At 48.2% G+C, this 143,381-nt stretch overlaps 2 protein-coding genes across 3 annotated transcripts; both read left to right on the top strand.

Annotated features, from left to right (window-relative positions):
- The first annotated feature begins 99,150 nt into the window (after nt 1–99,150).
- On the top strand, nt 99,151–120,816 carry XIRP1 (xin actin binding repeat containing 1). 2 transcript variants are annotated; one of them, XM_051612534.1, is made up of 4 exons: nt 107,461–107,471; nt 109,508–109,668; nt 110,648–110,701; nt 112,338–120,816. In XM_051612534.1, exon 4 carries the CDS (start codon nt 112,338–112,340, stop codon nt 120,018–120,020), a length of 7,683 nt encoding a protein of 2,560 aa, XP_051468494.1. In that variant the 5' UTR covers nt 107,461–107,471; nt 109,508–109,668; nt 110,648–110,701; the 3' UTR covers nt 120,021–120,816. The 2 variants fall into 2 exon arrangements, with proteins under 2 accessions (XP_051468493.1, XP_051468494.1); XM_051612533.1 differs by lacking the exons at nt 107,461–107,471; nt 109,508–109,668 and adding an exon at nt 99,151–99,282.
- Nucleotides 120,817–134,669: 13,853 nt separating this feature from the next.
- LOC127381872 (solute carrier family 22 member 13-like) lies at nt 134,670–141,239 on the top strand. Its single transcript, XM_051612774.1, has 10 exons — nt 134,670–135,041; nt 136,585–136,688; nt 137,467–137,621; nt 137,725–137,893; nt 138,264–138,384; nt 138,982–139,076; nt 139,569–139,783; nt 140,580–140,688; nt 140,843–141,052; nt 141,179–141,239. The coding sequence occupies exons 1-10, from the start codon at nt 134,670–134,672 to the stop codon at nt 141,237–141,239; spliced, it is 1,611 nt and encodes a 536-aa protein (XP_051468734.1).
- Nucleotides 141,240–143,381: the final 2,142 nt, after the last annotated feature.

Genomic DNA, 143,381 nt, shown 5'->3' with positions numbered 1-143,381 from the left:
ATTCCTTAACGTGAGTAGTGTATCTCACCTCTGACTTCATTTCCCATTTCTCTAAAGGTGCATCTTTCCTGCACTTGGAGAGTGAGAGACACACACAAAATAAAGAGTAAAGTTTCCTCAAAGACTAATGCTGTTGAGATCTGGCAGGAAAGTAGAAGGCAGGTTTTATTTTGTCAACTTTACACAATGCAGGCATTTTATAAACAAGGAATTGATTCAATTGTTTCTAGAAGTATGAGAGCAAGTAAGAGAGCTGAGATTTAGCTATTAAAGGCAATCTCAGGAGAGGGAGGGAATTAGTCTCCAGTTGAGCCAGATATTTCCCTCTCAAAAAATAAATGAATCAAAGTCATGCTCAGTCAGCCAAATTATCCAAGCAGATGCCAGCATCCCTGGTTTCTGGGTTTTATGTGATTTGGGGAGAGGGATGCACTGCTGTCTCTAAACAGAGCATCCTGAAGGGGACCAGGATTGTGGAGTGTTCCAGATTGGGAATTTTTTAAATAAGGCAAAGCTGGTAAGTCTACAAGCAGCAGCATGCCCCAGGTGCATGGGTTTGATCTTTGTCTTGCTGTCAAGCCCCACTTGGATCTAATTTGTGCCTGCACAGCACTCTGTGTGGGTCATTCCCCAGAACTGAGCTCCCTGCTCATGCACTACCTCTCACTTTGCAGGAAGTGGGTCTCACCTTTCATCCCCCACTTTGCTCTCATGTACTCTGCCATGGTTTACACAAAGCAGGCCAAGATGCACTTCATAGAATCGTTGAATAAGGGACCTTTAAAGGTCATGTAGCCCAGCACCCCAGCAGTGAGCAGGAACACCTCCAACTAGATCAGGTTGCTCAGAGACTGGTCCAACCTTTAATATTACCAGGGATGGGGCATCTACAGCCTCTCTGGGCAACCTCAGCATTTCACCACCCTAATTGTAAAAACTTTCTCCCTTCTATCCAGTTTGAATATTTTTTTCTTTTAGTTTAAATCTATTATCCCTGCTCCTATCACTACAGGCCTTACTAAAAATCTGTCCCTAAGAAAATGAAGTCACTTAATTAGCTCTGGAAAGGGTGCTGCCCCGCAGAGCTATCTGGCCCTTTCCCCATGACCTGACAGCCCCAGGAATAAGGGCACAGAGAGGCATCTGCTACAAGACCTCGACTCCCAGCTGCCGTCAGGATCTCCAGCTGATCCCCTGCAGAGCAGCCAAGAGCTGGTTTTCACAACCAGGCCGAGGGAAACATGTAAGTGGCTTGGAACATCTCCTCCTTTCCAAAGCTGTCACACTCAGAGCGGTTACTGAGGTGAGCCGAGGGCCTGGCAGATTCTGCGGCTCTACGTGTTCCCTTGGTAAGAGCAGGTGATGCTGGCCAGCTGATCGAAGGACACACGAGCTATATTTACCACCCCAGAGGAGGCAGGCTGCTCCCAGACGCAGGGAGGGAACGGAGGTTTCCTTCAGCTCAAAGCCAAGCTCAGTGCTGGGGTCCCTTGCCCTCCTTGCAGAGACTCCCCAGCGTCTCGTAGGGCACAACCCTTCGGTGAGGGCATTCCCACCCGCACCAGCCACTTCCAACCACCGCGCAGGAGAGCCTTGGTGTACACATCTCCCCCCGTGGCATCCCCTGGCTTCCCTTCCCTGCTCCCTGACTCATCACCCGGACCTCAGCGCTGGGCTGGGGGCCAAGGAGGAGCCGCCTTCCCCCCGCAACCCCTGGGAGGAAAGGTTTCTCCTTCAGGGAGGCGTGAAAGAGCTTGCAGAGGCCAACCCTGCGGCCCAAGGCAGCCGGGCTCCCCAGGGGCAGCCTGGCTGCTGGGTCTGCCCTCGGGTTTCTCTCTCACATGCGTTGCCACGAGGCTTCCCCGGGCAGAGAAACGCGGGCCCCGACCTCAAGCTCCCTCCCGGAGCCCTGATCCTATTAGCGGCGAGACGACGGCAGCCAGCCCCGCCTGACACCGGCGAGGACACAGCCGGGGACACGCGTGGGCAGCGGGGACCTGCCACGGCCACCCGTGTCTCCACGTGAGCCCGGCAGGGATGGGTCAACCAGCCAAGCCCCCGCCGTCCCTTTCCGAGGGATGCAGGGGGGGAAGGTGCCAGCAGCTAGCGTCAAAAATAAGCCTCAGACCACAGCAGCATCTCCTCTCTTGGCGGTGCCAGCCTGGGGACAGCCAGCCCGGTGGGGTTTGCTGGTGGGCTGGCACGGCTCAGCCCCTTGGCCCTCCGTTGCCAGTGGTGTTGTCCAGCAATTTCCTTTGAGCAATTCCTTTGAGCAATTCCTTTGAGCAATTCCTTCCAAGTGAGCCATCCTCTGGTGTGGCTGTAGGAGAGCTGCAGCCCCCGTTCCCTCCCCCAGCAGGGTCCCTGTGGCCTTTACGCAAAGTGAAGCTGGGCTGGGCAAATTAATAAAGATGGCTGGGGTGGATTCTTAGAGAATCTTTAAATTTTTTTGAGAATCCTTAATTTTGAGGGCAATCCTTCATTTTTTGGTGAATATTTAATTTTTTACATGGCTGGTATTTCTGCGCAGATACAGAGACACAGACGTGCTTCCCGCAAAAAAGGGCTCTTCTTCTGCAGCAGCTTGAACCCCTGGAGGAAAAGTTTCCCAAGGAGGAAAATTCCCAGTTCTAGGCAAACTGCACAGGGCATCTCATCCTAGGATTTCTCCTCTGGGAACATTTCTGGGCTCAGTTTTTGCCTGCTATAGGTCAGACCCCAGTGCCACCATCTGGATCCAGATCAGACCTAGGTCAGTGTGTGGATGGTCTAGGTGTGTTCACGTTAAAATGTAAAGAGGGAGAGCAAGAGACCAAGAAAAAAGCAGTTTTATGAAAGGTTGACTGAAGCTGGATTCCCACGAAAACTGGAATGGAAAAAAGGATCAAACACAAGGGAGATAGTTTTGGCCAAGAAGGATCCTGACCTTCCTGCGTAGCCAAAAAGACCTATCACAGACTTGAAACCTGGCATGAGACACACACATGTGGAGTGACAAATGCAGAAGCTTATAAGCCACGTCGTATGAATAGGGAGCTCTCACAGCATCTCAGCATAGTTCCTGATGAGATGTGAACAGATTCACAGGTCGTGGGAGACAGCATATGGCCTTGCCACTTGCAATATCAGGCTTGCTATGAGCCAACAGTGTTGCTTCTAGCCTGGTGGTTCTTCGCCATGACAAATGGTGCCAAGGAGGCCTTCAGCTGGGTGCCATCTGCCCACCTCACTTGAAAAGCTGCTCTGGAGATTTTCAGCAGAGATGCTGAGACACCATAACTCTGTCATTGACCCGCAGAGAGGTATTCATGGACAATGGGGTGGGATTTCTTTGTCTTGCTCCCAGCATCTACACTGCTCTCAAATGAAATCAGGGTAGAGCTATGAGTGAAGCTTTTTGTGTCTCGTTCTGCTCGGTGCTCTGCACATCCTACTGCTGAATGCTGACCCAGGGAAGACAGTAGATCTTGGGCCAGGCACAAAGAAATCACTCTGTTAGAGCAGTCCCTTGTCAAGCACTTCATCCACAGCTGTGACCACAGGCAGGTGCTTCAGAGGAAAGTAAGAGGCTCTATTGCAGCTTTTTCCACTCCCCTCTTCCTCACATCTGCTCGCTGTATTCACCCCCATCTCTCAAAATGCACACAATTAATTTGTTTTCAGCTCATGTGGTTGAACATGGTCACGGCCCCTAACTGGGCCCACTGGGTCAGCTACAGCACTAATGCCCAGTAATGCTCAATTAGGGAACGACTTGCCCACAGCAATCCAGCTCCTGTCTGCCAGAGATGGGATCATGAGGAATCACCGCCCATCCATTTCTTCCCAGACTCAGGTTCTCTCAGCTGCAGAAAGCAGAGTCTTCCAAGCTGTAGCTAGCCAAGGGCACTTGCCACCAACAGCCCTGACCTGGCGAGTTTTCTTCAGAGCCACCTGGTCTCCCTGGGAAGCTTGCAGGCCTCCTTCTATCACATGGCATCTGACAGCAGCTCGTAAATCAACCCGCAGTCACTGGCAGCCCCTTTGAGGATGCTGGTCTGCAGTTTGTGTTTGCAATGAAGTTTATGTGGGCAGGTGAGGAGAGCCCTGGGGGAAGGCAGCCAGCTATAGATGCAGCTGATGGCTCCAGGAGCATCCCTGGGTCCCACGCTCACACATGGGGCTTAAGGCAGCCTGGCAGTCCCAAGGGCTGGATTCAACCCTGACCCGCGCAAATTCCTGCTCAGCCAACTTCTTCCCACATCACCTGCAGCTGCAGCAATGCCAGAGAGCATTGCAGCTGCCTCCCCTTCCTCCCAGCACACCCTGATCATGTCAGCTATTTTTTCTGGCCTGCTTCTTCCCCAACAAACTCATCCCTCCATTTCAGCCGAAATTCCATCTGCAACATTTGGAGGTGATTATGTTTGAAATTGGGATCAGCGCTGCAAAGCAGAGCCACCACCACTCCTCCTTTCCCAAATCTGTGTTCAGGAACACAGTTTGGTCCAAATCTCTGGATTTTCATACTGTAAAAAGAGTCACAGACTAAACTGTCCTGGACCAGGTTTTATTCCTTTTCTTGAACAAACTTGTAACAATAAAATAAAGAAAAACAATTAAAATAAACTATATTGCAGTGGTTAAAAATAAAACTCTGAATCTCACCAATATCAGAGCCCAGAAAGTTTTTCCATCTAATAATAATGCATTACACAGAGACTCAGGGCTGTGCTCTCTCTTTGAAGATGATGAGAATTTTTCCTTTTGTTTCTTTATATAAAATAAAATGCTGAATTCTCAGTCAGAGTCTGGTTGGCTGCTGACTGAAACTCTTTGCAAAGTAAAATCATCCCAGGCTCTTTCCAACAACTTCTGCCTTTGGTGAGTCTCAATCCAGTAGTGTGGGTTTGGAGAAGTCCAGTGTAATGGGAATGAAGGGTTTGAATGCCAACTGGCAGCTTGACTGTGTCCACCCATCTGCAGCTGGTGATGAGAGAAGGCACCTGTGTGATGTCAAAAGGGGAGTAGGGAGACTTTCTTCCCTGTGTCCATGTTACATGGGCAAGTGGCTTTGGAGCATGGACTTTTCACTGCATGTGGGAAAACTGGAAGGAAGAAGGAGAAATGGCAACCCAAAAAGCCCATGGGAGACACCAGAACAATGTCTGCATCTACTGACTTTCCACACTGAAGTTGTCTGGCTCTTGATCAAACTGACTGTCCCATCACTTTGCTCATCCAGGTAGACAGCTCAAGTGAAGGTGACCTTGAGACACTACTGCAACGAAAATTCAAGAAATCAGAGGGAAACGGAGACTTTCTACAACCTTGGGCCACCAGATTGTAGTTCCTTACTCAGTCAATGGAGAAAAGCAGTTGTGGAATAGTGAATAAGAGGACCTCAGAGAGGTACACACCTCTCTCCCCTGGCTGACACAGGGGCACTTGTACTAGCACTCACTCTGAAATGCTCTCTTGAACTGCAATGCCACCAAAAACCTTTTAAATACAGCCTTTAATCTGATTGTCTGTCATCTCTTATTTGACCACAAATTTCAACACACAAAGGTTCTGCTAAAACCTGAACACACATCGCTTACCCACCGCCCAACTCACAGCTAATGACTAATGTGCTGGGGGAACCAATGGCAGAAGCTGATCTTTAATGAGCAAAGAGTCTGTTGCAAGACACAACTCCAGCCGTGCAGATCTCCAGATGCTTTTGTTTGAGAATTAACACCAACTTCACAGCCCTTACTCTCTGCAAGCACCAAGTCCTCGTGCCAGGGACCAAGAAGTCTGTGTTCAGCAATTCTTGATAGTGAAATTTGGAGCCCAGACTGTGCCACTTCACCATCTATGTTGAAATATAGCAGGAACATAGCAGTAAATAATAGATTTCTTCTCCTTCTCCCCTCCTTGTGGAATTTAAGCTAAAACTGAAAATCTTTCAACTTTTTGTTGTCCGTCTCCCAAAAAGGAAGGGAGAGCCACATTTTTAAACAGGTCATTTGCAGAGGAGTGCTAAACAAGATGAAACAGAGTCTCTGTCAAAGCAGTGGAACAAAGATTTGGCATATGCAGAGCAAAAAGCTCCCAGTTACTTACTCAACCTCCTTTTGTTGTGGGATCAGTAGAAGACTTAGCCCAATACTGGCCATGAGTGATGTGACTGATGTTGGTGTCTCATACCATCCTTCAGATCAGTGAATGCATTTAAACCCAAAGAGTCCAGCTCCAGTGCACAACCTCTCTATCAACATCCTTATCTTACGCAAGTAAGCTCTGAGCATTATCCTTGGAAACCCCACCCTGCTTTGTATCATAGAATCATAGAATCATAGAATCATAGAATCACAGGGGTTGGAAGGGACCTCGAAAGATCATCTAGTCCAACCCCCCCGCCAGAGCGGGGTCACCTAGAGCACATCACACAGGAATGTGTCCAGGTGGGTTTTGAATGTCTCCAGAGAAGGAGACTCCACAACCTCTCTGGGCAGCCTGTTCCAGGGCTCTGTCACTCTCACAGTAAAAAATTTTTTTCTGATATTCACCTTAAACCTCCTATGCTCCAATTTGTATCCATTACTCCTTGTCCTATCACTGGTCATCACTGAAAAAAAGCATAACTCCATCTTCTTGACACTCACCCTTTACGTATTTGTAAACATTGATGAGGTCACCCCTCAGTCTCCTTTTCTCCAAACTAAAGAGACCCAGCTCCCTCAGCCTTTCCTCATAAGGGAGATGTTCCACTCCCTTAATCATCTTTGTGGCTCTGCGCTGGACTCTTTCAAGCAGTTCCCTGTCCTTCTTGAACTGAGGGGCCCAGAACTGGACACAATCCCCTTTTCTGCTTTCCTATAGGCTTAAAGTTACTATCCCTTTCCAACATGTTCCTGTGGATGCAGTGCTATTGAAGCCACAACACTGGCTGCCTGGGTAACTCTCTTTTCCTCACAGGCAATTCATAACCTTCTCACCAATCTACTAGTGAATGTTCCTTATATCAGGTTAGCCATCCCAGGAGAACTGGAGTTTATATTACCTGGTTGAGAACAGATGAGAAGTGAAAAGGCAGGAGAAAATTCAGTCTGAGCACAGACAAGTTTACAGGAATGGAAAAATTCAGTGGAAAAGCAGGAGCTGGGAAAGAAACAGGCCAGTCCTTGAAGGCAACATGATTCGACTGTCAGTTTGACAAAGTGACAAGAGTCAGAGACAATGCAGAAGGGGTTTTTTAGTGATCTAAAGTTTAAAATTCTAAGAACAGTAACAAACTGACAGTGTGCAGAAAAAGGGAGTGAAGAGATGAACGACAATGCATAGATGAAAAAGATGGGAGCAACAGGTCCTTCTGGGAAGGGGGCTGCCTGGGGTGAACAGGTTAAAACTCAGAAAGGCAAATCCCATTGCTGAAGAAATACACCAAGAACAAGGTTTTCTCTTGATCCTACTTCCCAGTAAGGGCATGGTGGGTAATTGTGGCATTTCTACACAGGCAGCTGGCATTGCTGGGGTTTCAAATCACTTGCATCTTGGGTCTTCTTGGTGGAGAAGACAAGTGAGGATGAGCTCCCTCAATAGCTCTCCATCCTCTACCAGCTTTCTGGCAGGTCCTGCATTACCAGGAGACCTTTCTCCAACTTGTCTTTTCTGGCATCTGCTGAGTGATGGGTCAAAATTCTGGCCCAAATGCTCAGGCCTCAGACCTGCCTGGACATATGATCGATCTCACATGAGGGTGGATAGAATTCCATCATGTGGACCTGGCAAAACTACATATCAACTGATCCCATTCCCTGAAACCTCCTTAAGTAAAACACTAGGATGCTACAAATGCCAGTAGGTCTTTCCCATTGAGGGGTCAAAGGTTGAAAAGAGATCAGGACAATGTGTTTTTCCAGTCTGAAAAGACCCCTGAGAGGAGCATTTTTTCTTTCTTTACTGACAGGGCTCATACAGGTAGATCAAGCACCACATCACTATGGTCTGCAGACCTCAAGCAGGTGGGAACCATGATACATACTGGGCTGACTGGTTGTCAGTGGCCCACAGGACATTGTGTGGAAAAGGGGCAAACACATGAATTCTGGGAGGGAACTGAAGTCAGCTGTGACCTGTACTCTGAGTGCTTCAGGTCTGACAGATCTGGGGCATTAGTAGCTCTCACAATATGCTCACCAACACTTCTATTCATTTGTATGGGATGTTGGTAACCACAAAAAGAGAGAGGGGGGAAACTCTCAGTGAAATAATCAATAGTAACCACAATGGGGCCATCTTTATAGGCTGTAAGGTCCATGAAAGCCACAAGCAATTAATTTGCAACAAAAACCACCTTTGACAACCTTTTTTCAGTCATTCTAGAAAAGCATAACACAGCAGGACCTCCACTTTTCAGGAATTTTTGTATGCCAGTCCAAGGGAACCCATTTTGTACTTTATAGCCCTTATGTTCAATTTTTAATTATTAGGTTTTCCCCTCGTAAATTTAAATCCACTCCCATCACATTTAGGGAACAATAGTGAAACCCTCCTGTAGCTAATTTAATGCCTTTAAATTCCCATGGAAGGTAGCCAAAGATCTTGTACCCTAATGGATACTAAAATGCCTACCTTATTTTAGAGGATGCAAGTTCATGACAGTGTATATTAAAAGAAGTCATTGGTTAATTTTTCTTGCTTTAAATCAAGATGACCAAAGAATTATCCTTGCTCATTATGTTAAAATGGCAGTGAAATAGGCAGCAGCTTGTCCAAAGTATTTTCCATTCCCTAAAGGTAAGCTAGGAAAACTATAGTTTGATTCCATACAAGTACACACACCTTCAGAAAAAATGGGGGGAAAAAAAGGTATAATTGCAACCATCCTATTAAGCAAAAGGAAGGAAAAATATTGTTAGACTGACCAAGCTCAAGCACCACACTGAACAGAGAGGTGTTTGTGAAGTCCAGTGGAAAATCTTCACTAAAGCTCAGGGCCTCAATTTTTTATTCTTCACTCCACTGGGATATGATGACAAGTCTTCTGCTGACTACACTGGAAGAACATAAGTCTCCAAGTCTATCTCACTTTCCTCCCAGGAGGTGATACAAAACGAATGGCTACTACCAGCAAACACACCACCCACCATATCCATGGCCAGTCTAGATCCAGTTCCACAACTGCCAGACTCTGGTCTCAAAAGTCCAGCACCCCTGAAAACAGAGTGGAAGGTGCAACCTCCTTGACAGATTTCATGGCACTGACCTCAGTTACACAAGTACTTCTTGTACCAAGTACATCTTCTGAAAAGATGTCATTGGGACACTGATGACTAGTTCTGTTTTCCATTGTTGCTGTTTTCCTCTTAGTACAGACAGTTTAAACCATCTTTCCACTCTATTGTATTGATGGAGTAGCTTCTACAGGCCACAAGAAGCCCAAGTCTCTTATTTCATATCTGTTTCTGCTCACATTTGCCTTGAATGGACCATGACTTCTCTCCCCATCCTGATCAAGTAGCCCAAAGCTTGTCTTTACTAGTCTACAATCTTCCACCTTGTTTTGCGTTATATGGTCCTGCAGGGAACCCTAGAGAAGAAAATCACCAAGTGCTTCTGCTGCCACAGCTTGTGCAAGATCATGTTCATTCAGACCCAAGGACAATACTGGGTTTCCTGCCTCTTTCCAAATTCATCACTAAGTATCCTATTGAGTTTTGGGGAGTATGATGCAAAGTATGCAGGAAATTCGTGGAATAGCTGGAATACCAACAAAAGTAGTGTCTTTTTAATGAATTGAAATGTTCATGGGGCATTTGTGCTTATTAGCTTTTATTAGATGAGTTCCAGTGACAGTGACAGTATGCAGATGAAAGAGCATCAGAGTATGCACAACTCAAACACTTCTGCTAGAAGCATCAGTTGACCCTGCAATCAGCAATGGCACGAATGTAAAGCCCTTTGTTCCTCAGTGCCACTCAACTTAGGGACGTGGAAATGATGTTCTTCTACCCCCTGTGCAGGAGAACCTAGTGGAGTTTCTTTAAGTGTACAGAGTGAGATGGCTCCAGGACCTGATCCATCTAGATTAATCAGGATGTGTGGTGTCTGAGCTGAGTCCAAAACCCAGGGCTACATTTAACTGACTTGACTGCTGCAAGTCTCTCCAGGTAGTACTGCCAGCTTGGACAAGCCCACTCTTACAGCTGAGTACTTGAGGAGCTTTTGATGACATGTTTCCCAAACTTAAGAGGTCTGGTTGTGTTTATGCTTATACTTCCTTCATCACAGTTAATATGTTGAGCTAGAAATATGTGACTAAACCAGTATCATTATGATGCTGTACAGTTCCTGGAGGAGCAGCTTTTAGCAAATTAAGATGTTAAAGTTTCAATGTGAGTGAGGCATCCAAGTCAGAGTTGATCTAAAGCTCAGTTCAGTTAACTATGGATCTCCAAGCCACAGCAAGCTTGGTTTGCTGTGGGTGGGACAAAGAAGGTTCCTTGTAGCACAAGAAAGAAAGTGAAATACACATTTAATTAGTGTGCTGCACTTACGGTGAACATCCTTTCACACCAGAAGATGTCTGCATAACTCAAACTTGTAATAGAATCACAGAATAATTTGGGTTGGAAGGGACCTTAAAGATCATCTAGCTCCAATCCCCCTGCATGGGCAGGGACACCTCCCACCAGACCAGGTTGCTCCAAGCCCCATCCAACCTGCCCTTCAACACTTCCAGAGATGGGGCAGCCACAGCTTCTCTGGGCAACCTGGGCCAGGGTGTCACCATCCACACACTAAAGAACTTCTTTCTAATGTCTCATCTAAGTCTCTCCACTTTCAGCTTAGGGCTGTTCCCCTTTGTCCTACCACTCTATGCCCTTGTAAAAAGTCCCTCCCCAGCTTTCTTCTACTGTTTTTGTCAAGACCTCAGCACCTAATACACATTGTCCTGTACAATTTAATTAGTTAAATCATGGCTGTATCTGAGGTGGGACATACTAGAAGATTAATAGGTGACAACTCAATTCATACGAGTGAAAATAATTTCATTTTCACTTGATGTTCATATGCCTCTTCAGCTTGTGTCTGGGTTCCTGTGGATGGCTGGGGTGTGCTAAGTGCATTTCTCAAGAATCAGAAACTTACCATCAAAAACTTACTCACTGGCTTTTTTTTTTTTTCCTTTTTTCTTTTTTTTTTTTTTTTCTGTTCCCTTTTCAGTTACTGTTTACCTTCTAAGAATTATGCACCACCAGTTGCTGGAAAAAAACCCTCTACCAAATAATTTTGATGAGTAATCCTGAAGGCAAAACTCCTCAACATCACCTCCCTCTTTGGCCAATTACCAAGACTATTCAGAATTGCCTTAATTAACTTTCTGTCATTTGTTAGTACTTGGGTGGTCACCTTAAAAAAAATGTGTATATATATGTATGAATATAAATATGTCTAATTTTATGTTGAAACACATATTTAAACCTGGAACCCTGAAGCTATTGCATTCAAGAATGGACATACCAGCTGTGAGCTTATTGCAGGTAGACCCAAGGGAGATGCAGACACTGACATGTGACCAGATCTATCTACAAGATCCCTCATTTAGCCAACCAACAACTCTGGAAGGGGCAAACAAACTTCTTCACCAAATCCTCTCAGCGCCCATAGAAAGATTCCCTTGCTTCATAGATTTTTATAATATTTTTGGTCTAATAAAATAATTTTGGTCTAATAAAAAAAAAAAAGAACAAAACCACACCTTGTCCTACAGAACTTGCCTCACTTATTTCCCTTGACCACCTGTGGTCCAAAATCACCAGCTGAGATGCTTCAGCTCTCCAGAAACCAAGGGTGACTTACATTGCTGGAATACACCTCCTAAATTTAGACCAGCTGCAATATCAGGTTTTACCCACTACAGAGGTTACTCCTTGTCCTTGTTTCAGATTACCTTCAATTTGGATGATTTTGGTCACAGAGTTCATGCTAATTTGAGTATATATAAAGCTCAGTGGAAAACCCTTTCCCGACAGTGATCCAAAATGCACATTTATAATAACTTGGGTGCTACAAAGGCAGCTGATGGTGACTTTTATTTGATGCTAAGTACAGTAGGTGGTTTTCTTTCCTGGCCTGGCACACACGGTGGTAAAGTGTAGCTACTGCACCAACTCATTAGCCCGTTGTTGAAATCTCTGAAATGATTTAAGGGTGAATATAGGAGGGGGGAAATACAAAAATTAAAAAAAAAAAAAAAGGGTGTGGGGGGGAGGCAGCTTTGCATATGAAAGGGAAAATAGGGGGAGGAGAGTAAAATCACCAGGGTGAAGTACAACATGTTCCACAGACTCCAGTCCCTTGGCTGCCTGCCCGATGACTTTCCCGAGCGGAGCTCTCCTAGCAACCGGTCCCCAGCCATTTGAATTTGTATGTATCGCTATGTCGGGGGTGATGTCACGGTTTCCATAGCTACTATCAGCTGGAGGAACGACACTTACACTGCTCAGTAGCTGAGGGGAAGAAAAAAAAAAAAAGAAGAAGAGTAAAAAATTAGCCTGGCTGAAATATTTCAGGCAACTCTCGGGAGACGCGTGCGATGGAGCCGGAGTGTCGGCACGATGCGGCCGTGCCTTTTCCTGATGGAGCCCTTCTTCTCCAGCACTGAGGCACTTTTAGCTGGCCACCCGAGGCAGACACATCATCTGCACCACCAGGGCTACTGCAATATTCATCCTCCCCTTAGTGCTTGATTGTAGAAATTAAACATTGTTATTCATTAAAGTCCCCGTCCACACAGGCTGCCCAGCCCTGTCTGGTTGGAGCACGCTTGTGAGAAGAGGGCAGGCAATCCATTTGTCATGTGGTGACAACTTCTGGCATGGGGAATGAAGTGTTTCACTAAGAGAAGGCTTTGATCCTATTCATAACAGAGTATTTAAATAATTGCTAACCAGGCAGAGACTTCAGGCATTGTCCCAGGGAGCGTTTCGTTATTGCAAAAGGTTAAACTGAGGCTTTGGTGCACAAGCCAAAAAAATAGGAGAGCTCAGGGAATTTGGTCAAGGGATTAAGTTTGAAGGCACAGCTCTGCTCATGTAAAATAGACCAGAGGCCAGGAGATGGCCTGGACACAACGTTCCCTAAGATCAGGCATGGAACATGGCACAGAGCAAACAAACACAACTCTTGACATCTCACAGCTGATAGTTTGGATTACAGCAACTTCTAGGCCCGGGTCAGAGAGCTTCTGACAGTGCTTTCAATTTTTTCAAAAGCAAGAAATGTTGAATATTCCACACCGAGAAAACACTCTCTGCCACATTACCAAGCCATGATCACCATACTGGGGGCTTCTCACACATTAAGCTCTTGGGAGATAAATCTCACAGACGTCGATAGCAAGTCCTGGAAGGGCAGTGGGCTGTCTCCTCACTTAGCCAAACCACATCTTTCCCACTAGAGTTATTCTTATCACAACTGATCACAAAATCCTCTATAATCATGGGGAAAAAAATCCTGAGAATAAATAATCCTGAGAAATATCATTTTGTCTGGTGTTGGACAATGTCTTGCATGAGATTTGGAAGTGATGAAAGGAGTTGTGTTTGTAACTCTTTGGGATACACCTGCAAGGTGAGTGGGCTGCTCAGCACACACTGTTCACCAGCCTCAACATTAAAATCCCTTCTCACATGTATCACATCCTCCCTGGTGCAACTTTGCTCCAGCTATGAGCTCTGCATACTGTGACCACCTCTGCAGCTCTATCTTACTCCACCTCATGCTGCTGAAGCCAGTAGCAATTCCTTGAGATTAAGAGGCCATAGGTTAAATTTTAGCACCTACATCTAAGTGTCTACCTGTGATCTGGCACCTAAACTCCCTTTGTAGTGAAAGAAGAGCCAGTTAATATGGCTGAAAAATGAGAGTGCTGTTCAGGTCCCCCAGGGTGGCCACCTGCCTTTGCTCCATTAAGCCATCTCTGAGCTCTTCTGAGATTCAACTTCCAGAGGCACACATCCCTTGTCTTTTCATCCCATTTAGGTGGGATGCCCTCAGGCATTTCAAATGGCACTGGAAACTTCTGCCCTAGCTCCCTACATATGAGTAGACATCTTCATGCAGATGTTCTAACCTCTAAGCTGATTTCTACTCATGTCTTCTGTAATAGCCATGGCCAGATGGAGTTGCCCACATACAGGCAGGTGGTGTCCTTTCAGGTGCTCTGCATATCCTCCCTGGTCTTCAGCTGCTGCTCCAAAATACCCCAGGCCTCCTGTAAATCCTTGGTCCTCTTCCTTCATCCCTTGTAGTTGTCCCTGTGATGTTCCCATACACTAGAGTTTTCCAAATGGCACAACTTACTGATTTTAAGCAACTTCTTTCCCCCATTTCCTGCACAGTTTCCCATATTAAATTCTGCCCTGCAAGTTTTTCAGCTCGAAGAGCTCACAATATGTACCACATACCAGATTTATTTCAGGACTGGTCTATGTCCAGCCAGTCTTACTTCAGCTTCTCCAGAGCTGACCCATGAAACGGAAACTCATGCAAATGTTTGCATTTTTTTGCATACATTTATTACACAGTGACACATCTCAGTACACAGACCCATGTACCTGAGTCTTCATTCGCAGTTCTACACCAATAGGTACCTCTGAACGTGAAAGGCTGGGTCTGCCCACCTAAATTTGAGTTTCTGTTGCCTGACCTGTTGAGATAATCATCACCCTACGTCACTGCTTGAGCCAACAGATTTGAGATTCCTCACCAGCCAAGCCAGCATCAGGTGGGTGATCTTCACATGATCAGCCAACAGCACACTTGGCGAGGGCACAGTGATTTCACCACCTGCAGAAATCACAAATCCACAGATCATTCTCCCAAATGCTGGGGCAATGCCCACGCTCACCCCTGAGCCTTTCACACAGTCACTGGTGGTTGTTTTGTTTGTTTGTTTGTTTGTTTGTTTTTAAAAATACATTATTAGACCTGCTAGCAGCCATGTGTCTACTTCCAAGTATCGTTGGAGATGCTATTTTCAGAGTAGCATACTGCAGCAGCTCAGGGTTGGTTGGCTTTTGTGTTTTGGGTTGTGTTGTTGGGTTTTTTTATTTGGCAAGCACTCTACAACAGCGCTGTAAAGTTTTTAATGTGCCATCATTTCATTTCAGTTGGTAACACAGCTGTCTGTTGAAAGATAATGCTGTGCATTACAATCTTTCCAGCACCAGCACAAGACCAATTTCTCAGAGAGGCAAGTCCTTGGCAGAATTAATCCCTAAAACAACATCCTCCAAAAATGTCTGGGAGCGTTTCTTCCAGGCCTGACACTTGCCTAGGAAAAAAGATAAATGGGCTGGTTAAAAGTGTGAACCTACACATCTGTACATAAACAGGCAATTTGCTCAAGGAATCCCTGTAATTGCACACTTCATGTTGATGTCTGCTCATGGGAATGACTCGCTGCATATTCACTTTGGTCATTTGCAGAGGTCCTTATGAGGAGCATATGTAGAACTGTGATTGCTTTTGTGATCTAGGTACGTGACCAGCAAACTCAATCACCAGAGAGTCCATGGCCCATTCAGGAGGAATTAACCATTGAGGGAGAATGTGAATGAAAAAACCCTAAGTGAGCATATGTACTTTCATATCCTCGGCTCAGCCTGGCTTTGGGAAGGGGAAGAAAGCCATCCTCTGGCCTGGTTCTCCATAGAGGGCCATCAGATGGTCCCTGCACCTTCTCTGAGGCCTGCGATGGTGGTGTTCTCCTGCCACCAGCTCTCTTACCTGTCCTCACGCATAGGAACACAACAAGGAGAGTTGTGGGCAGAAGAAACAGTTGGAGAAAATTCATCCTGGAGCTGATGAGTGCCAAAGAGAAGCCATCAGAGTTAGCTAGAGAGGTACTAGCACCCCTGTTATGGTCTGTTTGCAGGTGCTTGCCCCTTTGGCAATGGCATAGTATGGCTAAGCTTCATGCACAGCTCCCCACCACTGCTAGTCCCTGTCTCCCTGTCTATCCATTGCCCTTCACCACATCTGTATCACGTTTCCCAGTTCTTGGTCTCCTCCATCAGTGCACAGAGGGGGACCATATCCAGGTCTCTTTTTCCCTCTGGGACAGCACTGCCCCTTGATCCAGCCCAGAATAAAGAGATACCTCCTGCAAAGTGGGACAGTTCTGGGTGAGCTGGGGACCTGGACCTCCTCATCCCTGGCTTTCCCCGGGTTGCTCTGGCTCTCCTAACCTTGCAGCTCAACCCAACCCTGTGCTGTGAAACAGGATTCCCACTGTGGCATCCCCAGGCCTCGCAGGGGGTGTCATCTCAGACGGGTGCAGAAGCGTGTCCGCGGGGCAGCTCGGAGCTGGTACCAGCGGCGAGTGTTTCCGAGAGAGACTCAGTCCTCCCCTGAATGAAAGGCTGTTTGCTCACGGGCCCTGGCTCCCATTGTCACCCGGTGATGAATGGGACATCAGCAGGCCGCAATACTCTGTTTGTTTTAGAGGTCAGTGTCAGACTGAAGGGTTTTCTTCATAAGCCAAATCAGGGAGTTTGCGCTTACGTGACCAGATTGGCAAGAGCGTGCAAAGCCCCCAGTAGCTCCTATTGTCCCGAGTGGGAACAGGGCTCTTTTGAAGACCTTACCCATAAATTATCTGCCACTACCCCCTGCTCTCTGCCGGCTCCCCACTCCTGATCTAATTCAAACACCAACTCACAGGCAAGGAGCTTGTGCCATTGTTGGAGGTTTGTTCCTGCCTGGGATCATGGTTTGGCTCCTGTGGGAACAGCACAGTACCTGACACTGAGCCCTGGCCCTCATGCAAGGATGTCATAAGCTGGGCAATAAAAGTCTTCCTTTGTTTCTGTTTTCTTCCCCTCCTGCCTCTAAGCATCATCTAATCTGGTCTGACAGCCACAGGGGGATGCACAGTGGAGAGGGCAGGGAGCAGTCTCTGGGCAGTCAGCATCAAATCTTTACAGGGAGGGTGACAGAGCCCTGGGACAGGCTGCCCAGGGAGGTTGTGGGGTCCCCTTCTCTGGAGATACTCAAGACGTGTCTGGATGCAGCCCTGTGGAATGTGTTGCAGGGGATCCTGCTTCAGCAGGGGAGTTGGACTAGGATGATCTCTAGAGGTCCCTTCCAGCTCTGACAAGTCTGTGATTCTGTCATCAAACAGAACAGATCATCGATTTGTCTCACTTTAAAAATAGGGACGTTTAGATGTTTCTTTTCATATTTCTTTTTCTGGTGATTTTGAGACTTCCACAAGAGCTACAGCCTTGGATGCCATGTGTTGGGTTGGTATTTCCAGCCAGGACACGTGTGACAGTGCTTAAATCCTCATCTCTCTCCCTCCAGGGGCACAGATCTAGACCTACATGGCCGAGCATCTCTTGTCTAACCAGCCTTTGAAGAACCCAGGTGCTGAAGTGCTTGTCCTGTCCCTGAGCTTCATCTGCATCCATCTGCCATGGGACACAAAATCTGTGGACCTCAGAAAGCAGAGGGGAGGATGTTTTGGAAGTAGACCCAGCTTTCCTCTCTGTTAGGCCTTATGTAACCAGCCAGCCACACACAACCGAGGCAGACACTAATATTTTTAAGAACACAGAACAGAGTTGAGGCACAGAGTTTTCCAGCTGCCAGCCCTGCATTTCTTGCTTCATTTGAGGGTGGTTCAACACTAATTACATTACCAACTGCCTGTGATGCCTGGGCAGGAATGCCTACAGGTGAAGGAAAGTCCAGCAGGCTTCAATCTTAATTGCAGTACCTATTTCTTTGCACTGACCACACAGGTCACTTGTCACGACTCTGGTGTACAAAGAGTCACCAGCCCTTGCAGTCACCCAGGCTAGAGCAGATGACTTTGTCTCAATTGGTTTGTCTCATCCTTGAAGAGGAATCAACCTTGGATGCCACCAGAACATCCTTCATTCCAGAGCTGGTCTCCTTGCAGCTCCTCCATTTGATGCAGCGTGACAAAGTCTCCCAAGTTTTCTGCTCCATTTGCACAGTAACATTTGCAGCCATGCTTCTTATTAAGAAGACAGGATTTAATGACCTTTAGCAGTGCAGAGATCTGGAGATTACTTAGTAGTAGTAGTCTCTAAACTCCACAACTGCTGCATGTGCATTGCTATGATAGAGGAGAACAGCAAGACACCTCTCAGAGGAAACAGCCCAGCCTGATAAGATCTGTGGTTGAGAGTGTGTCTATGTGTGTTGCACAGCAGACACTCTGTGTGGGAACCATCCAAGTGATTTATTTTTTTTCTTTTCTCACTGCATGGCTTTTGCTGCTTGCTTCATACAAGTCTTTGTAAGTAAAAACAACCTGGCCTGCTGGAAGTGTGGTTAGATATTACACGCTCTTCAGGGAAAATGTCTGCACAAGTAGTTCAGCTACACCTTGTGCAGGGCCACTTGAAAAATTAGTATTTTCAGCCTCTCACACACCCTTTTTCCTTTTCTAAATAAGAAAGCAAGACAACCAAGAAGCAGGACTGCTCTGCAAAACTATTGCTTGAGCATTTATGATAGTTGAAGTTACTTGTGTCACATTGTCAGAGGTGCAGCAAAGAGAGAAGTGGTGGTCTTGGAATAGCTTCCATGAAATAGCTTTTGGTTTTGTCAACTCTTTCCTGTTGTGCTTTCTTTTCAAAAGCTGTCTCCTTTGAAAGAGGGAAGCTGTTTGGCCACAAAACTCAACCGTCACCTATCACAGCCTGAAGACTTAGAGCTAAAAATGTCCGTGGGAGGGGAGGGAGGGGAAAGGAGAGCAGAGCCCTTTTTCTCTTGAAAAACAGCCTATTTCAATTCTCCTCCAAAACCACAGGGGAAGGTGGTGGCCACATAAGCTGGAACCATCTTCATCCCACTGGCCAGCATTGTGCAGAAATGGTCCTTGCAGACACAAGGTACTTCTCTCATTTCTGTGGTGGTCCTGCTGTGGCTGTCACAACCACACTGCTGGCTGGGAATTACTTAGTCATGGGAAAATTGTAAAGTGTCAATTAATTGCAACTCGGACTTTCAGGGAAGTGTCTGAGCAAACACATCCTATCTGCCAGCATGGTGTGTCCTACAGGTGGCCCCTCAGGATCTCCTGGTGGAATTGCTCCGTTTGCTGGTGGCTTAACGCCCGTTGGAGATGGGTGTGGGAACTGCCACATGCTGTGAGGGAAGGACAAGAGAGAAACTGATACACACTCCAGCTTTGAGAGCAAAACTCTCCTTTCCTCTCAACTTTATTTGTGTTTTTCTGAGGTCAATACAACATGTTCAGATAAAGTGAACTGAGAGGACCCTTTGCTGCAGCATTAACTCCTGGCTTACAAACAGTATGATAACACGTAAGAAACATGCTTGGCTCATCACACTTTTGTTGCACACACAACAACAACATGACCACAGCAACCAGTGACCACACTGGGAGCCAGAGCAGCAAGGCTGCTACAAACAGGCCTGGATACAGTTATCTTTTGAGTCACCCTTCCTGTCAATATTTATAAAGAAATAAAAGGCTCTTGGCTGGAAACGAAGAAGGTTATTTTCCTGGAATGATGGGCACATTTTGGCTGCTAAAATTATCCACAAAGCATTTAAAAAATGATCACATGCTGTGAATCTATCATCAGATGTGGAGACTTAGACACAAGTCCTCAACAGCCTGAAACACTGGAAGATGGATGGGAGGGTTTTTTCTACATTAGTGGAAAAGCTCATTCAAGAGAAACAGCCAGTCCTGTACCACCTTTGCTCTCAGTTTCTTGGTCTATCACTGCCTTGTTTCCAAAGTGTTTTTTTTTCCATGGGTCAGGGATTGAGGTTTCAGAGAAGACTAATAGGTTTTTAGCTGGAAGCCAGCTAAAAACTTGGATATCACAGAATCATGGAATTGTCAGGATTGGAAGGGACCTCCATCATTTCAAGATCACTCTGCCCAAGATGACCTCCAACCTTTACACCCTCCACAAGACCTTCTCTGTTAACAAGCAGCAGGTCCAGCAGGGCACTTTCCCTAGCTGGCTCCCTCACCAGCTGTGTCAGGAAGTTGTCTTCCACACACTTCATGAACCTCCAGGACTGTTCCCTTTCTGCTGTGGTATATTTCCAGCAGACATCTGGGAAGCTGAAGTCCCCCATGAGAACAAGGGCTGGCTATCGTGAGACCTCTGCCAGCTGCTTACAGAATATTTCATCAGCCTCTACATCCTGGCTGGGGGATCTGTAACAAACTCCCACCATGATGTCTGCCTTATTGGCCCTCTCCTTGATTCTTACCCAGAAACACTCAACATTGTCATTCACAACGTTGAGTTCTAGGCATTCAAATCCATCTCTAACGTAGAAGGCCACCCCACCACCTCTCCTTCCTTGTCTATCCCTTCTGAAAAGTTGGTAGCCATTGATTGCAGCCCTCCAGTTGTGTGTGTCTCTCCCCACCACATTTCTGTGATGGCAACTATATCAGTTTTCTTGCCGTGCAACGGCCTCCAGCTCCTCCTGTTTGTTGCTGATGCTGCATGCACTGGTGTAGATGCACTTTAGCTGGGCTAATTGTCCTGACACATTTTTCTGGGGACAAACCTGATTCTCACCTGATCGTGCTCAGACACTTCCCTAGTTACCAGCCTATCATTACCCCTCATGTCTTCACCACCACATGGATCACCATCCCCTACGTCCACTGAGACAACAGACTGCAAGACCTTGCTAGCACCTTTACCCACAAGCACTGACATGCTGCTCCCAGGCTCCTCTCTAGTAAGCCTGGTTTCATCCCCCCTCTTCAAACCTACTTTAAAGCTCTTTCAGACAGTCCTGCTCATATTTCTTTCCCTCCCGCCAAGGGGTTCAAGTACCACTGAAAAAGGAAGTGCCAGCAATTAAGATACCTGGCTGTGACCTTGCATCTTTTCTGCACTGTTTTCATGCTTTGGTTGGCAGGTTCTTCTAGGGTGGTTTATCAAAGTCCTTCAGGACAGTTGCCTTTCTCTGATTTCACAATTTGCATTCAGGAGCTACATGCAGAAAGAAAGATTTAAGACAATGAAAGATGAATATTCTACCACATTGTGGGAGAGACAGATATGAAGTGGACCAGAATACGAATAGCTCCTCCAAAGGTATTAAATTAAGGATATACCTCTCCTACCAAGCAAGCAGTAGGGGAGGAAAAGACAGGGTTCTTGCAATTTCTGGATTCATCTGCACTAGTAAATTAAGCAGCGTCAGGAAATGTTCCCTGCTAGTGGAATTCAATGAGCCATAATTTTAGATCATTAGCACAGTCCCTGGCTGGTTTATGCTCATGCCAACGAGCACTGTTCCAGAGAATTCCTGGAAAGACCCATTCCCAACTGGCAGTTTGCAGCTCCCTTTGCTTTGAAAATGACCAGGTTCAATAAAATGAAAATGGGATGTTCAGTGGTAGTAGACTTTATTAGGCACATTTGACTTAATAGTATAGACAAAACTGCTAAGATCTTTTAGTTTCTTGCCCAAATCCAACTTCTTGTGTCAGGAGTAACAATGAAGAAAGCAGAAGAAGCAGGTGACTCTGGAGTCCCTAGCAGCACAGGAATCCCCTCCAAAAGATGTGTCTTACACCCTCAACATCATCTTATGGTCAGGCAAAAATAGAGCAGGACAGAGAATCTGCCCCCAAGCACTGATGAGCAACACTGGGGAGTAGTTCAATGTCCAGGTTAAGACAGTCACATTTGGGTGCCCACATGTATGTGTCCACCTGCAAGCAAGTTTTACCATGTAGTCATTGCAGATTTGGTCAACAGAGTCAACAAAGCCTGGAAGCTGTTCAGCACGTCCATCCTGGACACCTGTGGCTCAGTGACATTGCCCACATGTAGACATCCAGGGGCACAGACACCCTGTTGGCTCCAGAGGGGCACAGGACAGCTGCTCAGTGTTGGATCACAAACACAGCCAGTGCACTGCAAGGCTCTTAGTACTCTGCTGCTTGGGAAGCTCTATCTTTAAAAGTACAAGCATGAATTTAAGCTCTTACAGTCACCAGCTCGATGCTTTCTGGCCATAAATATCCTCATTAAAAAATTAAATAATTATTTTTTTTTTAAAAAAAAAAAGGTAATTTTGTGGTTTGCTTATCCCTGAATAAATCCATGCTAGTATAACCAGGATTGCATGAGGGAATGCTACTGGCAAAACAAGAGGATTTTGATTGCACACAAAACAAACAAAAATGTTCATCAGCTTTGGAAGCAAAGGACAGCAGCAGCTCTCAGCTCTCAGATCCAGAGAGGGAATGAATCACAACCATCAACCTGCATTCACATTTCCATGTGATGGCATCTTCTCCTCTCTGCTCTTCTCCTCTCCCAGTGACTGGGTTAAAGCCCACCCTGTCCCCACACAGCAGGAGTTTCAGCTTCATCCAGCAATTCTTCAAGCCACCCAAACACTTCCCACTGCTACAGTGGGGCAGCAATACGGTTTTGAAAAGAGGAACAAAGCTCTCTGCAGATCAGCAGCAGTGTGGCATCTGCAAGCAACCACTGTCTTATCCCTCCAGCTCATTTTTCAGCCGTAGTATGTTTCTTGGCAAAATCAATTCCACAAATGTCCAGATTTATGGAGTTCAGCCACATGGCAACCTTTTTCAGGGCCACATGAACAGCTATTATTTAAAGCCTTTTACTGTGTCCGTAGAGAGGAACAAAGTGCACTTTCCCATTAAAGATTTAAAGCCTTTTTGTGGCAAAGCACATGTCACCCTGAAGGACACCTTGGGTCTTGCATATAGATGCATCTTGTGCAACTTCCACTGCAGGGCTTGATGCTTGGGAACGCTCCTGCTCCTACCATTAGGTTGGAGGATAAGATCTTTCTCAGGGGATTATGAAGTGCTTCCCACACTGGCATCTAAAGGCATTTTATTCTGCACAGTGCAGAGCTAAGCAAAGACACCAGAAATATCTTGGACACAAGAAACAACTCACCCATGTTAATGCAGTACTCCTCCCAAGGACTTAGAGCTCAGAAGCAAGGTAGATGAGGCAGAAGCATGTATTTTTGTGCACTTCTAGTTAGGAGGCATTGAAGTGTTGTTCCTCCTTCAACAGTTTGTTAAACTCCCTGCTGCAGGGTGCTGTTCCCCACACCTGAGACCTCGACCACATCATGTCAGTTTCTATAGTGACATCTCCTGGGTAATCCTGGCTGGATGACCTTTACCTCGGTCAGCCCAAGACAAATGGGAAGGGATGCTGGTGGCCTCACCCTGCCCAGGGAGGGAGGACAAAGGCAGCACCTCCTACTCTTTGCTTTGCTGGGGCTATACCCCAAGACTTTTGGGACCTCTAACCTGCAAAATTGGACTCAGGCAGACTTCAGGCTCACCTGGGCTTGGAGAGACAGTCAAGGTGGGATTTGGGGGAGGATCCAAGGCTACACCTGGCAGAGATAGCATTCCCCTTAAAAGCGGGGCTGACTTGACCTGGAAAAGAGGAAGGGGCTGGAAAGGGGTCTGGGTGAGAACAAGTCCTGCTCATCCTTGCCTTGTTTTGTTCCCTCATCTCTCTGTACACAAGCATCCCTGTGGCTCTCTTTCTTCTAGGAGAAGTTGCTGGTAAAGGGAAAATCTCCTCTGCAGTTTACTTTCTCCCTAGACGTAGTTAGAAATAACAGCCACCCCACACACTCTTCTCCTTTTGCTTTCCACCTCCTGTTTCATAACACATCCTATGATGACTTGATGGGAAGGGGGGTTGTTTTTGTTGGGCTTTCTCCTTGGAGGCAGCTTGATCTCCATTTATCTGCATCCCCTGGGCTTTACTGCACAAAGTGCTAATGACACGCTCTCCACAAGGAGCTGATTCCCTGCTCTGTGTGGTAAGCACAGTGGGGCAGCAGGAGGAAGAACACAGCAGGCACCAGGACCGCACCTGGAGCATCCTTCTCCCCACCCCGTGCTGGGGTAGGAGGGTGGAGAGGAGCCCTCTGCTCCACGGTGATCAGACTCCCTGCCATGAAAAAAAGGCAGCCACCAAGTGATGCCAGCCGAAACGCTTTAGTGATTTAAATGATGTACATGGCAGAGAACAGCTTGATTAATTCATACAGATTGTAACTACTTAAGGCTCCATTCATCTGGAATGATCTGTAGTCCTATCTGCCACTGAAGTTACAAAAGGTCCCCAGCTTCAGCTGCAGGTGATGTATTAGCCACCCCTTCCCAAAGGCAGCCCGTGGACAGGGAGCTGCTTTGTTGCCACAGGCATCTATGTTGGAGTGACTCGGAGTAAGTGCAAGGGATCTGCTCCTCAGCAGGTATTGGGGCAGGATGGGGAGCCCCACTGGGCATCTCCCCAAGGAAGGGGGTGCAGGCTGGAGATGGCTAACCTGGGGGGCGGGAAGCAGCTGACTCCTCTCAAAGCAAAGGGGTTTTTTGGAACCACTGCTGGCTTTATCTGAAAAGTCAGCCAGTAGCACGTACATAATGTGTGAGGAAACCTGGCTGGGGTTGAACACTGGGGGCAGCCCCTGCTTTGTCATGGTGGCTCACAGGGTCGTCGGGTTCTGTCCCATTGCTCCTGCACATGATGGAAGTGTTTGGCCACAGACTCCAAATTAGACATGTGGATGCAGAATGGGGCTGTTTGGTGGCAGCTGCTCTGGGTGATGCAGCCAGGGACACCCATAGACCCCCACCTCTATCCAGAAACTGCTTGGACACCTGGTTAAGTGGAGGAGAAAGGACCTTCAACCTCTTTTAACTAACCTCCATCTCTTAGCAGCAGCAAATGGGGCTCTGGGCACATCCTGATCAGCTGCTGAACCCAGCATGTGCCTTGTGTCACCTGCAGCATGTGGAAAAAGTGATTCTCTTGCTGGCAGCATTGTTGAAGACATAGAGAATAGACATAGGAAGGTGCCACAGTGAAATGCAGAGGTGGGAATCCTGCTCCCTGCCTCACTGTCCAGCATGGCTCAGGGCTCTGCAGGCAAGGCCAAGTTGTCCCACATCAGACCTGCTGCCAGATTCCTACCTCCCAGCACCCAGCAGCTGGCCACAACCCATCCCAGCAGAGAGCAACAGTGGCAATCCAGGACACTGGGCCACAGTGCCACCATGTGGGCTCTGCCTGCTCCCCAAGCACTGAGAGAGGGACATGGGGTGCTCTGAACTGGGTCTGGGTCCCTCCAGCTGGTGACTGGTGGACAAGAAAATGGAAACATCAGACTGGAAGCAAACATCCCAGCTTCCCTCAGGATGCAGTTAATTCATTGTCCAGTACCATTTTTCTCATGCAGGTCCTGGTTACTAAGGTCAGACATTTGCTTTCCTTGCAGGCTCCTTTAAGGGATCCTTGAGGCTGGACCCTCATAAAACTCTCTCAACAGACTGTCACCCTTTGCCTGCACTGGGCTCAGCCTCTGAGATGCAAGGATCCTTCACCATTTTCCTTCATTTGCAGGTCAGCATGGACCCATACTAATAGGAGCCCTGAACCCACTTCATCCCCTGCAGTGTGAGGACAGGGGCCTGGCCCAAGCCAGCTTCATTTGACAGGGGCTGGATGACTTTGCACAGGAGCAGGTGCAGAGTGCTGACACAGCTCAAGGATGTCACTGGGATGAGAGATGACTGAGAGGTGCTCTTGAAGGGCTGGCGAGCCCTGAACTTTTAAATGTTCCCTGGACATTTAAAACACCAGGATTGTACTTGAGCTGGGACTTTTTCCTAGTGTAGAGCACCTAGTCAGCTCTGTCTCAGTAAAGTATAGATACCCAGGACAAGAAGACAACTTCTGAGGGTGCAGCAAGGCTTCCCAGGTCATGTTAATGGGGTCAAGTGTCTCTAAAGATGTCCTGCTGAGTTAGCTCATCCAGGACGGAGCAGCAAGACAATGCTCCTCACAAAACAGCTGCCTTCATGCCATAGTCTCCACTGATAGTGCCACGCTGCTCCATCAGACCCCTGCCTGTGCCCACGCCCACGGTGGTCAGTCAACATGAGCCTGGCTGCCCCCATGCTGTGCTGCAGTTAGTCTGAAGGAGACCCAGCTCTCAGTTTGAGATGCCTACATGTCAGCTCCTATCACCGAGGCAGTTGCTCTCAGCTCACTCTGTAGTCAATGGAGAAAAGGATCAGACTTGGGAGGACATGACTCAGCCCCCGTATTTCAGACGTCTGTCTTAGGATGAATGAGCTGAACTCTGCATCAGAGGACTCACTGCTCTGGAATTAGTGTCACTAGACATGTAACAATATCATCTAGCCTCTCCTAGCCCTGCTCTCCTGTCACTACACCAACTGCATAAAACCCATGCATGTTCTCAGGCAAAAAACCCCCTTCCTTTCCTTGCCCTGTTAGGTCTAGGGCTGAACTGGATGATCTTGGAGGTCTCTTCCAGCCAGAGACATTCTGTAATTCTGATTCTCTGGTGTATGTTATTACCAGCCAATTAAAACCATGCAGCAATGTTTTCAAGCAGTTGTGCTTGCTACCTAAGGAACATGTGTGAGAGACTGGAAGCTGTTTTCCTCTCAGAGCTTTCAGCTCCATGCACGCGTGTGGTCAAGTCCTGCTGCAAATCTCAGGACCTCTGTATGTGCCTGAAATACCCTTCCAAGCTGACCCCCGTGTTTAAACCCACCACAAGACCTGGGTCTGCAACAGCCATGGATGGAATTTATCAAAACTGAGCAAAACTGAAGGTTTTTAGGTCTGGTTTTGGTGACAAAGGATTGCTCTCCACTGAGCATTGCCTTCCTGCTTGGTGGTTCTTCCCTTCTCCTTAGCCCCCCAAACACACACCTACTTCTCTCACTGTCAGGACAGGCTGCAGAGTGTCATGGCATGCAGCTTATCAAAGACCCCTGCTCCTTTCTTGGGGGCTTCACAGTGTCAACTTATCTGACCTGCTGCCTGGGACAGCTTTGGGAAACCTTCAGCCTAGGTGATGGTGGCCTTTGTGGAGGGAAATGAGAGAAAATGCCTGGTCCTGGGCAAGAGTCCTGCTGTCAGATCTTTTGCCACCTTACAAATCCTTGCTGCAGAAACTCACTCCCAAGCCTGTCATCCCTGGTTTTTTTTGCTGGAAGGAGTCTCTGGAGACTGGAGCAACACTCTGTCCCACAGCGTTGAGTCACCAGTAGGACTCCCAGACAGGACTATCCAAGGGGCATGAGGCTTTCCTCCCCCAGGGCTGCCAAACATCTGTCAGCTTCTTGGAGACTCTCAGGCCTTGGAAATTCCTTGGGAATTTCCCAAGGAACCTGGCCTGGCTGAATGACTCAGCTCCTCCAGACAACATTGACAGCAGAAGAGAGAGGCTCTTCAGCTCCATCTCTGCAGCAGTGAAGGTCATGGTGCTTCCTGACCAAATACCACTTGCCCTCATTGCCACAGGCACCAGGATTGCATCACTGCAGCTATCAATGAGGAAGGAGACAGCACAGCAATGGAAGCTTTTACCTCCAGCCCATCTTAACCTCTCAAGAATTAAACAAAAGCCTTGTGTTCCACAGCTGGCACAGCTTGTGTTTGAGCTACACCTCTGGGAGATGCTACCTGGATGTACTCCAACCTTACAGTGTCTCTGGCCATTCACTGTTGCAAAGACCCGTCTGGTGCTGACACTCTGATCTCATGGACAAGTTGGTCAGCCACCAAGGACCCTGTGGAGAAATGAGGAAGTGGAATTTTAAATATGTCAGCAATGACCTTGTTTTCTCACTGCAAAACAGACCACTGGGTAACCTGAATGAGCACTTCTTAGAGGTTGGGGCTTAACTGGTCTTAGATGAGGCAGGAGGTGGAGGGAAGAGAAGAAAACTGAGAAAAAGCTTCTGTACTATGAAGGTGACAGAGCCCTGGGACAGGCTGCCCAGGGAGGCTGTGGAGTCCCCTTCTCTGGAGATGTTCAAGACCCACCTGGATGCAGCCCTGAGTGATGTGCTCCAGAGATCCTGCTTTAGCAGAGGAGTTGGACTGGATGATCTCTAGAGGTCCTTTCTAACTCTGACAAGCCAGGAGTTTTGCAAGGGCTTCTGACAGCTCTACCTGTGTAGCATTCACCAGCACGGGGTTCAGGTGCTTCTTCTGAAAAAACAGGGGTGAGTAATTATTTTCAAGCTACTGTCTTGTTACCATGTTTACAGCAGACAAACTGACTTAAGAACAAAGCACAAATAAGCTTTGAAGTGTTCACAAGCTTCTCTGGGCATCCACTGCTCTGGCTCATGTGTGTCATCACCTCCAGCTCAGGACAGGACTGTACAGTCTTTTCACCAGCCCAGGTGACATTTCCCTGAAGAGCAGAGCTGTTACACAAAATTAGGGCTCTGGAAGAAAGTACTGCTGCAATACACCTTTCAAATCCCCCCTCTGTGGGATCTCCTGACAGAAGATTCCATGTTCTGGGAAGATTTGCAGGCCAGGACCAAGGAGACACCTCACATGGTTGGTGCCACCGGCCCCACTCCCACCCAGAACTCTCGGCCTCCTCACTCCCTCAGTAATCTGATCAAGAAACAAAGAGTCCTGACACAGTATTTTATTAGCAGAAAGGAAATATGCCTTTGGAAGAAAACTTCCCAAAATCTTAAGGATTTAAGATGCTGGAGAAACCATAATTCACAGGCAACAAATGCTGGCAGATTGTGTGCCAGAAGTGCCATCTAACTAGAGAGTGATGGAGCGACTGCTCCCATTCCTCATCGCCAGCAGGCAAGGGCTGTTGTGAAGCCTAATTGAAAATGTAAGTGCAGGGAGTCTGGTCCTCTGCCTTTATTATCTGAGGGTCTGTACAACCTTCTCAAGAGCAGGCTTATTAAATTTATTAGATCTCAAGTGCTCCCAAAATCTATAAATTATGAATCCTTGGGTGGAGGGTGGGGGAGGGAAGGGATCCTTTAAATGCACTATTCACTGAAGCTGTAAACTACAAACCACAAATTGTGAGTGGATTCTTTAATCTCATTCAACTGTTTGGAGAGGAGACGTCACCAAAAGACTCATGCCCATAACCTTGCCTGTTTTTCCCAACTGCATCAGATGGTGTGAGAAAAAACATTTTTCTCACTTGTGTCTCCCAGCCTCTCATGCTTTATCAAGAACAACACAAAACAGCATGGAGCTTCCCTTATTTGTGTCCCAGCATCCTTGTGCCACACTCTGAGAGGCATATCCTCCATGAGATGGTCCTTTGCACTCCCTGAGAGACCCCCAGGAGCTTAGCAGCCCCTCTTACAAACTCTGGCTCACACAAAGCTTTAACTTTTGCCAAGGTTAGAAATGATGCCACAAATGGCAGTGGTCAGGGCTGAGCAGGTAGAAAATGCTGAGCTACCCATGGCCCAATGCCTGGTCCAGCACACGATACACGCAACCCCAATGCAACCAGGGATTTTACTTTACTGGTTGCATCATAAATGAGGTTGTTACAGACTGAGCTTTGCTCTAGCTTTAGCTCCCTTCAAAGAGAGGCTGGTGGAGGACTCTCTCCCATGGGAGGGACCCCATGGGGAAGCAAGGGGGGACTGTAAGGAATCCTTCTTCCTGAGGAGGAAAGAGCAGCAGGTACCACCAGCCTGTGACCTGACTCTAAACCCCATCCCCATCCCCCTGTGCTGCTGGGGGGAAGGAGGGAGAGAAACCAGGAACAAAGTGATTTGGGCCCAGGAAGAAAGGAGGGGTGGGGTAACATATGCAAGCCCTGCTTTGTGTGTGTGTGTCCTGTGTGTGTTTGATTAGTGTGAGATTAATTTAGTATTTTTCCCCAAGTTGAGTCTGTTTTGCCCATGACTTTAACTGGTGAAGAACCCTCCTTGTTCTTTGTCTTGACCCACAAGCTTCTAGTTGGTCTTTGTCCTCCCCATCCCAGTGTGTGTGTTGTGCAGGGCCAGGGGGGGATAGCTGAGTGAGTGGCCAGGGGAAGTGGTTTTTGTTGGTGTGTTAGACCCAAACCATGAAACCTGATCATCTTCATGTCCCTCCTCTGGACTGGATCCAACTGCTCCACATCCCTCCTGTGTTGGGGGCTCCAGAATTGGACACAGCACCACAGGAGGGTGTCACCAGGGTGGAGCACAGGGGCAGAATCCCCTCCCTCGACCTCTGGCCGTGCTGCCTTTGATGCAGCCCAGGATACACTTTCCCTGACACAGGTGCAAGGGAGTTTATGCAGCTGGAACCAGGGGGTGGGTGACCAAACAGGAAGAGCAGGAACGCCTTGATTTGGAAGAAGACAACTGTCCCCAGCCTCTTTCTGAGGCGTTATTCACTGGCACACGCAGACCTGGCTTTTACTGACTGGGAAACCAGAGCTCAGTGTGTCCTTGAGAGCCTCTCCCATGTTACCAAAACCTTGCAGCTTACTGCTGGAAGCCCCACATTGCTGCAAAGGCTGAATTTGAGGGGTGGCAGAGGGCAGAAGAGGGGCAGATAGTGAACTACAAAGTGCTGTAGGGAGCTGGCTGTGACCTTGCCAGAGAGGACAGAGCAGGGAGAGCTCTGCCTTTGGGGTGTCAGACACCAGCTGCAGAGACTCTTCTCACTGCCCACAGCACCAGGAACCATGCAGGGCTGTTGCCTCCATCCCTGGTGCCACAGTGCTGGGAACAAATGGAAAGATTGTGTTTTCTTTTGCCTTGTTTTTTTCCTGCAAAGACCTCCCAGTCTAAATGCCCGGAGACACAACAGGGAAGAAATTCCTTGGCTGAGCTGTAATCCTGTGTATAGGATCTGGCCACACATACTCTCCATGCAGCAATCCTGTTTATGAAAATGATGGATGTCATATCCTCTTCTTTGCAACGCACCAGAAACAAAGCTCAGGCATTTGTGTGTGGGGGGGTTTTGTACTGGAAAATCTGTGCCAGCTGCCCTAGCAAGGGCTGTACCTGAGCAGATGGGCTCCTGCTGTCTTTCACTGTCAGATGAGAAGGAGCAACATGATGGGTGAAGTGCATTTGCAAGAGGACTTTGCAGCTTGTCCCCAAAGACCCCTGCCACGCCTTTGTGGCTTCTTCAGGGTGGGACATCATTGTTTCTTGCTGAAGGGCGTTTCACATCTCTTAAATTCACACATGTACTATGGACTTGCTCAGTGAGCACGGACTTAAACTTCCCAAGCCCACAAGTGCCCATTCCACTGCCCCACCCCAGGAAACATTCGAGGTCAGGCTGGATGGAGCTCTGAGCAACCTGATCTAGTTGAAGATGTCTCCACCCACTGCAGGGGGGTTGGATTAGATGATCTTTAAAGGTCCTTTCCAATCCAAACCATTTGATGTTTCCATGAGTCTAAGTATGTTCAACCCAGGGAGCTGGCAGACAGGAGCAGAGGACTCTGTAAAGTCCTGCCATGGTGGGAAGCAGTCTCCACATCACCAAATCAAGCACAAAAAGGCTTCGCAGGTACCCAGACACTACTGGGCACTTTCAGTGCCTGAGGACCCAGCTGCTAACCCCAGCTCTGAGACCACAGCACCAGCAGCTTCCAGAGAAAGAGGAAAAACCTCTCAGGCTTTCACCTTCTCCCTTTCAGTTCTTTTAAAACTCTGTGAAAAGGGGATTTCCAAAGAATTTTTCATTCTCATGTTTGTCACATGCTGTGTCCAGCATGCAGCATCACCTCTTATTGGTCTGTGTTGGAACTGGTGGTTCTTTTTCTTGTGTTTCTTTCAAATCTGCATTCTAACATCCCTTCACTGAAGAAGTGCTGGATCTGTTTGTCAGGCAAGGATGTGCATCTCCAGCAATCCCCAGTTTAATAAGCCTCCTTACCCTGGTGCAGCTGCTTGGACCATCACCAGTAATATGTCCCTGCCTATTTGGATCACAAAGGAACGTGATCTTTCATGTTGTAGGAGATTTACATATGGCTTTTTCACTGGAGCAGCATAGTGAAACCTCACCCAAAGCCTCAAAGCTTCCAGGAAGTTCAGATACACATTTTGCAGCTTGGGAACTATTTATATTTGGCTTTGTTTTCAAATCCTTTTTTCTTCTCCCTTTGATGATTTCCCCTGCTGTTGTGGACAAATGAGAAGCAATCAGAGGCAGCACCATGCAGCCCAGCATTGCTCCCCAGTGCCCAGGTCCAGCTGTGCACCCTGTCCACAGCTCAGTAGCATGATGGGAGGAGACAAGAGGTGGCCTGTCCCCTTCCCCAGGTTCAATGGTGAGGTGCAATGTGTCCTCCCACCTGGATGATCAGAGGACCACAGCTTCCCTTACCCTGTACTCTAGACACCATCACCGTGGAGGAAACCACTATTGTGGAGTTCATCACACAGGAAAGTGGAAGCGAAATTATGGCACTTGGAGGAGAAAATCACCCTTCATCCTGGCAGGTGAGCTCATTTCCAAAATATGTACAATGCATTGCAAACCCTCAGAGCCAGTCTATGACAACAGCTTCATCTCCAGAGCATTCCAGAGAAGAAAAGCCTTGCTGTGCAGGTGGTGTGGCTGTGCTTCACAAGTGTCAGGATCAGTCCACGTGTGCTAAAGCCCATCCCACCTGCAGTTATCCCTGGCTCAGCATCACCTGTAGCTTTGAAAGAGCCTTCAGGATCAGATGCAGGTGTGTGGACAACCAGCAGGAGACCTGGACTTGCCTCAACCTGCTTTCTCACCCACTTTGCACCTCCTGGCACAGGAGAGCAGCTACAGATGAAAGCAAGCAGAGAAGTATCCTCTCCCATCTCCTCCTCTCCCTAGGGAACATCAAAGATTAGCACTGTTCACAGGTGTGCTGAAAAAGGGATCTTGTCTCTCACTGTCTGAAAGAGAGCAACCCCAGGAGAAAGTGAGATGGAACGTTCAGGTGTCTGACCCTTGTTTGGGCTTGGCCATTTGCTTGGAGGCCAATAAGACTGTGTGTCCCATAGAGATGATGTCCACAGGTGTCTGTTCTCAAGTGACAGGCTGGTAAAAAATGATTCTGTGTTATTTGTCAACAGTCTGTGAAATCTAAACCAAGCCCAATCCTTGGAGGCCTGATGACTTCACACAATTTTCCACCATTCACAGAACCACAAGGAATAGACCAAAAACCAGGCTGAACCAATCTAGACATCTGCCTGGGGTTGGGTCTGCACAGCTGTAGGGCAAGCGTAATAAAGTGTCACAAATGCACCCCAAAAAGGAAAAATATCTACCTAAACACTTGCACATGCACCCACAAAAGATGTTTTTCTTTAACATCGTATCTGCAGATCATCAGGATTTGGCTTCCAACGGGATTCTTATTATTAGAATCTCGCTTGTAAACTCATTTGTCTGACCATCAGGTTTATGTGGAAAATAAAAATGTGATTGGGAAAATGAGAGGGAGGAGGCAAAGTGTTTTTCAAGTGACCTCAGTGGTTGATTTTTTCCCAGGCTTGGAAATGGGTACTGCTAGGGAGAAACTTTAAAGAGCACATGAAAACGTTAATGAAGTTTGGAATGATGTCTAGTATCTAACCCAATAATTCTCCTCCCTGTAATTTCTTTAAGCCACATACTTGGGAGTTCAGTAGGTCATAAATTTTGCCTGCTCTGAAGTTAACTGGATCCATGAGATGTAAATGTATTACTCATCCACTGGTTCATTTGTATGCTCATTGCTTTCCAACCTCTCCACAAATTGATTTTTAGATTCGTTATGTAGCCAGGAAGATATTTCCTGGCTCGTCCCTCAGAAGGTCACAGAGCAGCGTGATGCTGCTGACTGCCACAGGGAAGAAGAAAGTCAAGCAGAGGGATGAAGAACAAGTTTTCCCATCTCAAGCTCAGTCAAAAGTCACTCAAGGTGCAAGCTGCACTTGGCAGATGCCTGTTCAGAGCCACGCCCTGGGCAAGGAGGAAAAATGATGGGGTGATGGGCCATGGAGAAGGGGAGCCAGGCAGGAAAACAGCTGAGCAGCACTAGGAGGGCCCAAGAGAGCATAAGCTCACATCGCCAGGTGGTCTCTTTCTTCTCACTTTCATCTCTACAGACCTCTATGTTCATAGGCCAGCTTGAAGCTCACAGGCTGGTGTCCTCTGTCCTCTTAGCAAGGCTCTTCTGGCTTCTTAAGCCATCTGGAGGATGCTGGCCAGGGCTTTCAGCCTTGTTACCTGCTTCCTGCTATCTCCACAAGTTGTCCAAGGTGAATGCCTACTTCCCACCTGCAACAAGTGGTGAAAAATACAGAAGGAATGAAACCAACTTGATCTGAGCCCTCAGTTAGACTCAGCATGATGTCCAGATAGTATGTATCTCACCAGGGACATTAGGAAGCTGACCTGGGTGTCTGATTGGCACAGAGGTGTGATGTCTTCATGGTGGTGGTTATCTCAGCCAGGCCTGGGACCATGGTGTGCCTGCTCTGTGAGTCCCAGAGCCAGGTGCAGGGCTGCCAGCTTGCTGTGCCTTTCCATGAAAAGCTGTCAGTTCTTGGAAATGTACAAGTCCACCAACTTGGAAGCAAGGCTGAAAGATGGCTCCATTCCTGGTCCAACATCCCTGGGTCTTAATGATGCTTTGGGAAGATTAATCTTCACCTGCAAGCAGGAGTCCTTAACAAAAGGCACAAAGACCTGGCCCAGAGCGTCATCAGTCTCGATACTGAGTGATTAGCAGTTACACCTCTGAGCTGCATCAGACACAAAGCTGCATGTTAGACCTCTGGAAAGCTCTCCTGTCTGTCCCTGCATGCCACACTGCCTGCTCCTCACCTCCTCGAAGGGGCAAGTTTCACTTTCCCAGGTGCTCATTATATTCTTCCCTCACCCTTCTTCAGGTCTTCACATGGTGGCTGCACAACCATGGCTTGTTCTCTGCTTTTGCTTTGGGTTTTTTTTTTTCAGCTGATTACGTTTTGACAGTGATTTTGCAGCCTTTCTGTCCTGGCTCCCAGTGTTTGTATTCTAGGAAACATTTGCTGCCTGTCTGGCTTGCCAGCACTAGGATTGTTCACCATCCCTTGGGAACAGTGAGAAATGATGTGTCAAAATTCACCCGCTTCCCAGCACTCCCCGTTTACTACAAGGACCCCATGGGCAAGAGAACAAATAGATTACTACAATTTATATCTCTCTGGGTAATGTCCTGTAGTTTCTTATCTTCCAGCCTGGGATGTTGTTCACTCTGTTGGGCCTCTTTCAGCTCAGGAATTGTGTCATAGTGGCATCCACGGTGGTGAAAAATTGCCTGTCTGACAGCAACAGCATTATGGGAAAATCAAGATTTTTTTCCTTCCCCCTTCTCCTCTCTGATGTGCTTATTATAGTGTGGTGGAAATTAGAGCTTGGCGGGAAAAGGTTTCTGAGTCCCACTGAAAGTTTTTGCAATGTCCAAAGGTTCCCTGTTCCTCAGTAAGACAAAGCCCAGAGCTTCCAGCTTGTAGGATGCAAGTGAAATGACCATCCTGGCCAGACACCCAAGTGGTGGCAGGGTGCTTCTGCTTTGTCCTGTGAGCATGGGGCTCAAGTCTCCATTGGCAGGGTGTCCGGGCCAAATGATCAAGGGACCAAAGGGGGTTTGGGGCTGCCTTGAAGTGTTCCTGCCTCTGAAACTCTCCACCAGAGGTGCTCCATTTTGTATTCAAATGTCCGTTTGAAACAGTGACTGGATCCTGGGATTTCCACATCCCTTGGCACTGACTTTTTTGGAAAATGATAACCTGGTCAGGGGTACACACAGACTTGAGGATCCTCCTGACTTTTCCTAAAGTCATTTCTAAGACTGACTAAATATATGGTTAACCTTCATGATCCTAAAGTCCTTTTCCAACTTTAATGATTCTATTATTCTAAATTCCACAAAAAGTACTGTTTTTTTAACACATCAGCATTTTCTGCTGAAAATACTTACATCTGAAAAATTCCCAACCAGCTCTAGCAACAGTTTAGCACAGAAGAGCAACACATATTGGATTACCAGCAAAGAATTCCCCCTCTCCTTAATCTTTTACCTACTGTCATCACTTTCCAAAATCTTCCTTAAATTAAATCAACACTTTCAAAGGTCCCCTTCACATCCCAAGACAACTTCAAGATCACCCATGTTCTACCTTAGGCCTCCATGGTAGTGGTCTCAGGAGCCAGGTGGTCTCAAGTGGCCTCAGTTCTTTGCATCTCAGAACCCACTTGGGTCTTTGACTTTTGCTGCCTCCAGGGTAGCTGGAGTTGGGAGTTCATTCAGAGGATTTTTTAATTAACTCATTGTGTTCTGCCTCCTCTTGGCTCTATCATGCCAAGGCAGGTGATTTGAAGGAAATGGTAAGGAGGGAGCTGGCTCTTTGTGCTTCCAGAAACCTCTTCTCCTTGTTTAGCCTGTGAAGCCCATGAAGAAATTTCGCTGGGACAGACCAGATTTCATCCTATCATAGAATCATAGAATAGTTTGGGCTGGAAGGGACCTCAAAGATCATCTAGTTCCAACCACCCTGTCATAGGCAGGAACACCTCTCACTAGATCAGGATGCTCAAAGTCCCAGCCAATTTCTCCTTGAACACTTTCAGGGATGGGGCTTCCACAATTTCTCACGCTAAAGAGTTTCTTCCTGATGTCAAACCTAAATCTCCCCTCTTCCAGTTTAAAGCCATTTCACTTTGTCCCGTCATTCCATGCCCTTATAGGAAGTCCTTCCCCAGCATTTCTCTAGCCCCTTCAGGCACTGGAAGGTGCTCTAAGGTCTCCCTGGAGCCTTCTCTTCTCCAGGCTGAACAACTCTCATGATGCTCAGCCTGTCCTCAGTGAATAGCACTTTCCTTGTAACATCAACACCTTCCAGTCTGCACAGCAGATCTCATTCATCCCCACATTCACCCGAAGAGGCATGAGCATCCTTGTCTGAAGCCTGCTGATGCAATCAATTGGCTTAAACCCCTCATTTCACATATCCCTCTAACCTCCCCTGCTCAGGCAGGGAAGGCTGCCAGACCCACAGGGCTGCAGGGGAAAGCCCTGTGTCTCACCACAGCAGCTATGCCACCAGGAAGCAGCATGAAAGATCTCCAACCTGATGGAAAGATCTCCGCTTGCTTGCCTCTTTCCCAGAAGAGCCACCTCCTCTGGCAAGCTTATTCACTCTGCCTGATCAATCCCAATCCCATTCCCTGCAAGGAGGTCTTATTCATACTGGCCGAATGGAGCGGGAGCATTGTGGTCTAGAAGATTTTCCCATAGGAAAAGAAGCTGGACCACCAAGCCTTTCACACTGACCACCCAGATGGCAATAACCTTTGGTCAGTGTTGGCACGGGCTGGGCTTGACGTTGGACATAATGCTGATGAATAGATGGGTTGAAGCCCTCTGGGGTTGAGGATGGGGGAGGATGCAAAGGAGACTGTGGGGAATTGTTTAAGTGAGCTCTGAGAAATATTGGTCGAGTGCTTCCATTTAATTATTCACTCTGCTTAATTTGCTCTTGGACAAGATGAATCGCTCATTGACTGCACAGTCTGGAAGCAAGTCCTTCCTGACTGAACAGGCTCAGCATTAAATGGTGAAAGAGATGAAGGCCAAGTAAAGAAAATTCCTCCTCTCAGATCAATCACGTCAGGGCAGGATTCTTGTCAGGAAGCCAAAGATGATAGAAGTATAAACACAAATTCTACCACTCGCTAAAATAAGTTTCTACAATTTTCCCTTTATTCCAGCTATGATTTTTTTATTATTATTTTTTTTTCCAGGCAATTTAGTGTTTGCAGAAAATGCTGCACTGACAGAGATGTTAATGTCACCGCAGTCGGTATCGACCGGAGGTCTCGGGAGATGAGTAGCACAGGCAGAGCTGGTCTAACAGCACAGCAATTGCCCAGGGTATCAGGAGACACAGTGGGATTCATCTTTACCCATTTCAAACACCAGAAAGGTAGGTTTCACCCTGCTGGTCTCCGCAGTCTTTGTAATCTCTCTGCACAGAGAAGCAGACACCAATGTCAGGCGACTCCTCTGGCACATCCATTTCAGGTGTCTGTCGAAGGACTGGAGGAATCGCCTTCCCCAGGGATCATGGCTCATCTTGGAGACCCCGGCTGCAGGCACACAGCTGTAAACCTCTGGTCCAGTCAGTCCCATTTTGGGGCTCCCCTCCCATATCAGGCATTGGCCACCCACTAGCAGGGCATGGGCGAATGTGTTGCACTTTCTGCTCTGTCCTATGCAGGTATGTAATATTTCAGAGCATTTACTAAATACCATATTTATGGGTTATCCAGCCCAGCAGGATCCCCATCTGCATTGGCTTCAAAGCAGTAATTGTATCTATAACAGATGGGTGGATTTACACAGGAGCAAACCAGCAGCATCTTCAACTCTTGATTTTTAACCACCACCTACCAAAAAAAAGACTTTTTGACAAGCTGGAATTATTAATTTACTAACCTCAACCCATGAACTGAGTGACTGGCAACTGTAACTCCAGTCTGAAATAATTCAACCCTCATTTTCAGGCTTTTAAAAGAAACAGGACCAAGCTTCACACAATAAAGATGTGAAAATCCTTCCAACACAAATGTCTGAGCCTAGTGCATGCTACATTAATTTTATTTTCCTTCTTTCATCCTGATTAAACTGTCCACTAGTAATTCTTTGCCTCCGGCCAAATGCAAACACAACTCTGCCACTAATAGGAATTGAGTATGTCTGCATAAAAATACAATTAAAGTAACAGTACACTTCACATTTCATGCCACTCAAATTCTCCAGCAGGTCTATTATTACAGGATTTCTCATGCATTGTTAGAAATTTTTTGCATTACACTCCAAGCAACTCTTCTCTGGTCAATCACCATTACATGTAATGCCAGGCATTATCTTGGCTTGGAATAATAATTAATAATAATAATAATAATAATAAAAATCCCTGCCCTAGATGTTTAAGTTGTTGGGTTTTTTCCTCTTCTGAGAATGGTTTAGAGATGTGAAAGGTTTTTCCCATCCAGCATTAGAAGGAACTTGGGGGGGGAGTGTTAAAAATTTTCCTGCAAACCTCAGAATCACCCAGACTGTTCCATGCTAAGGGAATTCTCCTGAGGTGAGTGGAAGCTGCCACTCAGGTCACTGCTCTGAGCAAGACAGAGAGAAGGTTTGACCCCAGCATCTATAACTGGAGAGGAGACTGCTTTCAGCACTGACCCGGTTATTGCATCTCCAGATGGGAAAGGGATGAGCCTTTTCCTCTAGCTGTAATTCCTACCCTGCTCCCAGAGTCAGTTGGACTTGGGAGCCAAAGTTTTGGTTTTGAAAATGATCATTTCCTAATGAAAATCTCTCTTCACAAAACTCCCACCCAGCACTACTGAAGACATCTGAATCAGGGCAGGCAACACCAGCTCACCTAACCCAAGGGTCAAGTCTGTCCTTCAAAGAAGACTTTGTCATCCAACAGGGAGGAGAATTACCCCTTCAGGGCTCTCCTTCCTGAGCCAGCCAGGATGATTCAGTAATCCCTAGTGCCTTTCCACCACACAAACATTTGCTCCCTACTGGAGTGCTGTGACTTGGATTGGGAACACTCACACTTTGCAACAGGGACAAGTCAATGTGTTGTGGACAGTTTTGTCTCTCATGTGCTTCAGCCTAGAAGAAGCTGCATGTTTTGAGGTTTGGGAAGGTCTCTTTCCTAAGAGCCTTTCAGACGTGACACTGGGTAGCTGTGAAGATCAGAGTCAAAGTGGAAAACCAAGAAAGCACTGGTACAATGAGTTCAGTTCCACAAAATCCTTGGCTCATGTTGCAAAGTGTGACATCAACCCAGTGTGGGAAACATATGAACACTTGTGGAAAATTGCAGGTCTATCTTCATTGGCTGCATTTAAATAAAATAAAATAAATTTAAAAATAGGAAAGGAAGAGGGAAGAAAGAAAGAAAGAAAGAAAGAAAGAAAGAAAGAAAGAAAGAAAGAAAGAAAGAAAGAAAGAAAGAAAGAAAGAAAGAAAGAAAGAAAGAAAGAAAGAAAGAAAGAAAGAAAGAAAGAAAGAAAGAAAGAAAGAAAGAAAGAAAGAAAGAAAGAAAGAAAGAAAGAAAGAAAGAAAGAAAGAAAGAAAGGAAAAAAAAAGCCCTAACACAGCAGCCCATCTCACAACTCACTATAAACAACCTCTGAACCTCAGTCTATAGCCAATTAATTCAATCACTCCTTTTATATCTGCTGGAATCCAACTTGAGCAAAAAAACTCAGCAGCCCTTTTTATCGCCTGCCAGCGCTCCAGCAGTCATCAGAGAAGGTTCCAATAGGTCATAATTTAGTCAATATTTCACTTTACAAAACACATGAAAATCCTTTGACATCAAAAGCAGTAGATTTACAGATGCTGGGCATTTACAGATCTGGCTGTTCTGCCAAAGTACGAGCGTGCTCCCTAGTTCAGATCAAACTTCCATAACTTCCTTGGAGTGGGAATTGGCACTGTTCCATCAGCTCCCCAAATTCAGCTCAACAGCTCCTCCAGATTGCAACCATCTTTCTCCTCTGGCTTGCCTACACCTGGGCTGTGGTGGTCAGATACCTGCTAGTTCTCAGCATCACCCATGGCTTGTGTACAGGTGCTTCACAAACGCCTTTGGCTGCAAGCTCATCTGTCACAGGGTAAGCTGGCAGGATGTCCAACTGTTTAACAGGACAAAAACAAAGTAAGAGAAAGTTTCTCTCATTGGGCTCTCTTTCACCTCTTGGCAATACTCAAGACAATCTCTTGGAGAACTTCAGGAAAACTCGAGTTCCCTGCAGGTACTTGCCTGTGTTTGCAAAGTAGAAAGACCTTGTGGCACATAAATCTGTTGCCTTGTGAGCGAGGGAGCCTTGAGACCAGTGTGGTGGGCAGTTTGATGGATCCCACCCACGTTCATGCTTGAAATGCTCCATGAGCATCACAGAGCCCTAAGGATGCCACGCCAGGGCTCATCATGGCTATCATCACAACAAGGAGATCAGCAGAGCCCCACACAGAAGTGCCCACTCCCTCTGGGAGCGACAGGGCCACACCAGCTTGGTACCAGCACAGCAAGTGGCTTCACCTGTGCCTGAACCTGGCACTGCTCCCACCAGTTCTGCCGTGCCAACGGACTGGTTGTGGAGCTCTACCCAACTGGCAGAGTCACATCTGCCCAATTTAGCCCCACTGGCAGGGCAGGAGAGCAAAACCCACCCAAAGAACTGGGACACACCCTGGGTGGCCAAGCCGAACTTCAGGCAGCTGGTTTGTGTGTACCTGTCCTCACCTCCCCAGGGACAGGCCATGTGTTGCAGTAGTGGTGAAGACTCAGAGGATGAGGACAAGAGAGCTGATTTTCAGCACAGCAGGAGCTTTTTTGCTCAGTGCACTTTTCAGAAGGCCAGCCAATAGGGTTGGAAAGGACCTGGATGTCCCATCTAGCACGCCCCATCACTCAGTGCTGCCTTCCCTTCCAGCATGCAACTGAAGAGGTTTCATTTTTTGGTGTCTGCATGAGGGGACAGAAAAGCTGTGCATTTCCCCTTCTTCACTGATATTTTATCCATGAACCAAGCAGTTTCCTTAGCAAGTAGATTTTGCTGAAGATGCATCCACCAATAAATTGCTCTGCCACAGTGTAGGACGAGTGTGGATGGATTTGAATTTGCAGAACTCCTGGCTTCTCTTTAAAAATCTGCATTAACTCCCAAGTTGACCCTTGGTCCATCACAAGCTAAAATCTTCTTATCTTACTGAAGTGGATGGGAAGAGAGTGCCAGCTTCATTAGACCCTTTCTGAATTCATTTACTTTGGGTTCTGCCTGTAATATTTCTCTTTAGTCTTTATCTTTATTACATTAAATTTGTCTTGGGAGGGAAAAGATCCTTTTATTCTTTGCTCAGCCCAGTGTCACTTGGGCTTCCTCCTTGCAAGGAGGACAGGAGACATTCCAGGTCCCTGCCCTGCTCTTTGGCAGTCTCTCCTACATGCTTTGGTTGGGAAATGATCTCAGCAGATGCAGCAAGAGCAGTGGCAGCCCAGCACCACTCCTTACTCACTTGGCTGTTTAGTGGTGTTTCTTCCAGCCCATTTTATGTCCTGCATGGAACCAGTGTAGATGAGACCCCACTAACCCACCAGCAACACCCCAAAATACCTGAGTGTCTGCTTCTGGCAATGAAGAAGAGAGTCAGAAGGTTTCCCCTCTAAACACTCCAAAGGTACAAAAACTCTTTCTCCAATGCTGAAAACATCATGTTTCACCTGCAGGTGGTATTTCCAGCCAAATCCCCTCTGCCATCACTACAGGGAGCAGAGGAGCTGCTGCCTTCCAAAGGAGATGCTGCTTTCCAGAGACAAGCTGTGCTGTGAGGTACAGATCTGCCCTTGAAGAGACACTTCCCTCAGCTTTGCCTTGTGTTCAGAGGTTTGCAAGAGCTTGTGCAACACTGCTGACATATGCTGCTACAGGATTTATTCTGCTCCTCTATGCTCTCAGAGTCCTTCAGCCTCACCAAGCAGGATGCCTCCAACCTGTCCTAAGTTCCCCATATCTGTTTCCTACACGTCCTTTGTCTCAACTGCCACCCAGATCCCACCCAACCCATCCCTTGAAAACCTCCCCATCCCTTAACAGCTCAAAACATCAGGACTCTTTCCGATCCGTGATGAGAGTGGGTCAGAAGTGTGGGTGCAGGCAGCAGAGCAGCTGTGCTGGGGGAGCTGTGGGTGGGGGGCTTGGCAGTGGTGCAGCATGGAGGGGGTGGCAGCTGCCAGACAGACAGCATCTCCACAGCCAAGGAGAAGGGAGCCCCTTCCAGCTTGTCCTGCACGATCCAGCCTCAATTACAGCCAGAGGATGTGATGGATCACACACAGGGATGAATTATGGCCAACTGCCTAATGCTGCCCAGCAAAGGTTCTGTTTAACCAGAGCCAGGCAGGTTTATTTTTCCTCCATCCTTCCAGGTTTTGGAAATCTAAGGGATGTCTTTGATTTACCTGCTAAGATGAAGGTAGTTTAATTGCCTCCTGTCTCCTGTGGGGTGACTGAGGTAGCGAAGAGGGATGGTGCTCAGGGAGCACAGCTTGTGCTACAGAACAGGGAGCAGCTTCTCCCAGGTGTCTTTTGGTACATTAAGACATTGCTGAACTGGGAAAATAAGAGGATTTGAAGCAAATTCAGATATTGCAGTTTTAAGATATTTTTACCTCTGATCACTGAGCAAAAAAAGGCAAAAAACCCCACAAACCCACTCCCCACCCCACCCACCAAAACTGGAAGATGCTGGAGAGAAAAAAGACAATAAAAGCACTGTCAAGGCCTCTTTTGTCTTGCCCAGGACTGTCATATCATTGGTAATTGGTAGCCTGAGATGGACTTTCTAAACTTTTTAAGCTCAAAGAGTTTTGCACAGGAACTGGGTGTGACGCCAACATCACATCAAATTGAAAAGATTCACTGAAACAGCCTTAAAAGTTTACTTGCTTCTTTGAAACAACACTGAGAAAATTTAGAGTTCTTTCTGACATAAGATCATCCTGAATTCAAGTAAATATGGCTGTAATATATATACATAAAAACAAATAATAACAAAAATAAATCACTATGACCAAGGCATCAAAGCTTCCCTAAAATAGAAACCTGCACAGGAAACAGGCTGGATCTTCCAGTGGTGTAAATGTGTCTCTCCCCATTGAGTAATCCAGCCTATGCTGATATACCTTAGCAGAGCACCTGGCTTTGATTTCAATATATTTTACATATTTGAGTGGCAAAGACTAAAAATAACGGCCTGCCTTTAAGAAGTGGTTGCTGTTGAGCTGGGCAGATGAGAACAAGCCAACCAGTGCTGCAGAGCTCACTGGTACCATCTGATGGGACTGGCACAGTCAGAACAACCTCATGGGCAGACACAGCTCTCAGCATCCCCCCAGTTGTCCTGGCAGGCTGGGGCTTGGATGGGAGCTCTGGAGCATTTATCATGGCAAATGCATCTGAGTGGCATTAGAAATGACATCATATAAATCACCCTCCTAGCAAAACTGGTTAAATTGCTGCTGAGTCTCAGTGTTTTCTCTCTGTTTCTCTCCCTCATCAAGATACTATGGCAAGAAACCTTTGCACCTCCAAAGCCTGTGGAGTAAGAAGTGGTAGGGATCAGGACATGAAGCCCAGAGCTGGAAACACTTCCCTCATGTCAGGGCATTTCCAGCTTATTTGAAGCTTCAGTGTGACCCTTTGCGGAAGGAAACAGTTCATCCACTCTTCAGGTTGGGAAACTGAGGCAGGGATGTGCAATGTTTTGCAGGTTCACCCATCAGAAATCATTTCTTCCCACTGGCTCTCTGCCACTGCTGAGCAAAGTTATTTCTTATGGTGCCAACCCTGTTGTGAGCCAGACCTTGAGGGAGAGGCCAAGGGGTCAGGATCACATGGGGTTTGATTTCATGGGAACATAGGATAAAAACATACTGAGATTTGGATTTGATTCCTTCATTTGCAGCTGATTTCTGAACCTTCAGAGTCATATTTCCAAGCTTTTTCCCACAGAGAGCAAGGCTGTGAATTTTCCTAAAATATATATTACACAAAGCAAGCAAGCTGATATTCCTCCCAAATCTCAAGGCTCCAGGAGCTGGAGATTAAGGAAAAAAAAAATTAAAAGAAAGGAACACTTCCTCCTCACTGCTATCTGAGAACTCATGCTATGAGGGCTGGAAGCTTTTTCCAGACAACAGGCCAACAGGGCCTGGCCTCAAGCTGCTCCAGGGGAGGTTTAGGTTGGATATTAGGAAGCACTTCCTCTTGGAAGTGTGATGAGACATTGGAATGGACTTCCCAGGGAAGTGGTGGAGGCACCATTCAAGGAATGGTTCAAGGAAAGGCTGGATGTGGCACTTAGTGCCATGGTCTGGCTGATGTGGTGGTGTTAGGTCATAGGCTGGACTTGATGATCTTAAAGGTCTTTTCCAGCCTTGGTGATTCTGTGTGATAAAACACCCCATATGACAAACCAAGGACCCTTGCACCCTGCACCACAGTGTCCCACCACCTCACCTAGGGGATGGGGATGATGCTGGGTTTTGAATTCTGTCCCTAAAGCTAAATAGCAGCTTTGGGACACTCACTTAGTCCAAGCAGAAGCTTGGTGAGAGTTTTAGTGACAGCACATGCTGGACCATCCTTCTCCCTCCAAAGAGAAACCTTTGTGTTCCTGCATTTCTACACCTACCTCTCAGCTGGCAGCGTGCAGAGCAATCTAAAATTAGCTGGGTGGATTTAACATCTCTCAGCTTCCCTCTGCTCTCCAGTGCTCAGCCTCCTGCTATATTTAAACGAAAAGCAACGGGTAAACAAAGGTTTGGTGCGCTCTACTCTGACAGAAATAGGCACTGCAGCTATTTTTATCCTGCAGACTACACAATGCCTGTCCAAGTTGCAACCAGGAGCAATAAATACATCCTGAAGAGGGTCAAGATGCTGCTGTGGGCAGTAATGAAACTGCTCTGCTCCCCGAGTGCCTCTGAGGCAGCCTTATCTGGTCCCTAATTTCTCCCTTTGAGGCTCACCACACAAAAGACTTATACAAAGCAGATGGGGTTGTGTGTCATGCTTTGCACATTTTCTTTAGTTTGGGGTTTGTTTTTTTTTCCTCCAGGTTTTGTATTTTAGCTGAAGCTAAGATGGACACTGGAATTATCAGGGCATCTTGACCATAGACCTGATGGGTGAGGGATGATTTGGCTCTGCCCAGCTCTGACACTCGTGGATAAGATGCTAGTTCTGAAGAAAAATGTTTTTCCTCTCAGGGGACTTTCAGGAGAGGCTCTGAAGCTGAGGCAGGGAATGGTGTTTGTAGCACATGTGTAGGGTTAATGTGTTTTTTGCTAACCAGGAGGTGGTTGCTCTCATGGGAACAAGAGGAAATGGCCTCAAGTTGTGCCAGGGGAGGCTGAAGTTGGATATTAGAAAAAATTTCTTCAGTGAAAGGGTTGTCAGACACTGGACAGGCTGCCCAGGGAAATGGTCAAGTTACCATCCCCTGGGGGAGGTGGTGGTGGTCAAAAGCCATGTAGATATGGTCCTTAGGGACACAGTTAAGTGGTGGACTTGGCAGTGCTGGGTTAATGGTTGGACTCCTTGGTCTTAAAGGTCTTTTCCAACCAAAACAGTTCTATGATTCAATGGTTCTCTGTGATCAAAGACACTGCTGAGCAGCACAGCATGCAAGATGTGCACTTGCCAGGTGAGCCACACGTGGCAACCTAGGCTCCTGTGGCAGGAATGGACAATGAGTTCAGAACAATCACAATATCTAGCCCTTCTCCATCTCACAGGAGATTTAGTGTGAGAGGCCAGGCAGCAAGGAAATCTCCTCCTCCAGACCACTGTCTGTCTCCCATTGCTCCCCAGGTCTGCTCTGTAAAAAATACCACCACCTCCCCTCAGGACAAGGCACTTCAGGCTTCATTTTTGCTGAGGGACCCAGGAGAGAAGGAAAGGCAACAACCACCCTGGTTTCCATCACTGGTACCCTCCTCCTTCAGGGTACCAGCCCTTTCAACTTTTATGTCCCAGCCTGTGAACCCCTAAAAGCTAAGAAGTGGACTCACAAGGGCTGGGTCTTTTCACAGGGGGACAAGCCCCCCTCCCTTCCTTCTCCATGGGATGGTTGTGGGTCCTAAAACCCCTCCCAAGCTTTGCAGGAACATCCTGTGACACCTAGAGTAGCCCTACACCCAACATCACGATGCCACACCAAGGTGCCCAGCACAGCTGAGGATGCCCACCTTGGCTTGGACCTGCCTCTGGAGCTTCTCCTTTTCCCAGCCCTTCTTGCCCACCCTGGGTACCAGCCCTGTGCTTGCCATGGCTGAGCAGGCAGTGATGAAGGAGTTGTCACATCTGGCAGCAGCTGGAAGAGCAGTGCCCCACAGCTGGCTCACTGGGCACAGCTCAGAGCTTGGGAAAGGAGAGACCTGGGTTCACAGACCAGCCCTGGCTTCTCCCTTGGCTCTCATTTATTACTCATACAGGCAGAGTGGGACTTTTTATTATTTTTTTATTATTATTTTCCTTTTTTTTCTTTTTTTTTTTTAATGCAGTAAATCATTATAAAAAAAGGAAAGGGTAAAACAAAAAAAAATAAAAGGAGAAAAACAAACAAATAACAAATAAACCCCTTTATTAATAACTGGGAAAAAAGGGAGTGGGGGAAGGCAAGCACACAACAAACAGGCAGACAAATGGAGTCCAGGTACAAAACACTGGCAGTTCAGCTGGGAGAGGGGAGTGCAGAGAAGGTGAGGCTGCACAGAAAGGTCCTGCTGCAGGGCTGGTCTGGAGGCAGCTGTCTGAGCAAGGAGGATCTTCTCATGGGGCCCAACATCAGTGAGACCAAGACACAGGAGAACTTTTTGACTAAGCTTGCGTGGCCTTTCAGATGGAGACCTGGTCTTGCTGGAGATGGGCAGGGAGCAGGCAGCATGACCTACCAAGGGTGGTAGGGTTAGCATGGATTTGTGGCACTTCAGGGGCCTTGGCTTGCTCCTACAGGCTCAGGGTGTGGGTGCAGGAGCCTGTACAGGCCCACGGGGTATCAAAGAAATATATCCAGGGCTATCTGAAGGTGAAGATGCTCGCCCACCTGCAGCAGGCTCCTTGCACACAATTCCATGTCTTGTTCACCCTCCCAGAGATTTGGCAAAGTTAATGAGAAGGGCTTGCTGGGTTGGCTTTTATAACATCTACCTCCTTGGGACCGAGGCTTGGGGTCCACAACTGCCAGCAGCAATTATTACCCGCTTTCCTGCTCCTTGCCAGCTCTATTTTATGTTTTAAATTCCTCAGTGTAAAAGCTTTCCTAACTAGGCATTAGCCTCAGCCACGGGACACAACCATTAAACATTACTGTAGCTGTAACATGGTACATTACTCGCCTCACAGTTGAAAGTGTTTCCTCCAGAAAGAGGAAAAAAGGGACCTGCAGTAAGGTCAGGAATCTCCTGCACATGTATCTAAACCAGCATCTGGCACCAGAGACCTGTTGCAAGGAACGTGTTTGCGTGGAGGGGCCATGTCCTGTGAGGAGTGCATCTTCCTTGATTAAACACCCAAGCAGGAGATCCCATCTTTGCTTTCATCTCAGAGAACAACCTGGGCATTCAGATCCCGTTCCCAGCTGTCCCCATGCCAGCACACCCTGCTGCCAAGTGGCCAGTACATCCCTGTGTAGGGAGTGTCCTTAAGCTTCTAAAAACCTTCTCCATGCACACAGATAGTGCTGACCACCCCTGCCACGGTCCTGGAAAATAGCAGCTTCTACAGGAATCAGCCCTGGGAATGGGACCTGGCAAGGTCCACCATGCCACATGCTGTTTGTAGACACTAGCTGAAAGAGGGAAACCTGTTGTGGAGCTTCTAATAGGTGTGGCTTTCACTGCCCACCAGGGCTGCAAATGCCTAAGCTGGATCTTCACAGTGCCTCCAGCAGCTCCAGGAGAGGTTTTCAGACCCTGTCCATCTTCCTTCCTGCATACACAACCATGCAGAGAGCAAAGCTCCATGATAGCACCTACAATGGTGCCTACAGTACAGTCTCTGCAACTGTGGCCCTGAAACACAGATATGGTGGGGAGGGATGGTCACTGTGGCCATTCCTTCGTGTAGTGCCCTGTGCAAGCTGCTGCAGGGATCAGCTGCCTGGGAAGTGTCCTACATTATTTGGGAAGCCTTCCGAAGAGTAAGAGAAACCTCTGGCATCTCAGTGCAGGAGAGAGCTCAGCATTGTGATCTGCTGCACTGAAATCTCTGCAGATGCACCCCCAGGCTGGTGGGGAGCTGTTGCGATGGGTCATGCCCGTTTCCATCCATCAGAGGACCCAGTGAGACATGACTGATGTAAGCAGAGCTGACAAAGGCTGAAGACCACCTCCCCATCTGGGGACATGCCACCAGGCAGGGGAGGAAAGGCTGCCTTTTCACACGTGGGGGCTGTTCCATCCCTTTTTGCCAGCGCCGAGGTCCTACAGCTGCAGCACCCGCCTCACAGGCTTGGTACACACTCCCCTTCCACCTCGCTGATTCCGAGAGCACATCGTAAACTGGAAGCAACATGACATGAATAGTCACACACACACACACACACACACACCCCCCTGGAAACCAGGCTGACCTCCCCCCCACAGGCTGGGGATCCCCCAGTGCTGGTTGTCACATCCCAGTCAGACGGGGAGGCGCAGCCCCACGGGTGACAAGTTTTAATGAAGACCTTTGATGTTCAAAGGACGCGATGGCTGTTTGGCAAGGTTGGTTGAGTTAGAAGAAAAGGGGAGGCTGAAGGCGGCCAAGCTGAGCCCGTTAACACTTGCAGGGCCCCATCTGGAGCACTTCACTGCTGTCTGCTTTGAGCCAGGCTTGCTGGAGGGAGGCAGATATGGGGGGGGTTGGTTTCATGCCAAACGCTGTCTGCCCCTCCCGGTGGCCACCCCCATCAGTCACCTGGTGCCAGCATTGCCTGGAGGTGAAAGCCTGAAGTCCACTCTCATTCCCTGTACCCAGGGGCTGAGCTCACACTGATTCACAACAGAAATGGAAATGTCAGTATTTAATCAGGGAAGCTCTTAAATAAAAATAAATCTCATGAAGACATAGAATCCTATAATCATACAATCATTAAGGCTGGAAGGGACATGAAAGATCATCAAGTTCCAACCCTCCTGCCATGAGCAGGGAACCCCACCACTAGACCAGGTTGCACAAAATCTCATCCAACCTGGCCTTAAAAACCTCCAGGGATAGGGCATCAACAACCTCCCTGGGCAACCCATTCCAGTTCTTCACTACCCTTAGAGTGAAGAATTTCTTCCTAATATCTAACCTAAATCTCCCCTCTCTCAGTTTAAAACCATTACCCCTTGTCCTGTCACTTTCTTCTCTGATGTAAAGCCCCTCCCCAGCTTTTCTGGAGCCCCTTCAGGCACTGGAAGGTGCTCTAAGGTCTCCCCAGAGCCTTCTCCAGGCTGAACAGCCCCAACTCTCTCAGCCTGTCTTCATTGCAGAGCTGCTCCGGGCCTTTCATCATCTTGGTGGCCCTTCTCTGGACCCTCTCCGGCAGGTCTGTGTCTTTCATGTGCTGAGAGCACCACAACACACCTGGGAACTGCCACTAATGACCCCAAAGCTTCAGCCTCTCACCTGGGCTCACTGACATACCCTTCCATAGCCCCAAAATGTGCCTCTGGCCAGCCAAATAGAACCCAGCAGTTGAGCACCCTTCACAGAGGTGTCTGTACCAGTGTCCATCCTCCCACAGATATTTAAGTCTCTTGTGCAAACTGGAGCTGCTTCAGTGGGAAAGCAGAGAAACAACTCTGTTTTGCCCAGCTGTCCGGGAGTTTTCCTGGAAATGAGAGGGAAGAGGACAAATTCCCTTAAATAACAGGGAATTTTGCTTTTGCTTCCTTAGAGCATGAAGAGTAAGTCCTTTCAGGAGTTTGAATTAGGAGGTGGAGAAACAGCCAGCTGAATATTTCAGAAATTTGTTTGCCACAGATGCTTTATCAATGACAACAAAGGAAAAGAACAGGAAAAAAACACCATTTTTTGTCCAGCTCTGGTGGTGACATATTTAAAATTTCTCCCCTGACATACTGTGTCATTGCCACCAAACCCATTCCTGTGTCTTTCCTAAATTTTTTGTTGGTTTTATTTTTCCCTGTCACACAAAGGCAGCTGGTCAAGGCTGTGAGGAGAGTCTTGGTAGAAGACCAGCTTGGTTTTAACGTGATGGCCCAGGGGGTAGGCTCTGCACACCAGCAGAACAGGTTCTTTGCAGAAACATTTACAGAGACATTTTTACAGCAAAAGGAGCGGAGCTGAGACAAGTTTGAGCAGGACTCCAAGAGTGACCTGGTCAAGTCAATGACTGCAGGTCTGCACTTCCATATCTGGAAGAAGAGAGGGCAGATGAAGCTTTCTAAGGCACTGACCTTTGCTGTTTCCTAGAAAGTGATGCTAAGATTTTTCTACCCAAGCTTCCCACGTGAGCAAAGTCACTCCCCACACACCTGTCCTTACCAGCTTCCTGGTTTGAAATGGTACAAGTGAGACTCTGTCCTAGCAGATGGCCAAGAACATTGACTTTCCCTTTTAAATTGTACCTTCCTCCACCAAGCAATTCATTTTTTGTCTCAGAGGAGATTAAAATATTCCCATTGCTCCTGGTGTGATTCATGCAGGGTTAGACATTTCCATGCAGACATGTTCTGCCTCTTTCAGGTTAAGGAGGGTGGTGGTCACTGCTCACCCCAGCCCTGGGGAGGAAGCAGGTCTGTTTTCCTGTCTGGATCAAAAACTATGGCCCAGAGGCTGTCTGCATTCAGGGGAATCACCTGGACATCACAGACACCTCACCTGCCAGGACACACCCCCACAGCTCCAGGGAAAGGGCTGAATGCTGCAGAGAGCTCAGGGCACCCACCAACCTTACAGGGTGAAGGCACCAATGTCAATTTGGCTTTTAATTTCTGCCTCCAGAAACCATTTCTGAGAGCTTTGTGGAGGTTTCCTTCCAGCACTGAGAAGTGGTTTAGCCTGGTCCCCTGAGGGACTGAGGCTTTTGTTACCGTAGGGTCTGTGGGCATCTTAGTCCTGACTTTTACCATAGAACCCTAGAATGGTTTGAGTTGGAAGGAACCTTTAAAGGTCATCTAGTCCAACCCCCCTGCACTGAGCAGGGACACCTTCTGCCTGATCAGATTGCTCTAAACCACATCCAACGTGACCTTGAATCTGACTTTTCCAAGAGTTTCAAAACCCACAGGTCAATGTTGACCACTTGATTAGAAGTCTTCAGGTGTTTCTATGAGCTTTGTGATTGCGGGTGGGCAAGGAGAAGAGTTAGGCTCCACCTCTGCACCTGCAGCTTAAGCCCAGAGGTACCAGCTACCAGCAGAGAAGCCTCCTGGGTGAGAGACACAAAATGCTGTGGAGACATTCCAGTCACGGCTGATGCCTCGTGAGATGCATGATAATCCCTCCACCAGGCAAAAAGCCCTGAGAAGCCTCCACAAGAGCTGAAGCTTGTATGAACGTCTTCCTTGCTAAAGGAGAGTGAACCTGGGTGGTTGCTCAGGACATTTTGGGTCCGAGTCCTGCAAACCAGTCCCACCAGCTAGTGGAAAAGCTCTGCCCTCCTCCCTGCATGTGCTGGTGGCCAAATGATTAATGTCACGAGAGGAGGAAATGCAAGAGCAAAGCAGAAATGAATCAGCCTCCACCACAGGTCATTTAATTCATTCTCCCTTCAGGAGGCAAGTGGTTTTGCACAGTCTAATTAGGTAGTTCATCCTAATGGCAGATATATGATTTCCCCCACACACACTTCTTTACCTCTTTCAGCAAAATAGCAGAAAACCTGATGGATACTTAAAGAAAAAGAGAACCAGTGCCACCCTGGAACAAGTCCCATATACCATATGGTTTGGACAGGACAGTTGCAAAATCCTGCCATGCACTCATTACATGAGTTGTCTACACTCTAGTTCTCTCTCTGCTCCCTGCCTCCTCTGCCCTAGTTCCCAGACTTTGGGGTATAATTATAGAATGACAGCAACTGAAGCTGGTTTTAAAAAGATGGTCTTTTTCCATGGAAAAAAAAAAATCTGAACACAAAAAACCCAAAATAACAAAAAAGAAAAAGAAAAAAAAAAGCTTTTTTCTTGGCAATGTGATAATTTTTACTCTTTTTTTTCTTTTTTCAGAAAGTGAGAACAGAAAATGTTCCATCTTCCTCCCCCTCCTGCCCACCTGTTTTTTGGAAGAAAGCAGGGAGAGAAGAGAAGGGGAAAACCCTATGGTTTAAAGCTTCTTGTTTTCAAAAGCACTAAAACATTTCTACTAAAGCTGACATTTTCTGAGGAAATTCTCATTTTACCTGTAAAGCCCCTTGTGAGTTCAGGAAACTACAACTCTTGTCAGAACAAAAGGAAGACGGGGAGGGGATGAGGGGGGGAAGCCTGTTTATTCACTCTCCTTCCCAAAGCTATTGCAAGGTGACAGTGAGAACACAGCCACTTGTGGGTGAGGAGCCTGGGAGCCTATGGATGCAAAACGTGAAGCCTGGGAGGTGAGGAGTGTTTTCCATGTGGATAAGATCTGCTCAGGCAGTAGCACCATGCTGAGACTTTTCTGTTGGGGTCTTTATGATTTCAACAACAAGAACTGTGCTGGGTAAAGTAGATGAGGATTTAAGGCATGGGCAGGTTCCCCTTGGCCTTTTGCACCTCCATCTGGGAGGCTGCAGAGCCAGCAGAGACCATCTAGAAGCACAAAGAGGCTGCAGGACCTCTCTGCTGCTGAAAGACACACAGAGGTACAGGGCTGGTGGGAGGAAGGCAGGTAAGGTCTCATGGGTATGAAAAACCACCTCAATTTTCCTAAATAGAGGGTGCCTGAGTAGCACTGTACAAAGGTCTTGACAGCCCTAGAGGGAGGGCTTGATGTTGCCAAAGAGATCTGTCACCTCAGATTCAGGTGGAATGGAGGTGGAGGAAGCTTCCATGGAGGAAGCTGTCCCACCACATACAGCATCCAAGGAAAGCCATGGGTTGTGGTGCACAGCTCTGAGATCTCCACCATTCCTTTCCAACTGGAAACTGAGGCCTCTTGCTGGCATGACCTCAGATCTCAGCACACCCTTGGGCTACGTTTACATTTCCACCAAAGCGACCAATTTATTGCATGGGCAGAGGAAGAACATGGAGAACTGGAGGCCAAATCTTTCATACATGAGCCATGCTCTCATGAAAGGATGCATAAGGGCACAGTCTTTCCCCAGACCTTCAGCTGGGAGAGTGTCCATGCCTAAACCCACCACCACCAAGCCCTACTGCTGGGAAGCCCCCATTACCTCCATCCAGGGGTGGGCTGCAAGGATAAGAGCCTTGCAATGAAAACAAGGCTTCTTGCAAATGTTTCACTCATCAGCTCCCACACTTGGAACTGCAATCTTGCTCCAAGTGCCCACATCTTTCTACCTCCAGTCCTGCTCTGCCTGTGGTAGGTGACTTTCATGAACATGTCCCTGCTGTGGCTACCACTGCAGCTGCTGTGCCAGTGACACAGCACAAGCACTGACACAGGAGCAAGTGACAAGTGATGAAATGTTGGTGGCCAGGCCATAAAAACCTTGTTTAGGGCTGCCCAGCACCATCCTGTGCCTGCTTGTCTTGAACTAATGTCAGCCTGTCTGCAGAGGAAGCTCAGGTGGAAGAGGGAGACGCTGTTCTTCTCCAGCTCCATCCTGCCTTGCCTCCTTCCCTGGTTGACCTGATGCCTCTTCTTCACCACAGGGATGCATTTGCAAACCCTCCATGCAAAATTAGCTTCCTGCTTTCTACCCAAGCCTTGCATTTCTGATTTCATTCTGCCCTACACAGACTGAGGGTGCAGAGCTCTCTGGGGGTCACTGGGAGGGAATGGCATTCTCTGAAGAATGAAGCGTTTTGCAGCATCTGCGTGGGCTTATTGCATCACCAATTCATCCCAGTCCAAATTATCCTGTTAGAAAACTCAGTAAGTCAAAACACTGCATCAAAATATATGTGTTTGGGTTTTTTTTCTCAAGGGACTGCCAAGGAAAGCCTATATTTATTCAGGGGAAAAAAAAAAAAATTGCTTGAAGCGTTTGGAAGCCAAAACAACCTTATCAAGAAGGTCCAGAGAATGTAGGTAATTGTTTAAGAAATAAGGCAGAGCCTGGAAGGCCACAAAAGCCTCCTGAGCAACACCAATACATGAGAGAATGCATAAAGGAAATGCAACAGCAGAAATCCAGCCTGTTTTACAACACCTTCTTAAATTGCTTTGCATTCATGTCCGACATTTCACACCTGAGCTTCAGCCCTCCAGTAAAATGGGAGGTAAAAAGCCTTTCAGGGAGACTGTGGCTCCTAAACAGCTGATTATCTCGAGCAGGTATCAAAGGGCTTTGCTGAGACAGGAGCTGGCACATGGCCCAAGGGGGCTGCCACCCCACCATGCTTTGATCAAGACCTCTGCAAAAGCCCAGCCTGCCAGGGGACCAGCTCCCAAAGAGCCATCTCTTCACCCCAGGGCACCTCACGGGTCCTGTGTCACCAGTGCCACCGTGCCTGTGCCCCTCACTCCCAAACCATGAGCTCCATAAATCCCAACACAAAGTCAGGAATCCCATAGCTTGAAGCAAACCCACATGGGAAGGTGCAACCTCTCTCTGAAGGAGCCTGTTGGATGCCAGACCAGCTGTGCTGATCGCAGGAGCGATCTGTGCTCCAGCCACGGTGAGCATCCCTCACTGATGCCATTGGCCTTGCAGCTTCCCCACAGATCCCAAAACCTATAAGGCTGAGGCTCTTCCCTGGGAAATTTTGGGTCCCGTTTTGTTTCTGAAACTGCAAAAAGTGGCATCAGCTCATGTGAACACCCGGACTTTTTCCGTGTCTTTGCTACATCAGTGTCTTGGCAGTGCAGGAAAAAGCCCCTGAATCCCCCTGGAAAAGCAAAATGGGAGAGAAAAGGATGGCAGTAGGGCAGGAGGGTCTGATATTTTTCCATGATCCAGAAAACTCCTATTCCCAATGACCTTGTTAGGAGGCTGGAAGCTGCTGTTTAGCCAGAGCTGTCAGACAGTGGTGCTGGCAGGAGATGGATGAGCCACGGTGGGGCCCTGCAGGAGGCGGCATGGAGACAGGCTGGTTTAAGGAGCAGCAACGGTGGGAAAAGGCAGCAGGAGAAGGCTGAGGCAGGACTGAAACGCCAGGGAACCTCAGGCTGTGGGGAAGGGGGCTGTCTGGCATAGCTGTACACGGGAGACATGTGCAGAGGCTCCTCAGAAAGCCAGCAAGACAGCAAGGCTCTGGGTGTCTTTAGGCTGGGCTGGCAGAGAAGGGTTGTGAGGGTCATGGGACCTGCCCTTGGTGCCTCAGGTGTGTGATTCTGTCTGCAAGGTGGTGATGGGGCCTTGGTTGCTGTCTCGTCACTCATTTGGACTGTCTGAAGAGGGGCTGAATGTCTCCTCCAGCACCTCCCAGCACACCCCCACACACTGCCTGCTGCCAGACCTGTATCCCAAACCCCAGCAACCCCAGGCTGCGTTCCCACAGGGCAAGGACACTGAACGTTTTGTTTGAATTTTGCTGTATATCAGTAATTACGAGTTTGCTTTGACAACCCCTGCCTTTGTAATGCCAAGGATGGGATTTCCCTCTGCCCTGTCGCAGAGAATGGATTCAAGGCCAATCCTGCAACGTGCTCTGATGTAAAGCACAGATCTGGAGACTGCTTTATTGCCACCCTGTGCCCACTCTCAGGACATCTGCCCCTGCTATTCTCAGCTCTGCAATGACGTTCTTGTCATATTCCTGGTCTTTGCAGGACATCTGCAGCCCTGTGCACGTCCTGAAGCCAGCCCTAAAGTGCTCAGGGACAGTGAGTGCTACTGTGCTGCATTAATTGTCACTGAAGTGCCTGGTCTGTTTTGCCTGGATGGATTTTAAACAAAAGCAGGGCTTTGTTTGTATCAGATGTTCACAGTTTGGGTACAAGCTGAACAATGCTTTGCCATATCAGTATTCCCAGTCTGTTCTGGACAGGAGAAGACTTAACTCTAGCATGGACACTTCCTAGGGAAAGGAGTGCTAACAGAAGTGTGCTTTGGGAAACATAAAATATATATTTTATTTTTTTTTTTGCATTCAGGGACTCCTTCCCACCCCAAGGACCTCCTGCTGCAGAGACAACCCTCAGCCCAGGTCTGCAGCAGCCTGCAAAGCCAAAGCTGTGGCCCCAAACTGTTCCAGGTGCAGGCACATCAGCCATGCAGACATCCCAGCTGAGAAGTAAGACAAAACTCTGGCTGACATCTGCCCTGGGATTTGGGAGAGTCTGGCTTTGTTCTCTGCTGTGCCAAAGGTTTCCAGCCCAGTCACTGAACCCCTCAGCTCCTGGTCTGTAATGGAGGGGCACTGGTCTGCTGTTCCCTCTCTCCCTGGAGAGCTGTGGGATGGTCAAGCAGCAGCATCTGGGAGCCACAGAGGCACCCAAGCAGTTTGGCATAAACAGACAGCACTCGTCCAAGACCCTGGTCCTGCAATGGCTGTGCAGGGCAAAATTCAGCCCCAAACAGCTCTGAGGTGATCTAGCCTTGGCTTGAGATCATTTGATCCTTTCAAAACGGTCTGTTTGCATTTTCTTTTTGGCCTCTGGCTAACCCAAGTGCAGGGCTCCCACCAGATGTCCCTTTAGCTGGGGAGCTGCATTTCTAAGAGGGTGGGATACGTGACTCCCTCAGTTTTACAGTCAGGAGAGGAAGGGGCAGGATGTCTCTGAACAAAGAGGTGTGTCCATACCAGTAAATAAAAGAGAGCAAGAGCAGTTGTGTGGCCAGATGGCACGACACGGGCCTATAAACCAAACTCTCTTCTCCTCCCTTCCAACCTCTAAACAGGGTGGCCTCAGCTACGCTGACAGCTGGGACAGGTCCCTTTCCCACACCAACCCTTGCAGAGCCCCCAGGCCCTCTCTGAGAGAGGATGAGGCCAGGCCACAGAGCGTGATGACAATTTAATAGTATGAACCATTGTGAATGGGCACATGGCTGGTGCCTGGGTTAGTGCAGGATTCGGAATGTTGCCTTTGAGATTTTGGGCTCCCTGTTGGTGCTTGTCCTCTCGTGACACAGAGGTCTCTAAGTGGGCACACCCAAGCATGAGCCAAGCACTGGAGTTCCACCTTGATGCCCAGGACTTTGTGGGTCTCCATGCAGTTCCAAGGTCAAACCTTTTATCCTGACATGCTGCAATGCAAAGGGATGGTGGATCCCCACTGGCTTTGCATCCCACTCCCAGCAGGCATCTCCCACCATGTCAAGGCTACCAGGAGCTGCCATACCCAGCAAGGGCTTGGACCAAGGCTGGCAACAAACCACTCAGCAGCTCCCCCTCCTCCTGGCTCAGGGTACAGAGCTGCTCACCACAGCTCTGGATCTCTGCTGCTCTGTATATTGTCTGCTCTCTTTTCTACTTCAGAGGTTCCTTTTCTCTGCTCCAGGTATCTCACACAGAGCTTGGAGGGGTTATCCAGGATGCCCTGGGATGCACAGTCTGTGTACAAACTGTCTGAACACCTGCAAACTTATCCAAAATACACCTCGTCTTTCAGGGCCATTGCACGTGCCCTTTGCCATTGATCTCCACTCATTCAGCAGCTCGTTTTCTGCAGGTGAACCCTGAGTGGATGTGGCCAGGAAGATCCATACCTCTCTTGGAGTCCTTTTGCAACCCATTTGCACAGCTTGGAGGGGCATGTGCTGCAGCATAGCAAAGAACCAGGGACCTCGATGTCTCTCTTCGATCAGATACAGACAGTAGCCTGTCTGGTTACAGAGAGCACTTTCTTTGATTACAAGCTAATAAATATTCATCCCTCTCCTCCCCTGCCATCCCTCCCAAATCCCCAGAGACAAAACTTAGACAAGCAAAACTGGTTCATTTGTGATGTATTCCAGCACGTTGCTTCAAAACACTTGGAAACGTTCCAGGTAGCAACGCATGGCTCAGAGGGTTATGGATCATCAAGAAAGGGCCAATACTTTGCATTCACTTAAAACAAGACTTAGGTCATAAAGGACATGCTCATTATTAATGGTGGGTGTTGGGAAGTAAAGAATCAAGTGTACATAGATCCTTATCCCTAGCTAATTCTTCAATAAATTGGCAAAGATACATCACTGCCTGCAGTGACAGAGAGAAATGAGATGTTAAGGACAGCTTAGCTTCCTAGGAATACAGATGTACCATCAGTTGATGAAAACTGCAGCGAGGGGTGAGAGAAGCAGATATATCAGTGGTGAAGGCTGTGTCCTTTTAAGGCAAGGAAAACTAAACCCTCACCAGGAGAGAGCAGGTTTGAATACGTGGAGAGACCACAGCCAGTGTAACAGCACAGCGACCACTGAGCTGATCCTAGGGAAATGTGAACTAGAAAACAAGCCACTGTCAGCCAAGAGAAGACCAGAGGACCAAAGGACCTCGTCTAGTCAGCAAGGAAATATTGGTGGAGAAAAACAGTTCTGGTGTTTGGGAGTTTAAGAAATCTGGAATGGCTGTGATATCGTGCTGTCTCAACACAGATTCAAAATGCAGCCCTGAGGAGAAAGTCCCTCTGAGGGCACAAGAATATAGAATGTGAAGAGCCTTCCATCTCTGGATGGAGGCCTATCCCATAGCTATCTCTGCAGCTATTGTAACCCTGTGTTTTCCCACCTCTTTTCTCACTATAGAGCAATTACTCCCTGGGGAAGGGCTGCCTTCAGCCTGTATTGGTAGGGGGCTCAGAGGTGATGTCACAGAATCACAGAGTGTTTGGTGTTGGAGGGGATCTCTGAAAATCACCTAGTTCAACTCCCCTGCTAGAGCAGGATCTTGCAATAGTAATAATAGTAACAGTAATTAATATTTAAATACTACATATAACACTTTCTTACAATTACTGGACCACATCCAAACACGTGCGTCCTTCCTCATCCTGGGAACATGGTGCTGGGACATCAGGCTGGGTCTCTGCTCTGGGTGAGCAGTAGCATGTTGTCCCTGTGCTTCTGCAATCCACCAGCCCCAGTGCCCTGCACAGCAGTGAACTGGCTGCATCCCTGCCAGCAGGATCCACAGCCCCTCAGCAGCCCAGAGATTAAATCTCCTCCTGTGATCTCTCCAGGCTGCTGAAGCACAAAGGAGCCTCTGTCTGCTGCTTGGCCCCATGGAAACAGAGCATTTGTATCTGTCCTTGGATACTGAGGTCTCCAGTCAGAGGCTGACAGCAGAAGTGGGTAGAAGATGAAGCATTGCAATTTTTCAGCTTTTCTAACAGCATCCTCCAGCTTTGCGGGGGCTGTTGGGCAAACAAGAAACAAGCAGCTTAATGGCTGGATTTCAGCTGGCACGAGCACTCCGAGGCCCATGTCCCTGGCCAGTTCCTCTGCTGAGCTGAGATTTGCTTGGCACAAAGCTTGACTTCATCTTCAAGGTCCTCTTGCCACAGCAGTTCAGCAGGAGATAATGAAGAAGATCCTTCAGTAAATCTAGCTGGGCAAAAATAGAGTTAGGGGAAAAACAAACAAACAACACAGCTGTTTCACCTCCCAATTAACATCCTTCTCTGTGGAGTCTTGATGTATACATATGTAGGTGTGTATGTATATCTATATATATATATGTCATCTTCCAGTCTGCTAGGCAGGTCAGATTTCATCACATAATTTGCACAGGTTTTCTTGACAGAAAATATTATGTTCAAGCAAAAAGATTAAAAAATGTGGCTTTTTCATTGGGAAAAATTAATCGTGGATGTGGAGAATATGCTGAAATATTCCTTAATGCTCCCAGAAGAATTTCTCTATTGGTTTGGTGTTTTGCAAGACCCTAGCAATGGCCCTTTAGTGCTCTGTGTTTAGAAAATTAGGTTTGACAAATGGTGTATTTTCATGCACAGTCTTTATTGAGCTTGTTCAGGATTTCTAAAAGCACCAGGAACTGGCCTAGAGCAGCTACATGTAGACACACTCTTAAAAATACTGTGCAGAAAGTGACCCACCTCCCCTAATGCCCAGATAATGAAAAAAAATGAGGACTTATGCCCCCAGAGACACACACAAACACACCCCACCTTCGGAGCACGTCTTTGGAGATGTTCAGTCCAGGGGTCACTCCAGCACAGCCTCCAAAGGGAAGCCAGGTCATTAAAAAAATGACATTTCTGTGCTGTGTGATGAATGATGATTGAGCTGGCAGGTCTCATCAGGACTGAGGACTCATCTCACCAGAGCACTGATGTCAAAAAAAACCAATCCTTTTGATTTAGAGTTTGGACCAGGCTTCGAATGCAGGGACAGAGGGCAAAAGGTGGTTTTCCAGGGAGTCCTCAAAATCCCTCCACAAAGACATAACATGGCTCAACTCCTCTGGGTCTCTTCTCCCTGCTCCAGGAGCAGGTGTGTTCCAGTCAATCACAGGCCCTAAAACTCCCGCAGCATCAAATTCAAAATCTTGAGAACCACAAACCGCTGTCCCTTCACACCTCAACTTCTTCTTGGAGGTGAGCACTGTGGGTCAGGGCCTCCTGCTCAAAGTCTGTTCCTGCCTCACACTAGGCCTGATGCATCCAGAACAGTAGAGTTTTGATACAGATTCCAGCTAGGAAGCAAAATCATTCCCCAAGTCCAGACTGCCTGGGAGATGAGGTCAAGCTTACCCTTCACAAAGGAAAAAGCTGAAACCTGTTACGTTCAGGTTTCCTTTCAATAGCAGAGCTGGGTCTCCTGCAACTGATAGGAGCAAAACAAAGTGGGATAGGTTTCACCTAGTTAAAGACATCTGTGATGATGTTGTCTTTCTGAACACCTCACATGGAGCTCCCACTAGAGACAATGGTGGAAACGGGTCCCTACAAAGAGCATCTCACTTTCTTCTGCTTTGGTGTCTATCTTAGTCCAGAAAAGTCACATTGTGGGCCAGACATCCACATAAGAAGAGCTGAGGAGACCAGCTCCAATACAGAGCTTGTACCTCATGACCATGCCTGGACATCCCACCCCAAGCTCAGGCTGAGCAAGCTGTCACGCTGAGCTCTGGAGGTCCTTGTTTTATTTTGAAGGCCTGTGAAGATTCACCATGAAAACCAAAACCCAGTTGATTCTCTTCTTGTGTTTCACCACAGCTAGGGCCCACCAAACGGGCTTTCACCCCAGCAACTGTTCTTCATGAGCCTAAATGCTGCACAGTGCCAGCAAGCAACCAGCACATCAAACAGCCTGAGCTGCCACTAGACACTCTAGATGCTGAGATGCTAGAACCAGCCCTCATCTCATGGCCTACACAGGACTGCTCCATCCACCCAGGGAAGTCACATACAAGCTCTTATAAGAGAGAAGGGAAAATCCAGCTGTAATAATTCTGCAGTGCCTGCAAAAAAAACCTGAAATTGATTATTTAAGACACTCTTAACCAGTTGTTTGACTTCTGCCTCCCTTCCATCGCAGCTGGAGGTGCCAGATCCCCTCACATTTGACAACATGCAGAGCAAGTCTGCACTGTCCAAAGAAACAGTTTTATTGTCAATATATTGCAGACCCCCTTGGAGATTCCTGGGGTGCTTAACTCAGCCAAAGAGTGAGACATTTAAGAGTTTTGCATTTTCTGAATTGCAGGGCAGCAGGAAAAAAAAAAATGCCCATAGCCACTAAGGGTCTTAGTTAGTTACCTTGGAATGGAAAGCTTTCCCCCTCTGCACAATCTCCAAAGTATGGCATGTGGCCTAATTATATAATTACACAATAGATCCAAATTGCTTCAAAGGAGCTGTTGTGTTCCAGCAGGTACATAATAAGTTTATAGTATCAACTAATTACACTGTTATATAAGGGCCCAGAATGACTTTTAAAACCAATAGACAGATCTTCTAGGCTGTCAAACACATATTGCTTTGTTTGAGGATTATTATTTTTTTTTTTTAAATACCTCATTTTGCAGGTAACCTGTGCTTTCTCCAGCCTTTCTAGAGGGGATATAAATGTTAATTCTACGCAGAAAGTGCTGGGTTTCACACTGAGTTGCTGTACGTCATCTCTCCTGACCTCAGTGGTGCATTTTAGACGCCAGCAAAACCCAAATAACACACCTAAGTCAGTGGCTCAGAGTGAACTAAGGCTGTGGGGACACAATCCAATGGGAATTATGGTCTTTTAAGCAGCTCCTGCCAACTGTTGTCCATCCTGTGTCACGCTAGTTTCAGCTCACATGTTCAGCCTCACTGGTGGGAATGACGTAGGAGCACACACAACTGTAGGCTCTACTGAAGGGGCCAACCAGACTGTCACAGCAGCTCAGTCAAGCCCAGTTGTGTCTTTACCCTTTCTGACCCCAAAAGACATGGAAATAAAGGTGGGCTTTACCATAAGGAACCTCACTTGGCATTGAGCCTTGCTGCTAGATTCTCTCATGGGTGAGACTCTTGAGGGTTCTGGGTCTCGTGGTCAAGAAAAAATCAGTTTCTGTTTACAAGCCAAAATCAGGGCCAGGCTCCCTCAAATCATGGGCACCATTTTATCATGTCACCTCAAGGGTGGGTTGGCCAGGGTGGAGCAGAGAGTCACACAAAAGGCCCTGGGAAGAGGCATAGTACTAGAGAGGATGAGGAACAGCCTTCCTAACAAATTCCTGCCTGTCTGTCTTCATCTAGGAAGTGTCCTACACAGCAGGTACCTAGGCATTATGCTCAAAGGACCCCACCTAAGTCCTTCCTGAGCCTGTGCTCCTTTCTTCTGTGATTTGACCCATGCAATTCACATCCATCATATAACCCCAAACAATCTCCCATTAGGCCTCACTCCTCATCACCTCATGAAGGACTTGCCCGCTATAGCAGAGCAAAGTTATCTGTCTAGGCAGTAAGAGAAGGTGAAATGAGAAATCATCCCACCAATCTCCTCAAAGTTGCTGTGAAGTGAAGCCAGCACGATGGGGAAGACCCTCTAACCCAGCCCAAGCAACACATGTGCATTTTTTATCATCTGTTCCCCCTTCAGAGAGCAGCTGGGATTCCCCAGCTGTGACAGGACGTCCGTGGAGCTATAACTCTGTAAACTCAGCTCAGCCTTTCAGGAAGAGATTTCTAATTTTATCCAGGCCATTCATCCACCCTTAATTTGCAATGGAAAAAAAAAAAAAAAAAGAAAGAAAAAAAAAAAAAGAAGCTGTAGCAGGGTTATTATTAACTATTGGCCAAGACAGAATGAACTCCAGGCTTGGCTGACTCCCTCTTTAGTAAAAAGCAAGTGCTCAGGCAGCAGACACATTGCTGTTTTGCTTCCCAAGCATTTCTGTTCCTCAGTGAGTTTATTTGATAGCCAAAGAAGTAGGAGAACCTTTATTTCACAGGTGTAGCTGCATTGCCCCTACTCCCTCTCAGCCAGTTGGGCTTGGAGAGCTCTGGCCAGCCTGAGGTGCTTAGCTTTGCTCCCCCTCCACCCACAGCACCTCTCAGGGTCAAGCCCTTGCTCTGCTAAACTGAGAGTGAAGAGTCCCCATGGACTTCACTCAGGCTTTGAGATCAGATTTCAAGCACAGAGAGGTGTGTTTCACCACCAGCTGGTGAAGTTCACCTTCTCCATTCCCTCCAGCAGTGCAGTACCACTGAACACTGGCTGAGGACAGGATTTCTTGCAATACTGAAGGCCACATTCAAACCACTCAATCAGGCACAGGAGATGACCCTGGGCCTCTGTAGCAGACCAAGGAAGGGATGTGTTATTCTGCCCTAGCACTGGTTCCCAAGGCAGAGACATAAAAGGCCCTATACTGGAGACCTAGAGCCAGCCAGGAGAAGAGGACCTCCAGCTGCAGCCTTGCCTCCAGCTGTGCCATGCCCATGACTATGATGTGTTTGCAAGAGGTGATGAATGGCAAGTCTTCAGCTATGAGAAGCCTTTTTAATACAACAGGTAAAGCAACAAACAACAGACAAACAACAAAAGAAAGAAACAGCAAGTAATCCACCTCCTTGTGAGCTGGGCTGCTAAGCTCCAGGATTCAAAAAAAAAACACTCTTAGCCAGAAACGTTGCAAAGGTTGTTACCTTTTCATAAAGTCTCTTAAAAAAACCCACACTCTTACACCTGTCCTTGCAGGATTTGCCACTTGTTTCATATTGCCTTTCCCCTTATTCATGCTGGGAAAAATGTTCTTGCTAATCCAGTGGGTAACCCATTGTTCCACCTGCTTTTGCTTGCATGGAAAGAGGATCCAAACAACACCAAACAGCCCTTCACTGGAGATACAAAGCAGTTTGCAGCCAACATTTGCCAAAGAACCTCATCCCAGATTTTCCTACCAATCTGAATGAGAGGGAAGAGAGGAGACAAACCAGGCCCCAGAAAAATATACCTTGGACATCTGAGTGTGTAAAGCTGTGAGGCATGGGGACTTGCATGGAAACCCTGTGTATAAACAGGACCAAACAGCTTGAAGTAGCTGCTCTCCTTGCAAGGCTGATGAACAAAGTATCTCTGTAGCTTGGCCAACACAGCAAGCTCCAGCCAAATGTAAATAGCCTGCAGGGCTTTTTGGCACTTTGCACTCTGTTTTGCATACAGCTGGTAATGTTTTAAAGGCCAGGCCCAGCCAAGGGTAATGCTTCCAAGAACAGAGCAGGAAACACTTTGTGTACAGAAAAGGGTCTCGGGAGAAATCAGGGAAATCTTAAGACCTTTTGTTGTTTCTTTCTCCCTCATCAAATCAGCGTGTTTCATTTTCACACTAAACTTTTCCAGAGCTCCAGGTAGGCTGCCTAGATGCAGGTGGAGTGTTTCATGCTCCAGGTTCAGGGTAAGGAAGGTCTCGGCTTGGGTCCTTCAAACACATCAACAGTTACTGGGTGTAGGCAAGTCCTGCTGAGCACATCCACAACATCCTGCAGGGGGGAATTTGTTGAAGCCACCTGACACAGGTGCAAAGAGTGAGAAATAGCATCGAGGGAGGAACAAGATCGTATCAAATCATCTAATGACACCCTTGGAATCTTCCACAATGCCAACACCACGGAAATGCTGATATAGGTTGTTGTGATGGATGGATGAAGTCCTTACTTTGCATGCTACCAAACCCCTGCTTTCCAGGAGCTTGTCCTTATTGGTGGGATGGGATTTCTTCCTTGGTAGGAGGCTGAGGACCCAGGACTCCACTATTTTTTCCAGCTTACCACCATAGCACCACTACGTAGGGCATGAAAAGGAGAAATTCTGCTTTCCTGCAGCCTCTTCCACTTCTGTCTGCTGGAAGAGAGGGCTGGAGAAGGCAGGCAGATGGATCAGGGAGAGCAGAGCCATGCTGAGCATGCAAGGCTGAATCAGGCAATCACACAGGATGAATATTGTGGTAGATATTTTGTTATCCTTTGCTACTGTGTGTTTAAAATCACAGTGTACCACAAGGGCATTTTGCCCACCTGGCCCTCTTCTTTCAACCTCATTGTGTTTGATTGTGTTGGTACATCAGGACCATCCTGTCCTAGAGGGAAACTGTCCTTCTGTTAACTGTCCCAGCTGCTTGATTATTCAGGGCTGAAAGATGGGAGCTGGCAGAGTGAGCAGCAGCCATGGAAGTTGGCAGCAAATGGGAATATATGTCAGTAACTCAGAAAAGGGAAGCAGGGATGACTTGGAGAGGTGTTACCCTCATGAAGTGGAATAGAAAGCTCTGTTTGTCATAATGTAGCATCGTTTTCTTTGTATCTTAAAATTACCTCTTTCTGCAGGTAATTCAGACATGCAGAGCCAAAAGGCTGCTCTCCAGACAGGTCTGGAGCACAACAGAAGGATCACAGGGCAGGACAGCCCCCAGGGTTGGACAGGGGATGGTGTGCTGCTGTGGGATGTTACAAGGGGCTGAGCTTTCATGTCCTTGTATTGCAGCTGCAGACCACAGGCCATCCAGGGAACAGAGAAATGGGGAAAACACAGAGTTGGGATCGATAACAAAAGCCACTCATTTGAGCTGTCTGGTGGGGGACACAGTCTACATCTCATTGTTGGCTTTAAAAATGGCAGGATCAGGTCCCCTCCACTCTGGGCTTAGTCTCCTTACCTCTGACCAGCCTTGACATGTGTGTGTTAGGCTGTCCATGAGATGCAGAAACCCTGGTGTTGTCAGATACCAGGGAACCAAGCTGTCCTTGGCCACGGGGATGTGATGATACACAAACATGCAGTTTTCTGGTCTGCAAGTTGCAACACAACTGGCTCTGAACTCACTTCTTCTCAGCTTTGCTGCCAAACTGAAAAGGCTTCTGGACTTCCTGGGTAAGCACCTATGCTCTTCACCCCAAGCCCTCTCCTTTCTTTTCCAGGCCTGACAAGGAACAAATTCTCACTCCTCCTCTTGCAGAAGTTATGAAAAGGGGTTATGCAACCTAAACTGAGATCAGCACTCACAGGAAGAGCCCCATCTCTAAAATGCTCCTACCTCTTTCCTTGAGAAAGAGGGAGTGAGTGAGAAACAGATCTCAAGAGGACATCCTGGAGGAGGGGAAAGAAAACACCTTCTTAACCCAAATTTCAAAATGTCCTTCTCCAGTCCCTACCAGTGATTGGCACAGGTTCAAATGTGTCTACATATGTTCTTGTGCTGAGTAACTTTTGAACCTGTGAACCAGATGCAAGGGAGGATGCCTCATGGACAGCTACAGTACATGAACAGAGGCAGAGCAGAAATCAATTTCCTTGAATCAATTTGTCCTCAACAGTTTTGCAACCCAAAGGGGATGATTTCTACAGTCAGACATGGTTGCTGGCAAGCCCAAAGAATGTGAGAAGCGGAGATGGGTTTATTCAAGGAAGATGGGAGCTCTTAATATAGGTAACTTAAATAAAACATAAATTCATGAGGAGATACTATTCCACACAGAAACTGGAGACAGTGGTGTTCAGAAAACAGCCCTCTGTCAATATTTACCTTCCTGTCATACATGAAATCTCAAACTGTGGCATTGCAACTGTAATGGGGGGAAAGCAGAACCTCTCAGACATGCAAGCCTGAATCAAGGAGCAAGTCCCCCTGCTTATCAGAGCAGGCTCCTATGGGCTACACCAGTTATGGTTCAAGATCTCAGCAGTCTGCTGAGCAGGTTGTATCCTGAACTGCTGAGAGAGGCTGAGCTCAACCCCACCAAAGGTCTGCAGAGCTACTTGGCTTGAATCTGGAGGAAGCCAACATATAGGTTGGGTTGGCCATCACTTATGCCCCAAAGGACTTTAGCCTGGATGTCTCCAGGAAGCTGGAATGGGGGCACTGCTGCCCAGCAGGAGCTGCAACATCAGAATCTGGCCCTTGGCTAGTCTGAGGGCAGGGAGGTGGGATGGCCTTGCAAGCACAAATGGGTAAAAAAGCAAGATAAATAAGGGACATAAATACATGATGGTGCAGGAGGCAGTACCATAAACTGATTTTATTGCCAGTTGTCTGCAAAGGGCAACATAACTCACCCCCTTTGCCTCACTCTGTCATTCATGAATAATGAGATTGCCCAAAGACATGCCAATAAAAACCTCCTCATGCCCTGCACCCAGACATGTGAACACTATCCTGGGGAAGGGAATAAAGGAACAGGGATTTTTAATAATGACTGAACCCCTGCTTTCCTTATCCTGAGTATCTCTAGCAGCCTTCCAGTACCTGATGGGGCTACAGGGAAGCTGGAGAGGGACTTTTTACAAGGGCATGGAATGAGAGGAATGGTTTCCAACTAGAAGCAGGTAGATTTAGATTAGATATTAGGAAGGAATTCTTTCCTCTGAGGGTGGTGAGACCCTGGCCCAGGTTGCCCAGGGAAGCTGTGGCTGCCCCATCCCTGGAAGTGTTGAAGGGCAGGTTGGATGGGGCTTGGAGCAGCCTGGGCTGGTGGGAGGTGTCCCTGCCCATGCAGGGGGGTTGGGTCTAGGAGATCTTTAAGGTCCCTTCCAACCCAAACCATTCTGTGATTCTATGATCTGAAACAGCTTTTACTGATTACCAATACAACCTTATATTTTACACGAGTTCCTACACAGCTGCTCTCTGATTTAGCCTCTATCTCCAAAGATCTTCAGGAGCCACAGGAGCACAGCTGAGCACAGCTCCAGCAGGCAAAGGACCACGGTGTTTTGCAAGCAGCTCACACCAAGTGCAGCCCAGGCCCTGTGCTGAACAGGTCTGTGCAGATACACTCAGCACAAAGCCCGGGCAAGCGTCCTGGGGGCTGAATTAGTCTAACCCGTGTCTCTGCGGGGTTAATGTGGCTTTTGACTTGTTTTGGCTTGCAGCAACCAGGCGGGCGTCCTTGCAAAAGAGCCAGGCTGTGCCCGGGGGCACTAACAAGGGTTTGACCCAGGCTTCCAGCAGGAGCAGGGATTCTGCCTCCTGGTTTTAGAGCCAGGCATTGTACAGCCAGCCCCCAGCGCCTGGGGAACTGGCAGGCGAGAGGTTCAGGCTTCGTACCCTTTCGCCGAACATCAGCTGCTGGGGGTGTCCTGCCCTGCCCGACCACATCCCCACAGCCTGCTCCAGCCCAGCATCCACCAGGAAAGGTGCCGGGAGAGGCATGTGCACGGCTGGGAGGGCAGAGCTGAGCCCGCATCCACGCGGGCTCTTTTTTCCCCAGGGAAAAAGCCACTTCGGAGGCGGGATGGCTCCTCTGTGCTCCAGCCCCGGCCCTGCCGAGCAGCCCTGGCAGGAGGCAGAGCCCAGGTCACCCATTCCCTGCCTCCTCTTCCTCCTCCTCCTCTGCGCCAAGGGGGTGAGCAGGAAAAAAGACAGTGAAACGGGGGTCAGCAAAGAGAGTAGGAGCCTTTTTCCATGGCTGTAACCTCTTGCACGGGACGTCGAGGGGCTGTGGGGTGTGTGCTGGGTGATGCACAGAGACACAGCTGGTCGTAGAACCCTAGAACGGGTTGGGTTGGAAGGGACCTTAAAGATCATCCGGTTCCAACCCCCTGGCATGGGTAGGGACACCTCCCACCAGACCACACCACTTCAAGCCCCATCCGACCTGCCCTTGAACACTTCCAGGGATGGGGCAGCCACAGCTTCCCTGGGCAACCTGGGCCAGGGTCTCACCACCCTCAGAGGAAAGAATTCCTTCCTAATATCTAATCTAAATCTACCTGCTTCTAGTTGGAAACCATTCCCCTCATTCCATGCCCTTGTAAAAAGTCCCTCTCCAGCTTCCCTGTAGCCCCATCAGGTACTGGAAGGCTGCTAGAGACAGTTTGCTTGTGCTGCATCACCCAGTACCACCACTGTGCTGCTCCATCTGGGCTGAGGGCTGGAAGCTGTAAATCAAGGTGTCCACTGGAAGTCATAAGGGGATAAAGCATCCACAGTAAAATTTCTCTGACATGTAGTCGCAGCTGAGATACCACTTGACAAATGGCAGTGAAATCCCCAGTGCAAGGAGGTGGATTCTCCGTGGCTGCAAGCAGACTGAACTCTGTTGTGGCTGTCAGGACATCTGCCACTTCAGCAGGTAGGTGTGAGGATGTACCCAGCCCAAACCTTCCCCCACTCTCAGCAGGAGCAGCACAGGTACCTCTCTCTTTCTATTGCCTCACAGCTAAGGAGACCTGACTCTGTCATCAATCCATGAAGCACAGAGGCATCGGTTTTAGTCACAACTTGGGCACTTTGTTCTTCTCCATCTTGATATGAGGTAATTGCCTCATCTATCTAGGGTGGATTCTCCAGAGCAGAACCTACAAGCAATGCCAATGGTTTAATCTCTCTAGGTAGGTGTATAACAAATTGCAGAAAGTGTTAAAAAAGTAAATATACAGGGACCATGACATCTACACCAGATGCCAGGGCATGGGGCACCCATCAGGTTATGTGCCCTAGAACTGGAGGAAATACCAGGGCAGCTTCTCAGAACTAAACAATTGCATCTCAAGTCCAAAACCACCTAGAATATCTCAAAAATAAACACAGGTGCCTAAATCCACTCAACTGGAGTAGATACAGGGTTGGGTTTAATTTATTTGTTTTTTTTCTACTTCCTAATTTTTCATATCAAATTGTGGTTTTAGTCACAGAATTCTAGGGGAACCACTGGGACTTTGGTACATGTGCCACACAGAACTCTGTGGCCTGACCCTTCATCCTCCAACTGGAGGACACCAGTACCTGCCACTGCGTGGACAGAGAGGTCCCACTAACAACCTGTTCTCACCTAGGTACAGCACCATGACCCTGACCTAGTCATGCCACCAACATGCCCATGTTGTTCTGATCAGACCCAACACAGAATTGTCTCATACATTGGGGAGGAAGATTTCTGGGAGGTAACTGAGTCCCATTTTTCAACCAAGACTTCGTTGCTCAGCAGAAGCGTTTGATGAAAGACAGGACCTTATACAAAACCAGTTCATTCTGACTGAAAATATGTTTAAACCTCATTTCTGCTTGGAAAAGACATAGTGTTATTTTGTGACTGGCAGTGGATAATGCCATAACTGAAGCATGCTGGAAAACCAGTCTGGTCTTCAACAAGGGAGAAAAATGTACATTACAAGTGAGGGCTTTCCACCTGTATCTCCCTTTCTGCAAGGCCCAGCCACAGAAGAAGAGAAGATCACCGTGTTATACAATATAGCCACACACCACTCAGAGTTTACGTGCTCTGGTGTTAATCTAGAGGCTGCCTGCACTTAGCAAAAGGCCGTAATAAACACCACTGCAAGAAAATCCTGTTCACTTTAGTGAGACTCTTCTCAAAGAAAGCACAAAAACATCCAGAGATGAAGGAAGAAATACCCAGCAGAGATCTAGGATGTGTGACATCCAGACACCCAGGTGAGGCACCTTCTGAAGAGCCTGGAAGTCACTGTTTAAGTGCCATGAACTGCTAAGCAGTATCTTGGAGCTACAATATGTCATCAAGCCTCCTCAGTTTTCTTCTTTCCTTCCTTTCCCAGATCAGGATAAACTTGTGAAGAACTGAAATGATGTTGTACTTCCACCCTCTGTCTTCCATTCTTACTATGCCCTTCCCTGCTTAAGGTACCAATCAACAGTGACTTAAGCCAGGAGAAGAGTGACAATTCTTAAACATTTGGACTTTCTGAGATTTGATACAGACGACAAACTCCACTAGGATGAAGATCTGGGCTTTGTTGCATGTGTCTCTAAATCAGTGTAGGTGGTTTCAAGAGCTACCCCATGGATGCTCCTTATTTTCTAAGCTCCTCTGAGGGCTGCCACTTTTTCACATGCTTCAGCAGGTGGACAAACACCCTCTGGAACCAGAGTCCCTGCTGCAGTAAGAGCTATACAACCAGGAGCATAATAAACTCACATCCTTGGCAGAGGGGCACAGAGGCAAAACTTAGAAGGCATCAGGCAGGAGTCACAGCACCTCAAGTCCTCAAATAGTCCTGGCTGGTGTAACAGCCACCACCTGGGTGAACACCAGGGTCTGCCCAGGGAGCTGAGATGCACAAACATCTAGAGCAAGGATCAGCTCAGGCACTCAGGAGGATCTCAGCCGTGCTTCACAGCAGGTGATATTGGAGAACTACATCTTTTTGTCAGACGTTGAGTTGGACCTGTAATCCAAAAGCTGTCACTGCTACAGAATCTGCTACACAGGAAGAAGAGTCACACGGCTGTTACCCCCTTTAACACTTTGGCTTTATCTTCACAGCAACTTGCCTTCCTGCTAGCAGAGATTAGATTGACACAGACAAAGAGCATGATGGAATCCAACAATGTCAACAGCTGGAGAGCTGCTCTGATTATGTTTAAACCACCCAGTCCAATTTTTTTGGGGGGTTGTGTTTGGTTTAATGCAGAGAACAGGATCAACCCAAAGCAAATGAGAATAAGGGAGACCTGGCAAGTTCCAAGGATCTTTACCTTTACCTGTATTTTTCCCCATGCATTTATCTGCATTTAAAGCCTGCAGCCAATGTGGAAAAATCCTACAAATGCCTCTTACTCTTTAACACCTTGCAAATACAGTCTCAGTCTCCATGGGTTTTTTGCCTCCCAGGGTCATATCAGCAACTGATATACATGGAGCTGCACTTAGACATCCCACTGGAGATCCAGCCCAAGCCCTTGCCATGGCCAAGAGATTGGCCTGTAGCAGTAAAGTCATGCAGACAGAACACCAAAGAGGGAGGAAAGTCTTTCTTTTTGGGCATTAAGTGTCCTGGGCTCTTTGATGGGATCTGTCTATCCTACAGTGTGTAAACGCCTCTAATGAAGTCATAGAATCATAGAATGTTTTGGGTTGGAAGGGATCTTGAAATTAATCTAGTTCCAACCCCAAGTCAAACAGTTGCTGTCTTCAAAAGAGGTGACTGCAGTAAGACACAGCTGCCACTTCCCAGGTGGTGGAAGAGGGTGTTCAAGGTGTCCAACTCTAAGGTGTCCATCCAGGGGGTTTTGCCTGAGCTGGGCTTCTGAAAATGCTTCAGTGCTGTCCTTGGATTTTAGCCACTAAGGAGAAGCACCAGGTTGGCACCACTGTGCTGCATTTAGTATTATTTTAATATCTGGCTACAGTCCATTTCTAATAACTGTCCATGAAAGATGCAGCCCTGAGCATATGTTGGACCCAACACTTCTCCTGCCCCATCTCATTCACAAGATGAAGATTGCACTACTTCTTTCCAAGACGTGTCCTCTTTCAGTGCCAGGCTTTGTTATTGTTGATGTTCTTCCTGTGTTGTCAGGTAAAATATTCAAAGGCTGCCTCTTGGAGAAAGAAGGGACAAAATGTGAGGACCCGGTTCTGCTTGGATTTACAACCTCTTGCATACTCAACAATTGGTGTAATTTAAATAAAAGAGGGGGTTGGAGGAGAATTCCAGCCTAATTACACATTACAATGGTCCTGTGCTGCTTCTGGGAGACCAGCCAGGCATCTGGAAAGAGGTTCAACTCCCAGCAGGGGGGAGCTGGCAGGACAAAGCAGGGAAGGCTGGGGAGAAAATACAACCAGAGGAGGGGTGGCCCAGGTTCAACTAGGAAGTGGCAGCATAACCAGCGCCAGGCAGCATGGACACAGCAGACATGTGGTCAATCTCAGAGGTAAATCTGGGTCAGAGCTGTTTGAATTCAGGTGTCTCCAGCTTCCCCTAAACCTTGCTGAAAGCCTTGCACCGGCAGCACACACACAATCCATAGCTCACTGGTCATGGGCCACCTTGCAGGCCATTTCAAAGAATCATCCTAAGACGCTGCCTATGAGCTCTGCTTCCTCTCCCATCAATGCAGCAGGTCTGCACATTCAGAGGGAACAGGCCTTGTCTGCGTCTCTTTCGTTTCCAAGACACTGTTAAAATCATGTCCCAGCTTCTCCCCCTTGGACAGATCACCACTTCTTCCTGCACAAATACCTAGGGCAGAGGTGGGACTCGAGGACCACCTTCCCCCACATTTCTCCTACATCCAAAAGGCTTCCCTGGTCAAGAGCAGCAGCTGGGAATGGTTAGCAGACATTGAACTCGTGTCCCTTGCAGACAAGGGGTGGTCTTCTCTTTCTTGGCATACAAAGCATCAGAGGAGGGTGCCCTGGCAGCTGCTGTTTGAAAACACTGCTTAAGTGACTGTGAAGAACCAGATGGACTTCAGCCCTGAAAACTCAAGTGCCCTATTTAGCCACAGAGTGGGGATGCAGCAAACGACTGCAGATTTTGCATGCGAACTGTCTCAGTATTCTCCAGCCCTGGTTTGAAGGACTCCATCCAGGTTGGATCCACAGACCCATCCAGATCTGCCAACAAACTGCCAGAACAAGCTCAGGGAGCTCAGCAGCAAGGAGCCAACCTGTTTCACCAGCCTTCAGATGGTAACAATCCTTCCCAACACACGAGCCTGAGAGCAGGAGAGGGGGAAGGCTCCAGATTTCATTCTTAATCCTCCAAGTTATTCATACTACCCCCATTCCCCAGCATTAGGAAAGGCAACGTTGCCCTTATATGGTCAAGAAAAAGTGGAGAATATCTGCAATACATTCACACATCTGTGCTCAGCAGAGCCTGGCCAGCATGTCCCTGTGAATGTAGAGGTGGTAACTGCCAAGAGCTGCAGAGCAAAATGCCTCCACCCTGCTGTGAAAAGGCAGGCAAGGGGGATAAATAGACACGGGTGGAAACACTGCAGAATGGATCACATTAAGCAACCTTGCTCTTGGGTTGATGATATCTGATCTGGGATGTTTTCCCGTGCAAGCCTGGAACCCATTGGGAATAAGGCAACTTGCAAATGTGAAAACAACAGTAAGAAAAGGCTGCAAGGCCAAGGCCTGGAAAAGTAACTAAACTGGGGCACACAGACCCCCAGGGCACCCAGGAGAAAACTGGTCCTGCTTACTAAGACAAATAAATGTACATTCCCCTGGTGAAATTCTCCAACATCTTCTTGCCTGATCCAAAGGTGCAGGTTTAGAAGAAAGAAGGAAAGTTCCAGCAGACTCTTCAGGGAAAAAGAGACAAGACCACTGAGAAGACCCATTTGGGCTGTTCAGCCTGGAGAAGAGGAGGCTGAAGGGAGATTTCATTGCTTCCTACAACTACCTGAAAGGAGGTTGTAGGGAGGTGGGTGTTGATCTCTTCTCCCTGGCGACCAGCGATAGGACAAGAGGAAATGGGGTGAAGTTGCACCAGGGGAGGTTCAGATTGGATATTAGGAAAAATTTCTTCACAGAAAGAGTGGTGGGACATTGAAGCAGGCTGCCCAGGGAGGTGGTGGAGGCACCATCCCTGGAGGTGTTAAAAAAAAAGGGCAGATGTGGTGTTTCAGGAGATGGTTTAGTGATCAGAGATCGTAGGATGGGTGGCTGGATTTGATGATCTTGAAGGTCTTTTTCAACCTTGATGATTCTATGATTCTATCCTTCCAACACATAGCATCACTACTATAAACAGGGAGATGTTGCCACATTTCTGTGCTGATGGAGAAATAAATGTCATTTTGGAGTTCTAAATACCAGTATCTCTGCCACAAGGGCATGGCCCACCTGAAAGGTCCCCAAAAAAGTGTTTGTCTAATGATAAATATCTTAGTTACATTGATTTTTTTTATTCCACCTAGAAGTCCTACTTTCTTTCAGAAAGGATCAGATGTTCCACAGATGGGTCTTAAAAGCATCTTGATTTGATAGTCTTTTCTTAAAAAAAAGAAAGAATAATCCCAGGCAGTAACCCATCCAATGTCACCCAGCACTTCCCAACACCCCATTGTCTCTACATCCTAGAGACTGTGTGATCCTAGGAAAACCTAAAGCCTTTCTGTTGTGACAAAAAATACCCAAGGGCTTTGGTTTTCTCCTGAAGGTTGTATGAAGAGACACTGCTGGCAGGATGCTCTGTGCCCTTCTCCTGTCTTGCTATAAACATTGTGCCCCTTTCTGCCAGCTCTGCAGCAAACACATCCCTGTGCAAACACAGGGAGAAAAAAAACAACTGCTTTCCCTGTGTTGAAACAGGTGACAGGACAAGGATGCACTGGAAAAGTTGGGCACTGGCTAATTAGGCTTTATTTGTAAGTAGGTAACTAGGTGCAGCTGCAGTACTCCCTACTCTCAGAGCTGCAGTGAGAGACAAAACGTGTTCCCATTGCACAGATGTCACTTAACTCTGTGCTCCTCTGGGGACAGCCTGTCTGGAAAGAGCCTTGAAGGGGGAGGGAGGAGGAAGGGAAGCAGACTCTGACACAGGAGACTGCATCCAAGTCCCAGGAGTGAGCAGACCCAGGAAAGGAATATCAAGACTGCCTGTATGCAGTCACTGCTGTGGAGCTTGGATATCCAGGCTGTTGTTCAGACATCAGGTATGGATGACTCGGATATAGCAGTGACTGGAAAGCACCTTTTGCTGCCCGTGTCACAATCCTCCTGTGCACTGCAGGTCAGCCTGGAGGTCAGGGGGGGCTTGTGGTCTCCATCTCCAGAGCATGGCTAGGAAACAGGCAATAGGAGGTGAACAACCTTCTCATGAAAAGAACTCTAGAAAGGAAATGCCCTTTATTAAATGGGCACTGATAGGACAGTTTCCCAACCTCTGGCAGCTTTCTTACCTGTTGTGCCTCCCCCTTCATGGTGGGGAGACCAGGCATTTGATGTGCTCACTGCACCCCCTCTGCTGCTGCCCCCACTGAGTGCAAACCCCTCTCCCTTCACAGGCTCCAACCTCCTAGTCTGAAACCAAATTTCCCCATGATCCATCAATTCCTCTCTAGTGAGAGAGGTTCCCAGCAATACCATTTCCACACGTCTGTGTTTCACGTGATGGAGACACGTGTTTGTACAAATTTATTTCTTTATACAAATAAATACGATTTAGTTACTCTGCGGGAGGCTCTGGAAACCCTGCAGGGTTGAAGCTGCCTTCAGCCGAGTTCCTTGCAAACATGCATGGAGACAAGTTCCTTGCTTTAAAGACCTTCACCCAACCTTCTCCACTGATGGAGTGAAGAAGAGAGAGATGCCTGCGAATGAGGAAATCCTGCCCAAAAGTTGGGTGGAGGCGCCCTCTCGTGTCCTCCGAGGAGGCCAAGTGGGTTTGTTCTCCGAAAATAGAGGGGTGCACACACCACTTCAGACCATTTTGCACAAGTCGGGACCAGCAGGGCTGCTGAAAGGGCAGAAGATGTGGGGAACAGGGAGCTCTCCCAGCGTGACAGCGTAGCTCTAGGAGGAGCTCCATCTGTTGCGCTGGATGCAGTGGGAAGGACCATGCAGGAGCAGCAGGATCTGCACCCCACCACCAGGAAACCAGGCACAGATCCCACCCGGCTTCACCGCTGTGTCCACGAGCAGAGTTGCAGGGAGGAAAGTGCCAGATGGAGAACAACAGTCAAGGCACTTGGGAAAATAAACTGCACAGAAAGTTAAAATTAACTGGAAGGGTTTTTTTTAAAAAAAGTATGGTTTTTGCCTTCCAGATGCTTTCAAGAATGGGATGTGGTTGAGAGACAGGCTTAGGGCACCTTCCAAAGAGCTTTTACTACCTGAACAAGCCAAGGTACTTTGGTGCTTCCCTCTCCCCAGATGTTTTCCCTCTGCTTGGAATGGTGCTACACCAAGGATGAGGACAGCAGGGATGTCAATGGCACCAATGGCATTCATCCACGGAAAAGGGCTCCAACCCAGGTGCCATGTCCCTGGACACACACACCTTTGCAAAGCCAGACCCTGAAGCTTCAATAAAGGAAATACCTCTCAGGCTCCTGTCCCCTTTGCTCACCCAACTGTGGGTGAGATGCGCCAGGGAGAGCAGGTGGTGGATGCAGGTCTCCATCCCCAGGCAGCCCTAGGCAGGTGGTTCAGGACAACCCCCAAGGGAAAAAGAAGATCTACTTGGAATAAAACTATGTGGAAACAATAATTCAACAGCCACCCAAACCCACCATCCTTGGTGGACTTGCTGTCTTCGGGCAGACAAACTCCCCCTGTGCACTTTGGATAGACCCCTGGCCATTTCACAACAGACCCTCTGAACTCAGGGGAGTCATGATTGCTCAGTCCTTCAGGATAAAGGAATTACAGCAACTCATAGGGAAGAAAAAATACTGATAATGGAAAACACACACAAACTGCTTGACAAACACCGTATTTAGAGGATTTACCTCTGAAGATCATAGAATCACAGAACGTTAGGGGTTGGAAGGGGCCTCCAGAGATCACCTAGTCCAATCCCCCTGCCAGAGGAAGATCATCTAGGGCAGGTCACTCAGAAAGGCATCCAGACGGGTCTTGAAAGTCTCCAGAGAAGGAGACTCCAGAACCTCTCTGGGGAGCCTGTTCCAGTGCTCTGTAACCCTCACAGTAAAGAAGTTCTTCATGTTGAGGTGGAACTTCCTGTGCTCTAGTTTGCACCCATTGCCCCTCATCCTATCACAGGGCACGACTGAAAAGAGACTGGCCTTTTCTTCTTGACACCCACCCCTCAGATATTTATAGACATAAACAAAATCTCCTCTCAGCCTTCTCTTCTCAGGACTAAACAGCCCCAGGTCTCTCAGCCTTTCTTCATAGGAGAGATGTTCAAGTCCCTTAATCATCCTCGTAGCTCTCTGTTGGACTCTCCCCAGTAGATCCTTGTCTCTCTTGACTTTGGGAGCCCAAAACTGGGTGCAGCATTCCAGGTGTGGTCTCACCAAGGCAGAGCAGAGGGGGAAGAGAACCTCTGTAGACCTGCTGGACACACTTTTCTTAATACACCCCAGGATGGCATTGACCTTCTTGGCCACAAGGACACATGGCTGGGGGATGTGAAGATGAGACAGAGAACTGGGTTGCAAACAAAGAAATGAAGCTCAGAAAGACAAAGAGGTCACAAGCAAGGAGAGGGGAGAGCACAGCAGAGCTTTGAACCTCTGCAGCTGAGGATTTATTCACACAGAATCTGCCCACAGGTAATCCTGAGCTTGCTCCAAGGACAGCAGAACCACCTGGCTGAGCAGACAGCACCATGGCCAAACCTCCCTCCACCCACCCCCGTGTGTGCTCTGCGCTCGCTGCCTCCTCTCCATCCACAGCCTGTTCTTCCCACAGGGTTTTGTCTTGTCAGAGGCACGTGAAGCTCCTGAGGGCACAGGCTGTACCCCCCCCTGCTGACACACTCCTCCATATGTCCCCACGTTGCTGTAGACAGATGCCCTCTGTCCTGGTGGGGATGCCCCCGGGGCTCTGAGTGTTCGACATCTGCGGGATGCGCATTCTGAGTCCTTTCATCCATCGTTTCTCATGGCCAGAAATCACTTTCCCGTGGGCTGGGAGGTTTCAGGCTTCAATATGCTTTCCCTTTTCAGGAAAAGAAGGGCTGGAACATATCTCTTTGTTTTTACCTTTTCTGCCTCTGAGACTGGCAGAAGCACATCACTATTAATAATAACAATAATCATGAATATATCTCACTTTGATCCCACTTTGGTATGTAAATCTTTCCTCCTTACTTGCACCTTTCCATGAAGTCAGATCTATTTCTTAGTAGTCATTCTTACCAATCAAGCTGGCAAAGTGAAGACCTGCAAGATAAATAAATACACAGGGCCCAGGAACACAGCTCCTCAGTGAGGACTTGCAGGCACTAGAGTATAATAAATCTGATACCCAGCCAGTTCACCTAGAGCCTTCAAGCCCTTGCAAAAAAAAACCACAGCACATGTCACAGAATCACAGAATTGTCAGAGTTGGGAGGAACCTCTAGAGATCATCGAGTCCAAACCCCCTGCTAAAGCAGGATCCCCTGGAGCACATTACACAGGACTTACCTGCAGCTTTCAACCTACAGTTCATTCTAGTGTCTGATCTTGAAGGCTCCAACCTCAGTGGAAAGAAAAAAAAACAACAAAAAGAAACTGGTTTTAAGGCTAACAAGAACGGTTTGGAGTCCTCACAAGTGCAAGACTGATGCAATTCTGCCCCATTCCCAGCTCCTGGCCCAAAACCCTTTCCCTGATCCTAAGCAAGCCCCAGGAGGGAGCTGAGCCCAGGAGGGAGAGCAGGCGATGACAGCTGCCAAGCTTTCCAGCCAGCTGGAGAGAGGCTGGAGATGGAGCAGAGCTGTCTGGGCTGGACCCTGGGGAGGTGCCCCACCAACCCTCCTGCACCGCTGGGTCCTGCCATCATGCTCCAGATCTGCTCAGGGCCAGATCCCCAGCTGAGGGCAATGGAGCAACTCACGTTTTATTCCAGCGAGCACCCAAAGCCAGGCTGCCCGCTCACCTGCGGTGGGATGTGATGCAGGGCCTGAGCTGTCTCTGAGCCCCTCGCCCACCCTGCTGAACCTGGTGTGGGGAGCATCTCCCCCTCACCCAGAACTACACTCACTCACTTGTTCCCAAGACAGATCTTAGCAGATTTCCCAAGCATCTCCTGCAAGGCTTGTGGTCACTGCCCTGCAGCGGCCCCTTTCCTCTGAGCCAACACGTTCAGGTACAAGAGTTCACGGTGCCAAGAGCCCCCTAGTGCAGGCAGGGAGGAAAAAGACACCCTAACGGCCACCAAAACTTTGCACATCTTTCAAACAACCCCAAAAATACGCTGCAACCTGTGCCAGGGTGCATTTGACAGGGAGTAAAGGGCAAAGATGCTGAGGGGCTGCAGTTGCCTTTTCCCTTCCTTCAGCATCAATCAGGGCAATCTGTATCTCTAGCTCAGTAAAAAAAAAAGAAAAAAAAAAGGGGGGTGGGGGAAAGCAGAAGCTTTTGCCCCATCTTTTGTGGCTGCACTGAGCACACAGAGTAAAACAGCACAGAATTTGCACACTGTAGTTTGCAGACACACGTACACAGAGACACAGCCTCACGGTGTCCAGAGGCAGCCAGAAAATATTTTCTTCTCACAAGAAATGTACTTTTTGCTGGTTTTAATTTTCAGAGCTTCCCGGGAGCAGGAGGGAAAGATACTTTTCAGTGAGAAAATGAAGGCTGAACCATCTGTGGTTTCACATTTTGCTGGGGAGGGTGGAAGGAATATCCACCTCTGAACACTGTTGAAAAACCTTCCTTCCTTCCTTCCTTCCTTCCTTCCTTCCTTCCTTCCTTCCTTCCTTCCTTCCTTCCTTCCTTCCTTCCTTCCTTCCTTCCTTCCTTCCTTCCTTCCTTCCTTCCTTCCTTCCTTCCTTCCTTCCTTCCTTCCTTCCTCCCTTCCTTCCTCCCTTCCTTCCTTCCTTCCTTCCTTCCTCCCTTCCTCTCTTCCTCCCTTCCTCCCTTCCTCCCTCCTGACCTATTCCTCTCACCCCCTTTCTCTTTTCCTCTCCATTTCCTCTACCCTCCTGCATCTCTCTCCCTGTTCTCTCTCTTCCTCGTCTCCCTCCCCCACTTCTTTCTCTCTCCCCTTTGGCCCTACTCCCCACCACTCCCACTGGGATGTCGCTGCTTTTGCAGTCATCCCTGAGAATTAAGGACCTATGGATGAGTCCTTAGGGCTGGCAGCACCTCAGAGCTCATTTGCCAGCAGTAGGATGCTTTAATCCTGCCCTGGTACTTCCATTCCTCAGAAAACCCAGCCTCTACAGAGATCTGCCAAGAAAACCCAGCCTCCCAAGAAAACCCAGCCTCCCAGGCTTTCCACCCGTGTTCCTAAAGTGAAAAAAATTGGGGAAAAAGGGCTTTACAATCTGCGTTAGGAAGCACTCAAAACGACCCTCCATCCGTGGAGGTTCTTGCAACCCTTTTCCTGTGCCTGCCCCTGCAGACCACACATATCTCTGTGTTTCAGTGTGCTGGGGTGAAATCAGAGCCCCACGGTCCCAGGAGGCACGAGGGGCTCCCATCCCAGCACATGCTGGTGCTGCGGAAGCTCATTAAAACGGAGTGAGTGAAGCACCAGCTGTTAAATGCAGACAGGTCTTTTCAAATAAGCCCCATTAGTTCCACATGTGCATTTGATAGATAATTTTTTTGGTGACTTCACATGAAACCAATAATTATGGAAATTGCTGCCAGGATCCGGATGCCTTGTGCAAGGAAAAGACGGAGAGCGGAGAGAAAGTTACAGCAGGGAATTTGCAGGGATTTTTCCTCCCCTAATGCATCCATCCTGAGTAAACTCCTAGTGCAGAGCCCTGCCCTGCAGACCAGGGGAAAGAAACCAGCTCTGCCAGCATCAGCTCCCTGGAGCTGCTCAGTGCCTTCAGTATTGAACACGGACTGTGCAGCCACATGCACAGCCCTGAGGCCACATGGGGAACATCTCTCCTTAACCCCCCAAAAACAGGGAGAACCTGCTGGAAACAGGGCAAAATCTGGCTTTTTCCTCCACTGCTTGTAGCTGGTTTGCTGTAAATTCCCTGACAGGGATCAGATCTGGATGAGAAGCACGTCACAGCCAATATCTTTCAGAAAACCACGTATGTGTCAATCTGTTTCTACCAAACAGCAGATCTCCATTCATACCCACATGTATTTATTCCCTCTCACCCTCACTTAAACCCAGCACCATCCCACCATCCCTACAGGCAGGGCACAAACGTACAGGTAGCAAAGCAGCACAAGGTGGGCCCGTGGGGGGGAAAGAGAGAGGGGCATGCAGTTTTTTAGTGGGAATACAGTTATCCAAACAGCATTATACAACTAAAAAAAAAAAAAAAAAGACAAGAAAGAAGAAGAAGAACAAAAAAATGGAGGTGGTTATGTAAACTGCCGTGCCTGCCTGGTCAGCACAAACCTCATGTGGGCTTAGGTCAGTCCATTTGACACAGCTAGAAATAATTGTCTGTGTTAACCATTAGTAGCTCCCAGTTCAAAGTTCCCCCCCCAGCTGCCTCTGTGCCTGCCTGTGCCCCCCCCTGCCAGCCCCACAGGCTGCCTGTCCTGCCTGCTGCCCACTGCCCAGGCCAGGTGGCACATTGGTGGCCACATTGCCCACCCCTGCTCCTGCCTGTGATGGAGAGCTCATGGACTCATAGAATCTTTTTGGTTAGAAAAGACCTTTAAGGTCATCGAGTCCAGCTGTTAACCCAGCACTGCCAAGGCCACCACTAAACCATGTCCCTCAGCATGACACCAACACAGCTTTGAACCCCTCCAGGGATTTTGACTCCACCACTCCCCTGGGAAGCCTGTGCCAGGGCTTGATGACACTTTCCATTAAAAAAAATTGTTCCTAATATCCCATCTAAACCTCCCCTGGCACAGCTTGAGGCCTTGTCCTATCACTTGTTACTTGGGAGAAGATATCAACCTCGTTCCAACCTCCTTTCAGGGAGCTGCAGAGAGCAAGAAGGTCTCCCCTCAGCCTCCTTTTCTCCAGGCTGAACACCCCCCTGTTCCCTCAGACTCTCCCTTAGCACTTGTGTTCTCCAGACCCTTCCCCAGCTCCATTCCCCTTCTCTGGGTGTGACAACAAACCTCAGCATCCAGCTGGGATGTCCTGCTCTGCCCTGGCTGGCAAGACCAAGCACCCTCAGCATTCCCAGAAGGTCTTCTGACCATAACAAACAAAACCAAAAAACAAACCTCACTGTTCCTACTGTGGTGGTCAGGAGCTGTCCTGGGCAGGTGACAAAGCCTTGTAGTGCCTGGAATAAAGCTCCAGTCCCTACCTTGGAGGAGACAAGAGTTGCAATCCCAGGACAAGGAATGGTAGATGGCTTTAACAGGTAGAGTTGTGATCCTACAGAGGAACATGCCGGTGGTATCACTTTGTGGAAACATCTGGAGGACTTTCTAGCTCCCTTGTCATTTTCTGCAGGAAAACTCACATTGCTTGAGGGAAAAAGGTGTGACTTGACCATTTATTACAACGAGGAAAGGCAGCCTGGCTTCTTAAAACATCTTGGGTTACTTCTTTCCCAAGATGAAATCCCACAGAAGGGTCCTTGGGATGGAGGCTCACTTAAGTCACAGGGTTGTTCCCACCTTTCTGCAGAAAACATGGGAGGTACTTGTGACTGGCTGTCTTTTCTACCTTGGCAATAGTGGGCCACCACATTTTATTTAGAGTTAAGGGCACCTGGAAAGGCCCTTCCAGGAGCACAGTCAGTGCTGAGTTATTAGCTCCCCTTGGAGAACAGGAGCAGAGCAGCCAAAGGAAAATTATGTCCCAGACAGGGCAAGGGTGACTGGAAAGAACATTTGGGGACCACACATAAAGACCCCCCCCAACACCTCCTCTCCCCATCTCTTCTGCCAGGGGAAACTGCTGAACTTCAGAAATGATGTCCCATGAAAATTCCCAGTTCTTAAAGAGATCTCTTCCAACTTCTCAGAAGGCAAGACACAAACCCCAAGAGTCTTCAAGAGTAATTATTTCCCTTCCTTGTTTGTGGGATGAAAAGGTGTTTTGGGGACTGGTACAATCAGTCCCTCCAGCCTCTAACTAGACCCCAACTGGCATGGTTTGGTACCTGGAGACAAGTCAACCTGATTCAGGCACTTTTCTACACAAACCAGCAGAGCTACTTACAGCAGCATGAAAATAATGCAAGGAGAGGAGAAATTATGAGTAGGACTCGGGGAATTCCGTCCTGGAAAGCAGGGACTAAGGGGGTACAAAAAGGGCAGGTCAGCAGTGTCCTGGAGTGCACAGCTCTAGCCCAGCAGACATTGCTCCTTCTCTGGACTGGAACCCCCATCTTCTCAGCTCACAGCAGCTGCTGGGCATGAACAATTCATTCCCATCTTCCCACAGACTCTCACCAACAGAGCAACCCACTGCACCACTGATGGTGAAGACTAAAATGACTATGAGCTGAGCACAGCCCCCAGTAGAGGCAGTGGCAGAAGAACCAGCCTAAGGCACTGGAATCCTGGCAAAAACAGTTTCAAAACACACTTTATCTAGCGAGTGTGCCTTGGAGCTATGCAGAGAATTGCTTCATGCAGTCTTTTTATGGAGAGAAGAACTGGGTAGCAGTAGTCCCCAAAATAATTCATGGGTCTTTTAGCAGCCTCCGTTACTCACTGTTGGAGGGACTGAAATGTGCTTTGTTTCATTTTGTCAGGCACATTCTTCTACTCTAAATTAAATAACCAACAAGGAAGCAGCCCAGCTTTAGAGCCTAGTTTTGCCCATGCAAATAAAATCCTTCTAACCTCCATCAGGCTTGTCTCTTGATAGCCCAGCAGCTGCTAAAGTATTTTCCCATTTCCCATTACAGGGCATCCTACAAAATCCTTCCAGAACTGAATCTTGTTCAGTGGGACACATCCAGCAGATCAGGGAGACTCTGGGAGCACTTGGAAATGATGAAAGTTTCAAGACTGGCATAAGTCTGAGCATGTACAAAGCCAGGGCCAAGAGAGAGGATTAAAACAGTTAATGTTTTCCGGTTTATTTTTTAGGTGCTGGAATAAAAGCTCTAGAAAGAAGGTTTGTTGGGGTTTTTTTCAGTAAGAATTTAATCAGAACATATGGAGAAGTGCAAGTTATTGCTTCGTAAAGACAGGGACAGCCAGTTTGTTTATCCATATTTTTGCTTTGCCCTAACTCACTCACCCCTCATGTCAAAGGTTTCTTGCTTAACTTAGGCATTTCTGGGTAAATTATTTTCCAGCTTTTGATGTTAAATGCAGCCTTTCTTGTTCATTATAAACCAACCCACTGTTGTCTGCTCTTATTCCTGCTCTGCCTTTGTTGCTTCTCAGCTTTCCAGTGTGTGTGTAGAATAAACCCCCAGAAAGAACTTTGCAGAGACCCAACTGTTGGTAGGTGCAAAAGCAGCTCTGTTTGTGGCTGTGATGCTTTTTGAGAGGGCTAAAAGGTGACCTTTGCCAAAATCCAAATTTAATCAGGCTCAGATGTTGCCTAAATCAGAGTCCCCTAGAGAGTCATGCCCTTTCTCACCCCTAATAGTGAAGTATTTAGATTTATTTCACCTGGTCCCTGTCTCCCTGAAGGCCTGGCCCACCTTCCACCTTTGCCAGGAGGAGCAGGGTGCTCCCTCGAGCTCTCAGCACACTGTGGAGATGCTCTCTCCTGCAGCTCCTTGAAAACCCCCCCAAGCAAAGCTACAGGCACAGAGAAGCACAATCAGAGCTGAGAAAATTTACTAGTTTGGAAGAACTGATATATACCTTGTGCCAGAGTCATCTGTTTAAAAACCCACACACAGAGGAGCTTATTTCTGTGCCACCTGGGACAAGGTGGGGAGATGGATTTCTGCAGGTTTCCACTCAAATCAGAATCTAGGTTTGGGTGTAGGTGGCTATTCCTGCCCCAGCTGGGATCTGAATTTACCCAGTGTTTTTATGGGGAAGAAGGAGACCTCAAGAATTGGCGACAGGCTGACAGGAGCAGGGAGGAGGCTTCATCTCCTCAGCTCCTCCGTGCCAGCTCTCCAATTCACATCACCCTCATTCCCACATCAGCTTTTAATATTTAATTGCAGCTTTGCCAAGGGACTTTGCCTCGTGTCTTGTAAAGAAAGGAGAGAGGAAGGAGTCAGAAGCGTGGTACTGAAAAGCCCCAAGGAGACTCTCAAATGGCAGATCCCGGGTGGAGGAAAGTGCTGTAGCATGTAAGTGATTTTACACAAAAACCCTCCCAGATCACAGAAGATGGAATGAATTAATGTCAGAAAAATCCTGTGAACTTTTAGCAAGTGGGGGGATGCTGTGCTGATTGTGGGAACTGTTTGGGGTGGGCTGGAAAGAGCGTTTCCATCAACTGCCTGGACTGTTTTTAAGGAAAAGGAGGGTGATCGATAGAAAATCAGGGAACACTTCCCTCCTAACAGGCTAGTTCTGCCACAGAGTAAACCCCCTGAGGGTTCTTCACCTGGAATTGTTCAATGTCAGACACTAGTGCAAAAATAGGAAACAATCCCTGGGCTGTGGGAGGTGGGAGCCTGTGATCTAACAAATCTGTCTCTTCTCTAACATCATGGGAAACAACCTGGAAGACAGAAAAAGGAAATTTTTAACACAACCAGAGAGTAATCTAGCTCCCTCCCTCTGGTCTTGGTTTCAGATGTCTTAAAGGCATGAGAGGGGAGGCAGAGATTTGTAAACTGCTGAATGACACCTCTGTCTAACAGAAAATCTGCACCTCTTGAGTGTCTCTGGACATGGACACCCAAGCACGGGAGGACAATGGCTCTGGGCACAGCCCAACACTCAGGGCAACAGAAAACACTTATGAAACACATTTTACAAGCAACGTGTCTTTTAAAACAAGTCTTTTCAAAATCTAAATAAGTATCTAATCATCCCATAGCCTGAATGTCTGTGTCAGTAATTAAAGAGCAATTAGATGTAACTTGTAGGTCTCTAGAGCTCTGTCTAAACCCAGAAAATGAACCCCAGATGACCTCATGTACTTCCAAGTGTCAGATCAGTCATTGCAAATTCAATGTCTGAGATTTCTGCTGCACATTCCTGGAGCCTGGAAAACAAGATCATTTTTTTGGCAGGAGGTGCCAAGAGGTGCTTCATTCTCCAGTTCCTGCCTGCATCCAGAGCTAGTTTGGGTCTATGCAACATTAGAAACAATTTTTAAAATGAACCCATGTTGCATATACAAAATGTCCATCCAATAATTTTTAACTTATTTAAAGCTGCTTCAGGTTCTTTCCCTCCCTCACAGGATGAACTGGGTGATCTAAGGGAATGAAAAAAGTGGTAGGCAGAGGTGGAAAAGACCCATTCCCTGCATTAGGGGTAGTTTAATTTAAGCTCTGTCTTCTTTGAAACATTTTTTTTATTTTTTCATAAGTGAGTTTGTGTGATGAGGTTTGCAGATGGATCACTGAAGACAGCATTTGTTCCTCAACCCTTGACTGATGCACAGTGGAGATGGATGCACTAATTTTTGGCCTCTTTTCCCTGGATCTTTACATCCAGCACCATAACCTTTGCTCTCTTGCTTTGGTGCCAGCAGACAGACAACATGGAAAAAGCTGAGAAGCTGAGGCCAGCTCAGTCCTTCCCTTTTCTGTGCCACTCTCCAAGGAGCAGCCTCAAGCACAGAGCAGTTCCTCTGAGGAAATCTGTGTCTGTCTCTGAACTGGTTGCCAGGTGGGTGGTTAACCTGCAGTTCACCTTAGATCTCAGGGGTTCCCACCTCCCTAACAAACAAATCTTGCTCAGATAAGGTCTTTCCCAAGCATCCCAGCATATCAGGTCTCAAGCTAGTGGCAAGTACTTTTTATTTTGCCATAAATGCTCTTAGCTATTATATATTACCAATGCATTATTAAGTCTTGGAAGAGAAGTCTGGATTTTAAAAGCCAGACACACTCGACAGACTTCCTCAAATACAATGACACAGAGGAATTTGCCCTCGACCCCAGTGGCTGGAGCATTCCCAGATGGATAATTAAAGCTTTTAATCCTGATAGTCTGTAAGGTGCCACAAGGGAAAGAAGCAAATGCTGGAGAGATGAGCTGATGAGTAGACAAGAGGGGTGTGGGTATCCCCATAACCTGGTTTGTCTCAACTGCCTCAAATCAAAAGGCTCCAGGGAGAGTCACATTTCAGTCCAAGCCCTTAAAGGGCTGATTTCTCCTCTGGTTGCAACACATAACTAAGATCAGACCACAGATCTGCCAAGAGTGAGACAAATAAGATTAGCAACAGAACCCAGAGTACATCTCCCTCAACCTAAGAGTGACAGAGCAGCTGTCAGGACTGTCTCCTGAACTTCCCCTTGGGACAGTTTAGTTCCAAATATCCCAGACTTTGTCAGTTTTCACTAGAAATTGTCATCTCTCTGACAGGGTCTTTGGAGAAAGCTGAAAGTGCACTGTCCACAGCAAGGAAGCGGAGGAAGGTGGTTTCTCCTGCAAAGGTCTCACTCATCACTGGTCTTATATTAGGTCAAGTGTTGACCTGATAAATCCCTTCACGTTAACTTAAAGCTGAATAAATAAACAATGCATTGACCTGCTGGAAAGACTGACATGTATCAGCAAAGTGCAATAATATACCACTTTCAGCCAATAAAAACCCCCAGCACATCCTCCCTCAGTGGGGAGACAAGGTGCTCCAGGGACACATCTTCCAGAGGGCAGGAGGAGGCAGAAGGAACTTGTCTACTGTCTGTAAAAATACATTCAGGCTACAAAGGGATTAAGGAGCCATCTCCTGTCTTCCCTGCAGGTACCAGAGCATCCTGGACTGTGAAAGCAGCATGTCAAAGCAAGAACATCCTAAGGTGAGACCCCAAGGCTCAGACCATGTAGTACTGAGCATGTCCTAACAACATAATGCTCCAGTTCTTGGAAATTCAAGATAAACAAGAACCTATCATCACTTGCAGTATTTGTTGTTGTTCTAGGGACACCTCAGGGCAGGTCAGATCCAATTCCCTTTTAATATGTACAGATGGACTGACCCATGTAAGATGCTCCAGGATGGGATGGAAGCTTCATATACATCATCCAGATTTCTCAAGAGAGAATGAATTGTAAGGGCAGAGCCTAATGGAAGACCATAAAGAGATATAGGACCTGGCAGAGGAGTTAGCACAGATTAGGAAGTAAGGGAAGGACCCAGCCTGAGGCAGAGGCACAGAAGGTCATTAAGGTACCCAGACATCTGCACTGGGCTGACAGACAACATGACACTAAAGCATCTCTGTCCTCCTGCACCAGCAGCTGGAGGAGCTTTTGGGGTTCTGCTGTGTGTCTCAAATGACACTAAGCCACTAACAATGAAAATTGTCTACCCCAGCATGCAGAAATTGTTTTCTTGGTGCTTTGGACTATAATGGGATGTAGACATCAAGTTCATGAGTGGGTTTTGCTCACAGTTACATTTAGATGTCTACATTTCAACATCTTAAACTGAATTGCCCCCCAGCTAGAAGCTGTGACTAGTGTTCTCACACCATGGTAAAGGTGCTCCTCCTACCTACCAGTGTCACTTATATTTGGATTGCAAATTCATTGGCATAAGGGGCAGCTCTTGGCTCTGTGTTTGCTTGTCGGGTCCTGCTTTGTGACAAGGGCCTCTTACAGCCTGGAATAACTGATAAAATCATACACTGGAAGCCTGGTCCTCTGGTCTTCATCCAAGATTCTTGCTGAAGACAGGGTTCCTTCCCACTGACTACAGAAAGCTGAACTGCCTCTCTTTTTAAAAAGGCAGAATCTGAAAGTTTTTATTTCCAGTCCAGGTTTTTAAGATGAAACTGGAATTTTCCTATGTAATTACAGAGAGGGCGATTTCCTGACTGTTTGGAAATACAGTTTCCTGGAGGAAGAGGATGAATATGGGTTAAGACAATGATCTAAGAGGGAAGACAGTCAGCAGTCATATTTTTTTTACTGCAAGGCTTTATTGCATGATCATGAATGAATTAGGATTGGACATTGACATGAACTAATCGTACTGGAAATGGGCAATACAGAAACTTCTCTCACACTTCAGAAGGGGCTAGATTTTGTTTAGCTCATGTCCCTGACATCTTCTCCAAGTACCATAGAGCATAAAGTGATGGGACAATCTTTCATCCCAAAAAGTTAGAAGATCAACAGATGTGATCCTTAGAGTAGAAGAGCATGAAATAGAAATGTCAGTTGATTTATTATTGAAGTTAGATCTATGAGCCTATTTTGATGCTTGTTTGGGGTTATTTTTAGCTCATGGAGAGACGATACCTGTCACAGAATAATGCAAATCCAACAGGGAAAAAACTTGCCCTACCTCAAAGCCATGGCAGTGACAAGTCCTGGAGCAAGTCCATGGAGGATCTTCCCATCAACGCCCCAACAAGGAATCTCAAAGGATTCCTGACCAGCTTTGACACTCCTAAAGACACTCAATGGTGTAAGACTTTACATTTTGCTCCACTCAAGACCTCTTCTCCCAATGGCATTTTGAAGAAGAGGGAGGCTGATGCCAGAATCATGACAACAATCCAACCCCTGAGGGTGGAGACCAAACTCCATAAAGACCCACCCTTTCATTCCTCTCTTCAGAGCATCCACAGGAAGGCACAATGGAGTCCTGCCACCATCAAATGGAAGGAGTTACCTGTCAAGGTTAGTAGGTGCTCTTACCCAAAAGCTCCTAAAAATACATTTTCTTTGAGTATCCAGATTCATCCTTATAAAGGGTTGGGCTTCAGGGTGGTGCTTCATCATCCACTGAAGCTAATCCCTGGGCATGGGGCTGCTCTGTGGGAGCCTGACCTTCCATGGTTAGGGAAGGAGGAGCAGATTTGCAGGGAAGCCATGTAGATAGAGCTTGCTCCAATATTTGATGAGGATGAGTACCAGAGCCTTGCACAGAACACAACACCTCCTGATGCTCCTGATGTCATGGAGGCCACCTCTCCTTCTGTGGTATTAAAAGCTGGCAGACACATCACCAGATCCCCAAACGTGTGCTGGGTCTCCCTTGGGCCAGGTTCTGCAATGCCACAGTGTCCAGTGGCAAAGGGGAGCCATGTGCTGTGACAAGTGAAAGATAGACCTGTCTCTGCTATTTAATACTAAAGCACCAAAGGAGCTGGAAATGGATGTTAGAGGCAGTTCATGCAAGCAGCTGACAATGTCTGGAGCCAGGCAACATCTACAAGCAAGCACAGATTCATAATCACCTATGGCTTGAACTTCCAGCCCTGAAACTCTACCCAGACACAGAACACACCTCCTTGGCCTGGTCCTCTCAATCCAGACACCCATCTGTCTTTCTGTGCTCCCACATCATTCACCTCAAGGCCCATCCAGCCCTGGGTGATTTAATGGTATCAGGGACACAGTTCATATGTCCTGTTCCTTGCCATGATCTTTTTCCTGGAGGGAAGGAGTTGGTAGGAATGGGCAGCCTAGATTGGAGAGAGACCTACATCAAGGCAACAAGAGGCCCCCGTGAGGTTGCTGCCATCTGGAATATTGATTATGGATAAGATCCTGTCTGAAATGGTCATGTCCATCTCACCACTGCGTGATACCACCCTATTCATTACTGCTGCACAGGAGGGACTTGTCCCATCACTGTGAGTACAGCAAAGGGCAGCACCAGTCATTACTGGGTTTGAGACACTGAGATCATGCTGGGAACTGCATGGGTTTGGAACTGGATGATCTTTAAGGTCCCTTCCAACCCAAACCATTCTATGATTCTACAAAATCATTGAATAAGCCTAGCCTAGAAGGGGCATCATCAGTGGCCTCAAAAGCTAGAATAGGTAAAGAAAATACCACTTAGCTCTGGGAAGAGAGGGAGGGCCAAAAAGCTGTGAAGCACTGTCCTTGGAGAGCAAAGCCAAGCCTGGGTCAAGTCTACAGGAAAAAAAAAAAAAAAAAAAATCCAAGCCACACACAATATGTGGGGTCAATGTCAGGGCCACCTCTGCCTCTGATGAGCCTTTGGTGCAGTTGCCTTCAAGCTGGGCCTTTGTGCAGTTCCTGTTTGTGGGGATTGACCTGCTTATCCTCTGTTGTTCCCACACAGGAAGGGAAGCTGTCCCACAGCAGGCATGGGATCACCTCCTCAGTGCCAGATACAGCTGGTGACTCAGCCCCAGGCAGAAGCTGTGAGTTGGATTTATTTTGGTTACCAGTCATCATTGCTTCTCTGCTACCAGTTCTGGAGTTGTAGCTGGGAAGGGTCTACTCAGTCCTCCTGCAAAGTTGTATTTCTGTGTCCTCCAGCAGCAGAGACTGAACAGGGGGTTTGGGCTGGGGGTTTTGTGGGTGATGCCAGGACTGGCCATGCAGGAGCTTGGCCAAGGATAGGGAGTGCAGAGGGTGGACAGCCTCACGACTGCAGCTCTACCCCTTCCAGCCCTGACTGGGAGTTGGCAAATCCCAGCACAGGTGGGATCTGGGCTGGTGGTGGGTCCTCAGAGCCACCCTGGCTCCCCCCGTGCTGTTGTCCCTACACTGAAAAATGGCTGCTGATAAATGCCAAGGCAGAAGTAGGTCCGTGCTTAGTTTGGGATGAGTAATAACTCCCTGCACCTCAGCCTAGGGGACAGGAAAAGAGAGAGGTTCCTTTGTACCTGACTGAGGAGCCTTGGCTGGGCTCCTTTTTTGATTTGGCAGCAGTGGTGCATCAGACACAGTCATGCTTGGCTTAAGATAGGGAATGTAAGAAGATGCCTAACACTGTGATATCATCAGGATTAAAGCAGGTCAGGGATATTTCAAGGCAAGAGGCATCTGTGAACAGCGAGACATCCAAGCTGAAGCTTTGCAGGGGAAAGGGCTGCATTGTTACATTTTACCAAACCTTATTGTCAGGAAGGTTTTGTAGAGTTGGAGTAGAAGGAAAACACCCCTCCAACAATCCCATAACAAGTGGATTTGAGACCAGAGGGACCATCCTGACTGCTTTGGGCCTGGGTCAGGAATCCAGGGACATAACATCGCTCCCATCTCTCTAGGGTTTGTTCTCTTCCCATTTCTTCCTTTTCTTTCACACAAGAGAGAAAAAAAAAATAAAGAAAAAATCACATGCTGCCAGGATTTGAGACACTGTATTTAATTACCCAGCTGCATGGGAAAAGGAGTTTCTTACGTAAGCACACAGACAAATGAAGGAGCTGAAGTTTCCACAGCGTTGGTGGGATTGTTTTTTAATATCAAAGCACATGAAGTCATCCTGCTATCTTGTTAACCACCATCACAGTACTAGTGCAGCAGGCCTATTACAGCGTGAGGAACATCTTCTCCTGGCTGAAGGAGGATGAATCATGGTCTATCTTGGGGCCTTATAGCACTCTCCAGCCCATGATGCAAAGACCTTGCAATAGCAAAGACTTCATGTCATCTCCTGCTCGGGTTCTTTGGCAGGGCTGGGGGTTATGTGGTGTGGGGTCCTTCTAGGGAGGCAATTTCAGCCAAAGAGCTGGGAATAGAACAGCTACCTCTGATGTAGGTGCTGGATTTGCTCAGAGGCAGGATGTGTAATGCTTCCTAAAAAAAGCCTAGGAATGAGCTGTCCCATATCTCTTCTGGGATAAGACATGTCTGGGACTCTGTGCTGTCTTTGGTCATTCCCATGGAGTGAGAGAGACATAAGTGCTCCACAAGCCCCAGCAGTGACTGGGGCAGGTCTTCTGTAAGGAGTCACTTCACCATCACCCAGGGATGGCCCCACAGCCCTTCCCCAGGGCTTGGAAGGGGACAGCCAACCAATGCAGTGACCTGGGATGGGGAAGGCAAAGTGCTGAGTGTTTTGAAGCCACACAGTGTTGTAAGGTTAAACACAGAGCATGGTTCTTAGGCCTGTGATGTGGAGGACAGCAGCTTGGCATTGTTTAAGACAACATCGCTGACTGGCATTTGGCTTATTAGCAAAAATATGTCAAAGCACTGGCTGCTGTACCTCTTCCCAGGCATGGCAGTCACCTCTGAGACACTGCTGGGGTCCTGAGCACTGCTCAAAGGCAGCTACACCCCTTAGAAAAGCCCTTTCCCAGGCAGCTAAAGGAGCTGGGCTACATCCCCAGCCACCCTGGCAATAACAGATGATCCAGAGGAAGCTGCCACCAAAAGATGTCACCAAGTCCCCAATTAAAGAGGTCCAAGTGGCTTGAGTTTGCAATAATGAGATTAAACTGAGCGGTGAAAGACTTACACAGTAAAACAAAATACTTCCTAGGAAGGAAGACAGCAAATCAAGGAATCATCTTCCCCAAAGGGAAATGATTGAAAGCTTGACTTCTGTAATATTAAAAAGGAGAAGGCACCAGCTAATTTGCTGCAGGTAGTCGGGGTTTAAAAATTAACAACTTCTAGATGAATTCTGGCAATCAGAGAGAAGGAGAATCACAGCCAAGAAAGAGGGGCAAGCATGTGGGCATGCCATTCCCCCCAGCTCACACAAAACATCTGCTGGTGAATGGATGTATTAATATAGCTCCATTATTCAGGGCTTCCAGCTGAAGGGCAGGCCAGGATGTCACCTCGGTGCAGTGCAGAGATGAAACGGGAGCCTGACGCGACTGCAAAGCACAGAGCATCCAGGCAGCCTCCGAAATGCACTTAATTCCCTCCTCCCCTCACCTCCCCTACCTCTTCTGCCTTTGTCTCCACCTCTACTGCTTGAAAGGGTCCAGCGCAGAGCCACAAAGATGATTAAGGGAGTGGAACATCTCCCTTATGAGGAAAGGCTGAGGGAGCTGGGTCTCTTTAGTTTGGAGAAAAGGAGACTGAGGGGTGACCTCATCAATGTTTACAAATACGTAAAGGGTGAGTGTCAAGAAGATGGAGTTAAGCTTTTTTCAGTGAAGACCAGTGATAGGACAAGGAGTAATGGATACAAATTGGAGCATAGGAGGTTTAAGGTGAATATCAGAAAAAAATTTTTTACTGTGACAGTGACAGAGCCCTGGAACAGGCTGCCCAGAGAGGTTGTGGAGTCTTCTTCACTGGAGACATTCAAAACCCACCTGGACACGTTCCTGTGTGATGTGCTCTGGGTGACCCTGCTCTGGCAGGGGGGTTGGACTGGATGGTCTTTCAAGGTCCCTTCCAACCCCTAGGATTCTATGATTCTATGATTCTACCCACGGGGAATCTTCACAGCAAGGAGAGGAGGCGACGGATAGGGCAGAAAGCAGTGGGCTCCCCCATCCTGCGAGCAGGGAGAGGCAGGTTTGCTGGCAGGGCGGGCTTGGCAGGGGATGTGCTGCCCCTGGCTGGCTGCAGCACCCGCAGCTGCTCCTGCGAGGACGTGCGGTGCCATCTAGCGACAGGGACACCGCCCCGCTCCTCTCCCGAAACGGGTCCCTGCAAGGATGCTGCCGCAAGGATGCTGCCGCAAGGATGCTGCCGCAAGGATGCTGCTGCACGGCAGCTTGCTGGGTTCTGAGTCCCAGCCCCAGCGGGGCAGGGAGGGAGGGAGGCTGTCATCTTCCACCTCTCCAGCGCCTCGGCCTCCACTCCGCTCGGCGAAAGGGTTTTGGGAAAACACCATCAGCCAACCGGGAAGATCTGAAAGGTGGTGGGGGGGGAGCACTGATTGAAGACACAAGGCTGTGCTCGTGCTGCAGGTGGCTCCGAGCTCAAGGCAGCTCTGGCGCTTGCAATGATAGAAGCTCCTGCAGTCAAAATAAGCCCTATAAGCTCGATTTCCTTTCAGGAGTTGGTTTTGATGAGCAAAAAAAAGGTTGTCAGGCACTGGAACAGGCAGCCGAGGGCAGTGCTGGAGTCACTGTTCTTGGGGGTATTTAAAAGCTGTGTAGATGTGGTGCTGAGGGACATGGGTTATCGAATGACTTGGTAGTGTTGGGTTAATGGTTGGACTCGGTGACCTGAAAGGTCTTTTCCAACCAAACCAATTCTGTGATTCTAGGGAAAGTGGGAGATGATTGTCATGGCCTCCCTTTTACTTCTCCCAGTCCCTGTGACCACCAGTCAGGGATGCTGGGATCACAGGCACATTTTTGGGGGGTGTCTTGGGAGCAGTCCTGGAGGATCAGCCTCCACTCATGCCTGGCCAAGCCCTGCCAGCAGCTGGGCTGGCAGCAGTGATCCAGACAAGTTAGTCCCATCTAGCTGTTTTTTTCCTGCGAGCCTTAGTCTCTTCTCTCACTCCATCCAACCTGAAGAGCCTTTACCCAGGAGCCGTGCAGAGCTGTCAGGTAGCTCAGATCTTGCAGGCTTGCAGAAGGGTGCTCACAGGAACAGTTTGCAGGGGCAGTGATGGATGTCACAGTCTGTAGGAGGCCAGGTCCTTCACCTAGGGATGGAGAGGGAGGCAGCAGGAGCCTGGACAGCCAGCCATGCATGCAGACAGACCACCACCCCTGCATATGTGTCTTGTGTGCTGAAGCTGGACAGACAGACAGGCAGATACACATTGCAGATGAAGAGAGAGACATATGCATGCACCCCATGTGTTCCTGCTGAGCAAATGCACACCACAGGGACACACACACATGCCACAGGGACACACACACCACAAGGACACACACACACAAGAACAATCACATACCACCAAGGCAGATACAAGCCACAAGGTCACACACCCCACAAGGACACACACACCCCACAAGGACACACATGCACAGCACAAGGACACACATACACCACAAGGACACACACACACACGTGCCAAGGACACAGACATGAGCCAATACACCCTGTCCTTCCCCTCCTGCCTTTACGTCCCCCCCACCCACATGGAGCACACACCCTGCCCCCAGCCCACCACTGTGTGCTGGCACCCCTGCCACCCAGCTCACCCTACCTGAGCAGGTGTGTGCTTGCCCACAGCCCCTGCCATCCCCCTCCCTCTGACTCACAGCCTGGCTGGCCACAAAAGACCTGTCTGTCACCTTCCTAATGACATCCCTCATTTTTCTGCTCCTCATGGTGGGATGCACTGGGCACAGACTAATCCAGCCTCCTCCTCCTGGGCTGCCTATTGCCACCTCACTCACAGCTGTCACTCACAATCTACAGTCTTCTCCTCAGGAACAAGGGTGGCTGTACCTGCCCACACCCCCAGATAGTTAAAATTCAGCCTATTCTGATTTAGCTGTTTTCTCTGCTCCTCAGTTATTGAAGGAAGCCAGAAAGGACACAAAGACCTCCTCAGAAGGAGGAGTGATGATCTTCCTGGGCACCAAGCTTAACAGAAACTGCAGGGGACTGGTAATTTATAACCTTGCAGGATGTTTAAAGAAACTGGGCAATGGTAGGGAGAAACCTTGTTGAAAGCAGATGGTCTTATGGAGCTGGGCAGATGGGATTGATGTGATGTGGGTGAGGAAAACTCATCATACCCTGAACTGTCACCCACTCGTAACTTCCTCTCCAGGGACTGCTACCTGCAGACACACAGGTAAAAGAGAGGAGCAACAGGTATTCAGGAGGAGGGAACAAAAAAAATTTAAGCACCTCAAGCTGGAAAATCAGCAGCAGTAAGTTGCTTGGCCCTTGGGAGTAAAGAGCATGGAGCCCCTTTGGGGACCAGGGTCATGCTTCACCTGCTCAGCACGATGCTGCTGAGATCTTTATGCTGACCAAGAAGCCTGGTTGAACTGTGCTACACCCTGTACAAACACACTGCAGAGGCTGAAAGACCCTGGGGCAGCACCCCTAACATCAGAGGCACAGAAGGTTAAGATAGTTTCTGTGTTGGCAGGTAAAATAGATGAGATTTTTGCCCCAGGACCCTCTGGTCCAGCACAGTTCATGTCTGTGCATCTGTCTGCCCCATCACTGTGGCTCACCTTGTCTGGCACTGGGTGCTGTGGGCCATGGGCATGGCTGGGGAGGGTACAAGGAGGATGGGACCAACCATGAGTCTCTTGTGGCCTTTACTCTGTGTTTTGTCATTCTAAGTACCTCAGAGGGAGTGTTCTGTCTCAAATGATGGTGACTTCTGGTACTGGCACAGCCAACCCACATCTTCTCTCACCACTAAGTGGTGATTTACTCAGGTTGTGCTCTCTAAAGGTGTCAGGAAAGTAAAGCAAAGAGAGCAGTTGGACCCAATGCAAGCATTATTGGGTACCTCAAACATCTTGCTACCCCAGCCTGGTAAAAATGGTCTGTTAAAATAAACCCCAGAGCCTTTGGCTGTGTTTGTATTTGTAACCCAGCCTGGCCAGGGTCCCCATATCTGGAGCACAGTTACACCCATCATTAATATGCTAAAACTATCCCCCATTGCCCAGCTGAGCCCTGAGGGCATCAGGAGCTCTCCAGAGCTGAATGTGTTATTGTTATCCCTCTCCAGACACCCCTCCCCCGAGCAGCTACCTGGTTTGCTAACAGGTGGACTGCAAGGATGGGGATGATTCCCAACTAGCCATAAAACAGAGAGCTCAATAGTCCATCTTGGCATACATGACTCCCCTCACTCTCCTAATTATTTTTTTTCCTTTGTTCTAAAATATTGAAACTGATGAGGAAGGTAGGGAACCAGAAATTTAGCTAGTAACTTTCACCTTCCCAGCTTTTCCCTTTAAACTGGGGCTGTGGCCAGAGGTGATGTGGGCCTGGCATGTGGATCACAGCCTGAGGACATGACAGTGAGTCAGGGAAATGCCTCTTCCCCCTTGCACCACTGCCTGGAAGCATCCCCTGTCCCGTACCAGATTACTCCAGGGGTATTTTGAATGAATAAGTTCTGAAAATAAGCCAGGCCCCCAGACTTTCCCAGCCTCCCTGTAGGATTGCTAAACCCCAATGATTGACTCAGCCTGGTGGAAGAGAAATTTCACTCTTCCCTAAAAATAGACCGAGTGGTTCATCCTCTCAACATAGCCCAGTGATCAGCGATAAAACCAGCTGCCAGAGACCACTGGGAGGCAGTGAACAGGACTCAGGGTGTGGGGAGAGGAGCAGGGCTCCTCAGAGGATACACTAAGGGCTGCCCAGCTCGTGAGTTTCACACAGATTTTCCACTGGGACTGTCCACGGTGTGACACAGCTGTTGGGACTACAGACACCTCCCTGTAAGTAATTTTGGGGGGTAGATTAGAGCGGGGTGAAGTGTTGCATGAATAGGAACCTCAAACTGGTGCTAAAAATGCAGGGCAAATGAGGATACTTAGCACCTCGTGCTATGAAAGCAGTGTTGCAGCTCCTGGAAAGCCACGGATTTTACTTTGTTGGAGCAGAGCTTGGTGAATCCCACCCTCTGCTGCAGAAGGTGCTGTGTCTGTGGTTCACAGATGGTGGTTCAACACCATCATCTAGGGTGCTTGGCCATGGTCAAGGTAGAAACAGAGCTTTGCACGTGTGTATTTTTGTCCTGTCCTGAAATATTGACATTCCTGCCTTTGAGGCATAAATTCATGGGGCCAGATCTCAAGGTTTACTCTCTCCCCCCAAAATGCTGTTATTTACCATGATTCTGGTCACCGTGACCAGTAACAGGAGAAAGAATCTGTATGGGATTCAGTTGAGCTGGATGGATGCTGGGGGTGGAGGGGACATCTTCCAGATCAAAACCATGATGAAGACTGGAGGCAGCAAGGTGTGGGCTGTCTGGAGGGAAACGAGCTTTGCTTCATCTTACATCCCTAGGGAACAGAAGGCAGAGTAGGATTAATTAAAGGAGGGCATATCTTTCCCTCCCTCTTCTCCCTCAGTCTCCAGGGAGGGCTGAAAAATGTGTTTGTAGCCCTGAGCCCAAGTAAAGGGCTTCAGGACCCTGTTGGGTCACCAGTATTGATATGCCCATACCACTCCCTGTTTGTGCTCATGTATGGGAAGTAACTCCAAAAACCTGCACCACTCTGTAAGATGGAGCAGAAATCTACCCCTGTCTGTGTGTGTCTCGTACCTGATTATCCATTTGCTGAAGTCTTTTAGTCCTCAGCTCTGTGTTGTGGCCAGCAGAAATCAGCCAGGACTCCAGGTCTTGGTGCTGCCCCTCTGTCCCTTTGTGAAGGGCACGACCCCAAGGGCCTGAGATGACAATGATCTTTTTCTGCCCATCCTTTTGGCAGTGGCTAATGTTCCCTTCTGAAAAGCACATCCTGCTGGATTGGTGCAAGAATAACAGAAACTCTTTAGCTTCCCCTCATTCCGTCCAGGTCTCCAGTTTTCATCCAAATCTTTGCTGAAAAATATGTGAAGTAGCTTCAGATTTTTGTTAGAAAGCAGGGATTTAGGGGAAAAGAGGTGGAGCTGATGCCTCAGGCACAGATATCATTGATTTGAAGAGGCCAAACTCAAAAACCCGTGTCCTTGTCCAGGCAGATAATCCACTAGTGGCAATTAAGGGATCCAGCATGGGTGGAAATTTGTAGGAGCATCTTACAAAGGCTGTTTTCAGCCCTTGAACTGATGCAGCATTTTTCAGGATTGAAAAGCTTCCTTTTTGGGGGAAACCAGGTGCAGATGACCTAACCCTGTTGCTAGAAGGATTAAGATCCTTCTTTGGCACCAGCAAAACACCCTGACCTGGATCTGAACACGGTAGCAGGAATCTCTGCATTAAGTAGTGTACAACCTGGTGTTTTATCAAGCCAATCATTTCTCTCCTCCCCCACGTATTCTCACTGGCAATTTCATTCAGAAACAAAAGGAAATCCTGGGGAAACTCAATAGTGACCAACAGGTTGGGGTTTTCTCTTTAAGAGACACTGTTACCATTCGTTGTTTTTTTTAGCTATGGCTGTTTCTTCCAGAGCAGTATTAAGGTGGTGGGTTTTTTCTGGCTGTCAGTGATAAAGAGCTGACAGCAGCATGGAAACACCAGGATAAGAATAGAAAGCAAAGGCAGGGTCCCAGCAGCTCCTCAGAGCCGTGTGGTATCCATGCAATGCCCCCATGTAAACACCAGGGCATGGCAAAGAAATGCTTAAAGATGCACAGCTCGGCCCTGACCCTGCCCGTGCTCTGCATCCCCGGGTGGGAAGTGTGGTCAGTGATGCTCCTAAGGGTTCATGCCTGCACAGACATTCCCAAGGTATCTCCTGGCGGCGGTTAGAGAGGGCTTCCCTTAAAAGGTCTGGTATTCATGGCATGCTGAGAAGCCCTCTCCCCAGACAGAGGTTATTCCTGGGGGTAACTTGGTGTAGCTTTCCCTGGGGAAGGGGTTTTAGAGGGAGGGAAGCCTTTAGCATGAGTGCTTATCCTGAATTGCAGTCTGTGAGGGCTGAGATGTTGCTCTACAGGAGCAGGTAGAACATGCTGACGAAATGGAGCCTGACAGAAGGATTAGGGATAACACAGCCCTGCTGCTGGCCAGTGATCAGGGACAGGGGAGAGAGAGAAACAGGGAAATAAGACACCCAGTCAAGCGTTTATCACCATTTCAGTGAAAAACCTCTGTGTAAATAACAGATAAAGAGTTACTGGAGGGTAGGAGAACCATGACAGCGTGACTGGGATGTTGTACACGATCCCCAGCATGTCAGAGGGCAGTGCTGGGTACTGAGATCCCAGGAATCCACAGCCCAGGAGAACCATGTATTGAACATCCACCCAGCCTTTATCAACCCTCCGCAGACAGCAGAGGCACCTGGAGAACAAGGCAACGCAGAGGACACAGACAGGGCTGCATCTGCTTTGTCAGTATCCCAAAAGCCTGGGGAGCAGCCCCTGGGGGTGCTGGAGGACCCCCCTAAGCAAAGACCAGCCCACAGCAGTTGGCCCACTCGGGAAGGCCACGTCCCCAGCCAGCAATGCCACTCACAGCTGTCTCTCCACAGAGCTTCTTGGCATTTTTTGGTACCAGGAATAGAGTCGTTCACATTCCTGGATTTTTGCAAAGCCCAGAAATAGCCCCAAGCTGCCTTGGGGCAGATGCTCAGCTCTGCCTGAGGCTAAATTTTCCCAACACTTCTTAGGAGCTGTTTAAATTACCTGGGTTGTTGGTTTTTTTTGTGTTGCTCCTGCGAAAGAAAAATCCAGCTGACACTGAGGAGCCAAAAACACTTGCAGAATCACGAGCTTTCAGTTTAGAGGTGCTGGAAATTGTAAACTGATTTTGAACCTCAAGTGCAGGAAGCAAGACACTCTTCAGTAGCTTGTTTTTTTCCTTCACCCCCTCCCACCCCCTCAGATTTGCAAATGCACATAAAAAATGTTAATTGTTTAACTGCAATTCAGTAGACAATTCCTAAAGCATGAAATTATATTTTAAATCTTATTTCCTTTTCGACAAAGCTGCTTTTTAGTTACATTATTTTATTTTACTTATTTGTTTAGCACCTTCCTCTGGTTCTGCTGCTTATCTTTTCAACCCATTTCCCACCCCAGAATTCATATATTAGCTCTATGTGCCAGAGCTGCTCAAGTGATTGCAGCATATGACTTGCAGACAGCTCAAAATCTTCCTTAAACCCTTTCAAAAGAGAATTATTTATGTTTTGATGTGTATTAATCATTACATTTATGATCTATACTAGAGATGCCCCCCTGCCTCCAAATTAGGGTTCTGTTGCACGTGATGCTGTACAAACTTATTTGAAAGGACAAGGTCTACTCTTGAGAGTTTGGAATCAGTAAAAAAAGTGTTGTCAAGTGGTATGATTTTTGTTATCCGACTGTAAACAGTGGTGTTGTTACATCTGAGGTGGTTACGTGAGCATGTGAAAATCTCAGTCCTCACATATAAAGATTGATCCCTGAGCCATGCAGTTGTAACAAAAACCAAACATAACCTAGGCCAAAACAGTCAAACCCCAGACTACTTCTTTTTTAAAAATGAACAAACAAACAAACGAACAAACATGTTTACAATTCCCACTCAAACCATGGCAAAAAAAGAAAAAGCTTGAATTCCAAATCCTCACTGTCCTTTGTAGAACTGAAAGTGAGAGAAAACGCTGCTGTTTGCAAACAGGGCAAAGTGTGATCCCAGAGTCAGGAGAGAGCAGTCGTGGGGATATGCAGGATGTTTTAGAGCATCCCTGGTTCTCACTCTTCACTAAATGCCTCCTAAAATCCCACTGATGCTCCCTGCTGCAGCCTTGTCCCGTCTTTTATTCCCTTCCTTTGCAAAAGGTAGCACATGACATTTTAAAAGGCACTGAAGCCTTAAGAGCAGGTCCTGAGGTCAATAACTAGAGATGCTCTCCTCAGACTCTCACCCTCCCAGGACCACCCTTCCTCACACAATATTAGGTGCAGCATCCCAGGACCACTCACCCTTTTGGCAGCCTCCAAACCGGGGCAGGGAGGCAGCTGCCTCTCTTCCCACCAACCTTCAGAGCGTGTCTCCACCAGAAGAGCTCCCCCGTGGACCAAGGCCTCTGGGCACAGAGGTTGGGGCCAGAGATTTAAACCTCTCCTCGCTGACCGAGCACCACCAATGAGCTGCCAGGCTCTGGGATTAAGCAGCAGCACTGGTTTCCCAGCCAGCTTTTATGGGTGCTCACCCATCCAAGCAAATTCCCCCAGCCCAGTCATGGAGATGCTGGTATTTAGCAGTCACTTTTGTCAGGGGACCAGTTCTCTGGGGGGGGAGTAAAGCTGGGAGGAGGATGAGGTAGGTGGGATTCAGCCCATGCAGCTCCCACATCTAGGGATAGAGGTATTTGGAAATGGGGTTTCCATCTGCAGGGATGAGCTTCCAGCTTCAGGAGGGGAACAACACGTGGATGGGATTTTACTGACATGCTGAGGATAAGCAGGTGTGAATGGGGACACGTGGATTCAAACTCAAGCACAGGAAGTTTCACCTCAACATGAGGAAGAACTTATTCATTCTGAGGGTTACAGAGCACTGGAATAGGCTCCCCAGAGAGGCTGTGGAGTCTCCTTTTCTGGAGACTTTCAAGACTCATCTGGATGCCTTTCTGAGTGACCTGCCCTAGGGTTTTTTTGGTCCTGCTCTGGCAACGGGGTTGGACTCGATGATCTTTGGAGGTCCCTTCCAACCCCTAATAGTCTGTGATTCTGTGATTCCAGGCACACAGCTTGAGTCAGGGGACCCAACTGGTAATGATCATCGGATTGGGGGTAACCCACTATCCACCCCAGGCAGGAAGGAATAGCAGAAATGGACCCAAACTCCCACCACCAATTCAGCACACCACAGACCCAGGAGCATTTCCATGTCATTTCACCTCCTTCCCCTTGGGAAGCAGAATCCCTTTCACAGTGTGAGTAAATCCCTGCTTTCCTGCCCTGATTTCCCCCAGTGCTAAGAAGCTGCAGGACATGGGTCCCTTTGTTCCCACTGGCCATCAAGTGTTGGGGTTTCAGTCCTGTGCTCTGGGATGCACCAAGTGCCTCATGATACCTGAGCCCTGGCACAGCCAGGGGGTGAGACCATCACACACCCGTGCTCCACAGCCTGGGACATGCCAGGTCCAGCAGCAAAACCCGAGGTTGATCTGCAAGAGGACAAACACCAAGCAGCCACTGAGCAGGTGACAAGAAGATGCTGGATTTGTCTGGCTGGGATGAGATGCTCTCTGGAGCACCACTCCCTTTTGGAGGGGGAAAGGACCCTGCTGCAGCTTCCATCACCAGGTTGTCCCTTTCCCTCCAGCTCGTGCAAGCCCTGTGCAAGCCCCAGCTGATCTCATGCCCCGTTACACAAGCCCCAGTCCACGGAGAGCCGTGGGGCGCCCACGGCGACACAAAGGGCTTTGCTTAGCAGCTGTGTTTGCTCAGGGTGGCTGATTCTGGGAGCAAAGCCGATGACATGTGGTTGGCCAGGCAGGCTGGGACACTGGTGCTGAGCTTGCAGCTTCTTTTTTTAATAGGTGACTCAGGCACTCGGTAGCTCACTGGGGTTGGTGGTGGGAGCCGAGCTGTGAAGGAGTGTCAGCAGCAGAGGTGGTGGACACCAGCAGGTGGGTAGCATTGTTTCTCTATAGGATAAAGTGATTTAAATAGAAAGCAGAGTGAGCCAGAGCGGCCGTGTTACTGGAGAGATGGGGTTTTCTAGGAGGAAGGAGGGGGATAATGTTTTGTTAGTGATTTGTTTTCCACTTGTTGAAAGTTGGCCATCAGATGTAACATGATGATGGTTCAAGAGACCTGTAATATTATCTTCAGCAGGAAACAGAGAAGTTGAGTGATTTATGGGCAATAACTGAAGAGGAAGTGAGTGAATTTTTAGATTAATATTTAAGATTTTTTTCCCTGTATTGTCTTGCCTTTTCCCCCTGTGTCCAGAAAGAACAGTGAGTACAAATTAATATGAGGAATTATTTTTGCCCATTGCGAGTTTCCAAGTCCTGCATCCCTCCCTGCTCTCTGGCTGGCGGGGCAGAGGGGCTGTTAACTGAGCCTGAGCTGCATATACATGGGTTAAGGGAAGAGCTAAAGAAATCCCAACAGCTGCTCCCTACCAACTGTCCTATCATTGCAGCCCCTCACATGAAATGTGCAGATTCATCTGGCGCCAGACGCTGGCACGAAGGACATTTTGCCAGCAAAGCCCAGCGGGGAGGAGCCTTCCCCACGTCCCTCACTGGGGCAGCAGCACTGCCATGCCAGCCCTTGGGTGGGATGGAGGAGAGGGGTCAACAGGAGCATTTTTTCTGCTATTTTAGCTCACGGGGGGATGCTTTAATGCTGGAAGTGTCAGGTTGAAAATCCCCAGGGCTGCAGTCAGCGTGAGGCCATCCGCGCCGGGCAGGATGCATCACTCAGCACTGGAACGGATGCCGAACGTGCCAGGGGAGCCTTTTTGCTCCAGCAAGGCAGAAACATGGAGACCAGCACAGGTCTCCAAATGGGCTTCCATGCCCTCCATCTCATACACAGCACCCTAAGCTGTGTCTGCATAACACCCTTTGGCTTTGCTTTAGCACCCTGGGCTGGAAAGTTCCCCCTTTCCCTCCAAGCCGTGCCATGCAGCAGCACCATGCTCACAACTCTTGAGATGTCCCCAGTGCTGGCTGGACACCCTTAACCACAAACACATGACAGCTCAGCTTTCTCGTTAGCAGAACGAACCGTTTTCTTTCAATCTTATCTATAATTAGCAATTAGAGGATGGTAGCAGCCTGTTCTGTCAGGCAGAGCCACTTGGAGCCACCAGACTTGCCGCCTGCTCAGCGGGTTTGAGCAGCCCCTATCTAAGGCAGGCAGCTCAGTGAGAAATGATAAGCAACCAGAGGGCTGTGCAGAGCCTGTGCACTGCAAAAAATGTCCAAAAAAAGAAAGAAGAAGACAAATGCAGTGATAAGGGGAAGGTTTCAGTGAAAGCCTGGTATCTAATTATATCCATCATTAAAGCAGAAGCCCTTTCATCCATCCAAGCTAAGGGATGAAGGACTAGGTGGCACTGAGGCTGTGTTATTTTCCACTGCATGAACTGGGAATCTTCCTTCAGCTGGGTTATTCATTCTTGGCTGGAGGGGCACATTGCTCTTCTTCTTGCAGCATCTCACCCCACGGGCCCATTGGCCAGTACAAGTTATAACAACTCAGCAGTAATACCCCTAGCCTGAGGTAGGAGGAGACCATTAAATGTCACCAGTCTAGCTCTTGGATATGGAGGATACTTTTGCTAGGCATTTAGCACCAAAATGGTTAAGCACAGAAATGGTTGTGTCAGCCCAAGCAGGGCCCCTGCCTTGCTGTGAAGTGCTCCCATCTCCTGGAGGCTGTTTATGAGAGTTTTTCTGTGTGGCCACACCCTTGCCAAGGACTTGTGTTTATTTTCCCAAAGAGAAAGGCTGCAAAGCTGTGCTTGGTTTTCTTTCTGCTTTCAAGCTAGCAAGGCTGATTCTCCCCAGTTCTCTTCTCTTACTGGAAGGCTTTATGCACATCTCATTACTTGAAAGGAAGAAAGCTTCTTTTTTTATTATTATTATTTTTATTTTCCAGATTGATTGGAACCCTTTTGCCTTTTCAGTAGGTAATTCAGCAATGTAGGGAAGAAGAGAGAAATTCCCAGACAAGATTTTTCAAAACTCTCTTCAAATCTCTCTGTAGCCAGTTCAGACCATGCTTCAATGCTCTTCTCTCAGAGTATGGCCAGAATAAGGAAAGACCATGAAATTGAAAGTACCTGAGCTTGTAATTACTTCATTTTCCATTTTTAGAATGGGGGACCCTTCAAATATATCCCTCAAGCCTCTGAATGAAGGAAGAAACCCACTGCAGCAGATAGAGGAGCTTCTGTAAGCAACCATCAGCCCCATCTCCTTTAAAAGCAGTGTCTCAGCCAGGCCTTGACCCTCTCCTCTCCATTTCCAGGGTGCAGTTCATCTCAAAAAGCCAGGTATCTTGTTGAAGTCTGGGATCTCTTGAGCAGAGTGGGGGAAAACTGATGTAATCAGAGGAGGTTTGTCTTGCAGCCTTGCAGCCTGCACCAAATTGTCCCAGCATTTCTACTGTCTCCATTGGCTCTACGTGGATAATTGATTTTGACTCAGTACTTAAGCTGTGGACATCAGAAATGGAGGAGTGAGGTCCCAGATTTGCATGTTGACCTAGTAAAAAAAAATAAAAAAATTAAGGAAATATCTTTTTTCTGTTTCCTCATCTGGTGTCCCAGTGACCTCTGGCAGAACTGGGCAGCAAAATCTGTATTGCATCCAACTGCTCCCTCATGTATCCAGCCTCAGCTCTGCACCAAAATGCTTGTGCATCTGCAGGAGCAGCTGCAACCAAGGACAAAAGAAACCTTGGAGTTTGGCACCTTCTAGCAACATACCACCTAGTGTTTGACAAGATAACTGGGGTCCCTCTGCTCTTACCTCAGTGACTTTTTGGTGCATGTTCTTCCCTGTAGGAACGTTTGAAGCACTAGCTCCTGAAATCCTATTGCTATACGACATAAGATGTTATTTTAAAATAAAAACAGAGTAAATTGCCTCCAGTATTTTTGACAATTTGAACTCACAACCCAGAAAACAAACAGAAGAGTCAGTCAGTTTGTTATTTACAAAATCTCGTGATTTGGGGACTGAGATGGGAGGGCAAAGAATGCTGGAATTGCTGCAGCGCTCCTAATGTGCACATATTAAAAAGTCCATCAGGCCTTTCCTGGCTGTGCAATAGCTGGATTTGTGGAGAGAGAGCCCATTGTTCAAACAGAAAGCATTGCAAATACCACACTAAACCCAAATGCAGCAGTGCAAGTCTGCAGATCAAGGGAGAACCTTCTCGTGTTTTTACAGGGGTAACAGAGAAATTACAGCCCTGACTAACCTGGAGGACTGAGATGCATCATCTAGGGGTGAAAGGTCTACATATGTCTGTGGTGGGAGGTGGAGGTGGCCATCCTGCTGACACCTAGCAGGTCAATGCAAAATCGAATTCTTTAGGTAGGATTTGGAGTTGCCTCTTTCTTTGGAAAGTGAACCCATCTACTCTGGAGCCATTAGTTTTGTTATGAATCTCTCCCTGGGGATGGACACAGCTCTCATTCCCCCTCAGATGGAGGGGAAGCCCCCCAGTGTTTAGGGGGGTGAGGACCAAGGGGGAGGGAGGATGACAGGTGGGAATGAGGGAGCACCACCCGAGCATCATCATCCAGCATCCAGTCCCTCTCTGCACTCCTCAGGAGGTCTGGCTAATAGAGCATCTCCTCCCAGAGTAGCCATTTCTCCATGAACCAGACAGGGACATTTTCAGCTGTAGTCATCTCCTTGGGAGGCATCTGAACAAAGGTAGGAGGGACACTGAATATCTTAAATATCTCAGCAATGCCTTGCTGGGCCCCAGCAGGAGCCCTATGGGAGCTGGTATGGTTCAAAATAACAGATCTCTAAACAAAGAGCAGGGTTCAGTCAGTCCTCTGCCTCTGCAGAAGGCTCCCTGCCACATCACTGGGTAAGTCTTGTAGCTTCTTCATCTCTTAGTTCTCTGAAACGAGTTTCCAGGGGAGAAGTAAAGCTAAATGGATGTAACTGCTTGTGAGGCACATTGATGGGAGGGCGATGTGGCCATCGAGCAAAAAAAGTGGGAAGTGTTTCAAGTTGTACACACGTAGCTCCTTCACATCCTTCAACTCACTCCTGGTTGGGGATGGCCTTGTCCAGGGATATGGGGACGGACACAGGCTCTGTGGCCAACGTGTTACTCTCACCCAATCTCAAAGTCAGTTCCAGCCATGAAAGAGGTGGAAACGTCCACGTTTTCCCTTGATCAAGAAGGGCATGCTGTTAAGTTTTGAAGGAGAAGGGTGGGGGCTGCTGGGGCAATCGAAGCCACCCAGCAGAGCCCTGGGCAGCAAAGCTCCCGCTCCAGCCTGGTCCTGCCCTCGGGTCTTTGTCACATAGCTCACCACACACACTTCTGTCCCTGTTTCAGATGAGAGGACGCGGTCGTTTTTAGACATATCAGACAACAGTAGCCACATACTTTGGCAAGGACAAGGGAGGTCCTCTGCACCCTCTGTGAAGGAGCTGTCAGCCCTCTATCTCTCCCGGACAGCTGCTGCCGCTGCTCAGGCCGGCAGCCCTGCACAGCCGGTAAGCACCACGCACCCTCCTCCCCCTCACCAGTCACCAGCAGCATCCCAACAATGTCCCGTCCCAGCAAGTGGTTGTAAGAGGGTGAGAGAGAACGTGCCTGGTTTTGTAAATCCGGGGGAAACTCAGCATTTGGTTTCCCAACAGTGAGCAGCTTTCCCTGGTCGTTTGCAAATCCGGTATGAACGGTATCAGAGGTGCTGATGAGGGTGATTATAGAATCAGGGAATCTCAGAATTGTTCTGGTTGGAAAAGACCTTTTGAGATTATCAAGTCCAGCCATTAAGCCACCACTGCCAAATCCACCACTAAACCATGTCCCCCAGCATCACACCTACAGGTCTTTTAAATCCCTTCAGGGATGGTGACTTCACCACTGCCCTGGGCAGCCTGTGCTAGGGCCTGACAATACTTTCAGTAAATACATTTTCCTGATGTCCAACCTAAACCTCCCCTGACACAACTTGAGGCCTCTCAAGGATGTATCAGGCCTCTGTACTAGAGGAGTCCAGACGGAAACAGTCCCAGTTGAAAAATCAATGAACGGAGACTGTAATCAAAAAATTACAACTGGAAGTCTAATAAGCAAAAAAGAAGGCAATTTCAAAGCAATTAGATACATAATCCATAATGTAATTACAAATGTAGATCAGTTTTATTTTTAAAATACTGAAATATTAAAAAAAAAAAAGAAAACAGGCTAAATCAAACTTTGGCGAAATCTGTGCTTGTTTTGGTTTCCCCTCGACTCTAAATAAATGTGTTTAGGACTTCGGGAATTTTGGAAACAAATCTTTCTGATCAACCCCGAATGAGATTGTTTTGCACAGCTGTTACAGAACTGCCTGTGAACGAACAAAAGACCCTTTACCTGTAATGGTTGTCAAGTCTCTAGGTGATACACACACATAAATCTGTATGTGCAGTTAACATGCCTTCCTGTGCAGTTTGATATCATTTCTCTTTGTGTCTTTTCCAGAGTACTGTGAAGGACAACTCCATTCACTCTCCCCACAGACAGAAAAAAAGCAAGGTAGGAAACGTTTAAGATAAGCACCACTATCTAACCAAATATTTGTGGACTGTGCTGGAGGGTGATTTAAATACCCACCCAAGGCAGTGAGGAGACCTTTCATCCTGAATATAGCTCCCAGCTGCTGGGTCACCCTTCCCCACGTTTAGAACTTCTTCGTAGATCAAACAAAAAAGAACACCCAAACTTATTTTTAAAAGGGTGTTGGCTCGTGTGAAAGATTTGCATTTTACACCTGCTGCAGAATATTTGGGCGTTCTGGATTTTGTTTGCTTGTTTGTTTTTACTAATGTTCAATACTTATTTTTAGCCAGAACAGTCTGCGTGTAACAGAGTGAAATAACATCGCACGCCATTGCTTTGAGCAACAACTAATAATATTCCCAGCATAACTCTGCAGACGTAACTGCCCAGGCATGCCAAGGGTCAGGAGATCTGTTTACAGAAAGGAAAGCCGCCAGGATTACAGTCTCTTTTGGATAATGATTGTAGGCCTCAGCTACCTTCTCTTTGGAGAACAGCCAAGCCAGTGCAGGTCACAGGTATTCAGTTCAGCGTTCGGTGCCCAGGCTTCTCAGGCTAAGGAGAAACAAGGCAGAAAGTGAGGCTCAAAGGTAGGCTAAATGACCACAGAACATCCATCCCACCACAACTGTACCAACACTGCAGGGAATTCAAGCTGAGCTCAGGCTGACTGAGTCTAAACAGATCTAATTTCTGGTGTCCCCCCCAGCTACATGTGTTATGTCCAGCTCTGGTCCCTCAGCCTTGCGTTTTCCTCTCAACAGAGCACAGAATTTGGACTGTTAATGCCAGCAGTTTGCAAACCTTCCTTAGCCTCCTGCCTGTACAAGTCTGCAAGTCAACAGAGCCTTATTTAGGTCTCTAATTGTGTAACTGTGCGTCTATTCTTATGTAGATGATGACATGGGGTAGACTTGCAAGTCCAACCAAAGAAACCATTAATCAGACAAACATCCTCTGCTCCTGTGAGGTGGGTAGCCCATGGTGCTACCAAAAGGCCATCGTGCTCGCTCACTCCCCAAAAATAGGCTGTCCTCCTCAGCTCAGTTTGATGTTTTTGTTTGGTTCCCTCTCATCATTTTCTTCTTGAGACTTCTTCAGAAACAGCTCCTTGGCTTTCTCCTGCACCCATATCCTATGTTCCCAGACTCTCTGTTAGGTCCTCACAATGCCCTGGACACTTGAGAGCAGGAAGGAGAAGTTAACATTTAGCTTGCTACTGTAAGACAGCCTTCTTCACGTTATTCTTGTGGTTGCTCTCTCTTGCTGACACAGCCCAAATTGGGCACCTCCATTAGGTTGTAGCTGGTCTGAATCCTGCTGTAGCTGGACTGACTCCTGGGAACTGTAGCCTAACCACCACACATGCCTGGAGTAGACACCTTGCTGTAGAGCGCCTTGCTGTGGAACCAGAGCTAACCCCAGGTGTGGAGCTTGTGCAGTGGTGTGATGCTTTGAAGTGTTGTGTGCTACTGAACCAAAGGTATGAAGCTTAGTAGGTGCACGGATTGCCCTTGTTGGCTGGCTTTTTCCTTTGGCATTCTCACTATTAACAGCCACAGGGTTGGGGGGGTACGAGGTGATGCTGACATTTAAAACTGTTTCCCTAAAGATGTCAGAAGCTCAGAAATCATCTAAAGTTGCCATCAAGAAAATGGAAGACGACTTACCTCCCCCTCCTGCCCTTGGCTCAGTCCAGGTCATTGCTCCAGGGAGCCAGGATCTCAACCCACTCCCTGTGCCTCCTCCAAAGCAAGCCTTCTCCAAGTTCTACCAGCAGCGTCAAGTGAATGAGCTAAAGAGGCTCTACAGACACATGCATCCTGAGCTCAGGAAGAACTTGGAAGAAGCTGTGACTCAGGACCTGGCAGAAATGCTTAATACTGAAGATCTCAATGCACAGGCATCTGTCAACCTGGACAAAGTTCTTCCAGGAGAGGTTCAGTCCATGCGCTGGATTTTTGAGAACTGGGCACTCGACTCCATTGGGGACCATCAAGCCACAAAGAAGCTGGCAGAAGAGGAGATCATTCCCGGTGGGGATGTGAAAAATACTTCCCTGATATTTGAAAGCCAGTCAATCAATGGGGACAGTCTGTCAACATCAGCCAAGGTATCAGAAACAGAGCTTGCCAGAGGGGATGTCCATACTGCCCGGTGGCTGTTTGAAACCCAACCACTAGACTTACTGAACAAAATGTATTCAGATGACACCGAAGTGCAGGAGGCAGTTCTCAAGGAGCCTGTCCAGGGAGGTGACGTGAAAGGTGCCAGACAGCTCTTTGAGGCACAGTCCTTGGATGCTATAGGACGTTGCTGCTCAGTGGAGGAGAAGAGCATCTTACAACTCAAGTCAGAAATCCAGGAGCTAAAAGGCGATGTCAAGAAGACTGTCAGGCTCTTCCAAACGGAGCCCCTTTGTGCCATCAGAGACAAAACTGGGAACATCCACGAAATCAAGTCTGTCTGCCGGGAGGAAATTCAGAGCAATGCAGTCAGAACAGCTCGCTGGCTGTTTGAGACTCAGCCCCTGGATACCATCAACAAGGACACTTCCAAGGTGCAAATAATCCGTGGGATTTCACTGGAAGAAATTGGAAGGCCAGACGTCAGTGGAGCGAGGTGGATATTTGAAACTCAGCCTCTGGATGCCATCAAAGAAATCACAGTTGAAGAACAGGATTTCAAGGCTTCCACGGATTTTGTCACAGGGGCAGATGTCAGCAAGCAGCGAATGCTCTTTGAGACCCAAACTCTTGATTCTCTGAAAGGAGAAGCTTCAGAAAGTGTCATTGCCAAAGAACAAGTCGTTGGAGGTGATGTAAAATCTACACTCTGGCTATTCGAAACTCAGCCAATGGAAACTCTGAAAGAGAATTTTGAGGTGGGACGTCTACAGAAATTAGAGCTTTCAGCAGAGGAGAAGGGAGATGTGAAGCAAAGAAAACACGTCTTTGAGACCTGTTCCCTTGGCAGCATCTCCAAGGCATTTGAGGCAGAAACTCCAGCCACCAGCACAGAAGAGGTAGTGAAAGGAGACGTGAAGTCTTTCAAGACCCTGTTTGAAACTCTCCCCTTAGACAGCATTAATCAGGCTGATGCTGAGCCTGTCACCAAAGAAGAGGAGAAGATTCCAGCTGGCAACGTTAAAGCCAACCAAATCCTGTTTGAGACAACACCTTTGTATGCCATCAAGGATAGCTTCGGCAATTTCCACGAAGTCACCTCTGTAAGCAGAGAGCAAATCATCAGTGGTGATGTCAAGAACTACAAGTGGATGTTTGAAACCAGGCCCCTGGACCAGTTTGATGAAAGCATCAAGAAAGTGGATATAATACGGGGGATCACAAAGCAAGAGGTGGTGGCTGGTGATGTCAGAACAGCCAAGTGGCTTTTTGAAACTCAACCCATGGATGTCATCCACCACCAAGCCACGCAAGGTGAGGAGCACCCCTCGGTGAAGCGGGAGATCTCCCAGCGGGGGGATGTGAAAACCTGCAGGTGGCTTTTTGAGACCCAGCCCATCCACACCCTGTACGAGAAGGCTGAAAAGAAGCAGGAGGAGAATGACAGCGTTCCCCAGGCTGATGTGAAGTCATACACGTGGATGTTTGAGACTCAGCCCCTGGACTCCCTGAAAGGCCAGGAGGAGCAGTATTTGCAAGTCAGCAAGGCTTACAGTCAGGAGGAACTACAGGGGGTAGATGTCAAAACTGTCCGGCACCTCTTTGAGACGGAACCCTTGGGCAGCAGTGCTGTTGGTGAAGCCGAGAGGAAGAAAACCATACGGTATTCCAGTCGTGTGGAGATACAGTCTGGGGAAGTGTCCAGAGTGAAGGAGTTCTTTGAAGCTAAGCCCTTGGATACAGCCACCAAACCAACATCCCAGAAAGACGATGGGACAATTGAAGCTGGATCTGTGCACAAGTTCACTTGGCTCTTTGAGAACTACCCCATGGACACCCTGAAGGACAGCTCTGATGGCATCCAGGAAATCCCTCCAGAGAAGGATGTCAAGGGGGGAGATGTTGGAGGCAAAAGGTTTGTGTTTGAGACCTATTCCCTTGACCAGATCCATGACAAAGTGGACGAGACGGAGCTCCAGAAGATCCAGAAAGACACCATGAGCAAAGCCAATGTGAAATCCTGCACCATGCTCTTTGAAAGCCAACCCTTATATGCTATCCAGGACAAAGAGGGGGGATATCATGAGGTGACCTCAGTGCAGAAAGAAGAAATCATGAAAGGTGATATGAAAGGCGCCCGGTGGTTGTTTGAAACTAAGCCTCTGGATCAGATCAAGAAAGAAGAAGAAGTGTTTGTGATTAGAGCTGTCACCCAAGAGGACATCACGAAAGGAGATGTCCAGGCTGCTCGGTGGAGGTTTGAGACAGAGCCTCTTGACTCCTTCTCGGGGGGAAAGATGTCTGTGCCCAGAACAGTAGATGACGTGCAGAAGGGAGATGTTCAATCCAACAAGCAGCTCTTTGAGTCCCAGCAAGTGGGTCAGAAGAAGTACGTGAGGATGGTCAGTGTCAGTGACGTTCAGCGTGGCGATGTGAGGACATCCACTTGGCTTTTTGAAAACCAGCCTGTGGACTCCCTGTACGGGGATGCAGAGAGAGGCTCCTCCATCAGCACGGTGCAGAGAGAGGACAGCCAGAAGGGGGATGTGAAACGCTGCACCTGGTTGTTTGAAACCCAGCCAATGGACACCCTCAAGGACCCAGAGGTGACAGCCAGTGCAGGGGCTCAGGAAGCCATTCCTCGTGCAGATGTGAAAAGTACAACGTGGCTCTTCGAGAGCACACCCTTGGATAAACTTAGTGCTTCTGAAGGTAGCGTAGAAACAGAACTGAAAGAAAGGACCATGAAGGAGACTTTAGAGACTCTCTGTACTTGCCAGGCTATTCAGCATGATGGGATCCTCATTGAAGCCAATGATATGGAAAGTGTGAAGATGGTGAAGTACCAGCTCAGCAGCCCAGGCGCTCCAGAGATCCTGAAAGAGGAGATTGTGGGAGGCCATTTGCAAAGGATCATGCTGCAGCTCCTGCACAGAACCAATGTGGAAGCACAGAGCGTGCTGGTGGAGGAGGACAGAGAGGGCAAGATCAAAGTAAGCCCATTGCAGCTACTGGACCAGAGTGAAGCTGTTAAAGGCAAAGAGGACTTGAGCGGAAACGTAGCCAAGGCTTTACAGGGTCTCCTCAGTCAAGACGCTTCCATCAAAAAGGGGATGGTCTTACAAGAGACAAAGTCAGGATCAGTGAAGATGACTCTCTATTCCCTCCTGTTCCGTTCTGTCCAGCAGAAAGTTGTGAAGGGGGATGTCAAGTCAACGATAGGCAACCTCTTGGCTTCTTCTCAGGAGCAGAAAGCAGCAGCAACCGTTAAGCGTGAGGACAATGAGAAGGGGAATGTCCAGCTTTTTGCGAGCTGCATTGAGAAGGGAGATCTAAACTATCTGAAGAATCTCCAGCAGGAGTCAGAGATACAATCCCTCATCTCTTCCCAAGCAGAGCAGGGGGCAGATGAGAGTGCCTCATGGGTTGCACAGGGGGCTAAGATACAGATCTTACCGACTAACCAACAAATAGAGAAATTAGTTGCAGAGGGTGAGCCAGGGACCATGGAGGGAGCAAAAAGGGTATTTGCATGTGAAAGTGTGGGCAAAGAGGGTGTGTTAGAGAGAGAGGCTGTGCATGCAGCAGGTGTGACAGGCACTACTGTGCCATGTCTTGGGAAGTCCCTGCCCACAGTGATAGGGAAGGAAGAAATTCTGTCAGGAGGGCTCAAAGTGACTACAAAGTCAATCCAAAGGGTCACAGACGTCAGCAAGAAGGCAGAGAAAGAGGAAGCCACCATGGCTGGTTTGAGGGAACCTGTGGCACCAGGCAGATTTCCAACCCAAGTGATGGCTCAGAGGGGAGAAGTGTCTGAGAAACAGCAGAGTGTGGTGACTGGGGAAGCCAGCCAGATGCAGCCAGAAGAAAAGGCCCTCGGGAGCGATCTTCAGGCTGCAATGCAAAGCCTGAGGCTAGCAACAGCAGAAGCAAAAAACGTTCAACACCATGTCCAGAGCAAGCTACAGAGAAGCAAGGAGGAGGTCCACGTGGCCTGCAGGCAGCAGGCAGCCAGAACACAGGGGTCAGTGGCCCTTCAATCAACCATACAGCAACAAGACTCTGCATCCACCACGCAGGAGAGCACCAGCACTGCCATCAGGACCACCACCACTAGAGTCCAGGAGACATCTAAGACCCACACAAGCATGTCTCAGAAGAGCATAACATCACACAAAAAGGTCAGTGCTTCAGAGGAAGTACAGGGAGGACAACTCTTGAGCCAGGAAAGTCAAGTTGTGCCTAGTAGAGATGTTAGCGTTAAGGATGGGCTTTATACTGCCACACCCGTGACAACCTATCTAAACCCTTTTGTTGAGGCTGATTACAAAGAGCAATCAGTGCAAGAAGAAAGAGATGTTGTTATCAGAGGGGATGTGCAGACAGCTATCAGAGCACTGCAAAGTGCCGCCACAGAACAGCGCCTGGTAGAAAAGGAGGATGTTGTCCGAGGTAATTTAAAAGCCACCCTTCAGTCGCTGGAAAAGTCTAACGTTAATGTCTCCAGAGGGGACTTTAAAGCTGCTATGATATACAGAAATGCAGGGCAGTCCTATTCGGTGTGTAAAAAGAAAAATGAGGCTCAAGTCATTAGTAACCAAACTGCTGTAGTGGCTTCAGGGTCACAGGCTGATAATGACTTTCCTCCTCCTCCCCCAGTTGCTGTGATGAAAGCAGAGCATTGCCCACCCATAACTAAAGCAACAAGAGAAGGTGCCCTTCCACTACCAACCAGCAAAGATGAAGCCCCAGGATATTCTGCACCACTCCAGACCCCTCTTCTTGCCCCTCCTTCTCTGTTCAGCAAACCCAGTGACCGGAGTCCTGCAGAGAAGCCCAGGACTCCTCCAAAACCAGAAATTAATGCCCCACCCAGGAAAAAACCTGTTCCTCCTCCAAAACCTGAGCACCTCTTACATGAGGCACATTCTGCCTCTGCAAATAACAGCACAAGCAAATCAACCAAACCCAACCCTCCACCCCTGCCTCCAAAACCTCTAGGCCTGAGGGAGAGCAGCAAGCCAAAGCCTCCCCTCACGGAGCTGGGAAAAAGGTGCATGGAAGTACATGAGCAATCATGCCATGAGGAGGTTCAGGAAAAATGCTGCACTTTGGAGACACCCGTGAACAAGCCTGTCATAGCTCAGGGTATGAGCCCTGAGAGAAAGCTACCAAAAAACACTGCCAAAACCCCTCTTCAAATGGCAGAGGAAAGGTACAAGGCCAGCAAAGGAGGACAAGGAAAGGTGGAATCAGACTGTGCCAAGACTTCAAAGCCAATGAAAAATGGAGAAGTTAATTTTGAAGCTGAGCATGGGATGATGAATGGGACAGCAGCAGCTCCAGGCAGATGCCCAGGTGAAGTGGTTCAGAGGCATATAGAGCTGTGCCAAGATGAGAACAGGTGCTCTTCGGTATCACATCCAACCTGCCCTGGCAGAGCACAGACACTTAATGTGCCAGGACAGACTGAGCCAAGCACCCTCCCTTTGGGTCACACCATTCCTCCAAAGAGAGGAGATGACATTGGACAAAATGCCTCATCCAAGGTGGAAACAGCAGGTGTGTCTAATTCTTATGGAAAGTGGGATAGTCAGAGAGTAGTGCAGCAGGTGAACGAGAGGAGGCAAACATGTCATTCAATGTCCTTCCATCAGAAGTCAATTGACTCCTTTGAGGAGAAACAGCAGGTGAACAGCAAGCAATTGAAATGTCCTGATGGGGAGGCAGAGGCATCTGCCCAGGAGAAGCCAGCAGTTGTTATGAGAGAAAAAAACAAGAGAGAAACAGAAGATGAGCGTCGGAAGAGGCTGTCAGTACACAAAGAAGAGATCATGAAAGGCAATGTCAAGGAGACTATGGAGATCTTTGAGAACCTCAGGAGACAGGAGGAGCTGCAAGAGATCTTAACCCGGGTGAGGGAGTTTGAGGAGGAGACAAGCAAAATGGATGTGAAAGCTCTGAAGAGCTTCTTTGAGAAGATCCCTGAGTGGGTTCTTCGTCAGAAGGCCCACCAGGCCAAACAACAGGACAAGGCTGAGACACTGGCAAAGGAAGATGCTGACAGTGTCTCCTCAGTGGAGATGGCTTTTGGGGACCTGGAACGAGCAAGTGCTGAGATTATCCATCTGAAGGAGCAGACACTTGCCCGGCTTGTGGACATCGAGGAGGCCATCAAGAAAATTCTTTATTCTGTCTCTAGTCTCAAGTCTGAGTCAGACATTGCTGGGCTCTCAGGGCTGTTCAAGGAGTCTCTGGGGAGCACCCAAAGCTCCGTGAGCAGCAGCAATATCCGTAAAATCAGTATTGTCTCAAGCAAAGCCAAGCAGGAGGGAATGACACTGGAGACAGGGGAAACAGAATCTGCAGAAGGTGCAAAGGTGGCTGAGAAGACTGAAGTAACCAAGACAGAGCTAGAGGTCCCCCCCCTCATTCAATCCCGTGTCAGCTCTCCCTCCTCCCCTTCCTACATCTCCATTGAGTCTGCTGCCAGGAAACCAGCAGAATCACCTAGGACAGCACATTCCCCCTGGGATGTTCCTTCATCAGACTGCCTTGACACTCCAGGAAAGAAGGAATCTTTTCCTCAGGACAGCTCCTTTAACCATCCATCAGTAGGGTCTACTGAGCATGACATGACCCCCTCTGAGAAGAGACCAGAGCCCGTCCAATCAAAAACTGGTCTGAGTTCACCAAAGCAGCCCACCCTTGGCAATGCCAACCATGCAACCAGTGAGAAAGACAGATGCCCTCTGGACATCTCCAAAGGCAGCTGCCACTGTGGGGCGAAAGGAGGCTTCTCAGACTACAGGTCCCTGAATGTCCCCAGCCCACAAAATCCACGTAGGCAGAAAAGCATCTTGGAGCTGCAGACAGGACCCGATGGGTCCAAGCTCTATGGAGCCACCCGGACTGTCATGGAGCAGTATGAGGAAATGGACCAGTTTGGGAACAAAATCATCACCTCATCCACCACAGTCACCAAGCAATCTGAGACACAAACATCTTCCACGTGCGATGTGGTCTCCCATCCCCAATATGAGGTATCTGCCTCACCCATGTTTCAGAGGTACTTGAAGAGCCCAGGTGAAGACTTCCACACCAATGGCAGTTTTCAGGAGCCAGGAGTGGTCTTTGTCACCTTTGGCAACTCCAAGCCAAAGAAATAGGAGATTCTGGAGAGCAAGACAGAACTGTGTAAGACAAAAAAAGAAAGTCCACAGTGAAAGTAAAATAAATTTCCTGGTTTATCCGCATTACACACAGGGATCTACACCCTAAGGACTTCTCAGGGTTGTCATCTTGGTGTTTGCATACAGACAGGACTACCCTGACTGGAGGAGAACAGCCCTCACCTCACCTGGCCAACCCCACCAACTTGGTGCTGCACCACAACCCAGAGCCCTGACACTGTTAAAAGCACAAGGGAAAAATCCATCCATGGACACCTTAGGGTAGCTTCTTCCCCCTAGAGTGTTTGGAGAGGCAGGGGAGGGGGGAGTACTTTTGTATCCAGCTTCTCTGAACTAAGGCAAAAGAAATGATAGGCAGGAGCAATTAAAAAACCAATCCATCTGGTCATTGACAAACAAAGACCTTTACACTCTTCTTTTTTCTAATTTCAATGAGACTTTCCAAGAAGGGCATCCTAAACACACATATATACACATGCTCATACTGGTGGGTGGGTTGGATGGGTTCTCTTAGTCATTAACAAAAGGAAGAAGAAGGAAAAAAAAAAAACCACAACCTCAAATTGCTGTCACTCTTGGGGTTGGGGGAGGTATTCATCAGTTTCTTTTTCAGTTCCTGGAAAGTACTCAATGATACTGAAAATTGCCAAGCCCAACAGTTATTCCCCCAAAGAAAGATGCTATGGAAGATCCTCTGCTTGAGTCACAATGGTTACTGCTTTCCTTTATTTTTAGAATTGTAATTTATTATTCAATATATACAAAACTCTTACTTTAGGTGTTGTTGGGTTTTTTTTCCATGCTTTCATACATGTTTACTGTTTCAATTCATTTTGAGACTTTGTAAAGCAACTTTCTTTTTATTATGACTTCGTTTTGTACATTCTCAACTCAAGATTTTAGATATTTTGTGGCTTTTTTTTTTTTTTTAACTTCTATTGCTGCGTTCTGAAGGTAAACATTACCTCTAAAAATACTTTGGCCTGGTTGAGTTTCTTTTGTTGAGTGCTTGTCTCCTTTCAAAGTACCTAGAAATCAACTCTCAGTGACACAGTTGGATCACATATTGAGAGTGTTCTAAACCACTGGAGGAATTTAATCTACAACCTCTTTACCATGTGGGCAGATCAACAGCCCTGCAGGAAGCAGCAGTCGTATTCCTGTCTGAAAACTGAGTTGAGTCCAGGGTGACACACACCATCCAGTCCAGGACCCTGTGTAGGTTTGTGGAGACTGGGTAGGATGCAGACATCAAGAAAGGTCTGAACCCATTTCCTCCCTGGGAGGAGGCAGCAGAGATCTTGTGTCTCCATAAGCCCTTTCAGGATGGGCAGCTGATGAACCAGCTGTGCCTCAACTCACACCACAGGCTGGCATCAATTTGGGAATGAGGTATGTGAGCACAGTTTGCTCCAGGTGTGGGAGAAGATGAGCCTACAGAGTGACATGATTGGACTGGATTGGATTGGATTGGATTGGATTGGATTGGATTGGATTGGATTCTCAAGGCGCTTTGTCCTGCCACTTGGCTCAGACTTAAGTTGCCAACCCCTGGGTCTAACTGTAGACCTTCTGGCTGGTCTATGGCCAGCCACCTCATCTCTCAGTGCAAGCTTACTCTTCTGCAGAAGGGGACAGCAATCTCGTTCAAAAAAACACCATGTCATAGAATGACAGAATCATAGAATGGTTAGGGTTGGAAGGGACCTTAAAGATCATCAGGTTCCAACCTCCCTGCTATGAGCGGGGGCACCATGTGTCAATAAGATGTTATGGTTAATATTTTCTATTTCCTCTCAGGGAAAAGGGCTCACACTGACCACTGAAGAGCAGGACACTGGGGAGGAAGGGACTGTTTTACCATCTACCACTTCATATCCCTGAATCCATTTTTAAATAACAAATAACATCTCACATCATGCAATACATTGTTCAAGGTGGTGTAGACCAAGCAGAAGTTCTGTTTCAGCCCAAAAAATAAAAAGCAGGCACATCACTAGAGCTCTTTGGTTTGCCTCTAGAATGGCATAAATTTGAAAGTGAGATGCTAAAAGAACATAATTTTCAGTTCCACCAAATAATACACTGAAGGTTGAGGCAGAAGAGCAGATCATCATAAATGGAGCAGATCTGGTTTCAGGGAATCAGAAAAAATAACTGCTTAGACCTTCCCAGCTGTTTTAGTAGGACCAATTGTAGAAACAGAGGAGAATTAGTAATTCAGAGCTGCTCTTCAAATTTTTCTAACACTGCTTTCTTATCCTTGATTGTTTCTCATCTTCATTCACTTCAGGATGGCTGTAACACATTTGTCTAATTTCTTTTAAGGGACAGCTGCAGAGCAGTTTTAGTAAGCTGCAAACAGGTTGCTTGGGCAATGAAAATGATTCCACAGGAGCTCAAATGAACCCAAATAATCTGCCCTGCCACTGTTTAAAAAGACCGATCTTATTGTTTGTGTTTCTGGTTTTACAGGATTCCTAAATGTCTCAATGAGCCGTTTATGAGGCTCAGATCATTTCAGATGTGTTTCTTTCATGGTATTTCCACCAGCCAGGAACTGAAATGTCACAAGGGGACAAATGTAGCATTATCTCAGGACCATACATGGCTCCTTGAAGCACTGAAAGAGCTAGAGAAAAAAAAAAAAAACAACACAAATGCAAAGACTGAAACTCAAATACAAGCTGAAGGATCAGCTCATATTCTCAGACCTTGCAATAATAAACCAGCAGAGCACACACAAACTTGCAAATCCCAGATGAACTGTCTTAGTTGTTCTGTGATCTTTGGATACAAGACATGACATTGTTCACCATTCTTTGCCCCAGTGTGTCACTACATTCTCACATGGTGCTAGGTAGGTATTTCCAGGAGCTAAATGTCTGGGACAATTACCTGGCCCAGTGAACAGAGGATAGGTGGCCTTGTCTTAACCGTACCTCCTTGAGTGGTCAAAGGACAAATTCAGCTACAGATCTGGCTCTCTTGCAGCAGTAGACATGGAATATGGCACATCTGGAGGGCCTACACAAAGTACTACCCTTCCCAGCTCCATTTCAGCCACTGGTCTCCCTGAGGATACTCAGTCTCAGGTCAGAAAGCTTCATGCTCACCACCTTCTCCACCTAATAGTAACAAAGGTGTTTTCAGGCTGACCTCTCCTACTATAAAGATTTCAATTCACCTAGGGAAAAAAAGGCAACAACTGATAAGCCATAAGCCAGCTGCAGCTTCAGCAGGGCAGTAATCAGCAACGTGCTAGGAGAGTCTTCCAGGAACACTCTGTAACTGCTTTTCACTGAAGTCTTGAGATAATTTCCTTTCCCACAGTGCCATTCGATGGTTGCTAATCACCTCTCTATCTTCCAAACCATTAGGAAGGCTTATTCCTAGGGCTGATAAAAATACCTCTGAAAAGCAAGGGTGTTTGCCATGCATCTGACGCTGAGCTCTTAAAATAAATCCCCTGCTGAAAGAGACCTGCATTCCCCCATAAAAGATTATCCCACTTTGGAAACACACTCCAGGAGTAAGTAACCTCATTCCCAGCTAAGAGTGGGGAGATCTTGTGTGTTTGCTGAACAGCTCTGCTCCCTTCCTTGGTCATGATTAAGGAAATGGATTATTTTTTTTTTCTTATACAACAGAGACGTGTCAATAATTACTCTCTTCTCTGCCAGGACACGTCCCTTGGTGCTTGTGACTGTCAGAGGAAATGCTGCCAGAGCCCCTAGATTTAGGTGTGACCAGGACTGCCAACACAGCCCAGCTGATCCATTGCCTGAGAATCATCATCTCCAGGACTGCACTTTGCTCCCTTGTCACAGACGATGTCTCATTCCTGCAGCTGCCCATCACCACTCACTGGTCCTTGCCAAACAGCCTGCTGGTTCCCTCCAGTGAAATGGCATCCATGCCAAAGGTGCAGAGCTTCCATTTCTCTTGGAGGGACCTGCTAATATGGCATCACTTCCCATCTGGTTTCCCCTTCTGTTTTCCACCTGAAGGATCTATCTTATCTTTGCATGCATTTCTGCTTCCTCTTCACCAGCACTGCCCTCCCATTGGCATCAGCACAGTTCTGACTCACATGGGTGAACTTCATCCCACCTAACTTGCTTCTGTCCAACTAGGGGCACAGCAGCAGCCAGTCCTGAGGTGGGACTACCTGTGCAGATGGGTGTCTAGTTGTGCTGAAATACAGATGCCAGTAAATCAATACATAAATCAATACTTCCAGAGTGACCGAAAGCAACGGGGAGGGGGCTCCTCTGCTTGGTTAGTAGACTTAGATTATGGTTGGACCCAACAATCTTAAAGGTCTTTTCCAACCAGAATGATTCTGTGATTCTGTAACTACATGGATCTCTTTTAGAGCAGGTGTTTCACCTTCCAGATTCCCTTAACTGGAACTCCACTGAGCATACTGGGAGTTGAGACATCTGTTACAGACATAGACACGTACAGAACTATGATCTGCTCTCTGCAGAGGACTGGAACAGCAGAGACATGCTGAGATCATTGAAGACTGAAGGAAATACCTGGGTCTGTTTTTTTAATAGTTCCCTCTAGAGAGAAGGAAGAAAACCAAAGACATTAAGCTCTTCTTCTTGAAAGTATTGTGATGGGAAAACAAAGATGATTTGACCTTACTGGTATGTTCAGCCATAACAATGATAATTTTTTTAAAGTGGTCCCCCAGGTGTTTGTTTGAAGTAAAATATAAGGTTCTTGTTCCCTTGTCAACTCATCTCTTGAGATACAGAAACACCTTTCATGTTTTGTTGAATCATAGAATCCCAGAATGGTTTGGGTTGGAAGGGACCTTAAAGATCACCCAGTTCCAACCCCCCTGCCATGGGCAGGAACATCTCCCACTAGACCAGGTTGCTCCAAGCCCCATCCAACCTGCCCTTCAACACTGCCAGGGATGGGACAGACACAGTTTCCCCGGGCAACCTGTTTCCTCCAGTAAAAGCTCAAGTCTGGCCATTATCCCACTTCAGAGAACAGCAGAAAGTAAACTTGCCTTTTCTCTGAGCTGCCAACACTGCAAACCAGGGTGAGCACAGGTAGGACAAAAAGCCTGAGGGATCAGGGAACACCAGCGAATCTTTATCACATCAAAATGTGGCAAATTGTGCTGACAAACCTTTCCAAAGAGATTCCCTGGGCTCTTCACATAAAGTGGTGTCTGAGGAATCAGGTCATGGCAGGAAAGGCAGTCCACAGAGTAAACAGACTGGAGTAAAGCACCAGGTTTATGGAGCTGTGGATGTTTTAATGCTGAGATTTGCTGGCTTTTTAGGGTTGGGACAATGTGGTCTGTGTAAGCAGCCATCTAGTGTCAGTGATTTCAGGAGCTGCCCAGCCAGAGTTTACGAGTCAGAGCCTCTGAACAACATTTTTTACTTCATTCAAGGCTTTTAAATTATTCAACTGAGTGAATCATTCGCTCTCAATCAAATGAAAAGTTTCTCTCTTTAGGGGTCCAACGGTGTCTTGTCTTTCTGTCCTGACTGAAAATTAATGCTGGCCTATCCAAGATGACAAATACAGTGAGTCAGACAGGAGTCTGAACTCTCGCAACAGATCTACAAAAGAACATCGACAAGAAAATCCAACACGAGAAGGAGATTCAGCAAATTCCCCTGCAGATGCACTTCCAGGTGGCCGTGATTCAAAGTTATTTAACTTCAGTTTCTCCTTCTTCTTCAGCCCATGTTGAAAGAAGTCTGTACCTCGTGCCTGCAGCCTGTCTACTCCATGGAGCGTGTGGTCACTGACAAGGGCTGTGTGCACCACTCCTGTTTCTGCTGCCAGGCCTGTGGGAGGAAGCTGAGGTGAGTGGTAGGACCCAGGTGCATTTATTTTTAAGGGGTATCCAAGTAGTTTCCATCATAATAGTCCAAGGGTAATTCCAACAGAGCATTTCCTCCAGGAAATGTGAAAGGACAGAGAGTTTCCTTGATACGATCTGTGACTCCATCACTAGAGTCTCACCTCAAGCTTGTAGACCCCTGTGGATCAGAAATCTGCATGGTGGTCCAAGGAGCCAAGTACCAGAGATATTAACAGTTTAGGAATGCTGATATGGAATTTAACTGGAAGAGCTGTTTGGCTGTTTCAGATGTTCATGGAGGCAGGTAGGTTGGAAGGTACCTCTGGAAGTCTCTGCTCAGTCTTCTGCACATCCAAGGAGGGCAGGTAGCTCAGGAATGTGTCCAGGAGAGGTATGAATGGCTCCAAGGATGGAGGCTCCACAGTCTCTTGGCTGGGGCCCCTCGTTCAAGATTTGAACACCAGTGAGAAGGTTTTTTCTTATATCACATCCAATCACAATTTCCCATGTTACAGCTTGTTCCCACTGCTTCTCATCCTCTCACTGTCCACCCCCCAGGGTACTCCAGCCCTTCTTCCCTGTAACCTCCTGTAAAATAGACACAGCAATGAGTTCCTCCCTCTCAACCTTCTTATAAGGTCTAGCTAACCCAGCTCTCACCCTCATGCTCCAGGCTCCTGACCACCTTGGTGGCCCTTTGCTGGACTCCTTTTAGTATGCAAGTGGCTTTCTTGCACTGAGGAGCCCAAAACTGGACAAAGTACTCCACATGTGGTCCTACAAGTGCCAAATGCCAAGGAATGGTCACTTCCCCTGACCAGCTGGCTGGGCTCTTGCTGATGCATCCTAGGATTTGGTTGGCTTCTCTGTCACAAGAGCACACTGCTGGCTTATTTTCAACTTGCCACTCACCAAGACACCCCAGCCCTTTTCTGCAAGGCTCCTTGCCATCCTCTTGGCCCTCCAGCTGTACAGACACTTCCTCCCACCATGCAGTTGTTCTACCATGGGAGCCCTGTGCAGTTTTACCCATATGGTCCACACTGTCCATACAGGAGGACATGAAGTGCTGGTATGAAGCCTGGAGTGTAAATGAGAAAGGGTTTGCACATAACCTGGAGTACAGCCCCCAGAGGCATTGCAAGGAAATGGTTCATTTTTCATGTGTTCTGGTTTTTGAAAGAAAAACCAAAACACATCCTCAGAAAACCTACGCTACTTTTGAAAGGCCTCATTCTTCAAACCCCCTCCCTTCCCCAAGAGTTTCCACTGAAAAGAAAATGTTTGCTGAAATCCTGTCCATCAGTGCCACTCTTACCCCATCCCTCCCACACAGCCACTTACAGCCCTGCCAATGTGTGTTTTCCAGCTTGCAAAACCATGCTGCCCTCCACGGGGTGTTCTACTGCCAAGTCCACTACAAGCAGATGGCTGGAGCTGAAAGCAGAGGTGAGATGGAAAGGCTGGAGCACCAGCTGGGAGACCATCGGGTTCAGCCAGTGGCAGTGGTGGGCAGAGGACCACAGCCCCAGGACTGGTCCAACAGGGCCAAAAAGGAGACTGAGACAAGAGAGAGCCCCACAGCCTCCAATGCAAGGAGCAGCCTGCAGCTGGCTGAGCACAGGGGAGAGCTGAACAGGGGGTCTGTCCTCTTAGGGAGCAAGCTCAGAACAAGCTGGCCACCTTCAGAAACAGCCTTGTTGGCTGTAGGTGGAAAAGCTGGAAAGGGAGCACCTTCCTGGGAAAAGCCTGCAGTGAGCCTGCAAACCTACCAGGCTGTGGGCAGCAGGGCAGGCAGGATGGTGCTCAGGGGTCAGGAGGGAAAATCAGCTGTGGAGGCAGCAGTGGAGAAGGGAATATTCTTACCTGGTGTCACCTATACCAAGGAAAGAGAGCAAAGGTGTTCCTGGCCCAAGACCAGAGAACAGAGAGATGGTGAAAAGATTGGGGATGTGCCCGGAGGGAAGCGAGGGGGCAAAGTGTCCCAGCAGGGCAAAGCCCAGATGAAGAGAGGACCTGCCCCTGCCTCCTCCCCTCTGGTCCTGGAGCCTGTGAGATCCCTGCCTCGTGGCTCACTTGTCCACCACACCACACATCAAAGCACTAAACCCACCAATTGGATGTACCTGGGGGGCACTGGAGGCTGCACCCGGGCTGCTGCAGAGCTCCCAGTGAAGGAAAACAAGGTCTGTGGGTCACTAAGCACACCCAGGGAAGGAGGAACGGTGCCTGCAAGGGCAGGTGACAAGCCTGAACTGGCCACGGCCACCCCAGCTTCTGCAGGAGAGAAGCATCACCTTGGAGAGAGAATTAACAGCCCAGAGGCCATCTCTGTGCCAGGAGAACCTGAAACCAGAAACACCACAAGTACAGAGCTAAAACACAGAGCTGAGGGTGTTGATCACCCTGAAAATGAAGCTGAAGAAGCTCATTACCTCTCTGATGTGTCAAGGACTTCTTATGCAACTTCTGGCTCCCCGGAGCCAGGAAGGCTGTGTGTGTCACCTGAGATCACTGAGCTGCTGAATGAGAATTCACAGGCAAACCTGGAGGAGTCCCCTGGGAAACAGATACCAGGAGCTTTGGGGGAAAAAATGCAGCCATCCAGCAACAGCCATTTGCCTGGAGCTGAGAGCAAAGGGGCAGAATTTGAGAAGACAAAAGAAGTGAAACCAGTAAGTACAACAGGGTTTCTGGAAGAGGCCAGTCCTGGACAAATACCTCAGGAAGACAAAGCAGAAAAGAGCAGGCTCTCTTCATCTGGTTTGCCAGATAGGACAGATGACCACAGTGTGACCTGTCTACAAGAAACAGAACCTCAGGACACATGTGGCCCACAGATAACTAACCCTCATGAGCATATTTTGAGACATAATATAACATCTCCTGGCAAGGATTTTCCATTATCAGCAGACACACCTCTGAAAGGCACCTGTGCCACCTGGCCCTCACATGATGAAGTCAACAACTCCAAGTCAAGGGATCCCAGAGATCTCAGAGAAGTTCTTAGTGGAGGTACCTTTCATAGTTCTGAGCAAGCAGCTGAGATATTAGACTATTCCAAACTGAATATATCCATGGATGAATCCAGAGGTCATCCAGTGGGTGATGAAAAAATGGATCTGAAACTCCCAAGCCAAAGCACTGTGCACATCTCAAGGTCTGATGCCCTCAGCAAAGAGACCAGAAGCAGTCAGCTCTGCAGAGAGATGTTAGGTAAAGGTTTCAGGCTTGGGAAAAACCCCTTAACTACACTTTTTGGTTCTGAAGACAAAGGCAGCACTCCCAAGAAGGAAACAACAACCCAAGGGAAACCCACTAAGCCCCAGTCAGCCCTTGTCACTTTGTTTGGTTACTCCTCAGAGAAGAAGAAGAGTCAACAAGAAAAACCTGCAAAATCCTCAGAACAACCAAGTATTTGTGACAGTCCAGGAAAGCCTCAGGCCTTCCCCATCTTCTCCAGCCAAGCAAAACAAAAGGATTATCAGATGCCACCACCAGGAAAGATGGAGGTTTCTCCTGAACATATGCAGGAGAGCTCTGGAGGCCATTTAGGCTCTACTGAGGGCAAGGAGACTGATGTCCTGCTGTTAGCTCCTGGCACAGGAATTTATTGCAATGATGAACATGAGAAAACTAAACCTGACATTCATGACCAACTGCCTTTAAACAGTCAGGTTGATCAGCAGTGGGACAGTGGTTGCCCCTCTCTCATGCCAGCACAGGAAAGTCAGAAAGAAGCTGCAATAACCTCAGAAAGTGGAACAAACCATCTGCATCCTCCTCCAGGGCTTATGCCTGGAGCTGGTAACAGTAAAAATCTCATGAGAGCAGGAAACCACCATGATGCTCACCTGCTGGAAATTCAGAACCTGTTGAGTCTGGATGTCCAGGACACAGTGATAGAGGATGGGACATTTTTTTCACCAGGCAATTCAGAAAACTTGCCTAAGGAGGATGAGCTTCAGTCAGACAAGATGGATTTTCTGCAGCACAATAATTTGCTCTTTTCCAGAGGACAAGGCTCTTCCAGCATAGCAAGGAAAACCCCCAATTCAGATTTGCAAAATCCAAAGGCAGAAGCCCCACCTTGCTTTGATCCAAATATTTCAGACTTATGCCAGGAAATCCCAGCAGAAACAAATGCTCCACTAGTGTTGTGGGACACCTCCAGCCTCTCACTTCTTTCTGGACAGGATGAGATTAATATCAAAGACAGGGAAGAGATTCAGTTGGATCCACAGCATCAGGCTCCAAAGGCTGCAGAAGATACATTTGGATTGGGTCTCAGTGCTGAAGGCTCAACAAACAAGCATCTCTCTACACAGGAAGGAGGTTTTCCCCCAATGTTCACCAGCCCCAATGTTTCTGAAACCTTTAATCAGGTTGTCTTTGATCCTTTTGATGTTAATTCAACCAAAATGGGTCAGGAGGCTCTTGAAAATGTGCACAGGAGCAGAAAAATGTCAGGAGTTGAAGAAGATTATGACAGCCTTTCTTCTGTAGACCTGAATGTGTTAGATTGTGACCTTTTGGACCAGGAGTTCTTTATATAGTTGAGAAGAAAATAAAAATTAAAAGCAGCACCTCCCCAGCAGCCCCAGTTAGCTGATATGGGACCAAAAATGATTCATTAAATCAGTTGAGAAATTCCTCACTCTGCTGGCACAAGAAAAATTCAGTTCTGTTTAGACTGATGCATTAATGGCTTAAGGAGCTAAACTGAAGATCTCTGTCCTGGTCACAGTGGGTCAGTGCTCAGCTCCCAGAAAAGAACATTGCAGGAATTGACCTCACTGTGAGGAACCTCCAAGGAGAGACCAACCAGCTACCTGTTCTCTTCACCTGAGAGTCTTTGTACAGAGGGGATCTTCTGCACAATCTACTGCTGAGGTCCCTCAGAGGATGTCTGCATGGCATGAGGGGAGACAGATCTCAAAAGAGGTCCAACCAGCAAGCAGCCATGAGCAACAAGCTAATCAAGAACTAGAAACTCAAATGAGAAGAGATTACCACTACCAGCAAGGAACCAAGTCCTTGTCCACAATCCACAAATTGAATGCAAAGGCAAAGCTGAGGAGGCACAGGGTGAAGATTTGTCTCTAAATTAAGTTTAGGTGTCTGCAACATTAGAGCTTCTATGTAAACCAGATGCTTAAGCCCACACCAGAGTCAATGGAGAACTAGCAAGTTCAGGCTGAGGAGTGATTCAGCCCACCCTAAACCAGGCAACTGCATTCAAAATGCTGTCAGCTCTCTGGACTCTATGACCTGTCACTCCATCTCCACTAACTGTAGTCCAACCCTGGGTATCTATTTCACATATAGGCAACTATATTTAGACATCCAGCAATGTAGCCAACCCAAAAAATCATACACCTTATCACCATATGGCTTGTCCACACTTCATAATAATGGTATCTCACTCCCCTGCTATTTGTCCTTCACTAGACTGCAAAATTGCTTCACACAGGAGGTCACCATCACTAGCAAATTGAAATGACTTTGCCAGGGTCACCCTTTCAAAGGGGCAGAGGAGGAGAGGGAACCCAGTTCTCGTGAAGTCTTGGGGTGTGGGGACATCTCTACATCCTGTGCAGTTGGACTCTGCCCCTCCCTGACTGCCCTTTGCTACCATAACATCAACGTTATGGGAGTGAACAACTGATAAACAAGATCACCAGAAACCTCAGAGGGTCAAAGCAACACGTATAATGAGAAGGATCATGGAGCTTCACCTATTTTAATCTGTTGTCTGTAAACAAATAATAATAATAATAACAATAATAATAATAATAATTTAAAATAATTCTATTTAAAATAAAATCTTAAAACCCACCAACCTTCCTGTCTGACCAGTGCCAAAATATCCCTGGCTCTGACAGATCTGCTGGAGGAATAAAGCTGTTCAATGGTTTAATGATTGCATCTGCTGCAAAGCAGTGTCAGTGCTCCATGCAGGGAGACTGTTCAATCACCATGAATCAGGGAAAGGAGAGATATCTTTAGATCCTGGAGTCAGTCTCACCTTGGGATGGGGCAAGAGAGTCGGGACAGAGGTGCTGGCATCTCACAGGCCTGGCTGAAACCTGGTCAAGCAGTGTCTAGAGATGGAGAAATGGGACCTGAAGGTTTTCAGGGATCAAGCACCTTTCACTGAAGCAGAGGGAAGGGGATGGCCTGTTACCTATGACAAAGACACCCTGAATGACACCCCGGACCAAGTTGTCACTGGCACATGACACCCACAAACCTGACCTCCCCCTGCCAGTACTCAGAGGAAGAGGGAAAATGCAGGAACACCACGGTGGTATGAATACATGTTGGCCACAATTCATCCCATCATGTAGATGTCTAAATGAGTCTCCAACCACAGTCACTCCTGACATTCAGAGCCGTGTAAGAGAAAAGCCAAGGCCATGACTTAGTGCATCAATAAATACCCTTCTGCCCATACCAGCCTTCATTCCCAGGCAATACTTTCTCCTCCTGAACTACCCTCTGGGATGTTCCCTCTCCCTTCCTCTAGTCCTTGACATTAGTATATGGATGTACAGGCTTTCCAGCTGTCCATCTCAGGTCTTCCTCGAGGTCTGCTGCTTTCTCATGCCCTCTGATAGAGGATCTTCCATTTTTGAGAGGCTTTGCAAGCATTAGTGATCCCCTTGGGCAAAACTGTCAGACAGAGAGAAATAAGCACAGAAACTCTCGCAATGAGGCTCCAGGAAACAGGGGTTTGCAGGGCTGACCCAGCTTTTGTCCCTGAGAGATCTTCACCATGCAGGATTGACCCACTCAGCCCCAGATGATGAAGACAGTCATAAGAACAATGTCTGTGAAAAATGTCATCCTGGGGTGACCGAGATTACAAGGGACTGAAACTTTCCCAGGCCTTCAGAAGAGCCTGTCTGTTGACATTAGGGAGAACAGCCTCAAGAAGTCACATCTGCATTAGCACATGGCTCTGCAGTCATATCTGGGTCAGGCCCAAGGAGTTTTTGTAGTCAAAATCTGACCTCTTTGCCATGGAAGATGCTTGTGGCTGAGGAGCAGGAGGGAAGACCACAAGTCCTACACGCTCATGGGAAAGGCACCTGCTCCCTGTTCAGCAGAACATGGTCAAAATGCCTCTGTGCCACAGAGGATCTCCTTGGCCAAGTCAACCCACGACATGGTCAGAGATGGACTGAGGGCAAAAGGAACCTCTGGAGGTTGCTTTGCTCAGCCTCCTTTTCAACAGACACATCCCTGAATAACAGCAAGTCCTTACATCCAAGGATGTGGATCCAGAGTCCAGTGATATGCTGGGCTGTGTGGTACACACACGTTGCTGGAGCAATTTTACACAACTCCAGGTAACATCTACTCCTCTCTTCCTTTACTCCCAATAGCATTAACCAGTATGACCTCTCTCTCCCACTGCAGCTTAGGGGCTGATGTTTTAAGATTCTGCCTTAAGATTCTTTAAGATTCTTAAGATTTAAGATTCTCTAAGATTCTTAAGATTCTTAAAGATTCTACCTTCTACCCCCTTCCCACTTCCATAAGCACTCCAGTGCCATACCCACTTATGAAGCACCAACCCAGACATGTATGATCTGTCAGTAACTTCACTGGAGGCTCAGACACACTGTTTGGGTTGAGACTGGAGGACAAAGAATTAGAAAGCAGACACAAAGTGAGCAGGTCAGTGTCTAGTGATCCTGTCCTTATGGCTCTGGTGAAAGCAGGCAGGAGGCTTTTGTCAAATTGCACACCAAATTTCATACACTGAGGACAACCTGGCTTTCTAGTTTCCAGGACTAAAGATACAAACCAGCCAGGCAGTCTGCTCAGGAAGCAGCTCAGACATGCAGCAGAAATCAGGTCAAGCTGCTTTTCAAGTGGCATCAGAACCTCAGGCAAAGCCAAGCTGATGTCATTTCTTATCCCCAAATCCTGTGTGCTCTGTGTGTCTGTGCACAATAAGCTGTGTTTTTCTTAGGGGTACTCTCTAAGCCGAATCTATTTTAGGATTCTCCCCAAGACATTTCAGTTTAGATCTCATTTTATGACTAACCAGGGTTTCTACATGGGCCACTGCATCTAAACTGTGTTTCTGCCTAGAAAGGCTGAACTAGATGATCTTTAAGGTCCCTTCCAAGCTGTCATTCTACCATTCTATGAAGTCATCTCACGACATGGCCAGAGATGGCCAGAGGGTAAAAGGAAAACCAACAGCTTGAGACAGGACTGTCAAGAACAAGTCTACTTGACTACCAGCCATATTTCCTCATCCAGATAAGTGTTTTACTTCTTCTCTCTCCTCTTAGTGTCCAGGAAGGGCTATAAATCCATTAAAGGCTATACATCCATTAAGCCATTTAACCATAAAGCAGCAAACTGACTCTGTTTGCATCACCACACTTAGGAAAATGAGCCTCCATTTGCAGAGTCTCAACTTCACGTCTCAGACAAAAGTCTTGCTCTGCAGCCCAGTTACCTTCAGGAGGCCTGAGGAGACACTCCTTGCTGGGACAAGATAAACTGTCCCCACTCTGTCCTCAAGAGTGGCAATGCTGTGGCACCTTTGTTCTGGTCCCGAGAACAAGGAGGGAATGGCTGGTGACAAAGTACACCCGGGAGGGCTGCAGCATATCATCATTGTGGACAAACGTGCTGATACGACAGCTCGTTTTATCACATCTGATTAGGGGTTTAGCGGGCACAGAGTTTAAACATTAATATTTGCCTACTTAAGCGAGGTGCTGTGGGGCAGCCAGGCCACAGCAGGTGTCACCATGGCTGAGTTCGGAGATTTCATAAGCGCCGTGGGGGAGTTCGGGCGGTACCAGAAGCTCCTGATACTGCTCCTCTGCCTCCCGCAATTTCTCACCGCTTTCCACATGATCGGCCAAGTGTTCATGGTCGTGGACGTGCCTCACCACTGTGACACCAGCTGGATCCGTGCCGTGGGGCCCAACCTGACGGAGGAAGAGCAGCTGAACCTCACGCTGCCCCGGGACGCGGACGGGGCGTACGAGCGCTGCTCCAGATACTCGCCGGTGGGCTGGGACCTGGGCTCCATCCTGGCGTACGGCCTGAACGCCACGGAGAGCTGCAGAGATGGCTGGGTGTACCCCTCAGCACAGCCCCCCTCCCTGCTCACTGAGGTCTGTAACCACCTTCTGGTGGGGTGGGGAGGTGGGAGGGGTGGGACACCCGAGCGACCGCCCGGCTCTGCAGTTCAGTGGCAGCTGTTGTGCCAAGGGGCTGGGTTGAGATCCACCTCAGGTGTCTTTTGGGGAGCTTGGCTCCACCACCCAACCACCCCGGTGTGGTCCTGGAGGGGTTGCCTGCAAGCAGGCTGCAATATAGACACCAGCAGGGCTGCAGGCAGAGCCAGCCGAGAGATGAATCCCTCTTGGTGGGAGGGGAAGGGATGGACATATCCGGTCCTTGGAGCTTGGTAAGCCAATGCCAGCTGTGGGTCAGTCAGGCTGAGATCTACACCAGGCACTGGGGGGACTTTGGCTCCATCACGCATCCTTGGGATGTTGTTGCAGGAAGACCATGACATAGATTCCATGGGAGGCCACAGGCAGAGATGGTGGAGATGGGAGTCCAGCACTTGCTGCGTCCACTATCTCTCCCTTTCTCCAGTATCCAGGGCCCTGAACACACAATGTATCTTGCCTGGAGGGACCTTTTGGATGTCCCTGCTAGTTTCCTTTATTCTTCAGCCTGGTTCTCCTCACATCACCTTCTCTGTGAAAGAAATTTACTTTCCAAGGGCTTGCCATGTTGGATGTGGCTTTGAGCAACCTGGTCTAATGGAAGGTGTCTCTGTCCATTGCAGGGCAGTCAGAACTAGATGATCTTTAGGGTCCCTTTCAACCCAAACCATTCATTGATTCTATTATTCTGTATTTTTGTGCACACCATGGAGACTTTCAGGGCTGCAACAAGACATCCCATGGGCCATGGAGTTGAGCTAAGGCTCTCTGTCTGTCAACATCCCCAACTTGTTCCTCTCTGGACTTCTGATCTTCTCTCCACTTCCCTTGTTCCTCTCTCTTGCTCCTTTCTTCCTCCTTTCTTCCTCCCTCCCTCCTCCAGCACTTTCTTTCGAGCACCCTTCTCTGAGCTGAACCAGGAGAGCCCAGCCTCTGGCATTTGCAAATGCTCCCTGGGGTCCCTGCAACACGGGGTCTGTCCATTTCACAACCAACTTCTCTAGAGGCTCCTCAGCAGCTGCTGTATCCCTTCCCACTCCCACATCAGCCCTCCTTTACCTGAGAAAACAGTGCTTCCCTGCCTCCTCCACCCCCTTCCACCCTGTCCTGACTTTGCAGCCAGAGAAGGAAGCTGCTAGGACTCTTCCCCAAGGTCCCACCTTAAGGAAAACTTGCCAAGCAGGTTGTTCCCTCGGGGGTGCCTGGGCTGGAGGGGAGTCCTGCAGGTCCCAGCACTCAGGAAATGTACACCGTGATGAAGAGGCAGGCTGAGAACCTCACACTCCTGTCCCACCTCTGACTTCTGTCCCATGTGCACACCAGGGAGGTATCCTTTGGGGTGGGTTCTTTGCTCTCAGGGGCTAGAGTGAGAACTCAGGCACCCAACTCATGGGCCCATCATGGACCAGAAGGGATGCCTGCCCTCAGAAAGCAGATGGAACCTGTGGAGAGCAAAAGCAGCTGTGTTTCCTTCCTCCAGTTTGACCTGGTGTGTGACAAGAAGGACCTGACCGACATCTCCCAATCTGTCTACATGATGGGGCTTCTCCTAGGAGCCCTAATCTTTGGGCCACTAAGTGACAGGTGAGGAAACACAGCCACCTTCCTAGAGTTATTGCCCAGCACCCAGGGACAGCCCAGCTGAGAGTTCAGGATATCCATGCACTGAGCATGAAACACTCTCTGCAGGGACTCGATCCCCTTGCGCCTGAGCAAGGGTTTCTGGGGTCACTTGACTCATCTGTAGATGTCTGAGTGTTGAAAAAAGAGAAAAGCAGATATAGTCTTATGGTAAGGGTCCTTCAGCAATCACAGGTCTATCCCCAACTGGCAACTCAGCTACCCAAGGGTGTCTCCAGGAATCCCAGAAACCTGGGCACAGAGCTGGACTCACCTTCATCGATGTTAACCAGGACATGTGTCCCTCCTGCCTCTGGCTCTGCTCAGCTCATGGTGCCCCAGAGCAAAGTCCTCAGCTCCCTGGAGAACATGGCCACACAGGGAACACAGATGGAGAAGGGCACAGCATGTGCACGGGGTGCCTCACAGGGGAACCAGCACTATAGTCCAATTCAATCTGATCCTCAGTACTCTCAAGAGAGAGGACACGGGGCCCTTCAAGGGCAGGTTCCTTTCACAGTGTCTCCTTTTGCCTTTGCTGGCACCACCACGGGGCAAAAGTGCCGATGCTGCTTTTCCTGACAGTTACTCCCTGGGACCTAGAGAGGAGCTTTGTTCACACGGGTGTCAAATCTCCTCTGGTGTGAATAGTTCTCAAGTCACTTTGCCTTCCACCTGGACTCTTCCCCATCACCAAGGGGTCCTTCAGGATAACACCTGTGTCTTCCCTCTTCTTCCCCAGGGTCGGCCGTCGGCCGATGTTTCTGACCTCCATCCTTCTCCAGGCCTTGTTTGGTGTGGGAGCTGCCTTTGTGCCCCACTTCTATGTGTACATGGCCTTCAAATGTGTCGTGGGGGCTGGGGTGTCCGGGACTCTGATTGTCACCTTGGCCTTGTGTGAGTAGGATGCCCTTGCCCTGAGGCAGACAGACGTGGCCTCGCAAGATGTGATAACAAGAGATAGTCCTGCACGTTCTGAAAACCTTCACCTTCTCCTCAGCTACAGAGTGGGTTGGTGTCTCCCAGAGGCCAAAGGCAGTGCTCATTTCTCACTGCTGTTCTGCCCTTGGACAGATGATCTTGGCTGGATTGAGTTACGGGATCCGCCACTGGAGGCTGCTGCAGATTGCAGGGTCTGCTCCAATGTTTGCCCTCTTCTTCTACATCTGGTAAGCAGGAATAGGGCAGAGCTGGCAGATGTGACAGCAGTGGGTGTGAGGGGTGGCCATGAGCAGGGACCAGCTCAGGAGCAGGCTGGGTCTTCCCCATTGAAGTGCAGATGCTGGAGGGGCTTCTGCAGAGCTCAGCACTTCTCCCTGGGGCGCTGGGCCCCCAAGACCAGCAGCTGCTTTGCTTCAGCTCTTCAAAAGTGCCCTTTGGGCCCTAAATGTAAGCCTGGCACAACTGACCTGAGGAGGAGCTTAGGCCCAGCCATCACATCTGATGCCCATTACTTGCTGGGACATGGTCGCAAGGAGCAGGGCTGTGGGAAACCTCAGCAGGTCACAGCACCACCTCCTGATTTCATCTCCTTGGCAGGGTGCTCCCAGAATCAGCTCGGTGGCTGGTGACAAAAGGCAGAGTAGAAGAAGCTAAGCAGCTCCTTCAGAAGGCAGCATCCACAAACAAGTGCACCATCCCAGCAGGACTCCTGGAGCAGGTACCTGGAGTGACAGGGGCAACTGCTTGTTATCTTCAGAGACTTCCCTGGGTTTGTAGCAGCCACTGAAGCTGAGGCCGTTGATCAACAGCTTCCCGTGCCCACTGGGGATGATTTGGGATGGACTGTGGGTGATTCCAGCTTCAGCTGCTTTGTACAGAGTCAGGGCAAGGTCTGTGTTGCAAGGGCAGGGGAGAGCACAGCTGCTGCTGAGGCTCAGCCTGGAGCTTGCTGGAGTCCTCCTTGGAGGGGAAGAAAGGACCCACGTGCTTCCCTGGCTTTTCTTCAGGGAGGATCAGCATGAAGTCTCTTGAGCCTGTGGCTTTCCATGCATAAATGCCCAAACACAGGCCCACCCCCAAGCCCCTGCCCTGGGGAAATGTTCACCCCAAGGAATCTCCTGGTCACCAAACTCCTGGGCCGGGCACCCAGAGCACAGGCACAAGACCCCAGCCCCACTGGGCCACCTTCCCTCCCAGAGCAGGCTGGGGTCACCAGCCTGTCCCACTGAGGCTTTCCTCTGCCTGCAGCTGGGAAAGGAGCTGCCCGTGGGTTTCCTTTGCCTGCTTTGACTCCTTGGCTTTCTGCCTTTTGAAGCTGAAGCCCGAGATACAGAGCAAATCTGGAAGTGTCCTGGATCTCTTTCGGAAGAAGCACCTCCGGAAGGTGACTCTAATCATGTCATGCACCTGGTAAGATATTCCCAAACTTACAGCTGAAGTGAGGAGACTGAGGCTTGTCAAGAAGTATAAATTCACTACAGGTGATTTTTGGGTCATTTTATGTCTATGGGCTCCTCTGCTAATCTTTCTGTCTCTCCATACTGGGTCTTTCTCTGGGCATGGGGAGAAGCTGTTGGATTTGAGTTATTCAATTCGTCTGTGGGATTTTTGAGGAAGGCTGGAGTAATTCCAGCTTTTGGTAACCCCTGAGCCTTGACGTAGTTTTGGGCCCCTGTAAAAGTTCTGGGTGCAGTCTAAAATTTGCCAAACATGGTTTTCCATACTGCTTTATCTCCTGTAACTACGATGCACAGGATTGCCACAGGTGGTGAGTAGAAATGAAACAGAGATTGCTGGGAGTTTAAATGAGTTGAGTGTGGCCTAACCATCCTAATGTTTAAAGACAAGCCCCTGGAAAACCCATCTGGTTACATGTTCTATTCCATTTTGCTTGAATTTCAGGTTTGCAGACAGCCTTGTTTACTATGGACTGAGTCTGAACGTGACAGGTTTTGGTCTGGACATCTACCTGACCCAGCTTGCCTTTGGGGCAGTGGAGTTACCAGCTCGGATTTCCTGCATATTCCTGCTGCAGTGGTTTGGGAGGAAGAAAACCCAGGCTCTGCTCCTGCTGCTGTCTGGCCTGATATGTCTTGTCATCACTGGCATCCCTGAAGGTGAACAACCTCTTCCCAGCCCAGGAGCAGAGCCAGGCAGAGCTCCAGCCAGCTCTATCCTGGGTCAGACCCACCCTCCCAGCCTGGCTGACCACAGACCCAGACTCACTCCCAGAGGCTGAGCTGTCTCCAGGTCCACAGCCCAAGGGGCTGCACTCCCAGCGTGCTGGCTCCCTCTCTGCAGGACTTTCTTCTCCTTCAGAGCTGTGCTTGGTCCTTCCATATCTCCTAGCACAAAACAGGCAGTGTCCATTATGCATCACCACCCACTAGACACCACCACCTCCACCTGCTAGGCATTACCACCTCCTCTCAGAAAGATGTAGCAGAAGAGGCATTTTAAAGGCCACCACGTCTCCCTTCTTTAGATGAACAGGAAAAGATAATGCCCCTCCCTTATCTGTTTCTACCTACACATTCCCAGGGGTCCTACACTCACCCCTGCTGCTGTGCTAGTGATGTGAGTAAGGCTGAAGGAGAGAGAGGGGCTACACTATGGTTTCAAGCTCTTGGACATGGTATTTCCAACTGAGCACTCCCTGAAGACCTGCAGTGGCTCAGTAGCTCGCTCCAGTTGCAAATTTAGGAAATGCTATCTTGCTTTTCTTTGGCAGTTGGCCAGAGGGTATTTTCTAGGAAAGGGTGTGCTAGGAAGGATTGCTAATGGGTTAGGTGGTAAATTTCTTTTGTAAGTCCATTAGAAAGAGCTGTCCCAGGAAATCTCACTTTAAACCTTTGGTTTGAACTGAACCTTCTCCACGGAGGTCACAGTGGCAGCCTCTCCTCCTCCCCTCAGACCAGCCCTTGGCAACCACCATCCTGGCCATCATTGGCAAGTCCACATCCACAGCTGCCTTCTCCACCTCCTACGTCTACACTGCAGAGCTCTTCCCCACGGTCCTCAGGTGAGGTCTCCCCACCCATTGGGGAGTCCCTTCGCCATGGCTGGTGTCAGTGGAGGGGCAAGAACCCGGTGGTCCCTGTGGCTGCAATCTGTCCCACGCTGGCCCAGGGGATGCTGATTCCTGCCCAACCTCCCGCTGCCCCTTGCTCCCCCAGGCAGACCGGCGTGGGGCTGTGCTCGATGTCGGCGCGGGTGTCGGGGATCATGGCCCCCTTGATCCTTCTCCTGGACCAGTACCACCGGGCCGTCCCCATGGCCATCTTTGGGAGCGTCCCCGTAGTGGTGGGGCTGCTGTGCTTCCTGCTGCCCGAGCCCCGTGGCACCGAGCTGGTGGACAACATGGGGGTGGCTGCCTCCCAGCTGAGGTGGGTGCCGGGTGTTCTCAACTCAGGGTCATAAAATCCAAAAGCGTAGATTTAGGGCAAAGATAAATGTGTAAAAAACCAGGATGAAAACAGTATCGTGTCTCCCTCTTCCCTTCTTGTCTTCAGCAACAGGAGATCGTCCGCGAGAGACAACACAGGCAACGGTGAAGACTTGGAGAAAAGCTAAGATGCTTGAAGACCAAATGATGAATGGGCAGGTGTATCCTAAAGGTCTAGGGTGATCCACTCTTTCTTGAAGCAGACCCGTGAGGCATTGCTGCCTGGAAACTGGTCTTTGAGATGACCAGCAGGACGTTCACAGTCGGAGGGAGAGGAGCTCTGTCTCACTCTGCGTTTGGCAAAAACGCCCTTCAGACCTGAAACCCAGTCTGTTCTGCCCGGCTGTGCGAGTCCTCCCGACGTCTTTCCCAGCCCTCTGCAAACTGGTACCCGTGGAACCCTCCCTCTGGTGTTTTACAGCAATAACCAGCTGCCAGCAGAGCGGTGGGCCTGGGCAGGCGGGCGCCGGGCCGTGTCCCCCCTGCCCTGCTGGCCTGGGGCCTCTGCCTTCGGTCAGGATGTCACTGAAACCCTGTCACACACCTCTGTAGCTTTCAGTTCTGTGGGGTTGCATTGGAGTTTCTACATGAATCATTATCGATTATACTCTGCGTTTGGTAAGAGACACTCGTCATGCAATGTGTGAGTAATAAATGGTGTTGATTTCTTTCTTTCCCTCTTTCCCCCTCCTGTTTCACAGTTGGCCTTTGTCACTGCTATTGGCTCTGGAGTGTTTTCCACACAGAAATTGTGAGCCTGTAATTTAACACACAGATGGAAACGTGTTTGGTTTCCATCAGCCACAAACAATGCAGAAACAGAGTGCTAAAGCAGAACAACTGAGTTCAATTTGGACTGTTTTGGGTTTTTTTCTTCCATTGCCTTCTGATGAACAATCTGTATTTATTTCCTCTAGTAGCAGCTGTGGAATTTTCCTAAATTGTGTAGTGTGAGCTACAATTCAGTCAGTTACACTGAGTGGGCACCTGGACAACTATCCCTAGTGATGATCAGCCTTTAACAGTGACCTTGGTTGGCTGCTGCCAGCTCAGCCACATTTTAGTGTAATCTGGTGCCACACCAAAGAAAGAGAAGTGTGGCCTCTCCTGTGCTACCTTTTTGCAAGCAGAGTCCCCTTTTGTGCACTATTTCGTGCCCTTTCATGAAGCCATCTCCTCCAAGTACAGCCCAAAGCTGGTCAAAGAAGAAGGCTGGTCACTCAGGTTTGTAGCATCCTTTTGCTTCCAACTGCTTTGTGCTGTAGGAAATGGTGGTTTGATGTCTGGGGTGTCCCAGCTCCAGGACAGACATGTCTTGAGGTGATGCTCGTGTTTTGGCTTTGGTGCACAAAGTCTCTCCAGTTTCACATGGCCATAGCTGGAGATAGGGGAGGGCACTTGGAGGATCTGGTCTTTGACACTGACCCACTGCACAGAGTCATGAGAGGAGGATCAATGCTGCTTCTCACCTCCTCATTCCCCACTGGCTCTCTCTCTTTCTGCCCTGGTCATGGAATTGGGGCCTTCCCAGCATGGGGTGAGGAGGAAGGAGAGGACAATATCATCTTCTGAAAGGGCAAGGTCCAGGATCCTGACACATTTGCCCCACAGCCAGGACTCAGGGTTGCAGCACAGTTTGTTGGTGTCACCAACACCAAGGATGTGCTGAGTGTCTCAGTGGTCCCTGGGGGGCTCCTCTGGCAACCAGCGCTGCTTTGCCTATGGCTCCTCACTTCAGGGAATAGAGCCAGACCAGGCTCTGCTGCCCCTCCATGCCTTAGACACCTCTGGCCCTGCCTGACCAGCTTCCTCAGCAGTGGGGAGGTTCTGATGCATGAACCTGGGTCACCTCTAAAGGGGAAATGGAGGTTGAGAGGTTCTGACTTGAACATAGACTTAGAGTCAATGCTCTTAAAGGTCTTTTCCAATATACATTATTCTATAAGAGTATAAAGCTCAGGAGCAGGGCCTTGCTGCCGTGTCTGCTATAGGAGGGCCTGAAGAAGGCTTAGACATTAATTTCTGTGCCTTAGCAAACCCTTCATGGTGACCCTGGCAATGCTGTCACATTCAGCACCTTCCCACAGCTGGCCCTCCACTCATGGCTTGGTAAGCCATTCACAGAGGTCTTGCATCTGCTCTTCCCAGCTAAACCTTGCTACTCCATTTTGTCCTCACCTTCTCATCAGCCCTTTGGCTCCATCTGTTAAGGAGTGTTAGAATGAGTAGCCTTGCTTAGCATTAGTAGCTAACTTGGTGAGCATGACTAG

Source organism: Apus apus, chromosome 2, assembly GCF_020740795.1.
Source record: "Apus apus isolate bApuApu2 chromosome 2, bApuApu2.pri.cur, whole genome shotgun sequence".
NCBI classification, from domain to species: domain Eukaryota; kingdom Metazoa; phylum Chordata; class Aves; order Apodiformes; family Apodidae; genus Apus; species Apus apus.
The sequence above is the reverse complement of the archived record's forward strand: the minus strand, read 5'-3'. Positions and strand labels throughout refer to the sequence as shown.

Coding starts and splice junctions, on each gene's coding strand:
- XIRP1 (XM_051612533.1), top strand. CDS start 112,338: ATGTCAGAAGCTCAGAAATCATCTAAAGTTGCCATCAAGAAAATGGAA.
- LOC127381872 (XM_051612774.1), top strand. CDS start 134,670: ATGGCTGAGTTCGGAGATTTCATAAGCGCCGTGGGGGAGTTCGGGCGG. Junction 137,894..138,263: donor GCCCTCTTCTTCTACATCTG/GTAAGCAGGAAT, acceptor TCTCCTTGGCAG/GGTGCTCCCAGAATCAGCTC. Junction 139,784..140,579: donor CATCACTGGCATCCCTGAAG/GTGAACAACCTC, acceptor TCCTCCCCTCAG/ACCAGCCCTTGGCAACCACC.